General features: G+C 43.9%; 4 protein-coding genes across 8 annotated transcripts; 2 read left to right on the forward strand and 2 right to left on the reverse strand.

The window, feature by feature from the left end:
* Window positions 1–8,008: 8,008 nt before the first annotated feature.
* On the forward strand, window positions 8,009–26,682 carry PLLP (plasmolipin). Its single transcript, XM_059153370.1, has 4 exons — window positions 8,009–8,265; window positions 21,405–21,578; window positions 23,939–24,061; window positions 25,543–26,682. Exons 1-4 carry the CDS (start codon window positions 8,131–8,133, stop codon window positions 25,657–25,659), a joined length of 549 nt encoding a protein of 182 aa, XP_059009353.1. The 5' UTR covers window positions 8,009–8,130; the 3' UTR covers window positions 25,660–26,682.
* A 2,056-nt stretch (window positions 26,683–28,738) lies between these two features.
* Window positions 28,739–35,120, reverse strand: ARL2BP (ADP ribosylation factor like GTPase 2 binding protein). 2 transcript variants are annotated; one of them, XM_059153371.1, is made up of 6 exons: window positions 34,739–35,120; window positions 33,952–34,013; window positions 32,360–32,466; window positions 31,002–31,087; window positions 30,690–30,786; window positions 28,739–30,164 (listed from the first exon to the last, which is right to left on the reverse strand). In XM_059153371.1, the coding sequence occupies exons 1-6, from the start codon at window positions 34,774–34,776 to the stop codon at window positions 30,063–30,065; spliced, it is 492 nt and encodes a 163-aa protein (XP_059009354.1). In that variant the 5' UTR covers window positions 34,777–35,120; the 3' UTR covers window positions 28,739–30,062. The 2 variants fall into 2 exon arrangements, with proteins under 2 accessions (XP_059009354.1, XP_059009355.1); XM_059153372.1 differs by lacking the exon at window positions 34,739–35,120 and adding an exon at window positions 34,328–34,602.
* A 4,611-nt stretch (window positions 35,121–39,731) lies between these two features.
* Window positions 39,732–86,450, reverse strand: RSPRY1 (ring finger and SPRY domain containing 1). Of its 2 annotated transcripts, none has more exons than XM_059153364.1 (15): window positions 86,052–86,450; window positions 71,934–72,438; window positions 66,933–66,985; window positions 66,135–66,247; window positions 64,954–65,080; window positions 63,649–63,707; window positions 61,685–61,751; window positions 61,142–61,273; window positions 60,112–60,227; window positions 58,849–58,992; window positions 53,099–53,210; window positions 49,936–50,038; window positions 49,452–49,604; window positions 44,326–44,430; window positions 39,732–41,095 (listed from the first exon to the last, which is right to left on the reverse strand). In XM_059153364.1, exons 2-15 carry the CDS (start codon window positions 72,281–72,283, stop codon window positions 40,999–41,001), a joined length of 1,731 nt encoding a protein of 576 aa, XP_059009347.1. In that variant the 5' UTR covers window positions 72,284–72,438; window positions 86,052–86,450; the 3' UTR covers window positions 39,732–40,998. The 2 variants fall into 2 exon arrangements, with proteins under 2 accessions (XP_059009347.1, XP_059009346.1); XM_059153363.1 differs by having other exon boundaries at window positions 85,953–86,450.
* Window positions 86,451–86,586: 136 nt separating this feature from the next.
* Window positions 86,587–121,650, forward strand: PSME3IP1 (proteasome activator subunit 3 interacting protein 1). 3 transcript variants are annotated; one of them, XM_059153368.1, is made up of 8 exons: window positions 86,762–86,896; window positions 87,537–87,739; window positions 98,335–98,476; window positions 99,007–99,105; window positions 99,522–99,643; window positions 104,730–104,863; window positions 112,452–112,516; window positions 120,902–121,650. In XM_059153368.1, the coding sequence occupies exons 3-8, from the start codon at window positions 98,350–98,352 to the stop codon at window positions 121,117–121,119; spliced, it is 765 nt and encodes a 254-aa protein (XP_059009351.1). In that variant the 5' UTR covers window positions 86,762–86,896; window positions 87,537–87,739; window positions 98,335–98,349; the 3' UTR covers window positions 121,120–121,650. The 3 variants fall into 3 exon arrangements, with proteins under 3 accessions (XP_059009352.1, XP_059009350.1, XP_059009351.1); XM_059153369.1 differs by lacking the exons at window positions 86,762–86,896; window positions 87,537–87,739 and adding an exon at window positions 86,587–86,715; XM_059153367.1 differs by lacking the exon at window positions 87,537–87,739 and having other exon boundaries at window positions 86,735–86,896.
* Window positions 121,651–121,896: the final 246 nt, after the last annotated feature.

The raw sequence follows: 121,896 nt of genomic DNA on the forward strand, positions 1-121,896 counted from the left end.
AAAATATTTTTTAAAAAAATCTTGGGGCTCTCTCTGTTGGTTAAGCAACTGCCTCCAGCTCACGTCATGATCCTGAAGTCCCAGAATCAAGTCCCTCATCGGCCTCGGAGTCTGCTGCTTCCCCTGACCTCTCTCCTCTCATGCTCTCTTTCTCTCTTTCTCATCCTCTCTCTCTCCCTCTCTCAAATAAATAAATAAATAAAATCTTTTTTAAAAAAGTTTCCTACTATTAAAAAAAAAAAAAACTTAAAAAAAAAAATCAGTACCAAAGGAGGCTTTCTCATTGACATAATTAGATTGGAAGCAAAGTTAAAAACAAAGTGCTTGTAATGAAGCCCTGGAAGTACTTGATCGCTGCCCCTAGACCATCAAAAATTACCTCACATTCTGCACAAAGGTCACTGCTAGAGGGAGGTGTCCTCAGATTCTAAAGGGGGGGAGGGGTTCTTATTAGTGACGCCCATTCCCCAAGCCTCTCCCATCAGTAGTTCATACCTCCTGGGATGGGGACGGCAGTGAACTGAAAGATGCTCTGGTTTCCAGGTCCTGGGGCGCTGGATGAGGGGAGAAGAGGTAGGAAGGGGCAGAAGCAGCCAGCCAGCTAGAGATGGGGAGATGTGCCCGCAGGCCTGCCTCTCATTCAGGATCCCTGCTGGGGATGAGAAGCTGTAGACCTTGATTCTAGTTCTGCTGATGTCTCTAATTCAGTTGGTGACCGTGGGCAAGTTTCTGCCCTTTCTCCAGCTTGTTTGCTCATCTGTAAAACAAATGATGAGCAGCCACTTTGGAAAAATGGTGAGGTCACTTTGGAAAAGTTTTGCCATGTCTTATAAAGTTAATGATACACATAATCATACACTCCAACAATTGTACTCCTAGGTATTTAAGCAAGAGAGATGAAAACATGTTGACAAAAAAAACTTGCATGCAAATATTCATAGCAGGTTTTTTTAATTAAAAAGAACATTTTATTTATTCATTTACCAGAGAGAGAGAGCACAGACAGGGGGAGCACAGGCAGAGGGAGACGCAGGCTCCCCTGCTGATCAGGAAGCCTGAAGCAGGGCTCAATCCCAGGACCCTGGGATTTTCATAGCCACCCAAACTGGAAAGAACCCAAATGCCCATCAACCAGTGAATGGATAAAGATATTGTGCTCTATCAATACAATAGAATACATTCAGCATTAAAAAGAAACAATCAAACTATGCTCAATAGCACAGATGAATTTCAAGAGCTTTATGTTACATGAAGGAGCTTTTCACAAAGGCCTACTGTATCAGTTTCTTCTTGCTGCTGTAACGAATTATCAGGAACAGTGGCTTTAAAAAACACAAATTTATTCTCTGTTTTTATTCTTTTATTCTTTGTTTTTAAAAATTTATTCTAGAGGCACCTGGGTGGCTCAGTGGGTTAAAGCCTCTGCCTTGGGTTCAGGTCATGATCCCAGGGTCCTGGGATCAAGTCCCATATCGGACTCTCTGCTCAGCAGGGAGCCTGCTTCCCCCCCTCTCTGCCTGCCTCTCTGCCTACTTGTGATCTCTCTTTGTCAAATAAATAAATAAAATCTTAAAAAAAATTATTCTATTGTAATTCTGGAGTCCAAAATGAGTCATAAGTGTCTAAATCACAGTGTCAGTGGGGCTGGAAGCTTCTGGAGGCTGCAGGGAGAACCCACTCCTTGCCTCTTCCATTCTTAAAGTCTACAGGCTTTCCTTGCTTAGCTCCTGGGTGCTCCTAGATATTGATCTCTCTTTCCATATTCACATTGCCTTCTCGTCTATCCAAATCTCCCATCTCTCTCTGCCTCCTCCTTTTTTTTTTTTTTCCTAAAGTAATCTCTACACACAAGGTGGGGCTTGAACTCAGGACCTGGAGATCAAGAATCACATGCTCCACTGACTAAGCCAGCCATCGCCCTTACCTGCTTCTTATAAGGACACAGTGATTAGATTTACCATCCACCCAGATATTCTAGGATAATCTCATCTCAAGATCCTGAAAAACACCTGCAGAATCTCTTTTTGCTAGACATTCTAATGGAGGCAAAATAACAATGACAGAAAACAAATCAGTAGTTGTTTGGGGCCAAGGTGGAGGTCACAAAGGCACTCTTGGGGTGATCTTTAATTTTGGTGGTGTTCACATGCCTGTACAAATTTGTCAAAATGCTACAGAGAGGGAGAGACAAAGTAGGAGAAAACAAGGGCAACATATGAAGGCAACAGAGTATGCAAAATAGAAAACGAGCTTATACCATTTGAAAACCACAAACAGGGAGGGAGCCCAGTAAAGCACAAGACCACTGCCACTTCCAAGGATGGCAGAGTTCAGGGCGTCCCCCCGACTACCCTCAGGTGCAAACATCCATTAGTTAGAAGGACTCACCAAAAGCCTTGACGACTGTCACACTCACAGTGACAGTTGTTCACTACTAAAGGAGATAGATAAGAATCAGCCAATGGAAGGGCACAGGGGACTGATGGAAATGTTCCAGAATTAAATAGTGATGATGGTTCATTACAGTGAACATACTGAAACTGAGGACTTGTGGTGACTTTTAGATTCCAAATGGTTGTCCCCTCCCCGGGGAATCATGGATTCCATGCATTATTTCCTCAGCACTGATGTGTGACTGTGGAGCAAAACTGACCAGGTAAACTTGCCACTTTGGTGTCCACAATCTTTACAGGACCTTCCTCCTGTGGCCACAGGTGACCGACTGCCCACAGAGCTGATCTGTTTCCAACTTTTCCAGGTGGAGTGAAACGAGCTGGTATCAAGTTCCCCAAACCACACTGTTAGGTGTGACCAGACCCCGCGCTGAACGAAGACTTCTATGGGGCAGAACTTTCCAAAGCTTTAGAGATGACCTCCCAGAAGCTGAGGGCAAAGGCCAGACCTCTCTTTGGGCAAATATAAATTGCTTACTACACCAGGGCAAAGCGTTCAAACCTTAAATTTGAGGAAAAAGAAATACAAATGGCCAATAAGCTTAAGAAGAAACTCAGCCCCACTAGCTAATGCCAAAGGAAATGCCAATGTTACAATGAGACCTTTTTTTCAATGCTCATCACACATATCATAGGTGGGGCAAATAATTAAGCTTCCTCTTCCTCCCACTTCCAAAAGTGGGCATCTTTTGGAGTATCTATAAAAATTTGGCTGTATGTATAAAAAAAAAAACATGCAAATATTGTTCAGTCCAGTGGTTCTGCTTTGAACACTGGATCCACAGATAATCTCACACGTGAGCTACCATATGTAAATAAGAAGGCTTATATAATATTACTAGTAATGAGGAACTATTGGAACTCACCCGTCTACCAGCTGAGAGGAAGGGATAGAAGATTAGGTAGAAGCCACTCGATCAAGTACTACACAACATGGAAGAAGGATGAGGCCACCCTTCGTGTGAAATTGAAATTTCCAAGCTGTTAAGTACAAGTCAAGTTTCAGTATATATAGTATAATCTTATTTTTTGGTTAAAAAAAGTTTTTTTGGGGGGCGCCTGGGTGGCTCAGAGGGTTAAGCCTCTGCCTTCGGCTCAGGTCATGATCTCAGGGTCCTGGGATCGAGTCCCATATCGGGCTCTCTGCTCAGCGGGGAGCCTGCTTCCTCTTCTCTCTCTCTCTCTCTGCCTGCCTCTCTACCTGCTTGTGATCTCTCTCTGTCAAATAAATAAATAAAATCTTTAAAAAAAAAAAAAAAAGTTTTTTTTTTAAATACTTACAAAGCAAGTCTCTACATTTCTCCATGTCATGTGGTAGTGATGCAAGAAAAGAAAAGATACGCCAGGAGGGGTGCCTGGTTGGCTAGGTTGGAAGAGATACTCTTCTCAATCTCAAGCTTTTAAGTTTGAGCCCCACATTGGGTGTAAAGGTTACTTTAAAAAAAAAAAAAGGAAATAAAAGAAAGAAAGAAAAGCTAGGCTACTCAAATTCTTCTCAGTGATTAGCTGGAAGTAAAGGTGAGGAAAGAGCAGAAGGGAAGCTGAGAACAAAGCCCCCTCCCCCACCGATCCCCCCCTCCAGGGGTGGGGGGTATGTGTGACAGTCCCCCAGGAAACTTCCAACTCTCTTAATGTTAATGCTATGCTACAGTGAAAAACAACCTTAACTTGATAATAGCAAGGCCTCCAGTATCCTAAGGGTCTTCTTTAGCATATGAAAATCTATTTTTATTTTTTTATTTTTAAAGATTTTATTTATTTATTTGTCAGAGAGATCACAAGTAGGTGGGAAAGCAGGCTCCCCACGGAGCAGAGAGCCTGCATCCCAGGACCCTGAGATCATGACCGGAGCCAAAGGCAGAGGCTTAACCCACTGAGTCACCCAGGCACCCCGAAAGTCTTTTTTAAAAAAATATTTAACTTATTTGGCACAGATTGAGAGAGAGAGAGAGGAGGGCACAAGCAGGGGTAGTGGCAGGGAGAGGGAGAGGGAGAGGGTGAGGGTGAAGGCTTCCCCATGAAGAGGGAGCCTGATGTGGGGCTTAATCCCAGGATCCTAGGATCATGACCCAAGCTGAAGGTAGCTGGTCAACCAACTGAGCCACCCAGGTGCCCCTATGAAAGTCCTTTTGGACACCTCCCCTTTTCCTCACCTCCCCCAATTCTCAAGTAGATAATCAGTCACCCCTCACAACCCCAGGGGAGCAGCTCTTTCTGCCTTCAGGTCCTGTCCCTGTGGTTTCATAAAATCACCTTTTTGCACCAAAGACATTTCAAGAATTCTTTCTTGGCTGTTGCATCCTGACCTCATCAATATTCCAAAACTACATCAAAGGTGCAGTTTTGAAGATGTGTGTGTGTGATGTGCAATGAAATCCATTAATGAATTAATTATGCAATTAAAGAAATTGAACCAACCCCATTGCACTGAGCATAGGGCCAGTTGGAAAAGTGTTTAATCGATAGTTGCTGCTTATAATCAATATTGCCCAGAGCTGGCTTCTGGAAGCTGGTTATTGACTGAGCCCCAGGGAAACAAACCTTTATGAATTTTTAAAAATTGTAAATCAAAAGATAAAATTGCCCTTCAAGGGTCTTTTTTTTTTTTTTTTTAAAATAATCCACCCCATTACCAAGGGTTTTTTGTTTGTTTGTTTGTTTGTTTGTTTGTTTTTTACCAAGGGTTTAAGAACCAGGTGATCTGGGTCCTGGCTCCTACCTGAACCTCATCTCTCCCCAATCCTTCAGCTCATAACCTTCTGTCCTCCCTCAAAGACCCCAGTCTTTCCCACCTCAGGGCCTTTGCACATATGGTGGCTTTCTCTGCCTGATTCCTATTCATCCTTCAGGTCTCTGTTTAAATGTTTATACTTTCCCTGACAACCCCCAAACCTCAACTATTCTTTCCCATGGGGCCCTGTTCTTTTCCTGAAGTAATGTTATCACAATTGATAGTTATCAATTTATCTGCAGGCTCACAGCTCTATCCTCAGGGCCCAGAACACCCAAGGTACAGGTTAAACATCTGCTCAGTGCCTGAATCGCCACTGCCTCTCCAGCATGCTCCCACCCTACCCCAAGGGAGGGAGGTCCAGCGCACAGTAGGGCCTTGGCCAGACTAGGAAGTCTTTATAAAATGGAGGAGAACTGAGACAAAGCCATGTGTTCTGTGTGGAGATGGCTGGCTCAGACCCCAGAGAGGGGGTCAAGCCTGGGAAAGGACAGGCATTCCTGGCTTCATTCCCAGCTCTCTTTTTCCCCCACCCCATCCCAGAACTTCTAAGGCGCCAGTGGAGACTCTGGGTGGGTGGCAGGTTCCAGCCTGGGGACAGGTTCCTTCCCACTTTTTCTGACTTAGGGCGAGAGTGAAGCTGGTCTGGAAGAAAATGTCAAAGTAAAAAACAATGCAGTAATTGACTCTTGCTTGCTGCCATTTGAAAGGAATGAAAGTGGGATTAACCAAAAAAACAAAATCTAAACCAAAACCAAAACAAAAACACTCTACTGTTTTAGACTCTGCCTCGGAAACAATCATCTTACTGTTTTCTGTGTCATAATAAAATTAAAGGTTTACCCAAGAGCTTTGTTCTTCTGCACTTGGCCTTGTGCAGTGTACAGGGAGGCTGGTCTCTGGGTTTGCAGCTACCAAGAAGCACCGTTCATTTCAAGTGCCCACTGCCTGTGGGGTGGGGAGGAGGGTCTCAGGGGTCTTGTGGCGAAGGGGTAGGACATCCAGGGTAGGTGAAGGGCTCAGTCATCATCCACCAGTGACATTTTCATCAGATATTGGCCATCAGATCTTGTCACTCTTCTGTTAGAAACCCACCAGGCCTTAAAATAAAATGCTAACCTCTCTCCTCCATTACTGAATAGGCAGAAAAATAACTACCCAAATGTCTCAGACCCTATCTCTGGAATCTGTGCATTTTACTGTATAAAGAAAAAAGGGTCCTTGCAGATTAAATTAAGGTTCTTGAGGTGGGAGGTCATCCTAGATTACCTGGGTGGACCTTAACCCAATCACAGCTGTCTTTACAAGAGCGACCAAAAGAGATTTGATCCATACAGAAGAGAAGTTATCAATGTGATCCTTGAGGCAGAGATTCAGGAGATGAGGTCACAGGTCAAGGAGTGCCAGAAGCAACCACCAGGAACTGGAAAAGCAAGAAACAGATTCTCCTCTAGAGCCTTCAGAGGAAGAGCAGCCCTTGATTTTGACATCTTGATTTTGGCTAACTGAAACTGATTGCAGATTTCAGACCTCTAGAACTATATGGGAATACATTTCTGGGTTGGTTTTGTTGTTGTTGTTGTTGTTTGTTTTTGTTTTTGTTTAAAGATACCACAGTCAGGTGGCAGCCATAGGACACTAATAGGACCATCATCTAAATAGCCCTCTGGGAACTGGTCCCTGCCTTCCTGCTGAGCCTCCCCCCTTGCTCATGTTACCCCCACCCCACCAATGATCCTCAAACTGTCTGGCTTCCTCTAGCTCCAGGGCCTTTGCACTTACTAAGTTCTTTCCAAGGCCGGCCCTACTGATAATTCAGCTCTCTGCCTAAATGTCACCTCTCTGAGAGGTCTTCTCTGGCCAGTTTATCTAAAAATTGCCTCCTGGCCATCTCTGTCACATCTATTTTATGTCACTGACGTTTTTTCTTCCCAGTCTATCACTTGTCATACCCAGTAGAAAGTGGAATCGGAGAAGCCTTGCCTGGCTTGTACCTGCTGTATCCCCAGGGACTAGGATAGGGCCTGACATATAGTAGAGGTTCTGCAAACACTGGTTGATAAATTATGTGTGCAAGCCTTTATGGCTTGAAGGGGGTTTGTGTGTGCGTGTGTGTGTGTGCACGCGCGCACGCATTTCAGGGTGCAGGTGGAGTAATGAGACCATAACTCCAACATCATCTCCCACCTTGTGAATGCCCCTCACGCATGCCCTTGTCACGTTGTGTCAGGAGCTTCTGTGAAGTGAGGTCCTTTCATATCCCTATATTACAGACGAGGAAGCCGAGGCTCAATGATCTTCTAAGTTACTGCTTAGTATGTTCAGAAGTGGAAACCACGTAAATTGAGTCACGAGCAGTCTCAGTCAACTCAGACCCTCAACTCCTGGGTGCCAGGTCCCATCTCCCAGAACTCCTGCAGAGATGCGGATCACGCTGTAAGGAGAAACTTCAGAGAGGCCCCTAGAGGCATCCAGGAGAGGCCTGAGATTACTGCGCTTCCCCAGCCCCGCTTACCTCCGGCTTGGAAGTGACCGGCTGGCAGGGGCCGGAGCATCGGTGAAAGCCGCACCGACGCTGAGGGAGATTCCCAGGAGGTGGCTTTCCTTGGGAGAGAAAAGTGCGGCTCTCCAGGCTAGCTGTGGCGGATCCGTCTCACTGACCGCGGCCTCAGTTGCCCCATCTGGAAAGTGGACGCGGCCACGAGCGGCTCGAGGCGGAGCCGGCCGGCGGCAGGCGGAGGGTTAAAGGGGCGGGTCCCGCGGTGGGGGCGGGGCCGGAGCTCGGCCGCACCTGGCTGCTGGCCGCCTCCCGCCCCGACGCCGCGCCGGGAGCCGCTTCGGGAGCGGGAGCCCCCGGGGAGGAGCGGCTCGGCAGCCGGCACCCACCGCGTGGAGGGGCGGCGACGGCGGCGGCCGGAGAGACGTCGGGAAGCGAGCGGAACCGCCATGGCCGAGTTCCCGTCGAAAGTGAGCACGCGGACCAGCAGCCCCGCGCAGGGCGCCGGCGCCTCGGTCTCCGCGCTGCGCCCGGACCTGGGCTTCGTGCGCTCCAGCCTCGGTGCGCTCATGCTGCTGCAGCTGGTGAGCGCGCGCGGGGCCGCGGGGTCCAGCTGGGGGACGGCCGGGCCGGGAGGGCTCGGGGCTGCCTCCTTTGCTCCCAGTACTCCCTCACCTTAGGCTCCCACGCGCCGCGACGCCCCTGTCCCCCGGGCGCCTCCAGGACGCACGCCCCCGAGACCACGCTCAGCCCTCTCAACTCGACACATCCCCGTTGCCGTCGCCGCGAGCACCCGTGTTCAGAGTGCCCACTCGGCGCGCGCCCCATCGTCCTGCGAGGTGGTCACTGGAGGCCAGCCAAAGGAGCGCTCACAGACGCACAGTCACTGCGCCCAATTCGCTCTGTCTCCCAGCCTTTCTGTCCCCCAGCCTCTCTGTCTCTTGTCTCTCTGTCTCTCTCTGCCACGGCAGTGCTCCCAGCCCTCCAGGACACGCGGCCTGAGTGAAGCAAAGTCCACTCCGAAGGGCTCCGCGTGGCCGAGCCCCAGACGCTCCTTTTCCAAGCGAGAGTGCACCTCGGTTCCGGCGCGTACCTTTAGGCGCGGCCCCAGGCCTCTCGCGCGGGGACCGGGCTTTTCTGGCTTCCACTGGTTGCCCCACCGGGTTCCAGCCGGTTTGGCCGGCCCCATGGGGCCGAGATACCGCGCCCAGCGCCGGCGGGAGGGATTTGTGGGAAACCAGAGGCATTTGCAAGGTTCCGATGCCTCCCAGACCCTGTGCGGATCCCAGCAGAGTCGGACTGATGGGAACATCCCTCTCCCCACACACTGGTTTCAGGCCTGGCGGTTTTCTCTTTCTTACCACGGTACCCTCTGGTGGGTCAGGAAGCCGGGTGGCTGCCCCTGTGGGAGACTTCCCCAGCAACTGAGGGTCCAGAGGACTAAGGTGGAACTGGAGGTGGGCCAGGATCCATTTTCTTTTAGGGCATGTCGGTCGTCCCCATCCTGCCTGATCCTGGTTTGGTTGGAAGGCTGAGAGGCTCGGTAGTCTGACACATCGTGCCCCTTCCCCTCCCCAGCCCCTGTCTCCACCTAGGTCAGTGCTAGCTCTGTTTCAGAGTTTCACAGATCTGTCTCTGGCCCCTCAGCCCCCACACCAGCCTGAGACTTTCTTGGAAAGGTTTAAAATGTAGAGTCTTAACCCCACCCCCTTGGAAAAAATGTGGAATTGGAATTTCAGGAAGTGCAGCCCAGAAATCTACATTTGTAATCTTCTCCCAGAGTTGCTTTGGAGATTCCCAGGGTGGGTAAGACCTCCCATGGGGCCTGATTTAAATTTGCAGGTTTGCATGCTGCACTCCAGGACCATTGAGAAGGTGGCAGGGAGCAGGAAGGGAGCCTCAGGGCTGGACTGAAGGGGCAGAGGAGAGGCAGATGAATTTGGAGTCCTGGGAGGTTCCTGAAGGAGAGGGAACTTTTGATTTCACTGAACTCTGGCAGAGGAAGGGAGAGAGTGTTCAGAGCTTCCACCAGTCATGTGGGAGCCAGAATTTGGGGATTGGGTTGGTACAGCTAGAGTTGAAGCCCTTGTTTCTTTCTTTCTTTCTTTTTTTTTTTTAAAGATTTTATTTATTTATTTGACAGAGAGAAATCACAAGTAGATGGAGAGGCAGGCAGAGAGAGAGAGTGGGAAGCAGGCTCCCTGCTGAGCAGAGAGCCCCATGCGGGACTCTATCCCAGGACCCTGAGATCATGACCTGAGCCAAAGGCAGCGGCTTAACCCACTGAGCCACCCAGGCGCCCCTGAAGCCCTTGTTTCTGAGGTGGTCAGAAGCTGAGGGCCTTGAGTGCCATGGGGAGAGATAGGGAGAAAGCTCTGCTGGGGTCTGGGGGTGGGGGGCGGTTTCATGGAGCCCTAGGCTTAGCTCCTGCTTGATGGGACCTGAGCATGGGCTGCTTTCGCATTTGAACAGTGAGAACTGGAGTTGAGAGTAAGAGGGCCCTGCTGTGTCTGCTAGGACCTGGGTAGATCCCTTGGGAAGAGGCTGCTGTTTTGGATTTGTCAGTCCCTGTGGGCCCAGCAGCGCAGTCCTGAATATTCCTGTCCCATTGCACAGAAATCAACCCTGGGTCTACACAGGGTGTGCGACTTGCTGGGAGGCCTTGCTTAGGTGTCCAGACACTGAGGGACTGGGTGTGAGTGAGGTGGCCTTCCTTTGCTCCCTTCCCCTGCAGTGCTTTTGGAGCTGGGGTGGGGGGATGAGGGTCTCCTATTAGACTTCTGAAGACCTGCACCTTTTAGTGCCTTAACCAACCTACGTGTGGGAGAAGCTGCTTCCTGAGCTGTTTCTCTGGCCACAGACAATTCCAGTGGACAGCTTCCTGGTTTCCTAGGGGGCTTTACTCCAACAGGCACCACCATCTGCTGAGAAGCAAAAAGCTTCCACCAGTCAGGTGTGAACTAGGCTCTGGGTTCCCTGGCAAGGGCTTTATATATTCCGTTCTCCCCATTTTATAGGTGAGGAAACCGAGACTCAGAGGTCAGTTCTTTGCCCAAGGTCTAAGAGTGATAGAACTGGTATCTAAGCCCTGTGTGGGCTGACTTTTCTGGCCCATGCTCTTAATCACCACACTCAGCTGTGCTCCCACAGGGTACAGGGTGTGATGCTTTTGAGGGTATGATGGAGTGGTCATCCCTCCCAACCCCCAAAGGCCCACCACCTGCTTACTCTTGCTCTGAGGGAGGTGCCCAGAGGATGAGCTTTTCTCAAAGGGATCAGGCTGCATGGAGGAGGCAGTAAATGGGAAGATGAAAGCTAATTCTTCTTTGTTTCTCAAAGGATGTGGTGGGAAGAGGGAGGTGGGGTGGGCAGAGAGGAAATGTGCTCTTTGTCTGGTATTGAAGTGGGTCCTGAAGAACCAACTTCAGTGTTAACTGATTTATCACCCCCCACACACACACCATCTGCTTCCAGAAAGAACATTGGGCAGAATGTGATACTCAGCTTCTTACAATAGGCGTTAAAGTCATATATTTCTAAAAGTTCATGTTGTGTGTGTAGGGGGGGAAAGTATTGACTTGAGACCCAAAAGAGGTCATTGTACCAGGAATCTATGGCACGTTTGAGGCTGTTGATTCTTTGTCGAGTTTCCTAGCAGCCTAGGCAAAAAGGGAAACATGATGGATTTATGCAGATAAGCATCTAAAAAACAAGCAGGCAAGTTTGAGCTAGAGACAACTCATTTGGTCATAAAAATCTGGTGGTTTTGGGGTGCCTGGGTGGCTCAGTGGGTTAAAGCCTCTGTCTTAGGCTCAGGTCATGGTCCCAGCATCCTGGGAGCCCCAAGAGCCTGCTTCCCCTTCTCTCTCTGCCTGCCTCTCTGCCTACTTGTGATCTCTCTCTCTGTCAAATAAATAATAAAATCTTAAAAAAAAATAGGAAAAAAATTTGGAGGTTTTGATGTTGCAGGGGTGTGGCTAGGGGGTGGAAGGAATCTTGTGGAAGGTGTGGTTAACTGATCCTTACAGCTCCGGGGATAAGGATTATCTTAACCTGGGCTTACTGATGAGCAAAGAGTGAGGAACTTGAATATAAAGTCACACAGGGTAGAGTGGCAGTCAGAATTTGCACTCACATCCAAAGCGAGGCTCTAGCTATGTTCCTGTTTTGTTTTTATTTTTTTATTTTTTTGGTAGAGGTTACAGATTCCTGGGATGCTTTGGAGGGGAAGGCAGGGAGACGACCTTCAGGAAGGGAGATTTATCCAGGGCCAGGGCCACTAAGGAAGGCTTCCTGACAGAAGTGGGCTCTGAAGGGTTTAGTTATAAGGAAGGGAGTAGTAAGAAGGTGGTTCCAAACAGATGAACCTTAGAATAGCTTGCCCAAAAGCCTTGCAGTCAGAAGGCATCCCTGAGGCCTTGGGTATATAAAAGCCCATATAAATGGGCCAATCAGTGTTTGCACCTTTTGTCCTTTTTTGCTGGACCTCTTGAAATTGGAGGTGGCCACACCATTTTCGTTTTTGAACAAATTATCAGAAGCTTCACCCACCACTAGATCACAGTGACCCGTGGGTGATGGAGAGTATTGGTGGGAGCACTGGCCTGAAAGCAGAGACCCTTGGGTTCAGATCCTGGCTGCCCCTTCCTGGCTGTGTGATCTTGCACCTTCCCTAATACCCTAGAGCTTCTGTTTCCTTGTTGGTAAAATAGTGACTATGGAATAGTGAGGAATGTGGAATATGGTGCTGTACAGGGCTTAGTGCCATGTGTGTTGGAATGAAGGGCAGTTAGGATTCACAGAGCCGTAGAATCATAGGGTTCTTCATGCTTGCTCCCAGAGGTCCCGCGAGCTTACATGCTTCCAGCGACGGGGAGCTCAGTCACTCTCAAGGCTGCCAGCACCATCCTTGTGCATTTGGGAGTATTAGAAGGTTCTTCCTTGCTGTAATCCTGGCTCTGTCCCCAGTCCCGGCAGGTACTTCACCTTCCTCTCCCAGTGGGGGTCAGGGCAAGGCCTGCAGGTCCCTTCTGTCCTCCGACAAGAGGCTGCCCGGAGGAGATTGTGGGGGTTTCTGAGGTGTGAGCAGAGCTCGGTCTTGTTGGAAGTGCATTGCTGGAGCCTCCCAGGGTGTTCTTTCGCCCTGAGCTATGTGGATTCAGTCTCCTGGGTACATCATGCCAGGCCCTGCAAGCTTGCTGGTCCACCTCCTGTGCCCAGAGGAAACCAGTGCTTGGTCTTGTTATCTCCACCCATACACCCCACTGGTAGTGGCCTGGAGGGAGTTGAGTGTTTGGAATAAATATGTGAACACATTCTCCTTACAAAATGAAAACCTTTTACAGATAAGGCCAAAGTTATTCTTGGATTGCTTGCCCCTCTTCCCAAGGGGACCTCTGTAGGGAGTTGCCAGTTCTTTTTCCTGTGCATTGTGAAAAACGGGGATGGTTTTATGCCTTCTCCTTTGTTTGGTAAGTTGCATTTCTTACACCCAGACCACCTGAGATCTCTTCTGTTACTGTCCCTCCCTGTTAACCGATTCAGGGCATGTCCTGGTGTCAGTCAGTGTTCATGTAGCCCTTTCTCTACTGATGGGCGCATTTAAAAAAATTGTATTCCTTGAGAAAATCACACAGGCACACAGCAGAACAGTCCAACAATACAAAGAGTAATTAATTCGAATGTCATCTCTCTCCTCCTGGATCAGTCCTGGACCAGTCCCCCGAGGTAACCACCTGCAGGAAGGCAGCGTTGCACGCTGAGTCTATGCATTTTTCTGCACGTGCACGTGACCCCTGTCCTTACTTTAAAAACCACAGATGGGAACACTCTGTGCGTGTGCCCCGCGGTGCTTTTCCCCCTTGACAGCACATAGTGTGCTGGGTGTTTTCTTTCTCTAATCCTTCCTGTTCTGAATTTCTTTAATAGGTAATATATTTACTACGGTACAGAATAAAACGGGCTGGGAAAGAGCAGGCTGAAAAATCTTTGTCCTTTCCAGTTAGAGTCACCCCGCCCATGCCCGCCCTGGTTTCCCAAGTTCCATTTCAGACTCTTGAGAGAGGCCCAGGCTTGACGGGAGAGTCCCACCTCTCCTCACTTGACCCAAGGAGTACAGTCTTTCTATGCACATCCTTCTGTGCCTGCTCCTTTTTCATACAGAAATGTCTTGTGGTCTGCTCTCTGTGCATGGAGTACGATGGCTGGCTTAGGGCTTTGCAGCGGTCTATTACCTGCTGCCTTGGGACTCATGGGGCCCATTCCTTTGTGGACAGACACCTGGGGTTCCCACTCCTGCTGTTTTGTACCCTGTTGCAGTGAATGAGCACACACAAGCTACTGAGTGCATCTGTCCAGTACATTTCCAGAAGCGGGACTGCTGGCCATGGGTCTGAGTGTTCGTGATTTTGATGGAGCTTGCTAAACTCCCTCAGGAGGGGTCACCAGCCTGGTGAATCAGGACCCCCCCAACCCCCGCCATCACTCAGGGTAGTAGCGTTTTCTAGTTCTCTTATGAGTGAGGTTGGCCTTGGAAAAACATGTTGGTGAGCTGTTTGTATTTGTCGTCTGTTTGTCCTCTTTCTCCATCCTGTGGAGTCTTAAGTCTGTCTTACCAGTTATTAGGACCTCCAGATGATTTGCAAATGTTATTTTCCTAGTGTTGTTTTTGACTTTGCTCATGGTGTTTTTTTATGCTGCACGGACTTCTGTTTCTTTCTTTTATTAATTTTTATTTATTTTTTTAAAAAGATTTTATTTATTTATTTGTCAGAGAGAGTGAGCACAGGCAGACAGAGTGGCAGGCAGAGGCAGAGGGAGAAGCAGGCTCCCTGCTGAGCAAGGAACCCGATGCGGGACTCGATCCCAGGACGCTGGGATCATGACCTGAGACAAAGGCAGCCGCTTAACCAACTGAGCCATCCAGGTGTCCCTGTTTATTATTTTTTAAAAAAGATTTTATTCATTTATTTGACAGAGAGAGAGGTCACAAATAGGCAGAGAAGCAGGCAGAGAGGGGGAAGCAAGCTCCCCACTAAGCAGAGAGGTCGATGTGGGGCTCAATCCCAGGACCCTGGGATCATGACCCAAGCCGAAGACAGAGGCTTAACCCACTGAGCCACCCAGGTGCCACTGTTGTTGTTTTCTTTTTAGTTTCTCATCAGCATTTTATTTATTTATTTTTAAAGATTTTTTAAAATTTATTTTGTCAGAGAGAGAGAGCACAGAGGGAGAAGCCGGCTCCCTGCTGAGCAGAGAGGCCGATGCTGGACTTGATCCTAGGACCCTAGGGTCATGACCTGAGCCCAAGCAGATTCTTAACCGACTGAGCCACCCTGGTGCCCCTTATTTATTTTTTAATAGAAACATAGTTGATACATACTGTTATAGTAAATTATGACACACGTGTACAGTGGCATATCTTGCAGTTTGTGAAAAGATAACGTCTTAGCCCTCGGAGAAAATAGGAGGGCAGCTGTCTGTAATGACAGACATTCTCCAGGCTGTATAGCTAAGTGGAAAAGGCAAGGTGCAAAACTGTGTGTAGAATACTATTGTGTGTATGGGAGGAAGAGAGAATATATAGAGATGCACCTGTTTAAAGAGGGTGTGCGGGCGGCCGTGCGTGCATGCACAGTTCCTGGAGAGATACCTAAGAGGCCCCTTTTGTTTGCCCCTGGGGAAGAAACTGAGTATCAGGGTAGGAGGGAGACGTGCTAAAAATACCATTTTGTTACATGCAATGTCATACAGACTACGTATTTCAAAAATAAATGAAATACCTTTTTTTTTTTTTTAATTTTTTAAAAGATTTTATTTATTTATTTGACAGAGAGAGATCACAAGTAGGCAGAAAGGCAGGCAGAGAGAGAGAGAGAGAGGAGGAAGCAGGCTTCCTGCTGAGCAAAGAGCCCGATGTGGGACTCGATCCCAGGACCCTGAGATCATGACCTGAGCCAAAGGCAGCGGCTTAACCCACTGAGCCACCCAGGCGCCCCGATGAAATACCTTCTTTAAAAATCTTCCAAATACATGAAAATACAGTGTAAAAATATAGTACAGGTAGTTTGTGCTTGTGACAGAACTGTGAAGGCGGCCCTTGAGGGCCCCTCAGGCCCTGACTGGGGAAGACACTCTCCCATGAACACACAGCAGCAAGCATAGCCTTGAATTCAGTGTTACGGGCTGGGTGCCCTCGAATGGTTGTTTAACCAGGTGTACATGGAAAGAGGTGGGACTCTCCCGTCAAGCCTGTGCCTCTCTCATTTTATTTATTTATTTTATTTATTTAAAAATAAAAATTTTATTTAAAAATAAAATAAATAAATAAAATGATGAGAAACAACAACATGCGGAGTGCCTGGGTGGCTCAGTGGGTTAAAGCCTCAGGTCATGATCCCAGGGTCCTTGGATCAAGCCCCGTATCGGGCTCTCTCCTCAGCAGGGAGCCTGCTTCCTCCTCTCTCTCTCTCTGCCTGCTTGTGATCTCTGTCAAATAAGTAAATAAAATATTAAAAAAAAAAAAATGAGGCTGCCAAGCTATCCACAGATGGTGGATGGAGGCTATTTCGTACATGTGGCAGGGGTCAGGTGTTGGTCGCTCCTTGACAGCTGGTGATTGGTTGATGCTGGAACTCAGTGAGGACCAGGCCCCGATTTCCTGCTCATTAATGGTCTCAGGGAGCCGCAGGGGCGCTGCCCTGGTCCCCAGGGCCACTGGGAACCTGCTTAGTGGGCAGAGAGGGGTGAGCTGGTTTTCTTGGCAGCCCAGTGAGCCTGGCCCTGGATATTAACAGGCCCTTTGCTGTTGGTCTGGGTTGGCCTGTCCGCTTGCCCAGGTGGGAGAGGCCAAATGAGAGCTTTGGAGTGAAAGGAAGGCCGAGAAGAGTGAAATCTGTGACCCCCGGTGGTGGAGCTGGGAAGCGGCCCCCAGGACTCCCGAGTGCTGGGGTGTACAGTGCAGGGATTCCAGGGAGCTGTGTCCTTGCCCCCCCACCCCAGTCCGCCACCTCTGCACAGGGAGGGGCCAGTGTGTGGGTGTGTTGTGGCCAGTCCAGGCGCCCCGGAGCCTCTGTCCCCTGCGCCTTTGTCTCTCGTGACACAATGGGTGGCTTTTGTCCCCATAAAATCCCTTTCACTGTGGGAAGAAGGGTCAGGGCAGGGGTGGAGGCTGGGCCTGGCCAGGCCAAGTTCAGAGTGTCCTCAGCTGCCCAGATGTGTCCCTGTGAGGGGGAACCCCAGAAGGGCTCATGTTGCCCCCGGGTCCCAGTTTCCTGGAGAGTGTAGTGGAGAGAAGGGAGTTCTGGCAGCTTTTGGGTGGGGCCACATCCTCACATTATCTCCAAAACCTTTGGGTTCATTGCCAGCATTTAAAAAGCTGAAGATTTCACATAGGAATTCAGATTTCTAGTGTCTCTTGGAAAATTAGAAGTCTTGGCTGTCGCGCTGCATTCCTCTGACACCAGTAGGCTGCTCTCCGTTCCGCAGTTCCCGCCTAGACGGCCTTGGCCATTTCTGTGACCTGCCTGCCTTGGCTGAGTTTGAGTCCCCAGTGTCAGCATCTGGGCTCTGAGGTGCTGCCACTCTTTGAGGCACCCCACTCCGGGAGGTAAGCCCCTCTCCACTCCTTCCCGGAGATGCCAACGGCCCTCATACCACACCCGACCACTACAGCCGTTGACCTTTTCCTTCACAGCATTTTACCTGCAATGACACCCCTGTGAGGTGACCAGGATGGGTGTACCTGCCCAGTCCTCTCACATGTCAGATAAAGAAACATCAGAAAGTTTGGGTAACTTTCCCAAGGTTGTACAGCAAATCCACAAGGGTCTGACCCAGCCCAAGAAGTGGAGAGGGATTAGAAGAGTGACCGTCTTTGGGTGGGAAAAGACTTAGCTTAGTGCTGGCGATGGAGGGGTCCCTCCGCCACCAGGGGGAGAGGGCTTTGGGCCCCGCTGCGGGAGGTGTGTAGTTGGAGGAGTGTCAGGCCTAGGCTGAAGGGAGCCTTTGAGAGCACTAAGTGGAACCTGCTTGCTCCCATTGTCCTGAGGGGCATACTGAGGTCTGAGGATGAAGGATTCTCCCCAGAACCCCTCAGCCTGTGAGGAACAGAAGGAGTGTGCTTCCACAGGCATTCTAGGGCTGGGCAGGGCTCCCCTTCTGGGGCCTGCCCTTCAGATAAGCCGGCTGCCTTATCTGAAAGACGGGTGGGGCCCACACTGGCATGGGGCCCTGAGCTGCCAGGCACCATGCCTCGTGTTTAAGTTTAGATACGTCCTTTATCTCAGTGAGGCCTCACACCCCTGGGAACTACACACACAATTACTTCTACCTCAGGAATATGGGCAGAGAATGGATTGGAAAACCCACAGTCCAGCCTCTCAGGTTGATAATGACAGTGGAACGTGTTGATCTAAGTCCCTTACATGTATTACTTTCTTTAATCTCAGAACTACCCCCTGAGGTAGGTACGTTTGGAGGATGAGGACACTAAGGCACAGAGAGGTCCAGCAACTTGCCCTGGGTCCCATAGCTGGTAAGTTGGCAGGGCCAGAGCCTGAACCCAGGGAGTAGTAGGCCAGCCCTCCATCAGAACTGATGTCAGTATCACAGGTCAGATTGTGACATCCATCGGCTGTCCAAGAGTAGCTAAGAAAGATGTACTGGTTTCCTGGGGCTGCCATCACAAACATACCATAAACTGGGCGGCTTCAGACCATAGAAATCTGTTGTCTCACCGTCCTGGAGGCTAGAATTTCAAAATCGAGATATTGCATAGTTGGTTCCTTCTGGAGGCTCTGAAAGAGAATCTGGTCCGTGCCTCTCTCCTGGCCAATCCTTGCTGTTCCCGCTGCTCACAAGTCACCTTCCCAGTGAGATCTTTCTTGGCCTCTTATCTGAAATTGCAAATGACCGCACTGCCCGTTCCTTCTCAGCTGCAGTTTTTTCCGTAGCACTTACCCCTTGCCCTGTGGCCTGCTTTCCCACATTCATCGATGCACTGGGTTTTTATCTGGGTCCCCTCCATAGAGTGGGAGTTCTGGGAGAGCAGGTGTTTTGTCTGTTTGGCTCACACCGTAGTAGGTGTTGGATAGATACTTGTTGAATGAATGGTCCCAGAGAGGGGCACCCGAGCTGCAAGGCGACTATCCTGGACAGAGGGGCCTGGATCACATTCTGGAGACAGGTGGCCCTCCTTTGCTCTTTACCCTCGGCTACCTACTCCTGTCCCCTTTCCTCTGAAAAGTGGGGTTTACTCTTGTCCAGTAGACCACAGGACAGGTCCTCCGGCCCCTTCTTCCAGCTACAGGAGGGGTCTTTGGCCAGAGTGGGGATGAGGCCGTCAGGCTAGCAGAGGGGTTGGCAAATGTGGGGCCTCCCTGTCCTGAGTAGGGTTTCCCTGGGCCCTGGGTTGGAGTGCACCATTCAGATTCCTGGGGCCGGGGGAGAGTGGACAGGAAAAACCAGTCTCTCTGGTTCCAAGGGAAGAGTGGACCTTTCCTTGTTTGAGGGCAGAAACCGAGGCGGCTCCCAGGGCACAGGGCCAGGTTGGCAAAGCCAGGAGGAACCCCAGAAATTCCCGCTGCTTATCTGGTGGCTTTATCTCTCAGAGGCTGCGCTTGCTGATCTGGAAACCAGGGCTGGGCTGGAGGGCAGGGCAGAGCCAGGGGACAGCTCGGGTGTCCTCATCTTTCACGTGTTACTAAGTAACTCTCAGTAGCCTGGGTTCCAGAGGTCAGAGCTGGGTTCAAATCCTGCCCTACCCCCAACCCTGGGGGGAACCATGGGCAGCTGCAGATATTTCCCTCTGAGTTTCTGTTTGAAAAATGGGGGAAATACATAGTACACACCAATGAGGGGGTCATGGGGAAACCATGAACCAAACAGGTTACCTGAGGCCTGGCATGGATCCGGAGGGCGTTCAGTGGTCTCTGCAGCCAAATCAAGGAGTAATCGTACCAGTAAGTGGTAGGTACATGTTAGGGTGAAGCCAAATTGGTCTTCTCTTGATTTTCAGTTCAGTGCATTTTCTGACTTCCTTTTTTGGTGGTTGGAGCAGGCAGCACATTGGCCTGGGGGCCCATCAGGACCCCGCTTGAAGTGGAAGGATGATTGTACCTGATGAGTCTGGTTCTTACCTGGGAGGGTCCTGCAACAAGCTGTGTTGGGGGGGGGTGGTTCTCTTTCAGAGCAGTGGCCTCACCTAGCTCTGCGGGCTCTTGGCCGCCCTCATAATGTCCTTCTCAGGCAGGGTGCCGGAGGATGGGTGGTAAAAGCTGGCGGTGCTGTGCTGAGACACCCCAGCTTTGGGTCCTTGCTAGTAACAGCCCTGCCGCCTTCCTCACCCCTAAATTGGGCCACCCAGGCCGCTACCAGCCCATCTCTGGTGGGTGGAGGGGGGCAGGCCAGGAGTACATCACCGATTCACCTCTGCTTCCTGTGCTGGGCAGGTTTCTGACCCCCATTTCATGGATAAGGAAACCGAGGCTCGTTAGTTCTGCACACACATCTGCTGACCAGGTACCTCTGGGCCCTGGAGATACAGCAGTGACCAAACTTGGACTCCTCGGGGAGCTGCATTCTGGTGGGGAGACTGGAGTTGTCCCACAGGAGCTGCACAGAGAGGGAAAGGAGCTTGCCCAGGGTCCAACAGTGTGAGAAGGATTAAAGCTCAGCTGTTGGCTTTCAGGCTCCAGGGCTCCACCTCCCACTGGGAGGAAAAGTCAACCATAGCCCTCCCCGGCCTCTTGGGCAGGAGGGGCAGGATGAGGAGAAAGGAGCATTGTCCTACAGATTTCTGGACTCGGCTAAGGTCATTCCTGTCCTGACCCTTCACATGTAGGGGAATGGGTACGCAACATGCCTTCAGTCCTTGGCGGGGCGCTGGGGTGGGAGCATGCAGCAGGTTCCCAGTGCTGGCTGTGCTCGCTGGTGAGCACCAGCTCTCCGGGGGCTGGTATAGGAGCTTTTGGCCAAGAGGCCTTTTTGTTTCCAGAACCAGCAGCCAGAGATGGATTTGGCTCTTGAGCCATTTCTCTCTGATCCGTCTGATGGTTAGGTCATTCTCCAGCTGTGGCAGAGTCCCCGTGAGCCTTGCTGCCACAATGCCTGGATGCCATCCAAGAAAGAAGAGGGACAGTTGTCTTGGTGCTTCTTTGTCAGCAAGGGAGTCTTTCTCCAGAGCCTCCCATTAGACCCTCCCTGCCTCAGCGCTAGCGCTGAATCATGCCTAGCTCCAGAGATTGCAGAGCATGCCCTTGTGGAGAAGGGAGGGTGCCTCAGCCTCGGGGATCTCGGGCAGCAAGGAAGGGGGTGAAAGCCATGGAGGAGGCCAGGATGGCTCCCTGGGAGGTGTGCTGAGTGTCTGGATGCAGCTGTGAGACAGTCATTGTCCTGCCCTCAAGGAACTCAAAAGTCAGGGGAAGGAAACAGAATCTGGTCCTGGGTGGTGGGTGCCTGGGGGGCCAGGAGGGCACAAAAGAAGTGTTCTAGAAGCCAGACTGGAGGACCAGGGGGAAAGTGTGCCATGGTGTGCAACATTTCAACTGAGATCTGAAAGGAGGAGTTACCAGGCAAGGGTAACTCCCTTACGTGGTATGCAGTAGGAGCCAAATAAATGTTTCTTTGACTAAATGAGAAATGTGTCCTGCAGAGCGAGCCCCGTGGCCTCCGGCCAGAGTGTTGGGGGCTCTGGGGGACTCTTGGCCCTGTCTCGTCCCTCCAGGTGCTGGGGCTGCTGGTGTGGGCCCTGATTGCCGACACCCCATACCACCTGTACCCGGCCTACGGCTGGGTCATGTTCGTGGCTGTCTTCCTCTGGCTGGTGACAATCGTCTTCTTCATCCTCTACCTGTTTCAGCTGCACATGAAAATGTACATGGTGCCCTGGCCACTGGTGGTGAGTCTGGGTGGGAGCACGGCGTTGGGGGGGTGTGCCTCAAGGCTGACCCATCTGCCTCTGTGCGCAGCTGTGACAGAGGCACCTTCCCTGCCTGAGATGTGGCTGGTGGGAGTTGGCCCTCAGCCAGCTGTAGAGCTGAGTTGGGGAGGGAGGATCCATGGCCACAAATATAGGAGGACATAGACTTGGCTTTCTTCAGAGAAGGGAGAAGTGAGGCATGCTCTCTCTCTCTCTCTCTTTTTTTTTTTTTTTTAAAGATATTACTTATTTATTTGAGAGAGAGAGAGCACAAGCTGGAGGAGCAGCAGGCAGAGGGAGAGGGACAGGGTGAAGCAGACTCCCCACTGAGCAGGCAGCTGGACATGGGGCTTGATCATGATCGGAGCCAAAGGCAGACGCTTAACCACTGAGCCATCCAGGTGTCCCTGTGAGGGCTCTCGAATGGAGAGCCCCCTGCATTTGGAATCTTGAAAGTGTTTTTCTGTTTTGTGGGGGCAGTTGGGATTTGAACCTGTGTTTCAGGAGGTCTGTCAAGACTCTCCCAGCCCTCAGCCAGACTATCAGGAATTACCCAGAATAAGTCCCCGACAGCTTGGGAGAGGGTGGCCTCCCCGCTTTGTCCAGGTCAGTCTTCTCGGGACACAGAGGGGAGAGCGGCCATAGGAAGTTCCCCGGCCAGACACAGAAAGCTCGCGCTGGGCTTTTTTCTCTGACCTGGAAAACCCCTGCAGCTGGGGTCTGAGGCTTTCAGTGAGCAGCGAGGCAAGAGAGGCACATGATTGTAAGACAAGCAAGGCTGGGACTAGGCGGCATTGTGTGGAATTCAATGACTGTTTAAACTGAGGAAACGTGAGTCATCCTCAAGACAGAACGGGTTTGTTAGATCTTGACATCACTGGCAGGAGCCAGGCCGTGTTTGTGGTGGCCGCTGGGCTTGCAGGGAAGATCCTAGGCTGAGGAGGGGACGGCCGGACTTCCTGGCGAGGGTCCAGTCCCGGTCATGGCCATGTCCTAGGAGCCTTGAAGAAAGAAATCTCCCAAGATGGCGGGGACCTCAGTGTCTCTGAGCACAGACCTGGGGCTCCGGCCACAGCTCTTGTTGGAAAGAGGCTCCTTTCCTGGGCCAAGATAGCAGGGCAGTGTCTCTTTGGCTGCTGGGCCTATTGGCAGATAAGGCTTGGCTGCATCTGGAGACGACTGGATTGGGATTGTCAAATTGGCATTTTCTGGAATGGGGACTACAAGCTCCCTACCGGACCTGGGCAAGGTGAGTGAGTGATGTAGGTTGAGGGAGGGCTTCTGGAGCGCCTGTACCCATCCGTCTGTAGGGAGCCAGCTCCTGCTGTCAGTGGGCATGCAGGCCCCTTGGTACCAAATCTTGATATTTTAAGATTGAAAGTTTTATATGAGCTCTTTGGGTTTTCATATGAAATCTCATTTTTGGGGCACCTGGGTGGCTCAGTCGGCTAAGCATCTCCCTTCAGCTCAGGTCATGATCTTGGGGTTCTGGGATCGAGCCCCACGTCGGGCTCCCTGCTTCTCCCTCTCTTCCCTGCTCATGTGCTCTCTCACTATCTCTTTCTCTCTCTCTCTCAGATAAATGAAATCTTTAAAAAAAAAAAAAAAAAGCTTTAAAAAAAGTCTCATTTTAGAATATTGATAATTTTTTTTTTTTTTTAAATCTGTAGGTTGAACCAAATGTGCCTGAGGGCCACCAGTTTGCAATCTCTGCTAAGACTGTTTATGGGCTCCAGGGGCCAAGTGTTAGGGAAATGGGACTTGGGCCTGACTGTCATCCCTTCTGCCAGTCAGCCCCAGAATCCAGCTGGGTCCTCACCCTGGCATTTGACATGGTGGCCTTGAGTCTAGGATGTGGCCAAAAGGCAGGCAGAGATTCCCCCATGGTGGGGCAGAGAGAGATGGGAAGTCTTCCCAGGGCCAGCCTCAGGACCAAGGCCCACAGTGCCATGCGTGGGGGCCAGGCTTGCATGGAATAACGTGGCCCTGGAATTCTTCAGTTGGTGCTCTCAGAGATGGCCTTTGTTTGGTCTCCTGCCATTGGGAATGGAGTTTTGCCTTGTGGGGCTGTCACTGCCCCTCCCCTGATCAGATCACTTTAGGCCTTCGCATCATTTCCCCTTCCCTCTCAGCCTTATGTGTGTTTATGCTCCCCGCTTGGATGGCCTATGGGTTGACCCCATGTGGACTGCCACCCTGAGGAGTATAGTGGGAAAGACCCATGTATCCATCCCCATCCTTGAGTCCCAGCCTCTGTTCTAGATATTAAAGGGGTGTGCTGGGGGCAACTGAAAGAGTCTGCCATCTTTAGCCTGTTCTCCCCTCCCCCCACTCCCTAGTTAATGATATTCAACGTGGGTGCAACTGTTCTCTACATCACGGCCTTCATCACCTGCTCTGTCGCTGTGGAGCTGACGTCCCTGAAGGGCACCAGGCCGTATAACCAGCGTGCGGCCGCCTCTGTGAGTATGGGTCCCTGGGGGCGCCCTTGGCAGTGATGGGGGAGGGGTGGGTCAAACCAAGTCTGTGCCTCTGGGCTTCCACCACCCCCTGGTCTGAGGCCAGCATCTGCCATCACCAAGGGACCTCCTTCTCAGGAGGGGCTTAGGGACGTGCAGGTTTGTCTTCCACAGTTAGCAGTAAACCTCAAGGAACTGCAACACTTGAAAATACTCTCAATGGTAAATGGGAGTTTTGGGTTCACTGTTGAACTTTTCTGGCACACAGGTGCTTCGTACCGATTTATAGTCTGTGTGCCCCCTTGGAGAATCTGTTGAAAACTGCCCACCTGTCTTAAAAGGCGCACACAGTACCTTTTGGTTTAAACCATTTGGGGGGATTTACAGCTCTCTCAGGAAGCCCCGACTTGGGCTTCATATCAAGCAGCGAGTGGCATACCAGCGACCCTGTCCACACCTGTCACGCTTCAGTCCATGGGGCCCTGTGCAGACATTACCTCACAGGACCCCTTGAATTCCACACTGAGGGACTACCAGTTCCTCTGGACAGACAAAGAAACTGAGGCTCAGTGAGGTGAACATGCCAAGGTACAGTCCAAGGTTGGGCAGGAGCAAGACCAGGACATGGGTTTCCTCAGCTTCAGAATGCGGCTGCAGGGGCCAGTGTAGTCCACCTATAAACTAATTCCAGAGAATTCCTTGGATACCTTTTTATTTTTATTTTTATTTTTTAGATTTTACTTATTTATTTGACAGAGAAAGGCAGGGGGAGCAGCAGGCAGATGGAATGGGAGAAGCAGGCTCTCTGCTGAGCAGGGAGCCCGATGCAGGGCTCAATCCCAGGTCTCTGGGATTGTGACCCAAGCTGAAGACAGAGGCTTAACCCACTGAGCCACTTAGGTACCCCTCTTGGGTACTACTTGAACATTGTCTTTTTTTTTTTTTTTTAATATTTTATTTATTTAGTTGACTGAGATCACAAGTAGACAGACAGGCAGGCAGGGGAATGGGTGGGAAGCAGCAAGCCCCATATGGGGCTCTATCTAGGACCCTGGGATCATGACCTGAGCTGAAGACAGAGGTTTTAACCCACTGAGCCACCCAGGTGCCCTGAACATTGTCTTTTTAAAACTAAATTCCTGATGTGTGTCTGAAGGAGTTCCTACCCTTCGGTCACTCTCAGCACACTGTCCAGTTGCCCGTGTCACAGTCTGACCTACCTTGCTGCGTGGTTAGCCATGGTTTCCCCCACAAGAATGTAATGTTGGCATCCCTACAAACACTTGGGAAGTGAGTATGTGGCTAATTGGAGTTGGGGTGGCTGCCAGTGCAGCTTGTTCTAGTTAAGTGGGGAGCACTACTCCAGGTTTTACTGTATATGCCCTTCTGAGGCTGTCTGGTGGTCCTATCTGTCCCCCCTGACCCCCTCCCCCCATTGCCACAGTGCACACCAACTCAGCTTTGGTGTCTTCTTCCTCTTCCAGTTCTTTTCGTGTTTAGTGATGATTGCCTACGGAGTGAGCGCTTTCTTCAGCTTCCAGGCCTGGCGGGGAGTGGGCAGCAATGCAGCCACCAGTCAGATGGCTGGGGGCTACGCCTAGACCACGCGTGCCATGGCCCCCTTGGGGCCGTTGGCTGCAGCCAGGTCCCAGCGTGGGGCGGCCCGCAAGCCTGAGGCCTGAGCCCTCTGTGGAGTCGGCCTAGAAGGGACTACGCTTGCTCTGCTCTGCTCGTCAGACTCCTAAGGAATCAGGATCGTTCCTCTGGTTTGGCCCAAGTCAGCACACACAGGGGCTGGAAGGAGGCCAGTGGCTGGGACCGCCTGCCCATCCTCCGTATGTAGTGGAAGGCGACGGGGGATACGGGCCTCTCAGTGTCTCTGCTTTGTCTTTAGAAGACTTCAGTGTCCCAGGCTGGGGCCCAGGCTTCTCACCAACACTAAGTACACTAACAGGGACTCCAGACCTGCAGCCCCTGACCTTCTGTAGAATAAGCCTAACAAACCATGTGTATTTATCTTAGTCTTTGTTCTGGGACTACAGAGCAAGTTTTTGAAACTGGTCTGGGTCCTTAAAACACAGGGGGTTTTTTGTTGCTGTTTTTTGGGTTTTTTTGTAAGTAAGTCTTGAACTCACAACCCTGAGATTGAGACCTGAGCTAAGATCAAGAGATGGCCATTTAACTGAGTGAGCCACCCAAGTGCCCCCCCCCCCCCGCCCCGGCCCATAAAACACAATTCTGACCCTCCCCCAAATGAAAGGCTGCTTCGAAAACCTTGGCAGAAAGAGGGGTATGATTTCTGATGGCATGGTCTTCCTTTCCTGCATTTCAAACGTACGCGTGATTTCAAACAATCTGTTGGAAGCAACTTCTCAGTGATGAAATACCCAGCCAGCCTTCCCTCCCTCCCTCCCTTGTTTGTAACACTCCCTTGGGGAAAAGCTAACCATGCCGACTGCTTCCCTGACACTGTTGATGAGGCACGGGGGACATGAAGGAGGGAGGGAATCAAGACCTTGCCTGGTAAGTTGTCCTGTGCTTGGTGGTGACTTTGTTCTTTGGGTTTTTTGTTTGTTTTTTTTTTTTTTTTATAAAAATAAAGATGGAAGAATTTATTTGGAAAAGGTGTTGGGTAATCCTGGTTGTAGATGCTTATAAATTCTGGGAAGGTGCAGGGAAGGGTTGTAGTGAGAGGTTCCAAGTACCTGGAGTGGGTAAATCCAGTTCTGGAGTCACTCAGCAGCACTAGTGACGTCCTTTACCAGAGGCGGCCTGACCCACTTCCTACCTGCCTGGCCATGTGTCCCGACAGGTTGAACACACCTTTTACTCTCCCAAGGGTCTCAGTTGAACACTGAATCATGACTCTAGCTTTAGGCTTCTTAGGTCATCTTGCTGGACTGAACACTGCCCTCCTGTTAGCTCCCTTCCAGGCTTTATGCAGTTCAGGGAGCATGTCATCAAAGCCGATGACCACGCTTGATTTCAGGAGGCTGGCACAGACCACAGCGAGGGGCAGTCCTCCCAACTGAGCTCATGCTTTTGCTGCCAGAGTAACATGCTTTGAATGATCAGCTGAAGGCATTTCTGGGCACCCCTTGGTCCTTTTTGGACAACCCCGGGGACAATCAGAATGTAAATACAGTGGTCTCCCCTGATCCACATTCTCGCCTTCGGCGGTTTGACTAGTGGCCGACAGTCTGGAACCAGATGGTCCTCCTGCTGAGAAGGCTCCCAGCAAGGTCACACTGCACGCCAGCACGTGTGCCCTTCACCTCCCTTCACCTCTCCTGTATGTGCTGGGTCAGCTCCCATCATCAGAGGAATACAGGACAGTAAGAGATCTTGAGAGAGACCACACTCAAGTAACTTTCGTTAACAGTGTATGTTTAGAAAGGTTTTACTTTATTGTTGTTCATCTCTTACCATGTCTTTAGAAATTGAACTTTTATCACAGTGGGGGGAGGATGTAGAGGGAAAGACACTGTATAGAGTTTGGTGCTATCCATGATCTCAGGTATGGGGGGGCAGGGGTCTTGGGACAGAGCTCCTGCTGATGGCGGTGTGGGGGCCGCTGTAGAGGCACGCGGTTGTGGCAACGACTCTAGCTCTGGGGGTTGGGGATGTAGCCAGACACCCATGTCCCACTCACCCTGGGACATGCCCAGTTCGTGCCTGTTAACAAACACAAACAGCATCCCCTTTTACTCTTAAGTGCCTCAGAATTTGAGCAATTGCTAGTCATTCCAGGACTCAACCAGAGAAGAAAGTTCCGCGTTAAGGATCAACCCATTTTCTTTTGAGGCTAAAGAGGAAATAAAAATCCTAAGGAAGTCTTAAAGGTTTCTGACCCTGCTACAACAGCCTATTGCCTTGCAGATGTCAGTATGCTCAACTGGACTGCTTGCTTCTGGTTTAAGCCTGAGCCCCCCAACCCCACCCCTGATCCTTCGACCCTGCAGTTCAAGTGAATATTGCTTCTTACGGGTGAGGAGGCCACAGTAGTAAGTTGTATCGCTGTCTCTGAGGCTGGCCAGGATAAGCCCTGAGCCCCATCATAGGTGACACACGAGGATGGAAGTTCCTATGTGGACAAAGACAGGTTTCTAGTTGGTGGATTTTTCTTTTTTGTTTTCATTTTTTCAGATTTTATTCATTTCAAAGAGAGCCCATGTGCATAAGCATGAGCAGGGAGCAAGGGAGAAGCAGGCTCCCTGCTGAGCAGAGAGCTCAATCCCAGGACCCTGGGATTACGACCTGAGCCGAAGGCAGACACATAACCAACTGAGCCCCCCAAGTGCCCTGCTAGTTTGTTTTATAAGAAATCAGAAAGCCTACCTGCTCATACTTTGCTACAGCAGGCTTGCCTGCTTTTTTTACCTCTAAGCGGAAAAAAACTGTTTGCCTCTGTTCTCATTTTTCATAAGCGATTCTTTGGACCTGTCAACATCCATGGCTTTTTTCCCACCGGCAGACAGACCAACAGGTTTTCATCAAGTACTTTGACCAGGCCAGGCCTATAGTACGTAGTCCTCTCTGAAAAGGGCAAGAAGGGAAAGCAAGGCCAGGAGGCGGAGCATTTGAAAAAGTTGGCTCTGAGAGTGCCTTTGGCTTGAAAGATCACCATAGCAGTGACCCAACAACAGCGGCGACAGTAAGGAAGACCCTTAAGAATCACGGTTCTTGCAACATACCTCCAAGTTTACTCATGGTACAAAAGTATTTAATAAGCGTCACACATCAGTACAGAAAAACACATAGTCTATATAGCTCATACTTGAAAACCAGAATGGGTGACTGAGATCAGTATAGTCTTAATTTTACTTACAAAAAACACAGACGGTACACACTGGGAATTGAAATACTACGTACTTTCTCTCTAGAGATGTGACACCTGTGTTTCCTGGTCAGTACTTTCTATGAAACGTTGTGCTAAATCAAAGCATACATGTGACCAGTAAAGCTGTCTGCTCTCTCCTACTTGAGCTGAGCTCGCTCAGTGGAACACCATCTTGGTAGGGAGATTTTGACAGGAGGAAGGAACTAGAGACCCTACCCCAACAGAAAACCTAATAAACTTATTTATATAGAAAGGGTTTTAGCAAACCTGTACAAACACTTAACATGCTATAAGAAGGGGAGACCTTTGAGCCTACTTCCACAGCATTAAGCACATGCTCGTTGGTGCCCAGTAGATCAGGAAGGCCAACGCAGAAAGCATTTTTGCTTTCATAGCACTAACAGCTAAAAAGCACACAGCATATAATACTTTGATCTTTAAGTGGGTAATCTGGAAGCTCCAAGATTATATCCACTAGGTTAGCCTGAGTATTTTTCTATAAAAATATTTTTCTAAAAATGCTTAAGAGAATTCTAGAAACAGACCACATGAGGACCGCAGAAAACAGTGATGCAAGGACTGCCAAGTGTAAGACAAGGAAATGATTTCCACATGTAGCTTCAGGAAAGGGACACCTCTCAGTTGATTCCTACAGCCCAAACGAGCTGGAATGGGAAGAGGTGCAGAGAGCTCAGCTGGGCAGGCAGCTGGCTTGACTAAGAGCCTAGAGATACGTTCTCCCACAGGCAAAAAGCCCACTGAGGCTGCAGGTCTGAGAGTGATCAATACAGAGGGCTGTGGCAACACAAAAAACCTGGAGGACATGCAGAGCCTGTTGAGCCAAAGAGGCCTGGAGATGACCTACCAACACATATGCAGGGGAAGTGACCCCAGGGCAATGCCAAGCTCCAGAGCCGGAGCCTAATGCAGAGGCCTGAGAGGGGTCTGCTTGGGGAGGAGTGCTAGGATTACTGAACACGAGAAGGTGCTTCAGGGTCTCAGGAGGGTCAGACCATTGTCTTGACCCAGACCAATACTTAACATTAATAAGAAGTTGTAGAGCAGTTGGTCTTTCTAACATGTATTCTGTCACATTAGCCAGAGCCTCGTCCAGTCTACTGGGCTGGCAACATCCAGAAAGATCCCATTGCTTGGTGGTGGGACCTAGGGTCGCAGGTCATTCTGGGAAGCTGGCACAGAAGAGGATTTGCACAATGAAGTCACCACTAAACCACTGCTTAAGTCCAGTCCCCGGCCTTCTTTTTCCTGCGTGAGAAAACAATCTTAAGAAGCAAGGAATGGGGGTGGGAGAGTCCTTTCTAGCCCAGTACCCTGCCTCAGGCATAGGAAAGGAGGTACTCACGGGGAGGGTAGGCCCCAGGAGGGAGCAGACTAGAGAGGGAAGGAGGTTATTTGGCATTCTTGTTCGGCACTGGCCCCATCACTCTAAAAAGTGTTTCTCCCTTAGCTGAAATATTTTTTTCCTATTAAAAGCCTGCCTTATAAGAAAGGCAAGGCAATTAGACCTCTTTGATTTTGTTCTTTTAATTAGTGAGGGTCTATAAGAGGTACTGGGACCTGTTGCGACAACACATGAGCATGCAGTTCCTCAGTAAGGGTGTGGGATCCCTGTCGGGAGCACCGCAGCTCACGCTCCTAGTACCTTACTAGCTGCCAAACTGACACTGGCCAGTTGTGGGGAGAAACCTGGCAGTTGGTCTGTGCTTGACAGGCCTACTTGGAACTTTCTCTGGTTCGAAGTGGCTGACAAAGTGAGCAAGAGTGACTTACTGCTCTGTAGTCCAGAAACATTTCTTTAAAAGCCAGAAAATCTGTAAACGTGAGCAGCATGTCAAATATGTCACCAGCCACTTCATCTTTATGGTGCCTGCAAAAGAAAAGGATGGCCGTTTCATGAACGACAGAAACAGATTCTTTCTCTTCAAGATTCCACTAGACGGTTTTGAAGGCTTTCCATCCCAGAACCTGACCACCCAGAGCTCTCAGCCTTTAGGTTCACGCAATGAAGAAAAAAAAGGGTCTTTTTCAGAGTGGAGGAGGAGGAAGGGAAGAGATAAAAATGCAGAGTCTAGCTCAACTCACTGTAAAGTCGTGGTGAAAGCCGCCATGTTAAATCCAGGAATCCGCTCCAGCAGCTGTTCTTCAATATACTTTTCTACCAGAGAAATCTGTCACGGTGGAAAGGATCTTGGTTTTAGGAAAACAAGGCTGCTTTTCAGAAAGCCCGGCCTCTAGCCCTTTGCAAACATTTCGTAAGAGCCTATTCCATGCGCCAGGCTACATCCTCAGCGCGGAGGATACCAATAAAACGAACCACAGCGCCCGTCCTCACTGAGCATGCGCCCTGACCCACGCCGGAGAGCGCCTGCGCAGGGATTTACACTGACAGGAGGAACACGGAACGGAACACGCTGACGTAGGTGGAGGCAGGGGACGGCAGGGCTCGCAACAACCCGGGTGGCGGGAAGTGAAGAATGAAGTAAGTGGGACCTTTTTTTCTCGGGTAGATGGAATATGTGCAAAAAGAACGTAAAGAGAGGTATATTGTTGGAGGTAATCACAGGCTCCTTATAAGCCGAGGCTTGTGTGGAGAAAACCATCGAGTTCGCCATGTTTCCAAGGTTAAGAAAGTCTGGAGGATCAAACCTTTGCTCAGACAGATGAGATCATTCCAAGAGGTTATTTGAGGCCTCAACACAATGGAAAGACCCGAGGGCCTAGACTTGAGACTTCTGGGTTCTAGTCTTGGTCTTCACACCAACTAGTTAATGGTCTTGGTCTTGGTTTTCACTTCTGCCTAACAGTCAGGTAGTACCTGACTAGATGTTTAGTAGAAAAAAATACAGTTGCCCCTTGAACGATTAGGGTTTGAACTGTGTGACTGCACATATACGTGGACTTTTTTTTTTTAATAAATACAATATAGGACTTTAACTGCATTTTCTTTATGACTTTAATATTTTCTTTTCCCTAGCTTCCTTTATTATAAGAACACAGTATAGGATACCTATACAAAATATGTGTTTATCAATTATTTCTGTTATTGGTTAAGCTTCCAGTCAACAACAGGCTGTTAGTAGTTTTTGAGGGGTCAAAAGTTTTTTCCACTCTATAGGCGTCAGGACCCCTAGTTAAGGGTCAACTGTAGTGTGTGCAAGTCCAAAGGTCAAAGCATATAAAGGCAGAGTATGGCGAACCCATATATAATAACTGAAAACAGGATTATGATCAAGCCATTTTTTAAAAACAGAAGTTGGACAGCAATCATCAAACACTGCAGAGGAAAGCAATGGGAGGTGAGAACTAGACTGAATTCTAAACAATTCCTGGCAGGTATTGGTGGCAGCTTCTAAAAGTGCAGCGAATGTCATTATCTTTTGGTTCTAAATTCACATTTTAAAGAACTCCCAATCTCTGAGGAGAGAAACAAAACCACTTACGTATTCATTAAAAATAGGTGTGTAGGTGAGTTTATTCTCTTCTGTGTCTTCAAACTCCTGATAGTACTTGTCCATGAAATTTCTTTGTAATAACTGGAACTCATCATCTGAACCACAACAGGAAAATGTTAGGCTTTTTGGTGGAGACTAAAAACTTTTCTGACTCGTAAGCAAGCAGGAATTCTGTACCAGCACAACTGCTTTCTCAGTGGCCGGTCTCAAGGAGAGGGAAGGCTACAGATGTTCTAACCAAGTGTGCATTACGACACCAGTGTTCAAATAGCCTTATCCAGTCTTTATTATTAATTAGTAAAAAATACCAATATTTTAAAAAATTGTGATAACATATACCTCACATAAAATTCATGGTTTTAACTGTTTCTGAGTATGGTTTGGTGGCGTTAAGTACATCCCCATTGTTGTGCAACCATTACAACTGTCCTTTGGTCCATTTTAAACATACCCATATAGGATGGCTTGGGAACTTCTTCACATTCCTTTTCCACAAGGGAATGGAATGGTTCTCTTCTAATAGGATTTCATTAGCTACAGTAGAAACAGTGTAGTGATTAAGCATATGGGCTCTGATCCTAGCTCAGGCGCTTAAACTGTGTGACCTTGGGCACATTTTCTAGTATCTCTAAGCCCTACTTTTGTCAACTGGAAAATGAGGATGATCAGAGTACCTATCATAAAGAACTGCCAGGTGGCTTTTGGATGGATTCATTATTAGCTTATAGAAAACACCTAAATGTGAGAGAATAGGGAATTTTAACAAGAGAATATTACTCCTGAAAATAAAAGGAAATACCTGAACTTAAAGATGGTTCCTTTTTCCATGGCACACGGGGTGCCCAAAAGGACAGAAGAACTCGAAAGTATTCCTGAAGATTCCCCAGAAACCCTCAGATTCACACAGGACAAGAGCTTACTGGTGAAACCTCTGTATTTATGTGTTAAGGGTGTCAACATTTTTGCGACCTCTTCTGAAGATACAAAAGCTTGGGTCAGTAATTTTCAGACTAAACTAGAGACTATGAAATACCACTAAAATAATGGAGTCCTTTTTTGTCTAATTTTAAGAAAACTCAAAGTTTTCCACTCCCATGTATTTGTTTTAAACCTTGGGTGCCTGTTACTGCTTATTATATTTAGGTCTGTATGCACCAAAACGAATGCACAAAAAGGAACTCAGAACCTAGGAAAATACAGAACCAGCTCAAGTATGGCATTTTATTTTCTTCATGGAAACATGTGCTACGGCTATGGTATTATGCTGGTGGTTTATGTGACAAAAACATTAATGCTCAAAACTGAAAATGGGATTCCTCTTACTCTCTGAAATAATGTAGGTCAGTTTTGCCAAGTGCCTCCTAACTTCTAGGGCCCATTACCTGAATCCATGGTTATTAGTTGTTAAAACAAGGGGGGATGTTTGCCTCTATAATCACAATATGGCTTACTTAATACTACTCTTTGCTACATTTAAGATGTATATGCAGCTTGCTGTTTTCTCTCCAAATTAACTCTCCAAACCACAAGGGTCTAAGAACTGAAGAGCACAGGTTAGACGGAGGCTCGAGGCAGCTTACCCATGATAATGTCCTCTAAATATCCAACTACAGCATCAAATTCTGCATCAGAGGCGGAAGAGCTGAAAAATATACCTGGATTAGGTGGTTTCAAAGAATTCGCTTTAAAAAGTGCATGAGGGACATTTTCAAACGTGTCTAAAAACAGCAAAAGGAACTTCCCATCACCCAGCTTCAGCCATTAAGAATGATTATTGGCTAAAGCAGCAATTCCAAACAGGAAACATGTTTATGTTCGTGATATTGAAGTTGAATGGCTCCATTTTCAGAAAACCCATTAGGACACAAGGAACGACAAAAGGGACAAATAAAGGGGAGCAGCGGCTCTCAGGGCACATCTTAAGGCTCCTCATGTTTGTCCTTTGGGTTTACTCACCGCATCTTCGCTATCACCCCACACCTATCGTCTTGTAAGCGTAAACCTGGCACCAGCGAGATACTGGCCAGGGGGGGCAATCGGATCAGGAGTCCCCAGAAGTGATGATGGAGGAGGTGGTGGTGGTGGAGGGTCCTCTGACCTGTGGTCTGCCTCGGCAGCTCAAAGCTGCCAGGTTTTGCTGACGACTAGGGGTCGCAGGTGTAGGGATTGTGATGGAGGCGTTGCTCAAAGCATGATACTCGCCCGCACTCCCGGCTTGAATCCGGCGTCGCTGCGGCCGCGCCTCCGGCAGCAGGAACTTGGGCGGAGCCATGGCGGTCCCTCGCCCCCATCCCACCCCTCCAGGACACCCGCTTCTCAGGGCGGAGGCCCAGGCAGGCGCCGGCAGCGCCAGGCCGCATCACTCACAAGGACAGCGCGAAGCTCTCTTCCTCTAGGGCGTCCATCGCCGCCGCCGCCGCCGCATCCACCCGCAGGGCGAGCGGGCCCGCCGGCCTCCTATCCCGTCCGCGGCCCAGGCCCAGCCTCGGCTCGGCTCTGTAGAGCCGCAACCCGCATCTGGGAGGCCTAGCCCGCTCACGGCGCAGCCGGGGTAGGCCCTACGTGCGAGGCCCGGGCCTCAGGCTCCCCTGGAGCGGCCACGCGCCTGCGGGGCCCTCACAACCAACCAGGTCTCTCAGGGTGCGTCGCGGCCGCTGCGGGGTCCGGGCGTCAGTTACCACAGCCCCGCGCCGCGCCCCTCCTCCCGTCACCATGGCCACCAAAACCCCTTCCGCCGCCTCGCGCTTCCCGAGAGCCAATCCTCCGCGCGCGCTATTTGACGCCGTGGGCGGGGCAAAGATGGGGAAGGGAAGTGAGGGGTAGGGGTAGAGAGGCGTTAGGGTAACCCTATGGGACTCAATGGGACCTTTGGGGTTATTGGAGTGTTCTCTGGCGTTGTGGCGGTTAAATCTCACGTTGCCCCTATCTTACGGAAGAAGGAATAGAAGCGAAGAGCCTCAATTTCTTCACTTGCAATTCGGGAATAAATTATAGGATTTAAAATTAAATGGGGACCGCTTGGGTGGCTCAGCCCTTGAGGGTGGAACTCTTCCGCTCAGGACATGATCTCAGGATCCTGAAATCCAGCGCTGCGTGGGACTCCGCACTCACAGCGGAGTCAGCTTTGAGATTCTCTCCCATCTCCCTCTGCCCAAATCCCCGTTATCTCTCTCTAAAATAAATAAAATCTTTTTAATGAAAGATTGTCTTCATTTGACAGAGAGAGCACAAGCTGGGGGAGCAGCAGGCAGAGAGAGAAGCAGGCTCTCCACAGAGAGCGTGATGCGGGGTTCCAACCTATAACCTTGGGATCATGAGCAGAGCCAAAGGCAGCCGCTTAACGTCTAAGCCACCCAGGTGCCCCAGTGACTCTCTTTAGTGGAAGGAAAGCCACCACAAACAGTAGACGTAATTTACATCATAAAGATAATAGTCACACACATCATAAATATTATTTGGCATTTATTAGTTTCTTGGCTAATAAGGCGAGATAAAAGTTGACAATCATTGAACCAACTTAATCAGAAATTGAATAACTTCCAGGAAAACTCCTCTCCCAAACTGCCAAATTTTGCAAAAGGATTCCCTAGAGCTGATTTCTTTTGATTGGACTACTAGGCCTTATGTGTCTGGTTGCATTAGGTTTAGGTTTGATCTGAGGGTCAGATGGCCAGCCTGAATGGGTTGATATTCTGAATGTATATAAAATAGATAAAAGTGAGGGGTGCCTACGGGAGGCTCACTGGGTTGGTTGGGCGATCCTGTTTTCGACTCAGGTAGTGATCTCCTAGTCATGGTCCAGGGATGGAGCACCTCCCCTCACCCCTGCGTCCCCCCCCTTCAACCCGCCATAGGGCTCCTCCCTCAGCAGGGAATCTGCTTGTCCCTCTTCCTCCCCCCTGCCCCTCCCCTACTCACGCATCCGTAATGTCTCTCTCAAATAAATAAATAAATAAATAAATAATAACATTGGGATCTGGAACTAAACCTGGTTACCAAGACAGTTGCATCCAGGGTGAATGAGATCAATTCTCAGAGATACTCTACTTAGCTCCAGGTAGAGGACAGGTATCTATAAAGGTTTGCTGATTAACTAGACTGAGTTATATTTAAGTTAAGCGGTTTTGCAGCTCAGAGCAAACTCAGCATTTCCTCATGACCTGTTTTTCTCTATAAACCACTTATTTCTTCTGGACTAAATGAACTTGCCTACCCTTTTTCTAAATCATGTATGGGATCAAAGTGGAGTAGGAAACTTGATGATTTCATCTGTTCTGGTTTTCTGTTGCTGTTACAAGACACCCCAAAATTTAGTGTCTTAAAACAGCAATTAATGTGCTTACTAATCTGCAGTTTGGGCAGGACTTGGTAGTGACAGCTAGTCTCTGTTACACTTGGCATCAGTTGGGGCAGCTGGAATGGGGCTAGATGGAGGAGCTTCTTCCAACACGCTCACTCACATGACTGGCAAATTATTGTTGGCTCTTGGCTGGGAGCTCAGCTGTGAATGTTTATTAGAGGACTGGTGGCTGGTAGGAAGGGGGTTCCTTATTCTCTTTCCCTGTACGTCTTCCCAGGGATGCTTGCGTTTTCTCATACTATGGTGGCTGGGCCTAAGAGCAAATATTTCAAGAAGTTGCCATTTAGATATTGGAAACCGGCACAGTCTCACTTCCACTGAATTCTATTGGTCAAACAAACACAGAGCCTATCCAGGTTTTAGGGGAGGGGACATAAACGTCATTTATAGATGGGAGGGATGTCAAACAACTTGTGGCTATTTATAATCCACTTCACCATGTCTGGCCTTTTTTTTTTTTTTTTAAGACTTTTTTTTTGAGAGAGAGCACAAGTAGGGGGAGATGGATAGGGAAAAGGAAACTCCCCGCTGAGTGGAGAGCCCAGCATGGGGCTGGATCGCAGGACCCTAAGATCATGTTCTAAGCTGAAGTCAGACACTTAACCAACTAAGCCACTGGGGCTCCCCCACCATGTCCGCCTTTAAGAACAAATGGGCGTAAAGTTAATAATAGGACCCATTTACTCAGGCATATGCCAGTTACTGTGCTAAACACTTATAAATACATTGTCTTTTTTTGAAATACTTGAAACTCTACGAGAAAAAAAAGATTGAGAAACGCAGAAGTACTTACATATGGGAGGTAAGGTAAGTGGAATCATGGAGCTGGGACTGGGTCCAGGCTTACTCCCAAGGGCATGTTTAACCAGTCATGCTTATATATTGCTCCAATTCCTGAGTTTTCATACAATACTCCTAGAAATCAGAACATGATGTTTTTCTGCTAAAAATAGAATGGTGGCCTTTAAAGAAAATATTTAACACTTACTTGAATATATGTTTTTCATCAATAATCATTTAAAAATCCTTTGATTGTGGGTAAGCATTAAAAATTTTTTTTTAAGATTTGAAGGGGGGAGGGGCAGAGGAGGAGAATCCCTGCTGAGTGAGAGGCCAGGTTGTGGGCTTGATCCCACAACCAATGAGAGCATGACCTGAGCCAAAACCAAGAGGCAGACACTCAACCTACAAAGCCACCCAGGTGTTCCTATATTAAAAATTGTTTAATGGGGGCTCCTGGGTGGCACAGTTGGTCAGGCATCCACCTCTTGACTTTGGCTCAGGTTGCCATCTCAGAATTGTGAGATGGAGCCCCTTGTTGGGCTCCATACTCAGTGCTAAGTCTGCTTGTCCCTCTCTCTCTGTTCCTACCTCCCACCCAGCTCGTGCTCTGACTCAAAATCATAAAAACAATTGTTTTAAGTGAATAAAAATGGACAATCTTGGAAAGAGCTGAACTTCGTTGAACAGTTTGTTTCCTAGATACATACTCAGGATGTTGGAAATTCATGCAAGTCATTTCCTGCAGATGAAATTTTTCTTTGATTGAATCCTTGTTTCCTGGCATGCAAATGGCACCATAACTTTACCTTGCTTTACTAATATCATTCCAAAAAGATAGTAAGTCATTAAAAACTTTTTTTTTTTTTTTGGACTAGAACTCTGGGAGCATTTCCCCAATAAATCATTGGAGAAATGCCGTAACTTAATTTTTTTGTTTTTCTATGTGGTACAATGTATCATCAGTAAAAGCCTAGCTTTCAATTTTGCTTAACATGCAATGCAGAATATTGATCTGTTTATTCTCTTCCACATTGTTATTCCCTATTTTTTTCTCTTTTATGTGGTTTTTCCCTTTGAAGCAGTTCCAAGATTAAAACTTATGAACAAAATTCAAGGGTAGATTTCTAGAAAGCTAATAGGCTCCCGTATTCCTTTGATTTGTGACAGATTACCTATTAATTCTACTTTTCTCCACTGAACTTATAGACCACCTTCACTTCACTTCACTTCAAAGTCTCCCTGCTGGACTTCAAATTTCCATGTTTTGCTTGTCCTCTGTCCTGCATACCCCGCCGCAGCCTGCCCCCACGCCTTCTCCATTCTCCGTATAGATGCCAGAGTATCTTTTGAAGTTATTTATCAAAGCACTTCCATACTTAAACTCTGTTTTCTACTGCACTTAGGATAAAATACAAAATCTTTAGCATGGCTTCATGACTGGTCCCCTGACTTCTCCAACAGGGGAGCACACTGTTGTACCATCTCAGTTCCTACCTTACTAGCTATGGGGCCTCCCATCAGATCCCGAAGCTCACTGAGCTTTCCTTCTTGTTAGGCCTTCACCTAGAATGTTGTGTTCCCACAGCTATATAGTCCTTGAAGCTTGTCCTCAGTGTCTCTACCTGGCTATGTCCTACTTTTTCCTTGGAGTTTTTACTGATAGTTAACTTACTCAGTGAGGTTCCTTCTGCCTCTTTCCACCCATCTAGATGAAGTGCCCCCATTCTCTCTCATAGTACCCTAATCTTTTCTTTTAAGGCACTGTTAAACAAATACATTGTTTTCCCCCCACTATCAGACATAAGCTCCATGAACAGATCTGTTTTGTATACCACATAGGTCCAGTGCCCAGAAAATATTAGGTGCTCAGTAAAGATCTGCAGGATGAGTAAATGATTACCTTTGCTTCTTAATTCTTTTTACTTGACCCTCTCCTACCCTGGAAAGGAGCCCTTAAAACTCAGAGGATGAGGTCTTGAAACCTTAGCAGTAGGCATCAATGAAAGTTGTGAAATCTTAGTCAAAAAAGGCAACAAATGTTTTATTTCTTCAATGCAAATTACTGTATTCACCACAAGCTAAAGAAGGGAATATATATATATATATATATATATATATATATATATATATATTTATTTATTTATTTATTTGAATTTACGGAAGACTAAAGACATGGAAAAAAATCCAGCACCCCAACAAGTACGGCCAGGAAGGAAATCAGCTCTATAATAGGACAGTTTAATGAATTACAAACAAGAAAGGGTGGGAAAGGAAGAAAATAAAAATGTGCATTGAGTTTAAGACACTGTAAAACTCAGAAGACATATTTACTATTCAAGTATAAACTCAGTAAGGACTTGGCATAAATTGAAAGGCAGCTGCTGAGGTACACCATTATAAAATAAGTTCTATGAATTTACAATTCTACCTTCCAATTTTCTGGGAGAAAAAACCAAACTCTTGAAGGTCTTCACCAGAGACCCTGAGAGGGATTAACACTTTTGATGAAGACATAGTCAGCAATCCATGATTGAATTTACTATTCAAAAACATGTATTTATTTAAAACAATAGAAATACACGCTCTCAGACTGTCCTCTAAGAGTTTTTGAGACTGTTAGTTCAAGAGTTTCAAAGTATATTACTTCCAAAAACAATACTGATTAAAAAAAATTTTTAACAAAAAACAAAAAACCTGATTTGATGGTACCTTACAAATACCCTAAATACCAAATTTGCTCCAGTCTAACATTGCAATTAATTTAAGAATTCCTCCTGTATTGTTAAAACATTTTTTTCCTCAGAAAATGCGGGTACTGAAACTGGATAGAAACACCATGAATGTGAAAATACCACCAGTTTTCTGCAGTTAAAAAAAAAACTACAATGTTCTTTGGAATCACAGAAATATCAAAAATTGGGGTTTTTTTCCACAGTCTGTGCACCTTCTTTCAGGCCCTCCATGTTGCTTGTAGAATTGACCTGTGTGGTTCTAGTTTATAGATTCAAGTCTTGCAGTGCAATATCCACCATTAACATACCACTGTCTCTCTGACCAACCGGGAGTTATGCTTAACCCAGAAATGCTGTCATTTACTTCTCCATAATGACTTCTGCCCCAAATAAAAACTTTAGAATGAGACAAAACATTCTGTTAAACAATCAAATGCACCCAACATGGAGAATTCCAGTGTGGTTTCAGCACTTGGGAGGGCACGGTCTCCTATGGTTTTTGATGGAAGGACCACAGGCCTAGCTGTCAGCACTCAGCTTTCCTTGGCTTTAACAGGAATTTCTCAGGGTTGGCAAGTTGGGTTAGATTCTAAGAGAATTTTGTCTTTGACAAACTACCATTTTTAGCATAAAATCTGGCCATGGCTATAAGTTTCAATGTGCGCACAACTGATTAGAGTTTTTTTTTGTTTTTCTCTTCAACATTGGCTGGAATTGAGTAGAAATAAGTCCATGATGCCTCTTCACGTGTGTCATGAAATATGAGAAATCTGTCTGACTCTAGACACTATTTCCTTACGACACAACGGGCAGGTCTCCAGTTGCAAGGCACAATCCATACACAGGTCACTGAGGAGAAAGACACAAGTGCTGGTTAGGTTAGTGCTTCCAAAAGGCAAACCGACAATGTGCCTACTCAATCTGAAATATTAACAAGTTCGTTCAGTTAAAGGGTAATCATTACACATGGTTAAAAAAGGAACTAAATATATAAACCAACAATGAGTCTCCCTCCCATTTCTGAGTCCCCATCTTCCTCTTCTGAGGAATAAGTAAAAAATTCAAGTACATTCTTCCAGAAAGTTTGTACATACACAGCAAAAACTTACAGATGTGTATATATGGGTAGAGACACAACTTAGTTTCCCAGACAGCTAGCCATTTATCCCAATATTAAACAGTCCGTTTTGCACTGCAGAACTGACACAAGGCCTTTATATGTTAAATTTTCATTTGTATGTAGTTAGTTCCATTTCTGGGTTTCTATTCTGTTCCAATGTTCTGTCATTCTTTTCATATACTGAGAGTAAACTATAAGCCTTTATTTTAATATATCTTAAGATGTGGTAGGCAGGGTGCATTCCCTCCATAACTCTACTCTTTCAGAATTTTCTTGCCTTAAATCACATAAACTTTTATTATTTTTTAAGATTTTTATTTATTTATTTGATAGAGATTACAAGTAGGCAGAGAGGAGGAAGCAGGTTCCCTGCTGAGCAGAGAGTCCGATGTGGGGCTAGATCCCAGGACCCTGAGACCATGACCTGAGCTGAAGGCAGAGGCTTTAACCCACTGAGCCACCCAGGCGCCCCTATCACATAAACTTTTAAATTAGCATTTCTATTTCTAGGGGAAAAAAAGGTTGAGCCAAATTAAGTTGGTTTAGGGAAAATTATCACCTTTACAGCACTGAGAGGGTCTTCTAAGAACAGACCCATTTATTCAAGCCTCATATTGCATTCTTTAGTAGCTTACAAGTTTTCTTCTTGTAGGCACCACATATCTCTTGGTATGTATTCTTAGCCTTTTTTTCCCCCCTAAAGTTTTTATTTACTCACTTAAGTAATCTCTATACAACCCCAAGATCAAAAGTTACATGCTCCACCAACTGAGCCAGCCAGGCGGCCCTGGTCGGGAGAAGTTTATATAGAATCTATCTATTCCCAGAAAGTCTGAAAGAATTCATCTGAAACCATCTGGTCTTAGTGTTTTTGCTGGGGATGGTGGGGGGGCGCGGAGAGCAAACAGTGCAAGTGCAAATGTAGCTTTGATAATCATCTCAATTTTTTCTATGGCAACAGGAATACTTAGATTGTCCATCTCTTCTCAGGGTCAGCTTGAGTCATTCAATTTATCCAGATTTCCTTTTGCCTCCTCCCCCACTTTAATTAAAATTGTTGTTGCTAGGGGCGCCTGGGTGGCTCAGTGGGTTAAGCCGCTGCCTTTGGCTCAGGTCATGATCTCAGGGTCCTGGGATCGAGTCCCGCATCAGGCTCTCTGCTCAGTGGGGAGCCTGCTTCCCTCTCTCTCTCTCTCTGCCTGCCTCTCCGTCTACGTCTACTTGTGGTTTCTCTCTGTCAAATAAATAAAATCTTTAAAAAAAAAAAATTGTTGTTGCTGCTGAAAGTTGAGCTAAATTCTCTTACAACTCTTTAAGTTTCCTCTTCTATTTATCTGTTATGGAGACTGCTCATACTTAAAATACCTGGTTCTAATTTTTTAGATTTTGGCCCCCATTCCTGAGCATTTATTGTGTGCAAAACCACTGAGAAGGGCCAGAAAGCTCAAAGATGAGTAAGACCAGATACTGCTCTTTGGGACCTTAACAACCTCCCAGAAACAAAGATCAAAAAGGGTGCTGAGATACCATTCTTTAAACTTTGCATCTGCCTGTCGCTCTAATGACTGAAACCTTCAAAGGTGCTTAACTGAGAATTCTGGGCTATAGAGTTGCTGCCAAGGAACAGCCACAGCTGGAGTCACTGTGCCTTTCTTTCAGAAGCGAAACTGGTACAGCGAAGGGGGACATGAGATACACTGCCTGCACTTCCCTTAACAGCCAATTAGCTAACCGTGCATGGCAAAAATCAGCAGGGCAGAGTCAAAGGCCCAGGTTGAGCCACATCTTGAGGTGACAAACTGGGGTCCATCCCTGCAGGCTCTGGACCCCCAGGAGACCCAGTGGTTAAAGCTCTATCAAATGTAAAAGGTTGCGGGGGAGAGCAGGGTAGAATAAGGGATATGAGGAGTTATAGGGAGTTGGTCCAGAACATCAGCCTGAGTACGGCTCATCCAGTCAGCCCACATGGGCCAAGTCAGGGCCAGCACACTGCCGAGCTCCTCTTCCCATTTCCAGCTTCAGCCAGGAGGCCTTCTTGGGGGCCACTGTACTTGTTGCTCTTGCTGGTGTTTGGACACTCTTCTGTAGGATCCAGGTTGCCCTCTGGTTCCTCTCATATAGCTGAAACTTGGTTAGATGGGAGGGAGGCACTGCCTTCTTAATGGTTAGGAGGGTAAATTGTACATAAGGCGGCTATAAAAATAAAACTAAAAGGGATTTCCCAAGAGGCTCATAAATAGTATTAAAGCATTTACATTTTGTGAGGTGAAAACTGTATTAAAAAACAGTACTGAGTAAACAAAATAATAACAGAAGCCTTTCATCAAGCAGCTTCAGGTACTTTCTAGAAGACAGCCATTCACTACCTGGCAAACTAACTTCTGATTCAGCCCACTTTGTATATAATCAACTTTAATGAACAGCTAAGGAACTAGAAACACTGTGCAGGGTCCAAGGGCAGACAGCCCCAGGATGGGCCACAAAGACATGCGGATTACTTTGAGCTGAAAACAGTCAAGGTCCGAGAGACTCTGACCTCCCTGCAACTGCCTAAAAATAATTTAAACAGAGGACCTGTTACCAGTTATTAGCACACTAAGAAACTTACCTGCATAACTGGGCAACCTTTGTTTTCCAAACATCCCCTCTCACCTTCCTGCTAATGGCTTTCCTCCCCTTTTTACTCCCAAACCACTACCCTTCCCTTAGTTTATGAAGACATATATACCTCATTTTGCTTGTCTCTGAGGTTTGTGTCTGTGTGGATTCCCCATACATACAAAACTAAATTTTATTTTCTCCTGTTAATCTGTATCATATAAATTTAATTCTGACTCCAATTTGAGGAACCCTGGACAGCACCAAATTCCTTCTTCCCCAACAACTATAAAAGCATTTCTAGAATAAGATGAAATTTTGCCTAATGTAATACACAAAAGAAATGACCAAACCCTCTCACCTGTGTCCACATGGCTTCAGTTGTGTGTCTGCTACTTCATCACAACACAGAGAGCAGCAGTTTTCCCGGATACTGACTTGCTTCAACAAAGCAAGACGCCTGTGCCTGAGTAGAGAATATAGTTTGAAACTTATCTGGTCAACAAATACATGGACCTGTTAGCAGTGATGCATATTAAATGCTTTGAAAATACTCTGTTCATGTGAAGTATACTACGTATTCCTTAAGCTTTGTCCAGTAAGTTTCTCATACACGCATCTCATTTCAACCTTACAGTAATTTTCTACAGTACAGAACAACAGAGGCAGGGTCATTCCCATTTTACAGACAAAGGCATAGTTCATGGAAATGATTTGCATAAGGTCACACACATGGGAAAAAGATTCAGGACTCAAATTCAAATCTTTTGATTCTCAGGCTAGTACAGTTTTATTTTACCAGCAAATTTTCACTTTTAAGTCCTACAGCTCTAAGAGTTTGATGAAAAGCAGTGGAGACTTTTCCAAGAAAATACACATACACAAGTTCTTATACAATTTCAAGGTGTTGAGATGCCTGGGTGGCTCTGTTGGTTAAGCGGGTAAGCATCTGCCTTTGGCTCATGTAGTGATCTCAGGCTCCTGGGATCCCACATCAGCAGGGAATCTGCTTGTCCTTCTGCCTGCCATCCCCCTGCTTGTGCTCTCATGCTTTCTCTCTGACAAATAAATAAAATCTTTAAAAACAAAACAATTTCAAGGTGTTTATTGCTAGTCTAGCGCAGACTCTTCTGACTAGACGGTTAGAATCCTTGCATCACACTTTGACTCCATTTGATGTGGAAAAGCAGAACTGCTTTGCTGAAGGTACAACCCTGAGGCCTGGGTGAAAGAAACATGAAACATTCACTCTGTTCACCTTGGGACAAAGCCTGGAGATGCAGCAGTGAAGAGAGGACTAAGAACATATCCCTGCCTTCAGAGAGCTTACACTCCAGTGAAGGAAGACTAGAAAGAAACTAGGTGATGGGGCGCCTGGGTGGCTCAGTGGGTTAAGCCGCTGCCTTTGGCTCAGGTCATGATCTCAGGGTCCTGGGATCGAGTCCCGCATCGGGCTCTCTGCTCAGCAGAGAGCCTGCTTCCTCCTCTCTCTCTCTGCCTACTTGTAATCTCTCTCTGTCAAATAAATAAATAAATAAAATCTTAAAAAAAAAAAAAAAGAAAAGAAACTAGGTGAAAGAGTAAAACACAGAATTTTAAGTGCTGATGAGCAGTATGAACAAAAAGCAGGGAGAAGGATAAGGTAGTTTGTACAGGAGGAGCAGGGAGATACCATTTTAAATACGGCCACGTATTTAAAATGCCATGGAAGGTGACATTTAAGGCAGGAAGGGTGTGAGGGAATGAAACCTGTGGATATCTGGAGAGACACCATTTGTGATATTGTGACTTACAATAAATATATATTTGGCCTTCATCTGGGTTCCTGGCACAGAGGTCCTAAAACCCTGGAAATTTCCCCAGACAGGAGCAACACAGTTCTTTTGTTATGTTAATCAGCCACCTTTAAAAAGCCCCTAGTTAACCTAGGTTTTGGGCTGGTTGTCAAGGGAACCAGCCTTGTAATTAGTGGGTTGGTTCATTCCTAATTTCACTCCTCCCCCCACCTCCCAGGAGGGCAGAGGGGTTGGAGATTGAGTTCAATCACTAATAACCAATGTTCTCAACAATCTCATCTTCATAATGAAGCCACCATAAAAAACCAAAAGGGGAGGGTTTGAAAATCTTCAGGATTGGTGAACATGTGGAGCTTTCGGGAGAATGGTCCATTCAAAGAACATGGAAGCTCCTTGCCCCTTCCCACATGCCTTGCCTCTGCATGCTTCCATCTGTTCTTTATTATAGTCTTTTATTGTAAACTAGTAAGTAAACTGTTTTCCCAAGTTCTGTGAGCCACTCTAGCAAATTAATCAAACCTAATGAGGGAATCATGGGAACCTCCAATTTAGACATAGTCAGAAGCACTGTAAAATCTGAACTGTAAAATCTGTAAAATCTGCAGAGGGCAGCCTTGTAGGACTGAGCACTTAACCAGTGGGATGTGACACTATCTCCAGGTAGAGGGTGTCAGAATAGAGCTAATTGCTTGCTGGTGTTGGACAACAAACACTGGCCCATTCTAGAAGCAAGAAGAACAAGTGCCAAAGGCCCTGAGGCTATAATAGATCTGGTATGTTTCAGGAACAGCAAGGAGGCCTGGGTGGCTGAATAAGGAGCATGAACAAATGGGAGAGGGTAGGAGATAAAATCAGAGAAGTAATAAGGGAGAGGACAGGACAAATTGCATACAGCCTCCTAGATCACTGTAAGGATTTAAGCTTTCATCTTAAGTGAAATGAGAAGTCACTCGAGTCTTCTGAGCAGGGAAGAGCATGATCTGATCTAAGCTGTAACAAAATCCTTCTGGAGGCTGTGTTGAATAGATTGAAGGGGGCCCAGGCAGGAAAAGGAAACCAGCTAAAGGGCAGGGAAAAAATAATCCAGGTGGGAAAGGATGGCAGCTTGGACTATAGTGGCAGCAGTGAAGGTGATAAGCAGCAGTTGGATTTGTGATGTATTCTGAAGGCACAGCTCCCAGGACAGGACGTAGGAATAGCAGAAAGTAAGGTGTCAAAGACACTTTGGGATTCCGGCAGGGAACCTGGAATGGCAATGGAGTTAGTAACAGATGAAGGAAGCTTGCAGGTCTCCTACATCCTGGTGTGAGTGGATGACTATTGTTGCTGAAAAGTGGGGGTATGGTGCTTCACTGTGCTCTTCTTGTTTTCTTTTGTGGGTATTTGAAGTTTCATATAACAAAAAGGTTAAGAAGTGGGGAAAAAGAATAAATGAAGGAAAAGCATGAGAGAAAGAGAGTACATACAATATAGAACAATTTACAAGATTCCAGATAGTCACAGGGCCTTGATCTGCCAGGAAACCAGAAAGGAATATATTCCAATGAGTAAACGAATACAAGCTGAAGAGAAGCTTCTGGAGCATAGGCTGAAGATATTAATGGCACAGCAAATGGTCTCAGGCACATCCACATCTAATGTCACAACACGTAATGTGGGGCAACTGGAACGTTAAAAGGGTGTAAGGTAGCAGCAGGCGGCTCCTGCGGCCTGGAGGAGACCCCTCATTCAGTCTCCCCTGACTCCCATGTTGGTGTCACTGTCAGAGCAGGGCGAAGTAAGCTCGCCCTCAACTGCAGCTTGCCTCTCGCTCGGGGCAGGCTGCACCTGGGGCCAAGCTGACAGAGAACTACGATACTATGGAGAAACTGCCCATAAAATTAGGAGACTTTTTAATGGGTGACGCCTATTGCCATCTGATCTTTGCAAAGTTTAATTCTACAGGGGCGGTTCCCTAAATGCTGGAGCAGTGTGAACTGAGGCCAGCCTCCAGCGGAACTGCTGGGGCCTGCCCTCCCCTCTCAGGGTGTACGTCACAAGGCAGGCCAATTGCTGGGCTACATCCAAGCAGACAGGCTAAGCAAAAAAAAAAAAAAGAACAAGGTATGACAAACAAGTGAGGTATTTAGACCATCACCAAGAAGAGTTTAAAGTTCAGAATCTCTGTCAGGACCAACACAAGTTGAAGGGGAGTTCCAGGAATGACCCTCTGGTCCCTGAGCTGGTATGTAAGTGGCCCTTCTGTTCCTTCAATATTATAGAGGTTCCACTATCACAGGCAATGCTGCTGGGTCACCATGTGACATTTTCTGGTTCATCTGGAAACTGCTGACCTGCTTTTCAGCCTTGAGACACTGAGTCCAAGGTGAAGCACAGCCCAGAAGGGCTGTTTACAGACCTGCTTTTTCAGACAAAACAGGAGTGAGGATTATAACAGTATGTTAAAGATACCTTCAGGGGCATGGCGGCCCAACCCTGGCTACACCATGGCCTTTGTGATCTCTGTGAGTGCTGAAGCAATCTCTGTCAATGATATAACATGTGTGGCATTAGTAGCAGGAACTCTCTTCCTCACACAGGCCCAGAAAGCAGCTCTGTTAAAAAATGATAACCTTTGGCTCATATCGTGAAACAAGCTTCAAGTTGAGGTCACTGCCAGCAAGCTGCTGGAGTCTTTCCCAGCTTAAGGAAAAGATCATGTCATCTCCTAAGGGAGAAAAGCAGGTATTCATCCAAGGAGATAATTAATGCCAATCACAGTTTCTGGCAAAGAAGGGCTATGAAATTTTACCCATGACGGGTAAAATTCACTGTCCTAAGGACTATAAAACAGTGTCAGCATCTTTGCCATGTGGCTAAACCCAAAAAGAAATATGTTTCATTAAATCACAAAGTTAAAAGCACATTAAGGATGTACTTGATTTCCTGATATTTAGGATTTTTTACTGACATTCAGATAAAGTTAGTTGGAGAGGCTTTTTTGTGTATGTGCATGTGTTATATTGTCTGGTTTTTATACCGATGTTATTTAGCTCATAAAAATTATTTGGAAGTGCTCTTTCTTTCTGGGTTCTGTAACTTTTTTTCTTTTTTCTGGTGCAAAAAGGTGAATTTATTAAAGCAGGGGGGCAGGAGGAACTGCTCGCCTGAGATTGTGAGGAGCAACTGAATTGTGAGGAGCAACTGATTGTGCAACATTTTCTAAAAAATTCATTTACTAGAGAGAGACCTACCACAGAGGGAGAGTGAGAGAGGGAAGCATTATTCCCCACTGATCAGGGAGCCTGTTATGGGGCTCAATCCCAGGACCATGGGATCATGACTTGAGGCAAAGGTAGCCGCTTAATCAACTGGGCCATGCAGGTGCCCAGAGGGTTCTGTAACCTTTTAAATAGTAATTTATCTGTTACTTAAAAATTTGGTGAAAATCTCCTATGAAACCAGCCGGATCTGGTATTTTTGGGGACTTACCCCTTACTTTGTTTCAATTAATTTTATAATAATAACTGGTTTGTTTATAATTCTTCCAAGATTACTTTGAGTAACTTTTATTTCCTAGGAGGTCATCCACTTTACTCAAGTTTTCAAAATTATTTATAAAAAGCTGAAAAAAGTCTCTCAAGGAACTGCTGTTTCAGCTTCCCATGAGAGGCACGTGAAAGTCTGGAGACAGCCTAAGCAGATTCCTTACCTTGGCAAAATGATTTTCTCTTCAGCTGTGAGGAAGGCGTAGTCATTAAAAGTGCTAAATTTCATAGATGGTGGATATTTGAATGGTTTTGCTCCAAAATTGAACTCACATTGTTGATATGACATGAAACTAGCTGCAGCAAAAAATCCAGACCTACAAATAAAAACAAGGACAGAGGTCAAGAGAATTCATGAAAACAGAATAAAGTTCATACACAAAGTGGCTTTGAGATGTACCCTAGCAGAAAAGAAGGGTAACAGATTCTGTTTACTAACCTAGACAGCACTGTGACCCTGACAATATCCTGCCCTCATCTTCCTATATCAAACTTCAAGACAGATGCAGGTATGATCAAATGGGCCCTCAATGACTCGAAATAAAATGATTTCTCATCACAACTGACCACATAAATAGAAAAAGTCTTCTTCTGGAGAAAAGTGAATTCCATGAATCTACCAAATTTTGACTGAGGAAAGCTACTTACACAGTAGATGAAAAAACTTGCTTCTCAGGAGGCAGCTGGTTGCCATTTAAAAAGAAGATCATTTGCTTTTCATTCAAGTCTAACAGAAATCCCACTGTGTCTCCTAGTGGATAAAGTGGAACATTGTTAGGGTGAGGGTGTGCACCCCGGCCAGGGTTCTGCTTAGTGTCTCAGGGTTAATTATGTCACTGTATTAAATCTGCATCTGGGGGCGCCTGGGTGGCTCAGTGGGTTAAGCCGCTGCCTTCGGCTCAGGTCATGATCTCAGGGTCCTGGGATCGAGTCCCGCATCGGGCACTCTGCTCAGCAGGGGGCCTGCTTCCCTTCCTCTCTCCTACTGTGATCTCTCTCTGTAAAATAAATAAATAAAATCTTTAAAAAAAAAAAAAAATCTGCATCTGTAGCTATGTATTAACACATTCATCCTCCTTGCTTTTTCTGCAGCTGATCTAATATTTTAATGTACCATGAAGAAGAAAATGCTGCTAATTAATCAACTGTAAGCTGTATCCCAAATTTGAGGATGTTAAAATGTGGGAAAATGTGCATTTTGGGATCAGTGAAATATGGCAAGGTCAAAATATTGTGCTTCCTTGCCTCTCTAGTGAGTTTTAACTCCTAGAGGTAAAAACTGTCCAAAAGCAGGTCACATACATACATACATACATACAAACATACACACATACATACATATAAAAAACCATTCATCTTTACTCAAAGTTTTTTGCTTTTACTTTCTTTTTCTTTTTCTTTTTAAGAGGTTATTTAATTTTTTTTTTTAAGATTTTATTTATTTATTTGAAGAGAGAGACAGCGAGAGAGGGAACACAAGCTAGGGGAGTGGGAGAGTGAGAAGCATGCTCTCCAGCTAAGCAAGGAGCCCGATGTGGGGGCTTGATTCCAGGATCCTGGGATCATGACCTGGGCCAAAGACACTTAATGACTGAGCCACCCAGGTGCCCCAGTTTTTGCTTTTTCAACTGTCAAAGGTAAGCACATGAAATTATGATAAGGTATATGGATACTCAAAGCTGGTAGAGGAGAATTTGCCAATAGATGGCAAAAGCCATGAAGTCCTGTATCTCCTAGGCAGAAGAGTTTCCCTTTCAGGGGTTTATCCTGGGAAACCAGAATGGCTTATTATATTATTTCATCATAGTTTAAAAAAAATAAAAATAAAAAATATAACTCTCCAACCTCTCGGGGCACTGGCTGGTATAGTTCAATGATATAACGGGTTATTGAAAAAGCCATTAAAAATAATGTTATTTTGGGGTGCCTAGGTAGCTCAGTCAGTTAAGTATTTGCCTTCGGCTCTGGCCATGATCTCAGGGTCCTGGGATCGAGCCCTGCATCAGGCTCCCGGCTCAGCAGAGAGCCTGCTTCTCACTCTCCCTCTACTACTTCCCCTGCTTATGCTCTTTTCTCTCTCTCAAATAAATGAATAAAATCTTTTAAAAAAATGTTATTTAATGACCTGGAAAGCTGTTCAAGGCATATAACGACAGCAAAAAATACAGATGCCAAATTTTAAATGTTTAAAAAAGATTACAAGGGATTTTCATTTTGCTTTTCTCCCCCATTTTCCAAAGTTTTATGCTAAACATTATTTCAGTAATCCTTTTGAAAATTATTAAAAACACAAATGAGGCAATCTTTGCTGACAGTGCCTCTATCTTATGGTCTGCTAAAGGGAGAGGTTTTATGTTCCCTTAAGAACCTGCCAGCTGTTAAAAGGAGGGCTTATTTTGGCTTTTCCAGTTTTCTCTTTTCCCACACTGTCAACTGAGTTAATTAAATGGAGCCATCCCCTCACAGCAGTGACCAGATTCCTGTTCTTTTAGCATGTCTGAAAATTCAGTTGACATCTATAATGCTAATCAGGGCAGGAAACCAAGAGATGCTTGGAGAAGGAGCTCAGTTCTCTCCCCTGTATTGTTCAAAGCTGGGAGTAAAATCTTTCCAGGGGCTCCATCCCCTATTACATGGCTCTACATCCTCAAACAAAGTAGGGCCACTAGAAGGCCCCCCAAGAATACCATCCTTCGGGGCAATGGTGCCATAGCAGGGAGGTTTTCATTGTATTTAGTTGGGGGTAAAAAGACTCATTAATTTAAACCCTTTAACAAACTGCATGGCTCTAACTTTGCTGCTTGAATCTTTTCTTAATAAATGTTTTCATGGGGGCGCCTGAGTGGCTCAGTGGGTTAAAGCCTCTGCCTTCGGCTCGGGTCGTGATCCCAGGGTCCTGGGATCGAGCCCCGCATCGGGCTGTCCGCTCTGCGGAGAGCCTGCTTCCTCCTCTCTCTCTCTCTGCCTACTTCTGATCTCTGTCAAATAAATAAATAAAATCTTAAAAATAAATAAATAAATAAATAAATAAATAAATAAATGTTTTCATGGGTCTAAGGTCTTGGACGGAATGAACACTGACTGGGGCAAAAGAGATCACAAGGTAAATTGATAAGATATACTCCTGCCAAATCCTAGAGCCATGATGAGAGTCCTGACAGCACATGACCCCTTCAGCATTCCAAGCCTGATGTCTGGAGAATGGAAGCTGGGCAGGTATATTTGAGGCTGAAAGTGCTCAAGTGGTCCTTAAAAGCTGCTCTAGAGGGGACCAGAATGTGGCCACTAAAGAGTGCCTGCTCCTATCTTGCTCTGAAAACTCCTCATTTTACTGGCATTACAATGTCAGCATCTTCAGTACCTCCCTGGATGCTGATTCAAAGCATGTTCCCAAGGGGCACCTGGCTGGCTCAGTCCGTGGAATGTGCTACATATGATCCTGGCATTGTGAGTTTGAGGAAGCTAGAATTCATATTTATCTTTTTTTTTTTTTAAGATTTTATTTATTTGAGAGAGTGCATGAGAGAGCGAGAGCACACAAGCGGTGGCGGGGGGTGGCGGGCAGGGGAAGAGGGAGAAGCAGACTCCCTGTCTAGCAGGGAATGATTTTGTTAAAGGAAGGGCCCCAGCAGAAGTGAACTTATCAGGAAGAATAATGCTCACATCCACGACAGGGAATACAAAGGCTCATATCCCTTACACATCACATCTTTGTCCATTAAAATATTTTAAGGCCTAACATCACAGATGGCTCATCATAATCAGATGTCTTCACCTGGTTGATAAATTCATGACAGAGAGGAATGAATACCTTCTTTCCAGCATGGGTGTAGGTGAGGCTTACTTCTGGCATTATACCAAATCAGCTGCCGGCAGCCATCGTAAGCACAGGAGTATTCGTCGTCCCCAATGCCGTAGCCTTCCTGGAGGGAGACAAGGCCCAGAAGATTAGCAAGCTCTGCCTGCTGTTTTCTGGGAAAAGATGGTGTGTCTTTTGTAACCATCAACCTGGTGGCTGGAATCTGAAGCTTTCTGGATGAAGGGAGTCTATGGTTCTTCGAAGATACCAAAATTCTGACCTCAAGGCCTGGTTCTCTGTGACTAGATAATGACTTCACCAACAAATATCTCCCGGGTTTCACATGTGTTAGTTCACTGAATCCTCACTAACCACTTTGAGACTGGTGGCATGATACTACATTTTAAGAAAAAATAGAGGATTCAAAGGTCCGAGAGGTCAACCATGTTGCCCAGTGGCAAATCATTACTCAGAAAGTCAAGTCTGGATGCTGGAATCTTCTGATTCCAAGACTGGTGCTTTCCACTTCATTGCAGCTGGGCAAATGTCTTTCTTGCATGTAGCAGACTGAATAACAACGACATGCTCAGAAATTTCAACCCTGGAGACAAGAGAAAGGTTATAGTGGACGATCAACTAATAGCTGTTCTGAGGTGAGCTCAACTGGAGCATCATTTAGGTCCTTGGCAGCTCCTTTTATTACTTACTGCCTTTTAACTATTTCAGTTGTTTTACAGTTAAAACATGGATGGGATCTTAAGAAATTATTTTAAGTGTTTTTTTTTCCTTAAAGGAGAATGAGTGAGAGAGAGCACAAGCCAGGGGAGAGGCAGAGAGAGAGAGAAGCAGCCTCCCCACTGAGCAGGGAGCCTGACATGGGGCTTGATCTCAGGACCCTGGGATCATGACCTAAGTCAAAGGCATATGCTTAACTGACTAAGCCACCAGGGGCGCCTATTTTAAGTGCTTGTGAAAAAATAGAAGAACCATGTAGATCAGATAGCTGTTATCTTTAAAGGTCAATAGTGAAAGATTTTTAGTGGAAAAAAGGTTTGAAAATATGGGCTAAATCCAAGTAAGATCTCAGGTTTTGGTGATGGTCTGCTTGTTTTATGGGGATAAATAATGCAGTGGAGATTGAATCCACCTGTTTTTTTTTTTTTTTTTTTTTTTTTTAAAGTAGGGTCTGTGCCTAATGTGGGGCTTGAACTTATGACCCTGAGATTAAGAATCTCATGCTCTATCAACTGATCCAGCCAGGTGCCCCAGTGGGGAGATCAAATGGAGAAAAGACTCAAACGCATTCCTTGACTACTTAAGACTACAATATAATGAATTCTGTGAGTGTTCTCCAAAGTGAGGCTTCTGAACTAGCTGTTCTGAATGCACTACTCAGACTATTCAAGACTTAAATAAACTTGCATCTACTTGTCTTCAGGCAGAGAAGAAATTCATCAATCTACTAGAAACAACACCTTGCTATTGCCTCCTTTCAAAACCTATTGTAAAAAACTTGTTTTTTATTTTATGGGTGTTGGGCAAAGGCAAGCAATTCTTTTCTTTTTTTTTTTTTTTTTTTTTTTTTTTAAAGATTTTATTTATTTATTTGACAGAGAGAAATCACAAGTAGTCGGAGAGGCAGGCAGAGATAGAGAGAGAAGCAGGCTCCCTGCTGAGCAGAGAGCCCGATGCGGGACTCGATCCCAGGACCCTGAGATCATGACCTGAGCCGAAGGCAGAGGCTTAACCCTCTGAGCCACCCAGGCGCCCCAAGCAATTCTTTTCTACCTTCACTTTCTAATGTCCTGCAAAGTCCTCGATGGAACAATGGAAAGAAATTCCTAGAAGATTCCTAGCGACAAGAGTTGGTTAAGAGCAGACTTTACCACACAATGTCTTCCATCCCGGGATGAATTTCATGATACAGCAACATTGTGGGACAAACATGGAACTCTAATAATTTCAACCACAGATCAACTCTACAGACTAAGATGTAGGTCCTTCTGCCAAGCAGAGATGCACTTTAAAGATCCCTTTAAGATGACATCTCAGAGAGCAATCTAGATGTACCCTCTGTCAACCTGAAAACATTTCTAGCAGGATTAAGTATGGTTTTCATTGATTGAGACAGGTAAATGAGACAACAGGGTAGCTAGCTTAGCACTTGGAGTGATCATTTTGATCTACTTGTTTATGGTCATGTATATTTTAGTAATGAAAACATTACTAAAAACAAAGTTTTTAAAAAAATTTTTAAAGATTTTATTTATTTGAGAGAAAGAGAAAGAAAGAGAGCATGAGAGGCAAGAAGGTCAGAGGGAGAAGCAGACTCCCCGTAGAGCTGGGATCCCGATGCAGGCCTTGATCCCAGGACTTCGGGATCATGAGCTGAGCTGAAGGCAGTCGCCTAAACCAACTGAGCCACCCAGGTGCCCAAAACAAAGAAAGTTTTATCCATAACTTGTCACTTAGGAAATATTCTGAATCATTTCTCATGTGGTGAACACCATCCTTTTTTCTACTGTCCAGCATTCTAACCCCCTCTGGTTTTAGGGAGTGTAATGAAGATACAGTGTCCTGCTTCCTGCTCTAGAGGTGGAGGGGCAGGATGTAGGCTTGGCCAACTGGACCCTTCCAGCAGATACCCAGGGTGGTCTGAGTGACCCCATATGGAGTGATTTTGAGGGACTTGTGGGAGAGGTGTTGGCATCCTGGCCCCTAAAACACTGGCTATTGTATTTCTTGTCTCTTGACTCTTGGATGTTGCCTTGGTGCCCGTTTGCTTCCAAACCCCTCAAGACTCTGGGAGTTTTTAACAGGCTTTCAAGTTATTCCCCCTTTCTGTTTAAGATAGCAGAGTCATTTTCTCCAAGGCAAGGGGCTACAACAGGGGAAGGAGCATGGGTTATTTGGACCAGGGCTTGGATTCTTCTCCAGCACTTGGGGACTAGGTGACAATGGGCAAGTCTGTAAATTAATTTGTCAGAACCTTACTCTCCTCATCTTTAAATGGGAGAATAATACCTTCCCAAAGTCTTGAGAAGATTAGAGACAGTATGTGAAAGACCTGTCACATGGTAGATGCTTATGAAAAGGCAAAAGATATTTTAGATAACTCAAAATGTACCTTAAAGATTTGCTCCACCGAAACCTCCAGAAAATATACAGCCCAGTAAGACAAAATAGTCTTTAAGGTGACCTGAACAAAGGCTATCCTTAAGCTTCTTACTTTAAATTCTTTTTTTTTTCCTTAAGATTCTTAAAATTTATTCACTGGAGAGAGAGAGAGACAGGAGCACAAGCAGGGGTTGAGGGGAGAGAGATATAAAGGGAGCACAAGAAGGGGAGAGGCAGAGAAAGAAGCAGACTCCTTGCTGAGCAGGAGCCCGATGCAGGACTCCATCTCAGGACCCTGGGATCATGACCTGAGCCAAAGGCAAACACTTAACCATCTAAGCCACCCAGGCACCCCTAAGTTTCTCATTTTAATGCTTGATCTCTGAGCCCAACACTTTGATCATCCTTTCAAAACCAAATCCTAAGCAGTAAGAATTAAAACAAGAGGCAGTGTGGATGGACTTCAAGTCTTCAAGAAACTGGGTATATCTACGGATGACTTATTCCATAAAACCACACCCTGTCTGTACAAGCAAAAAGATTCAGAATTGCCAGAACAATGTCCATTTGAAGCAAAGTTTTAAGTTTGGCAACATGATTACAATCCTACATTTGGGAAAGGAGATCTCAGACTTCACTGATTTCTAACAGGGAATCAACCAGTACTTGGATCAGGGAAAAAAATGTTATTCGTTACTTAAAGAAAGAAATTAAAAGTCTACTAAACAATTCAGAGGACAGGAAAACAGATTTTAAGCCTCTTAATTTGAGGAGCTGAAGTTTTTGCAACTATTGGGAGAAGTTAGTTTAATCCACCAGAAAAAATGATCCAGCTTCACCAGTTATTAAAATAAAATGTTTTTGATATTCAGAATCAGATATACTACACCTAGATCTGTGGTGTGTTTGCTAGCAAATGAAGAGAAACAAATGCTGTATCAAAGCTTCCCCCCTAAAGGAATCCATCTTTCTTCTAGTTCTGGAGCAATTTTTTACATCCAAAGGAGGCGGCTCTCTAATTCTCTGAGATTTTTCCCATTTTCAAATGTGAACAAAACTACTGTAGAACAGAAAGGAGCCTGAATTCTAGTCTGAGATTCTTTAGGTCCCTCTTTTAGGCTCAGTTTTCTCATTTGGGAAATGGAAATTATGACCGTAAACACTGTGGTGGGAATCAGATGATTGGCTCTAAAATGACAATGTTCTGGAAATAAAGACTTTTTCCCCCCAAGTCCTAAAAAAACTGTCTTCAGGGCTGTCAGGGCAACTGATACCACCTGCTTTAAATCAGGGCCCAAGGTGAGAACTAAGAGACTAACTGGCATTGTTCTCCAGACCCATGTACTTCTGACTTCATGTTGCCACAATTGAGCCCTACACTTCCAGGTTTTACTGAAGGTCCAGTCAATGAGGAGGCCCTTCATCAGGGAAAGTTCCCAAAGAAAGCAATTGTAGATGGAGTCTAGTTTTCTGTCCTGGACAAGAATCTGACCTCTCTACTGGCCCTCTTCCTCCAATTGTCTCTCCAGCAAGGAGTTTAGCAAAACACCATGCACAATTCTAAGACATTATATAGCCTCACTGAAAGGGGCCCTTTCAAACTACACTTCTGGCAGGCAAGCTCAGTTTGGTTCACTTCTAAAACCCATCCATATGGGAGAGTGGTGTTTAGATGAACAAAATAATCCAAGGGGTTTTCCCAGTTCAAAGGGCAAAAATCCTATGTCCATAAAAGATTCCAGATCAAAACTGGATTAATTCCAAACAGCTTAAAATTGGAATAACTCAAGAAAGCTGTTCAGGCTGGGCATCTGAAGGGTATAAATTGGCAAGAAATCAACATCTGTAGGAAAGGGAGGAACCCCAGCCTCGGACACGCAAGTAGCGGGAGCCAAATCCTGCTTCCTCTAGCGGGTTTCATCTTCCCTCTTTACATGACAGCTTTCTACAACAGAAGATAAATGCTAAATAATGGAAACAAATGTGCCCACTAGTTACAAAGTAAAAATCAAGTAAAAGAAGTCAAGCCAACATTTAGTATTTTATGAAAGGAAGAGAATTCCTACAAAGTTCTTAGAGCTTACACGTGAGGCAAAAGGCTTCACGGGTTCCAATATAAAAACAGAGCCAGAGAAGGGCGCCTGGGTGGCTCAGTGGGTTAAAGCCTCTGCCTTCAGTTCAGGTCATGATCCCAGGGTTCTGGGATCGAGCCCCACATCGAGCAGGAAGGCTCTCTGCTCAGCGGGGAGCCTGCTTCCTCCTCTCTCTCTCTGCCTGCCTCTCCGCCTACTTGTGATTTCTGTCTGTCAAATAAATAAATAAAATCTTTAAAAAAAACAAAACACCAACTGAGCCAGAGATCTGGCTGGGCTGGAGGAGAGCCTACAAAGACAAAGGACACACCCAACACCCAACCTCTAGGTGCAAATTTAAAACTCAAGGTAGGGGAAAAAACCCAAGGGACAATTTCCCTTGTGTCTTCCTATTTCAGAACCAGGTTAGCAAACCCCTGTGAGGTGTCTGGCAGCATTTGGTTCAGCCTGAGAAATGATCATCGTGCAAACCTCTCCGGAAAATTTGTGTCCTCCACCCACTCTCCAAAAAGCTGCTGTTGCCCTGTTTACACTGTTCTCTAGGGTACTCACATGATTGAGAAATTTGCTGTCTCGTGTGGCCCAGCCGATCTGCATGACACCAGAAGTGATCACGGTGACTTCGTAGTACCATACCCCCGCATCCACGCAAAAGGTGCAACGCACGCTTTCAAAAGAGGAGGCATCGCAGCGAGCCTGGCAAAACCAAAGTGTGCGACAGCCCACCATCAGTGCCCGAGACTGTGGAAGTTAGGTGAACACCCAGAGGTGGAATGTCTTTTCCTTATTAAAGCTTCTGGTGGACACTCGTTTCTTTCTCCGTGCATCCTCAGTGACACAAAGTGCAAAACAGAATGAAGCACACCTATCTCTTTTGTAGCTTTACATCTAGGGAGTTCTAACAGGGCTGGAAGGCCTCAAAGATGGCTGTAGTAAGCATTAACGAGGGCTACTTTTTGAAGTACCCTTCCGATAGAATCTTTTATGAATGCATCAACATGGCCTAAGCCTGCACTTGTTAGGATGCAGAGAGGGGAAGACACTGAAGGGTATAAGATGGGGTACCTAAAAATAACTGAAAGCAGAAAACTACGGCAGGCATTTGGCAATAACGTAAGATCAAAGAGCTGTCTGCAGCCACTCTTCAAACGGCTCTTTAATCTTGACGCGTCTTGTGCCTGATGGTGCCACCTTCCTGTACATAAGCAGCTTTCATCAACCTGCACCACCAAAACGGCAGCATTTCCAACATACAGGAGGAAGGGAAGCGCTAGCCAGAATATAACTGGTAATGCAGGGATTCAAAAAGGAAGGGCCTCTTTTAGAAACACTGGTCTCTGCACCTTTAGCTGAATAAAGAGGCAGAGATTGAAAACAGACATACTTAAATCAAATTGTCTATAGGGAACACACTGAGGGTTGCCAGAGGGGAGGTGGGGGGTGGGGAGAGACTGTATTAAATGGGTTGTGATGAGCACCAGTGTTGTGTGTTAGTGATGAATCACTAAATTCTATACCTGAAATTAATATTGTACTGTATGTGGACTAGAATTTAAGTAAAAACTTGAAACTACAAAAAAAATTCAAATTGTCAAATATTAATAGTGCTTACTATGTGTATGGCACCAAGTGGGATATTAAGGAGTTAAATAACACCTCAGACACCCTCTCCCTGCCACTTCCACCTCTACCCACTCTTGGAATATGACATAAAACTTCCATCTATTCTGCAAGAAATGGCTCTTTGTTCAGAAGCAGGGTGTGAAAATGAGAACAAGCTCTTTCCCCTGCGTGTTCCATCCATGAAAGCTTTACCTCCAAGCCGTGAGGCGAGATCTTCAGGTACTCGCTGACATCGTTGCTGTTCAGCATGGCCCTAATGCTATTCAAGTCCACTTTCTCATAGGTCAGCTGCCTACTGTCTTTTAAAACTGCAAAAGAAAAAGTGGTCATGTTTCTAAGGCAGGCTCTTGTGGGAAAAACCTAGTGTCATCGTGGGCTGCCATTCCAGCTATGAAGTGGAGGTGCCCAGAAATGGCAGGACAGGTAGGGAGACTTCAAACCTTGCCTTTCTGCTGTACGACCGTATGAGGATCAATCAAGCAAAAGCTGGGACAAGCTACGACGGCACTGCCAGGTTTCTGCTTCTATTCCCTGTATTTGTTATTGTGCATGTAACAAAATGTACTTTCTACTTTTCTGGAATGATTCTGTCATGGGAACCATACAGGCTGAGCACAAAGCAATTCTCCACAACATTGTGGCAGGAGGAAGGGTACACACATCCGGCCATGCCTTAGCACATGTGCTAACTGCGCTGGGGGGGGGTGAGGATTTAGTAGCAGGATAGTTTTAGTTCTAGCAGCCCTTGAGGAGATAAAGAAAAGCCAGGAGCAGCCCTCTTGGTGTAGGAAAGATGTGTCTTGAGTTTTGAAGAGCCGTATCAGGACAGGGAGAAGAGTAAAGAGAGGGAACTCCAAGTGAGGGAAAGGCCTAGCGAGGTCAGGATGACTGGGGCCTACTTGCAAGAGAGTGAGGAGACAGTCTGTAAAGGGAAGAGCTGACTGGACACTGCCATCTGATTAACGGCCCGGATACACCAGGAAGTGCGGTACCAGTAAAAGTTTCTGAACAGGAGAGCGCTGAAATTAGAACTATGCCATATAATTTTCATCTGGAGGGTCCCTAGAATACTTTCCTGCTACAATATGGCCAATCGACAATATCAGCCTTTTCAAGGGAAGTGTCACACTCACTGTTACAAAATGAAGAACAGTGATCCTGTATAAAAGAATGGGTTTGGACATGGAAGCAGGAATTTTAACAAAGGACAATCTCTACTTACAGAGATTGTCTAAGCTCCACTGGGCACAGAAACCGACTTGACGCTTCAGATAATCAGGATCATCAGCCCAGGACTCCAAGGTGACGAGTCGGTCACTAATACTGGATTCAGAGATAGTCAATTTATTTTCACCTGTTGGGGAAGACAAGACAACTTAAATCAACCCTGAAAGAGTAGGAGGATTTGCGGGGCAGGTAAGGGGTAGGAAGGAGTGAGGAAAGGCCATCAGAAAACGTGGAAACTAGAATAATGACATAGTCCAAGAGCCTCAACTATTTTCTGGGAAGTAGCAATCTCATCACTAACTTTTTAGCTATAAAAAGTGAGTAACCATGGTCACAAGTGTTGATTCTTGGGTGAGAAGACTCTTGGCTTCTGTCCCTGTTCCATCTTACTGGCCGTGAGGCATCTATCCACATAAAAACAGAACAGGTGCATGTCTGATGAGGCTCAGAGCGTATATGCTCATCCAGTAAGTAAGAAAAATAAGATTTTTAACAACCGATACAGAAGATCATTAGTGCAATAAGTCACTATACCTACTTGTCTGTGCAAACTTTTCCAGTGCGATAAGTGCAAAAAGCATGACTGTGGGGTGGGACTGTAACTTCTGAAAGACAATAAAAGATAAAAAACAAAAAGCAAAAACATCATTCCCCTGCAGAGGTGGCAAGTTAGCAATTTCCTTTGTACGCAGTATGTGCTAGATTTGTTGGGAGCAGTCAGAAAACTTTTACTCTTCTATGTCTTCAGTTGTCTGTTTGCTAATACTGTTAGTAATGAGAAACCAAGATGGAGTCTCATAAAATCTCCTATTATTTTTTGGAAATCACTGGGTCCATTGATAGATATGCAGATTTCAAAAGTATTTTGTTAAAAGTACTATGTTATTCTACTTAGTAACACTTGTATTAGGGCTTTGCGAAATAAGACTATGCTCATTCTTACATTCATTTAAGCAAGCAAACAGAAACTGAGAATTGTAGCTAAGAATGACTTTTATTCAGAGCCCTTCAAGGGTTACCCCAAGCTCCAAAATGATAAATGAAAGGAACAACTAATGGCTTAGTTTTCAGTCTGTTCTCTGAAAGGAACTGCACAAATGCTGATGGTGGGTGGGAGAGCGCTCTTCCAGTTACAGTTAACTTCCCATCACAGGTGTTCCCCTTTAAAGAAAGGTCTTCCTGCTTAACATCACACCTTCTTGCAGCCATCCTTTCCCACAGCTCCGTTAGGAGCAAAGGAACTCAGAACATGCGATGATTCCTACTCACTTCCCTGGGGCTCAAAGGTTCTGCAAAGCTCATATAACCACCAGTCTGCCCCACAGTAAAGCCTGTTCAGCACTCTGCTTCTTGCCATACCCACTTTTCAATCCCTCTGTCTGGTTTTGCAGGCCCCAAGCCCTCCCCACGAAGCTGTCCAGGCCCATCCTCCTGTCTCTGAACACTGTCTCCTGATCAAACAATTCTATGTAATATGCCAGGAGCAGGGCCATTCCTATCTCTGGGCTTCTGCTGTTGATGCCTTTAGTCAAGAAACCCATTTTTCCCTCCGGGGTGCAGGGACTAATCCTGACCTATGATGTGATCCCGCTGACGGCCCAAGTTCATGAGGAAGCCTGTTTCTCACAGCTCTCTCAGCTCTCACCATCCCTATCTTCCGCCCCTCTCCGTCACCCTCTCAGAACTCTTATGGTACTTAGTCTGAAGGACACGATTTTGCCCTTAACCACATCCTGTCATAAAATGGAGGCTAAGTGGTTTGTCTGGGTAGGGCAGTTTTGTTCCCTCAGTCAATCAGGAAGATTCTTGAGAGCAGAGGACTGTTATACTAATTTTGTATCCCCACAGTGCTTGCTTAGCATAATGGTGTGTGTTTTAAGTACATATCATACAGGTACTGAGAAATAAGGTCTTTCAGATGTTGAAGAAGGCCAGTGCTCACTAGGCCTGCAAAAGTAATTTTTACAAATACAGACCAGTCAAGTCTGCAGTCGGCCTGTGTGAGCGATCCGACAGCACCACCTCAGCAAACCACGAGCTTCACAGACAATAGATCAAATACTCTATGGCAACAGTTAGAAGAGCGGTAGCCAGGGAGGGAGGGAAGGAGTAGAGATTTATAGACACTGGCAATCTGACCTGACAGTTTCCTGGCTGGGAATGCCATGTAATTTTGTTTCCACTGTGGAGGTCCCTACTACCATTTGGCAGACTCTAAGGACACACACAAAAGCCAGTCATAGTAGCTATCTTATGACTAAATTTAAAACCAGACCAGTTTGGCTGCTTTTGCTTGTAATGAATTCCTATCCCACCCTCATTTTTTCTTTTCTTTTTTCTTTTTTCCTTTTTAATAGGAGGGAATAGATAAACACTCAAGAAACACCTGCAAATAAAATTTATAACCAACTCCATTCTCTGTGCCAGTGGTTAAACTGCCAATTTTAGAAAAATGCACAGTTGTAGATGACTAAGAAAAACTGGCTTTGATACCTTACTTACCAGACACTGTAGCAAATATTCCAGTATTCCCGGGCTAAGTAAGCCTATACTTGCAGGACCTAGACAACACAACAAACATGAGATATAATGAAATGGGCCATATTCTTTTTTATCAGTAATTATAACAATAAAATTGATTTGTGAACTGTTTGACAGCTACTGTCATGCATATTGTCTTATTTAAGCCTCCTGCTCTGAGGCAGGGAATAGCAGTGTTCCCATTTCACAGCTAAGCAACTGAACCCACGGTGAAGTGACTCATTCCAGTGCACTTGGGGTACACGTGGAAGAACCAGAGCCAGCATCCAGATGTCCTGATTTTGAATTCGTTGTTTCTTTCTTTCCTTTTTTTTTTCTTTTAAAGATTTTACTTATTTATTTGACAGAGAGAGAGACAGTGAGAGAGGGGACACAAGGAGGGGGAGTGGGAGAGGGAGAAGCAGGTTTCCCATTGAGCAGGGAGCCCGATGTGGGGCTTGATCCCAGGACCCTGGGATCATGACCTGAATTGAACGCAGACACTTAACAACTGAGCCACCCAAACACCCTGAATCCGTTGTTTCTTTCACGATACGTGATGAACTAGCTGAGGTATTCACCTGTATTTGGATATTAACTTGCCTAAAGTGGGTCACGTCCATAAGCAAGTTAAGTATCTGCTTCTCTTCTCAGGAACTGCTCCAATTTAATGTTCTTATTCCTCTTCCCCAACTTAGTATGTCTCCACTATCTGGCTGAACTTTATAAAGTAAATACATGTATCTTATCTATTATATGCATAAATATATAACTACATAATCTTTATTTTACTGAATTTAGCCTTTTATTCCTAATTTTTTTTTTTAAAGATTTTATTTATTTATTTGACAGAGAGAGATTACAAGTAGGCAGAGAGAGAGAGAGGAGGAAGCAGGCTCCCTGCTGAGCAGAGAGCCTGATGCGGGACTCGATCCCAGGACCCTGAGATCATGACCTGAGCCGAAGGCAGCGGCCTAACCCACTGAGCCACCCAGGCGCCCTTATTCCTAATTTTAAAGCACATAAATAAAACTTGTTCTTTTAAGTGTCCCTCCGAAAATCCTCAAAGCTAAATTATATTGCACTCATCTCTTTGGCCTTTGAGTAATTTTTTCCCAGTAAGTTCTGTCCCTAAATTTTTATTTACTTATGTATTTTTTGGTGGTGGTGGTTGGGACAAAGACCTTCCTTTCTGGTACAACAGGTTTGCTTAAACACCTGCAGTGCAGTCTTCTCCTTTATGTCAAACAAGTGAAGATCTTTCCTGGTAGAGGTTCCCAGAGTTACCTGCTAGTTTCTCAGCCAAGCAGCCTAGGACTGCAGATGTGTTCCTGTGTTTGGCAGGATGACCCGAGTCCTGGCAAGCTACTTCTCCATTTAAATTGAGAATTTCAGTCAATTTCTGGAGTGCATCCTAAAAACAAAAATGTACAAGTGGATGTCATAAATAGATTACTTAGGCTTTTTTCCCCCAAGGGAATAATTTGAGATGAAAGCTACCTTGCCAGCTATTGAATTAACTCAGAAGGAACATAAAGAAATGATATAATCCACCCAATGATGTCATTATTGATGGGAAATGTTATTTGATCAACCTGGAAGTTTTCTTCCATGAATTGTTAAGATTTCCCTTCATTCAAAATGTACCAGTTGTATCAAAAATACATTATATACTCTTGAATCATTAAACAGACTAAATTCACCCAAATGCCAAAATGACTGATAACAATTGGGCCTTAGTAATGTTGAAGTAAAAAGTGACTTACAATTTTTTTTTTTTTTTTAAATCAAGCAAGAGCAAATCTCACCAGAGTTTTTGATGCAAATTATAAAAGAAACCCATTATAAGCTTAGGGACTAGGCCAAAGGCTTTTCTCTTCTGTCTGTAATGTTTTCCATGTTGTGCCTAAATGTCTGAGGCTTAAACAAATGAAAGATACCAGCATCCAAAATTTGAAAAAATGTAGTCCATAGAACATATGGACTAAGATAATGAAAGTTTGATACTTTTGTTCTATATAAGGGAAAATCAAGGTTATGCCAGTCTTTAATATGTTTAAGACTCACAAGTACTTTCAGTGTAACAGTTTTTTTTCTCTTAATAGGAAACATTAAAGAAAACCTTTTGTAATGAGAAAACTGTTTAGCAGGGGGTAAGAAAATAATCAGCTCAGCAACGTTCTCTTTTATGAACGTTCTCTTTTAATTTCAAATACAGATTGCCATTTCAGATATAAATGCTTTCATTTTTAACATTTTAAACTAAAGCTTTATAGTAAATTATTGACAGAAAGAGGATGTAGCACTTCATTAGTAATAAAAGGCAAGTTTACATAATAAAGTTGATACTGAATGAAATAGACCCCAAATGTATAAAGAGGAAACACATTATGTCAAAAGTCTTTGTGGATGTTCATCCTGTGTTTAAGCATAGGTGACAGTTTCATAAAAGCCAAGTATTGACTCACTTTAGTGGGCAATGGACATTCATCTAGTAACAATGTTATAACAGCTGGTCCCAGTGGATCTTCCAATGGAATAACTCTGATTAAAGACTGGACAACATCCAACCATCCTTCATCTAAGAGCAAATCAAGAAGATTCTATGAATGGAGCGACTATTTTAAAAACGTGAAAATACAGAACTTATAACACAAAGTGACTTCACAACAAAACAGAAACAATTCTGGCTTTTAAGCAGCTAACACTGGCATGGACATCGTCATTAATTGTAGTCATCATGGTAGAGTCATAGATTCTTAACTTATAGGAGCCTGGTGATTTGGAGGAATCTTCGTTTGGACAAAACTAAAGGTATGGTCCTGGGTTCTCAAATTATAACTAAAATAGTTTCAGCACCTTATTTATGACATAGGCATTTACTGAGGAGATTAAGTATCCGAAGCAGTTGGCTCTAATTTCAGATGACACTTAGGAAATTGAGGGACAAAAAATGTCCTCCCCATTCTGGAAGGGCTATGGTCAAAGATCTATCAGATCCCCCCAAATTTTTCTTTTAATAATTTTGGTGAAATAAAACCAATACTGAGAAGTATAGTTATATATTCAGGATGCAGTATACAGTGGCTATTAATTATTACCCCTGTACAGGAAAATTTCCATACACTAATGGCTTTTTTTCATGATCATGTGTGTTAAGTACTTTTGGAGTCTTATTTTAAAAAAAAAAAAAAAAAGTGGCCACATTTTTTCATAGTCATTAACTCATTAGAAAGTATTTTAAGAAAACTTTAAGAAAAGAATACCTGTTTCTGCCATTTCGTGCAATGTGATCATTGAATAGGGAGGTTCCTGATCACTGAAAAACAAATAGTCAAGATATCAAAAGTGAAGAACTGAGAAATAACAATTCCAAATAAAAATTCCAACTGAAAGTGTGGGAGTGGAGAGAGAAAGAAGAAATGCATATGGGGAGGGACAGAAGAGACTGCTTCAGCTCCACTCTTTATACAACACGCATAACATGAGCTCATTTCTAACCACCCTCTGTGATGGCCCACAATTCAAATGAGTGGGAGGGCTTAGGAAAGGACCACCACTGGCCTGAAGTAAAAGCACAGGACTAAAACTGGAGGCCAGATACTTGCTTTCAGCTTTCCTTTAGAGGCTCAGTGCCAATGAGGTCAACATCATCTCCCTCCAACTTACCTCAAAAAAACACCAGGAAGGGAGATTATAATCTCAGCAGAGGATTTATGGAAGCAAGGACCTACATAAACATCTTCATGTTTAAGTGTTCTTCTGGGAAATATCACTATTTGTTTGAACTTCATAAAATGGGTGTTAGAAGAAAAAGAAACCAAACTTAAGCAAGGAGCTATTTAATATTCTAGACACTGGAGGCACCTGGGTGGCTTAGTTGGTTAAGCATCTGCCTTCGGCTCAGTTCATGATCTCATGGTCCTGGGATCCAGCCCCACGCTGGGGCTCTTGGTTGAGCAGGGAGTCTGCTTCTCCCTCTCCTCTGTACCTTGCCCCGCTCAGGCTTGTCCCATGCTCTCTCTCTCAAGTAAAAAATTCCTTATTTTTTAAAAAAAAGATTTAAAAAAGAGATAGGGTGCATGTGCAAAGTGCACAAGCAGGGGGAAATGCATGCAGAGGAAGAAGCAGGCTCCTGGCTGAGCAAGGAGCCAGATGCAGGACTTGATCCCAGGACCCTGGGATCATGACCTGAGCTGAAGGCAGATGTGCTTAACTGACTGAGCCACCCAGGTTTCCCGTAATTAAGTCTTAAAAAAAAATTCTAGACATTGCTCTAAAATGGCATTATATACCTTAATTCAGTGGGGTTTCAATCTGTGATCCCAGGAATCTTAAGGAGGTGCATTAGGGGAGCTTCAATAATGAACAAAATACTTTCCATCAAATAATGGTAAATCTAATTACTCAGGGAATACATTCACATTTACTTACATACCGTGGCTCTCTGTTTTACTACGAAGAAAACTGCAAAAACTATTGTCTTCAATCATTTAATCCTCAGAAAAATCTTGTGATATGGGAATTATTAAGTTCATTTCAGGTATTCATTAGGTACTGCTTATTTGACATATCCTGTACCTTTCCATAACTAAGGGAAAATTCGCATTTAAAAGATTTGTCTTAAATGGTATAACTGACTGCTTACAAGTATTTCTGGAGAGCAATCTGGCAATAATGAAATTAAATGTACCCAACAATACTAGACAAACTCTTACACAGGTTATAGATGCATATGAGGTTATTTGCAGCAGTGCCACATTTGTAGGAACAAAAATTTGTAATTAGTCAAAGTGACCATCACCAGATTACAGGATAACAAAATAGTACTTTCAAGCATACAAAGGAATACTCTGCAGGAGTCAGAAGCAGCTGTAGCTTTACACACAGTAACACAGGTCTCAAACATAATGTTAAGAGAAGTTAAAAACAAGATTTATACAACTGTATCACTTATGGGTTTTTTTTTTTTGTTGTTCTTTAACATATTTATTTGACACAGAAAGAGAGAGAGAGAGAGCACAAGCAGGGGGAGTGGCAGAGGGAGAGGGAGAAGCAGGCTCTCCGCTGAGCAGGGATCGTGCGGGGCTCTATCCCAGGACCCTGGGATCATGACCTGAGCCAAAGGCAGACACTAAACCAACTGAGCCACTCAGGTACCTCACTTAGGTAAGTTTTTAAAATCACACACAAGACACTAATATAAACTTCCTGTACAGACATAAATATATGGCAGGCAAATTGGAAGAACATACCTTAAATTCACGAGAATGGTTTCCCACTGATATTTGGATAGTGGGGGGGCAAAGGAGACAATAGGGTTAGGGGAAAAGGAAAAAATAATAAAATTATGACAGAGTCAGTGACCAATAAAGACTATAAGGACCTCAATTCTACACAGATGCACTTAAAGGACACCCACAACCTTACATTAAAAAAAAAAAAAAAGATAAAGTTCTTCTTGGAACAGAACTGGAGCAGAAATTCCTGGTGGGAGGGCGGAGCTAAAGTCGTAGGACACTGTGGCTCACTGTCTTGAAACTAGACAGAGGTGACCAGGAGCCACAAGCCTGCATGGTAGGCAATGGGGACCAAAACCCCACCTGTGAAGCTTGGACAGGGTTCCCCACTTAGTGAACAAAGTTGCATAAGTTATGAATGATCATATGAGCTACAACTGATAACAAGCCCCGAGTCTCCAGTGACAGATAAGGCAAAGAAAGCCATGCAGCCCAAGGAAGGCGTGGGCTTCTCACAGTGACGTGGGAACTCGGAACCACCAATTTTAGGTTCAGTCATAGCCTGAAGGTGGATGGGGATGACAATGAAAGTGATGGGAAGAGAGATAGGCAGAAAGACAGTGTGACGGAGAGGGAGGCAGCACGCGCGCGTGCACACACATGTGCACACACACACACACACACACTGAGAAAAAAATTCCATCAGGACTCTGTATAGTTCCAAACCATATGACAATCTGAGGTCATATGACCTCAATATGAAGTCTCTACCAAAAAAGTGCAAATAATAGAACTTCAAAATGATTTTAAAATGAATGTATTTAAAGTGTGTTTCCTACAGCAACTGTCTCATTACAGCTTTAGAAACTGCTCTCCTCTCGGAGCAACGTCACCCCTTCCTAAGTAACAAGCAGAAAGAGGAGAATGATGAAGGCCCATCGCTCTCTAACTGCGACATCTACATACATCGTTTTATGTAAACTTGTACTAAGTCCATCTATCCTATCGTTCACGGTTAGCTTTAACAGCCTTATCAACTTTATAGGTTATGAAATTCGTCTCCTTCAGTAGCTTCTCAAAAGGAAGCTACGGTGACTAGGTTTGTAACTGTCTGAAGCCTGTTTTGCCATTAGAGTCTCTAACAGGTCCCGTCACACTTGCTGCTCATCTGCCCTATTTGTCCATTCTCAGAAGAGTCATAGTGATAATTCGGTACATGCAGGTTTAAGAGAAAAGTGACCCTATTCCTCAAATTATGTATACTGCTCACTTCATGTACTTCATCAACAAGTTCCACTTATAATCTATAATATTTCCTAAGATCTTGGAGACAGAGCTCCTACCTTGCTCCCACACACTCTTAATCACTCTTTTAAAAAATATGGCAAAGTATTCTGTACCTGTTTTTTTAATGAGCTTAAAGAACACTGCTCATGGTTTACTTCCTTATTCGGGAAGGGCAACTTCTCATTATAATTTTATGGTATGTTTTAAATGTCACCATGAAGAAACTTTAAATAACAGCTTCTAGCCCCTTGCCTGGGGTTGAGGGGTGAAAAATGGCATAGATTTATATTCAATAAATATTTTCTACAAAAATATGAACATTAAATTAGTTGGGATACCAGAAGTACTGCAAAGGCTGGTTTAATAAACTTAGGGAGGCCTTTCTGAACTGGTTATGGAGAATATTTGTAAGAGCCACCTTTCCCTAGCATGTTCTACAGCAGATAGAAAAATACGCAAAACAAATTTATTTCTATGAGGGAAAAAAAGCACCTCAGAAAAATATGCACAGGTATACCTTGCTTAATGCTCTAATTTTGAGGAATTAAAACTGGATTTTGATAAATGTGATGATCAAATAGTTAGATAGTTAAATTAAGAGAGGCTAAAGCAAAAAGAACCCACATCTAACTTAAAAGGAAAACCCACATTAGGGCGCCTGGGTGGCTCAGTGGGTTAAAGCCTCTGCCTTCGGCTCAGGTCATGATCCCAGGGTTCTGGGATCAAGCCCCGCATCGGGCTCTCTGCTCAGTGGGGAGCCTGCTTCCTCCTCTCTCTCTGCCTACTTGTGATTTCTGTCTGTCAAATAAATGAATAAAATCTTTAAAAAAGGAAAAAAATTTAAAAAAAAAGAAAAGAAAAGAAAACCCACAAATGATCATCTATTAAGCAACTAGAATGTACAAGGCACCACGCTAGATTCTTTATATATATTATCTCGTGATAATCTCTGTAAGAAAGATTTTCTTTTGTCTTATAGATGAGGAATCTGAGGCTTAGAGAAGTAACTCTCCCAGTGTCATGTAGCTAGTTCAAGAGCTCAGCCAAAACCTGAAACTTGGTCCATTGTGGTTCTAAAACTTTTGCTCCTAACTGAACTATGGTTAAGTCAAAATATTTTTTCAACTTGAACCATGTTCTCCCATTTCACTGTTATTCAATCTGGGATTTCACAAGTAGAGTTAGACAAAGCAGGGGAGAAATAAAAAAGGTACAGGTGCGCCCTGCAGTTTCAATTTACAAGCCTCCCAAATGGATCTAAGATGGCCAAATGAGGGATACAAAAAGGGAGGAGGATACTCTCCTTGACCCCGTCCTTACATTGCCAACAGAAAGTGCATGCAGCTATGCTCTTGGAAAAATAACTCATCTTGACTCTGTGGTCAGTGGTGTAGACAGGCAAGCAAGGTAAGAGTTGGTCTCCGTGAAACGAGTTCCTACTGCAGCTTGCAACACAAACTCACTCCGTGTTTACTACATGCCCTAATGAAGATCGTAGCTTTAATTAGTGTTCTCTGCTATTGAAATGTTTAGACATTTCCAGATAGTAGTAGATGTAGCAAGTAAAAACATCAAGCCTTATAATTTACTCTGCCACTGGAGGAGAAATAAAATATTCTCCCTTGCCTTGTAAGCTCATGGCTTGGTGAATATATTCTAATGAAAGGAAGAACCCCAAAGTTATGGTTCCTGTAGAACATTTTTCATTGCAGAGGGGTGACTAGGGAGTCAGATACTTACTTATCTACAAGAGTCCGTATGACTGCTAGTGTGTCCAGCACTAGCCCATCTACATTTTGTTTCTTTCTCCTTGGCTCATGGGGTCCTCGGCCCCTCCTTGGTGGCCGAACAGGATCCCGGGGTTGGCTCCTCGTGTCAGCAGTGGGTACTGCACTGTTCTCGGCCTGCTGCTGCTGGGTGTCTACACTGTCTTCTGCTCCGCTGTCATCTCGGCAGATACAGGAATTACCCATGGTAGCAGTGGCACCTCTAGTCCCCAGGAAGTGAGCTATGTGCTCCTCAAGAGTCAACAGCAGACCCTGGCCAAGGCTTCTGCTCACTAAGAACACGGCCCAACCAAAGACAATCATTTAGATAGTTTTCAGTTTTCCAAGTACTGTTTTCATAATCTGGAGTCGAGGAACTTGCATTCTATTTGTTTTTAACAACTCAATGTGGAAGAAAGTTGCAGAACTGATCTTCAGCATTATCAGTTACAGGGAATCTGGGTCATCCAGTGGCAGTTCTAAAAGAAAGGGAAGGAAAAATGAATCCAAGTTCATTTGATTACTCAAAACTTTCTTAGTTTGATTTTGTAGGCATTAGGATTACAATGACAAACCATCTTTGGTTATTATAGGTTTCCAACACAAAGAGGTACCTTTGCATAAGAAAATCAACAATTAAAAATTCCTTTTTATCATTATAAAGTTGATTGCTAAACCATTCCCATGTAAACAGGAGTTACCATTTTTTTTTAAAAACCCGTATGTGTGAGGAGCACCTAGGTGGCTCAGTGTGTTAAGCCTCTGTCTTCGGCTTAGATCATGATCATGATCTCGATCGAGCCCCGAAGAGGGCTCTCTGCTCAGCAGGGAGCCTGCTACTTCCCCTCTCTCTGCATGCCTACTTGTGATCTCAAACGAATAAATAAAATCTTAAAAACAAAACAAAACAAAAAAACCGTGTGTTTGGTTCTACCCATACAGAAATACATTAGAAGAATGAGTTTCAAGGGCTCCTTCTGTGGATTCTGAAAAATGAACTCCTTTTTAAATTTAAATGTAGGAGAAAAGTTAGATGTTTCAAACAGACTATCAAATTACAGATGTTTGTTGCTTACAAACTTATGATACAAATGATATAGCACCCTCTCAATATCCAGAAGAATAAAAGGCAGAGTGTTTCTCTTGAATGCAGTCACCAAACTGCACAGATTTCCCATTTGGAGGGACTCTCGAGAATTTACAGAATTTACACAAGCAGTTACAAAGTTTTTCTGTTATATTAGCAAGACTGGGGAGAGGTTACATTTTCACAATGATCAGTCTGTTGTAGGACATGTCTGATACAAAGTTACAAAGAAGGATGCACCAGTTCTCTTTGTTTAAAAATACTGACTAAGCACCTTGTGCCCCCACCATGGAGGCACTGGGAGAACAAAGGACAAGGCACAGCCCCTGTCTTCCAGGAATTAATGGATGGCCAGTCTCATCCCATACAGTATGTTCATCAACAGAAAACCTAATGATAGAAGCTGCTCTTCATTAAACTGAGAAAATCTGGTTAGGTTTAGAAAGGAGAATCTGGAAGAAGAAAGTGGACAGGGTGGGCTTGGTAACAGAAAGTAATCACACCAAGACCTGGAGACAGGGCCCATAAGGGCACAAATGGACACATGAGGAATAGAGACTAGATTATTGGAGACCAGACTCTCTACATTTGGTTATTTATAATTAAAAATGCATATATTGAGTACCCACTCAGGGGCAGATATAAGTAAAATGTGTAATTCAATGGAATTGGAGGCCAGAGAAGTTACTTCCATTATGGGGACAGATTTGTAGCAAATTCTTCTAAATATCTGTGCAGTTTAATTACTGCTCATGGAGGAAAACCGAAGCAAAGGAGACAGATGGTGATAGAACGTCTTTACACATACATATAATAATCTAATTTGTATAGAGAGGGGAGGGACAAGAAAAGGAAGGGCGCGAGGGAGATGGGAAGTGAGAAGAGAGGCAACAGACATTATCTCCCTCCAGATTACCAAGACAGCAACGGCCTAACCATATAATACCATTGGTGTTCTTTTCCCCCCAAACAGTCAGGCTGTCTTTAAAATTTGGAGATTATACTTAAGAGGATGTAACTGGAGTATGTTTACTGGAGTATGTGTCCACATTCTAAACCGGAAAGCAGTCCCATTACTGCAGGGACCATGGGAGACAATTCCCCCAGATGGCAGATAACCAAGAGATTTCAGTGCTTAAAGGACAGGGTCCCTGGTATAAATTTCAGTTGATCTTATACATTATGCTTCTTTCTGAAAAAGACCAAAACCTAACGTCCTTCTCACACAATTTTCAGAGGATACTGTTCAAACAATTCAGAGGACAGGGGGTAAAGAATCCAAGGTTTTCTCGCAGGTCTGCCCAGCTGATATGCCCCTAGTGCACTTCCTTGAAATGCCCAAGTATTTACTAAAACTTTATCTGTTAACTTTTTAAAACAAAAAATGGATGCACGCTTATTTTTAAGACCCAAATGCTGCATACAGTCTATAGAAAAGTGAAAGCTGCTGAGAAGAAAGGCTTTCTTCATAGGCCATTCTCTTTCCCAGAGGTAACCCCTGCTAAAAGCTTCATGTGTCTGTTTTCATACCTATTATTATATACTCACAAAACTTTTTTTAAAACTTAACTAGGACAATGCCATGACCATTGTTCTGTGGTTTGCTTTTTTCTCCTTACCAACACCTCTTTCTACACGAGAATTTTTAAAACTACTCCTCATTCCAATTAAGACTGTATCAAAATCCATGCTGGATTGTCATAGTTTCTTACTATGCCATAAAAATCTGTGTCTAAACCAACTAGTACTTTGGGTATGGTAGAAGGAGTGGTCCAGGATTCAATACAAAGGAACTCTGGGGATGCTTCGTCTCCTGGCCAAGTGCTTTCTAACCCTAAACTGCTCCATGGTGTCAAGGTTACTAGAGCAGAGGAAATTTCACTGGCTTCTCTAAAGCTTCTGAGCCTTTCCACATGCTCAGTATGGAAGCTGGGACAGGCATGACAAGCAAATAGCAGTGTCAGTCCAGCCAGACACATTAAATGGGGACACACTAAGGAAGGGAGACCAATCAGGTATTAGAAAAAATTGATAATGATTTGAGAATGTCAAGGTGAGATTAAGTCCCAGAAAACAAAGTGTTAGAGCAAAGAAAACAGAGGATCCTTACAGCTTAATACCAATGCTTGTGAAGCTATTTAGATTAACAAGAAATCTGGGGAATGCCTGTGAGAAAAGCAATGGGTTAAAAAGTTTGTTGAATCTCAGTCTTAAACATCATTTCATCCAAAATTGTTTTGCTAACTGGATAAAGAATAATCTATGCAGATTTCCTTTTAATACAGTTCCAAAGTACATGGAAAATATCAATACCTACAGCTATTTTTAAAAATCTGACTAAATTTGGAGGAAGATGACAAGAATTCAGGGTTTTTTTTTTTCTATTTTCATATTGAATTCAAGTGTAGTTCAGGTCAGTTTCTTCCAAGAGTCATTTTCCCTAAATGAACCAGAAGATGATGCCAATTACAAAATTTGCCATTAGAGGAAATGAAGTAAAAAAAAAAAAATTAAGTTTTCAAATATTTTAAAACCAAAGACTTTCTCTTTTAAGGACTAACTGTAAAGACCAGGTGTAAGGAAGAGGTTAATTAGGTGGGAGAAGCTGTGAGGCACTTCAAAGGAAAGTCTATGAAACATGCAAGAAAAAAATGAGAGCTGGCATCTTTAAAAAATCTCCTGAAATGAACATACAGAAAATATTAAAACACTTTTTTATTATTCTGATAATTTATATATAAATCAGGATTCTTTACCATTGAATTCTTAGTTTTTTTGTTTTTAGATTTTATTTATTTATTTATTTTTTAACAGAGAGAGAGAGAAATAGAGAGCACAAGCAGACAGAGAAGCAGGCAAGGCAGAGGGAGAAGCAGGCTCCCCATTTGAGCAGAGAGCCCCATGTGGGGCTCCATCCCAGTACCCTGGGATCATGACCTAAGCCAAAGGTAGACATTTAATTGACTGAGCCACCCAGGCACCCCACATACAGAGAATTTTAAGGATTACAGCTAAAGGCTAGGGACATTAGTGAACAAAGCATATGATCCTTTAGATTTATTCAGCGTTAAAGAATGTATAGCTTTTCATCTGGAAATCTTTGTCACTTGTGGTATTTTTCTCAGGGAACAAACTGTGAATACTTTAGGCAAAAGACTGGGTAATGAAACTAAACAATTATACTTCACACAGCTTTGTTTTATCTCATTCCAAAAAGCATTATGTGGTCCTCTTCCCAAGGGCCATTGTTTGAAGACAGTATGAGCCTACAGATCTTCTATAGGACGCCAGAGGCCAGCTCCAGCACAGGGCATGGTCTTTGCAGTCAGACAGACTGGGCTCAGGTCCCAGCCCTGTAATACAGCTATGTAGTCTAATTACCCTGGCTATTGACACACTTTAAAACACAGAGATAATAATAGTTCTTACATAGTACTATAGTGAGGATTAAATGTAATAGAGCATGTCATACATGTGGCACAGAGCCTAATGCACTGGATCCAAAAATGCAAGATGTCATTATAAAATGAGTAACTAAATAATCTGGGATGTAGGGACTCCAAAATAAGACCTGATTTAAGAACACTAAGATAATTAAAGAAATTATCTTTTATAGTTCTCATCTACTCTATACTAAAATAATTTTTACGTATCTATACTTGTAGACAAAGAAACTTGGGAGGCATTGTAGCTTAATCATCCCAAAGGCGGTGGGCATTAGAATTGCTAAGGTACTTCTTAAAATGCAAATTCCTGGGTCCACTCCAAATCACCAGAATCAAAATTTCTAGGATGTGGCCAAACGTGTTCTCTTAAAATTCTCCAATTGATTCTGACGGTGGCCAGGTCTGGAAATCATTGTGTTACAGTATCTAACACAGAACCTGTCACAACAGGCAGGACATACGGATGGAATGAAGGGACAAACTGAAACACTACAGAGTGATTCATCTGGGGTCAAAGAAGTTAATCTCCCTTTCCAGAAAAATGGACTAAGACTATCTTCGCACATAGCCTTTTGGAGAGGGCAGCCAAAGAAACCATCAGAATACAGTTACATCCATTAAAGATTATATACAGTATGTATCAACATGGTGAGTAAGACAGCTCCCTATGTTTCCCACCAGATCCACCCTATGAAGTATCATAACTTGCTTATGGGTATTCTGCTTATGGGTAATGTCATTCAACTGCTGACAGGCAGAATGGAAAATGAGTAAGAACAGAGCTTATGTAAAGGCAAAACATCTCAAATACCTGTATACTTCCCCATAACTTTTTTTTTTTTTTTTAAAGATTTTATTTATTTATTTGATAGAGATTACAAGTAGGCAGAGAGAGAGAGGAGGAAGCAGGCTCCCTGATGGGCAGAGAGCCCGATGCGGGACTCGATCCCAGGACCCTGAGATCATGACCTGAGCCGAAGGCAGCGGCTTAACCCACTGAGCCACCCAGGCGCCCACTTCCCCATAACTTTAAGACTACTTAGCATTAGACTGGTCGAGTCTCAATTTTGAGGGGGGGAAAAAAAGCTAGTCACATAATTTAAATAGACATGACAACTAGATCTGTGGCTGTAGCAATCATCAACTGATTATAATGATACTGCTGGAAGCCACAGCTTAGACACTTTTTCCCATCTAAATGATAATGCTTTGTAAATCATTATACTGTTCATAGCCATTTTGCTGCAAGAGCGTAATTATAATCAAGCATTTCCTTTTACAAAAGAAAGCGAAGGCTATTTTTTCCACTTCTATATCACTTATGATTTGTTCAGTTTTTACATTTTATCTACTTTAAAGCTGCTTTGAAAGGAAAAAAAATCAAAGTGAGCTGCTCAGTAAGTTTAGTGTTGAAGTGGTGAGGTCTGGTAGTCAACACATAGACCTCTACCATCGTAAACAGCTCACCACAGAGACATCTGGCCAACTGGTCTAACCCTGTCTCACAATGGTCCAGGAACCAGTGATTCACCTCTTCAAATATTTGCTTGCATTCAATCATAATACAGCTCAGTGGCATTAAGAAAACTTTCTTTTCTCTGAAAATAAGACTTCAGGATTATGCTGCCAAGAAAGGAGAAGCTGGTTAAATGAACGGCCATAAGAAGAAAAACCAAACTTTGGGCATGAAATTACTACTGCTGTCATCTTTGCCTCATCATTCCAAAACAGTGTTACAGGATGCCATAATTTTTTCCAGTCCACTCCCCAATTCCCAAAGACTAAATCCTTCAGGATGAACAGTAACAACATGTAATATACTGGAAATTTTAATGGTTTTCTTTCCTTAGAAAATGTTTTGGATTTTATCCTAAGGCAGTGAATGTATTACAAGTGATAGCTTCCAGTGTCATATTTAGTGCCCCCTCAACATTTTATTATGAACAATTTCCAATATAGAGAAAGCTGGATTTCACAGTGAACATCTATATACCCACCATCTACATTCTAACAATATTTTATTACAGTTGCTTTATTACATACCTACCCATCTCTATCTGTCATCAGTCCAGCTAATTGGTTTTGATGCATTTTGAAACAAATTATAGGCATCAGTATACTACCCCCTAAATCATTCAGCATGCATATCACCAACTGGACTTCAATATGTTTTTAGAAGTTAAAATGTACACATAATGAAATATACAAGTCTTAAGCATATATGTGCCAATTTTTTTTTAAAGATTTTATTTATTTATTTGACAGAGAGAGATCACAAGTAGGCAGAGAGGCAGGCAGAGAGAGAGGAGGAAGCAGGCTCCCTGCTGAGCAGAGAGCCCGATGCGGGACTCGATCCCAGGACCCTGAGACCATGACCTGAGCCGAAGGCAGAGGCTTTAACCCACTGAGCCACCCAGGCGCCCCATATGTGCCAAATTTTGTCCAAAGCATACACCTATGTAATTCAAACCCTATCAAGGTAAATATACCCATAAATATATTTGCTTTTAAAATATTCTATAGGACATCCTAAGTGACTGCCTTCAGTTCAGGTCATAATCCCAAGGTCCTGGGATTGAGTCCCACATCAGGCTCCTCCTGGTCTTCGGGGATCTTGCTTCTCCTGCTTGTGCACTCTCTGTCTGTCAAATAAATAAATAAAATCTTAAAAAAATAAAAACAGGGGCACTTGGGTGGCTCAGTGGGTTAAGCCTCTGCCTTTGACTCAGATCATGATCTCAGGGCCTGGGATCAAGCCCTGCATTGGGCTCTCTGCTCAGCAGGAGCCTGCTTCCCCCTCTCTCTTTGCCTGCCTCTCTGCCTACTTGTGATCGTTCTCTCTCTGTCAAATAAGTAAATAAAATATTTAAAAAATAAAAATAAAAATAAATGGGGAAAACCTAGGAGATCAAGATTATTTGGTGGTACAATAAGTGGATAAGAAAAGTGTCTTATATGTCAAGAGTATACTTGCAAGTTGAAACAGAAACCACCTGAAGACACTTTAACAAGGGTGTTTTTGTCTCTAGACTCTAAGGCATCTGATCTGCTCTGGCTGGGGGGGGGGGGGGTGGTGAGAGGGGAAGATTGTGAAATATTTGGTTGTAACTTCACTTTTCCTCCAAAAAGAAAAGCAATTCTGATAATAAGATATTTTTACATGTCACCTAGGTGTGCAAAAACTGTCTGCAGTGGCACTGCCACTTGAGGTTTAAGCCAGACAGGGTCCTGTTATCCCTGGGATTTTAACTAACTTTCACAAGGACTGGGTGATTCTGATCCTTCTGCTATACACAGAGGTTAGTTTAAGAAAGTATGTCTTGGGGCGCCTGGGTGGCTCAGTGGGTTAAAGCCTCTGCTTTCAGCTCAGGTCATGATCTCAGGGTCCTGGGATCGAGACCCGAATCAGGCTCCCTGCCCCCTCTCTCTCTGCCTGCCTCTCTGCCTACTTGTGATCTCTGTCAAATAAGTAAATAAAATCTTTAAAAAAAAAAAAAAAAGAAAAGAAAAAGTATGTCTTTGGGGGCACCTGGGTAGCTCGGTTGGTTGGTTACACATCTGCCTTCAGCTTAGGTCCTGATCCTAGGGTTCTGGGATCGGGCTCCCTGCCCAGCAGGAAGCCTGCTTCTCCCTCTGTCTACCTCCATAACTTGTGCTGCCTCTTGCTCTTTCTCTCAAATAAATAAATCTTAAAAGAAGAGAAAGTACATCTTTGAAGGGGGGAAGTAGTTAACTTTTATGGCTGATCTGGTACAGAAGGATTATCTTGAAAAAGCTTCTCCTAAAATGTTAAGAGCTTTTTAACTTGGTAGCACTAGTATCTGTGGTCAAGTGAGATTTTTTCGCAGAACAAATTATAGAATACAGCCCTGACCTGAAACAGCACAAAGGAGAAAAGACAAATCCTTTTAGCATTTGAAAAATGTAACAAGAAATAAAATTTAGGGCTGGGATAAAGTAAGGAATTCGCAGAAGCAAATAAAAGCAAAAAAGGAAAACTAAATGATACTTGCCTGATCTGAAAGACTGAAAAATTTGCCTTGAGGGGCACCTGGGTGGCTCAGTGGGTTAAGCCTCTGCCTTAGGCTCAGGTCATGATCCCAGGGTCCTGGGATTGAGCCCCACATCGGGCTCTCTGCTCATTGGGGAGCCTGCTTTTCCCCCTTTCTCTCTGCCTCCCTCTCTGTCTACTTGTGAGCTCTCTCTATCAAATAAATAAGTAAAAATCTTAAAAAAAAAGAAAAAAATTTGCCTTGAACCCAGAAAGGTAATATTATGGAACAAATGAGGTAAGTCCCAGTGATCAGTACAGAGGAGAAAAACAAATGCAGTACTCCATACTATTTGACATCCTCCTCCCCCCACAGGAGGCCAGATAACAGGAAATCATAAAGATCTGTTAATTCAAACACATTCATGATACGCAAATCAGAGGACTTTACTATTACAGAGAACTCTTTGCTGTTAAAACAAAATGTGATGACAGCATGGATAGCAACACTTTCCTTAAAGAGATCTATTTAAAACAGTATCTGAAGTCATTCAATCGCACACTCAACTGGATATTTAGTAGAAACTAACAGTAGTCAATAAGTATTTTAAGTGAATTTATTCTAAAATCTGTAAAAACCGAGGGTTTCCAAAGGAGTTATCACTTTGAAAAACTCAGACGTCATACAATAAATATAAATCCAATACTTATATGCAGGCACCACGCAAAGATGAAAGGAAGTCCCTCATGCTCTTGGCAAAAGAACGAAGGACAGCAACACAGCAACACTGAGCGCCTGATCCATACTACAGTACCTGCCATGGAAGCCTATGGATAAAGAGTCAGGTCCGTGAGGTGGAGACCTCTCCCTCCACCATTTTTTCCTGTGGAAAAGGAACTTAGTGACTTTCAAGTATCTCTCATAAGCAAGTTTTTAGGTGACTGTATATACCAGCATTAGCAAAAGGGGAATGGAAGATTTATACTTGTGTTGCTACACATTTAGGTATACATTAAATTACAAGGCAAAACATTGTTGGTGTGAATATTCTCAACCACACAGTAAAAGGTTAACCAAAAGCCCGTAAATTGATAAAAATGAAGCTCATAGTACTCTCAAGGGGGTGGGGGGGGGGGAGGAAGCACAGTGGAAAACCAAGATTCATTTGAGACAATACTGAGGATGATTCCCAAATAAGCACCCTTCCTGAATATGGCAGGAACCCCCATTCTGCACGGGACATGTAAGCAGCTCTGCTCTGATGTCAAGTTTCCCGGGATAGACTCTGGGAGACAACAGTAAGCTCTAATGTTCTACTAGTTTTAGTTTATGAATACCATGTTTTAGTAATTCTTTTTTTTTTTTTTAAAGATTTTATTTATTTATTTGACAGAGAGAGAGATCACAAATAGGCAGAGAGACAGACAGAGAGAGAGATGAGGAGAAGCAGGCTCCCTGCTGAGCAGAGAGCCCAATGCGGGACTCGATCCCAGGCCCCTGGGATCATGACCTGAGCCGAAGGCAGAGGCCCAACCCACTGAGCCACCCAGGCGCCCCTGTTTTAGTAATTCTTAATAATTCACTTGGTAGGTTATTAATAAGTAGCCCTTAGGCATACATAAGTATGAATAACTATGAAGCAAGAAGAACTGAAGAAAGGAGCGGTACTTCTCACAAAGAAGGGTGGAGTGGAAGCCATACTTGGAGAGTGACTGCATGAAGGAGCCCAGGAGAGGAAACTTAACTCTTCAGGAGGTGGAAGGGGTAAGAAAAAACTAACATTGAAACATTAAACTGAGGTAATACTAAACATGCCAAGTAAGGTGTTTCAAACCTTCTATTTGATGTAAGACACATGAAATTATGCCTGGAAACTATCATTTCAAGCAACAAGAAAGTTCCATGCAACGTTCATTCATTAACAAACTTAAGGAGTGCATCTGTTCTTTGCTTTTTCAAATGCATTCTCCATTTTCAAAAGCTCAGTAAGGGAGAAAGGAGAATATTCTCTAACAGCCAACCACCATTTATAAGATGATTGCTTCCTTTAGCCTTATATATATCACACAGTTATATACAGTTATCTACAGTTAAATATGCTTTTACATATTTAACCAGCAAAAAAAAAAAAATGGACAAAGAAAAATTTCACAATATGTAACCTTTTTCCTAATCTTATTTCAAAACTTTTTTTTTTTTTTTTTTTTTTTTAAGATTCTATCTATTTACTTGATAGAGAGTGAGTCACAAGGAGGCAGAGAGGCAGGTGGGGGGCTGGGGGGGGGGGGAGAAGGTTCCCTACTGAGCAGAGAGCCCAATGCAGGGCTTGATCCCAGGACCCTGAGATCACAACCTGAGCCGAAGGCAGAGGCTTAACCCACTGAGTCACCCAGGCGCCCTTCAAAAGCTTTTGAAAAGATGACTTATTGAATAGATAAACCAAAGGGAAAATATTCATTCTTTCCGCACTCCTAAAATTGTACAAGTCTTCTTCTAATAATTGGGGCCCAAGTTTTAGCACTACTTCCTGACTTCCTCTTGTTTTTCAGTTTTCTAAATTGTACACAAGGAAAAAGCTATCCAAACTCAATGGTAAATGCAAAAATGCCAAATATTTGAAGAGAAGCTCAACTGATAGTTTACTACCCTCAAGTAACTCTTTGAAATAGATTGCTGGTTCCATTGTGGTTCCCATCTGTGGTGCCTAATGATTTGCCATTTACATTTTCAGCCCTGTGACTCTCATATCTACTTTACAAGGCTCTGACCACAACAAAGCAGAAAACTTCCTATTTAAAGTAGCAATAGTCATTACCATCCATAAGAATTCCTAATAATTCCTCAAAGTATAGATAGAGTATCAAGGTGAGTTGTATTTTAAAGGATGCAAAGTGACTTCTCACTTAATTAAAAAAAATTACTTCCCATTATTTTTCTAATTCTTTTTTTAAAAAAGATTTTATTTATGCATTTGGCAGAGAGAGACACAGCGAGAGAGAGAGAGAGAGAGAGAGAGAGAGAGAAGAGAGAAAGAATGAATATAAGAAGGGGAGTGGGAGAGGGAGAAGCAGGCTTCCCGCTGAGCAGGGAACCCAATGTGGGTCTCCATCCCAGGACCCAGGGATCATGACCTGAGCTGAATGCAGATGCTTAACAACTGAGTCACCCAGGCGCCCCTATTTTTCTAATTCTTTTTTTTTTTTTTAAGATTTTATTTATTTATTTGACAGAGAGATCACAAGTAGGCAGAGAAACAGGCGGGGGGTGGGGGGGGCGGGGAGGGTGAGGGGGTGGGGAGCCCGATGTGGCTCCATCCGAGGACCCTGAGATCATGACCCAAGCTGAAGACAGAGGCTCTGACCCACTGAGCCACCCAGGCGCCTCTATTTTTCTAATTCTTGATAGGCTGACTTAGGCTCATGAGTAGAAACAGAGTATTGGAAATGCACTTCAGGAACACACAACAATTTGTTATTCTCTTGCCAAAACATACTTCAGAGCTGTTGTTTTTCCCAATTCACTACTGAATAACAAAGTTTTACACACAATGCTAAGCTCTTATTTCTCCTTGATTTTTGGCCAACTTACTAAGGGAAAAGTCATCTTGTTGACAAATCAGAAAAAAGTCCACAGAGAGTATGCTGGAACACTTCCTAATCAATAACTTAAAAATAATCATAGAGTACAGAAATAATGAAGGGTTCTAAAAAACAGTAAAAGCAGGACGCAGGTATTACGCATATATCCTGAGAAATCAGAAAGCTCATAAAATCACCAGAGTGCACTTTTTTTTTTTTAAAGACCCATGGAATATAAAATTAGAAAAACAGGACATGCAAGCCAGCTTTTTGTTAAAAAAAGAAAAGCAAAGAAACCAAACTTCAAAAATCACCAATTACCCAACATTTGGAAAACCAGCTCTAACAAATGCCACTAACCAAACATTAGGAAAATGTCATACTTGGCCACAATTATCTTATAACCTCAGAGGGGGAGCTACAAAGAAAGATGTCATTCCAGGAAATGCAAATTCTATATATGGTGAGAAATAGCGAACCGCCATGTAGGAGAGTTTTAAAAGCAATTATCTAACATGCTCATAACCCATATTTTGAAGCCAGCACAGAGCACAGAAAGGCATAATATTCAAAAAAGGTCTCATCTACAAAATCACAACTGAGAGAGGAAGCATGATATTCACTACATTTAACAGCCAAAGGTCATAATACTCACTACATGTAGACACCCAAAGGCTACACACACACACACACACACACATACACGGAAAAAGGGGAAGTAGTTTATAATATTGAGATCAAATTTCAGCCGTCAGAGAAAAACTTTCTGGAGGAAAAGATTATATTATAGTGCTACCTCTTGCCAGCACCATCGGAAGTTCAAAGTAAATTAAAACTCTGGAAGTAAAAACCGGAAATCCCTCCACTCCCATCTAAGCAGGGGCTGAAACCAGGGGTTTAGACCATAATATGACCTAGAAAGCCTGGAACCTTGAGGTTTTCAGTACAATATGGCTCCCAGCACCCTAGGTGATCAACAATTGTATTAATGCTAATCCCTTACATCTACATACTGCTTTACACTTTAGACAGTGCTTTCACTTTTATTCCTCAATCCTTCTGGTGGTAGAATCACAGTACTTTACTTTCGCACAGCTTGTAGTTTGGAAAGTATCTTCACACACTGCGCTATTATTTTACAAAAGAGACCCAAGAGATTAAGATACTCGTCTATGAACGTATACGTGGTAGGTGAGGGGCCTGGACAACTGCGGGACTCTATTCAGTCACAGACACTTCCAACCTTTTAAAGTTCAAAGTACAACACTCCAGAGGGAGCAGCTTCATTCAGACAGCTCTATAGGATAGAACTGGACAGTCTCAGTGTACCATCTCTGCCCCCCTCTCCCTCCCCAGAGACAGGGAAACCGAGGCACCAGGTAGAACAAAAGCCTCCTCTAGAGTCACGCAAGAACTGATGCTGGGATAGACTCCCCCACCCACCCACTCACCCACCTGCACTACACCCAGAAACAGCTTAATCCTGTGTTTGAGACACAGGTCGGTCTCCAGAGAGGAAAACCCTTGCCGTTACCGCTTCCCTCTCTACTCCCCACCCGGGCTTTCCTACAGATGGTGGTCTCTGCTTTCCAGAACCGCTCAGCAACCTCTCCCTAGGGCCCTTACCCATTTTTCACATCGGGCCTCCGGAGTAAAAGAATCCGCTAGCTCTGGCTCCCAACTCCTAGTCCTTTTCTCTAAGGGATCTCTCGACCCCAAGGCATTTCTGTCTCCCAGGGGAAGGTCCGACTCCAACCCGAGCCACCTAAACCTTAAACTCCACAAAAGAAAACCCTCCCAACGCCTCCTCCAGTTACCCCTTCCGTCCAGGACACTCCCGAGGAAAACCCCTAAATATCAGGAACCTCCCGAGAGCTACCTGCCTCTCACCTGGGCCCCTTTAGCCGCGGCCTCCTCGGAAGGGCGACCCCCAAAAACCTCCGCCGATCACGCACCCCCTAAAGGGAGGGAACACCCTCTTCCAGGTACCTCTTCAAGCGCCTTCAGCAACGGGCCTCAGCGGAGAACCTCCGGGCTGCTTCCTGGGCTCTGCCCAACGCCGCTCCCTCCCGGGCCCCTTCCTGGAGTCTCCTCCGGCACCAGTCGGGTCTCCCCGCCGCAGACCAGGGTGTCTGTTCCCCTCCCTCACGGACGTTCCCAGGTCTCCGACTCCCCCCGGTTCCGTGTCCTCAGTGGTTTCCCAAGAGCAGCGCGGCCGGGCTACGGCAATGACTTATCCAGCTCCAGGGCCCACCCGAGGGAGGGGGCGGCCGCGGCGCGCGACTCCTTTGTGACAGGTCCGAGAGAGCGGTAAAGATGGACGCGAGGCCACGGCGCTGCCATTACGCGCTGGGGCCCACCCCCGCTTCGCACCGCCCCTGCCCTCCCTCAGTCCCCTAGGAAACGCCCCTTCCTCGGTGGCAAGCCCTCTCGCTGACAGCCAGTCATCTTTCAGGGAGGATACCACGTGACCACACGGGGCGACCCGCCCCTCAAGCGTGAGCCGGCCAATCCCCTTGCTGAGGTGCGAATGGCCCAATCAAGTCTCTCGGGCTAGCTTTCGGGACACCGGATTTCCATCTGTCTCCCGGGGAGGAAGAGGGATGCGGATTGGGTTACGCCGCCGGAAGCGGGGCGGAATTTTGTTGTGGCGGTGAGGAAGAGGAAGCCCTGAAGGGTCAAAAGGAATACAAAAGCAAAGGCTATTTTCTTTCTTTTCTTTTCTTTCTCTCTCTCTCTCTCTTTTTTTTGTCCTAAAGAGCGAGCGGTCTTAGCAGTGGCTTAGGGGTGGGCGTCGCCGAGGTGAGGGGGTCTCGCCTCCCGCACGCTGGTAGGTGAGTGTGGCCTGGGCCCTACCTAGCTTGGCAGAGAGACCTGGGCTCCAGCTTCTTCGCTGAGGAGATGGGGGGCTACGTTTAATGTGAGGTTTAGGGTGAAGCCGGTTCTCAGTCTGCGCACTCGCCTAAGTGCTCTGAGTCACTGGGGCCAGGGTCTTGCTGGGGTCCGCCTAAGTGGAGCCGAGGGAGCGGGGCCAGGGGCTTGCTGGGGTCCGCCTAAGTGGAGCCGAGGGAGCCCGCGGGAGGGCGTCCCCAGTCGTGTGGGGAAGCATCCCGACCCTTTCTAGCGGTCTGGGGACTTCGGGCCTCTTGTCGGCTCTCCTCCACCGTTTCTGCTAGCTGGGAACACCCAGGCTCCAAGGGAGGAGCGGGCTCTCTCGCAGGGGTCTTGGGAGGGCTCCAGGCGACTCAGGCGATGTGGGAGTGACTGGAAATCTTTGAATCACAGAACTCAAGTGTAGGATGGGAAACACACTTACTATGTACGGTGTACCATTTGCTGTGCTCAGTGCATTTTCTTCTAATAGATAACAAGCCAGCATACTCGTTTTGCAAAAGAAAACTTAGGAAACTAAGACCGAGGGTTGAGGGATCTTGTTTGAGAGTTGTTTGCCCACGTGAATGTCTGTGCACACAGGTGTAAATGTGGAGACCGACTCGTTCAGAGCAGTGGTTCTTAATCTAGTAGAAAACAAGATTTTCAGCGGCCCGTTTAAATGCAGATTCTCCGACCCTGCCCCCAGACAGTCTGACTGAGTAGGTCTGGAGTTGGGCCGGGGGAAGCCAAGTGCGGGCCTGGTGGTCAGAATTCCCAATGACCTCTTGTGTACCAGCTGAGAGGTAAGGTTTGTTCATTCTTCAGCTCTTTGGCTTGTTGATGTGCTGACAGGAACCCCATAAAATGATTTGGAGGGCACTGCTTCTGAAATCCTCGAATCAGGGTTTATACTCCTTTTTGATACAAGGAATTGAACTGAAATAAAGACAGCTTTTACAGTCTTTTAAATAGAGCACAAGAGGAACTGTTGACAGTTTTTAGGGGTCTGCAAGCAAAGGCCGGCCAATTATTTTTCTCAGCTGAAGTGGTGTTGCCTTAATTCCTTACAACCAGGAGGGGCTGTGTCAAGACCATTCACCTGGCTAGCAGTCTTCCTTTCTCCTTCTAAGAATCTTGATGTTTGGTAGAGTTAAGCTGTTGCCTCAGATATTGAAAACCACATAGCTGTAGTGTGTGGTTCCGCCATAGGCTCCACCATATTGTAATTATGCCTCTGGGGCAGCGGAATTAAAAAACTTAGTCTGCTCACTATTGATCACTTTCTGAAAATGCTTTGTCTTCAGTTCTTAAATATGGTCAGTTTCACTCGTTATTTGTAGAATGTGTTTTTGGTTTTTGGTTTTCTGCATTTTCATGATGCAACTGTGGATGTGTTTTTGTTGGATTTGGTATTTATCAGACCTTGAGCGAATTAGTGTCTTTTCATTAGTCCTGTAAAATTCTTGGCGAGTTTATATTCATATATTGCTTATGCCTCATTTTATATCGCCTTTGCTGATTTAACACAGAGCCTTTCACTCTAATGTCTGTTTCTTTTTTTTTTTTTTTTTTTTAAGATTTTATTTATCTAAAAGAGATCACAAGTAGGCAGAGAGGCAGGCAGAGAGGGAGGGGGTGAAGCTGGCTCCCTGCTGAGCAGAGAGCCAGATGTGGGACTCCATCCTAGGACTCTGGGATCATGAGCCAAAGACAGAGGCTTTAACCCACTGAGCCACCGAGGCCCTCCTAATGTCTGTGTTTCTTACTCCCTTTTAATTTTTCCATACTTACATCCTGGATAACTTCTTCTTCATTAAATCTCAGTTTATTTCTAATCTGTTATTACACTGAAATCTTAAATTCAGTTAGTGCGTTTTTTGGTTTCTGAGGTTCTATTTGGTCCTTTTTCAAATGTGCCATGCCACTATTTTACAGTTTCTTATTTCACTGCTGTTAATTTTGAGGCCTGGTTTTTATTCTTTAAACACAGTAAGCGTTGTTTTATAATCTATGTGTGCCAGTTCCACTGTGTGAATTCCCTTTGGGTTTATTTCTTTTGCTCATTATTCCTGCTTTTTTTCTTCCCATTTCACCTTTACTTTTATGGTTTAGTTCTTTGGGGTATTGGGTAAGATGGAGAAGGGTGCAGACTCTGCACCTTTTGTGAACTCCTGGCTTTGACTTTTGTTTCTGTTGCTTCATAAGGGCCTCAAAACAGCAGTTTTCAAAGTCATTGTCAGAGAAATCCTTAGTATGAAAACCAGTTTGAATGAATATTGGGCTTAATTTCTGGTATCACCTTTTCTTGAGTTTTGGCCATATTTTTTTTTTTTTTTTTTAAGATTTATTTATTTGACAGACAGAGATCACAAGTAGGCAGAGAGGCAGGCAGAGAGAGAGAGGCAGAGAGAGAGAGGAGGAAGCAGGCTCCCTGCCGAGCAGAGAGCCCGATGTGGGGCTCGATCCCAAGACCCTGGGATCATGACCTGAGCCGAGCCGAAAGCAGAGGCCATAACCCACTGAGCCACTCAGGCGCCCGGCCATATTTTTTACTATCTGGTTAATCTCTGTGTTTAAGAATTATTTAAAAATTTCTTCCAGATTTTGCTTTTATCATAGAGGTAGAGGATTGGTCTCAACTACCTAGCCCGCTGTTTCTGGAAATGAAAGTCCCCCACCTTTTTAAGATTTTTTTGTTTATTTGACAGAAAGAGAGATCACAAGTAGGCAGAGTGGCAGGCAGAGAGAGAGGGGGAAGCAGGCTCCATGTTGAGCAAAGAGCCCAATGTGGGGCTCAGTCCCAGGACCCTGAGATCATGACCTGAGCCGAAGGCAGAGGCTTTAACCCACTGAGCCACCCAGGCACCCCAGAGAGAGAGAATCTTAAGTAGGCCCCAGGCCCAGTGCAGAGCCTGCAGGGCTAGATCCCAGAACCCTGAGATCACCACCTGAGTCTAAATCAGGAGTCCCACGCTTAACTGACTGAGCTGCCCACATGCCCCAGCCCCATTTCATTTAGATTTTTGGAATCTGAAATTTGTGATTTCAGGGAATCTTGAGTTAAAGATCATTTTTCTCTGTATACCTAAAATTTTTACCACTGTTCCCTATGCAGTGTCCGAGCCACTGTCAACGTTAAGCTTCCCTGGTTCTTTTTTTTAGTCTTCCTTCTGTGAACTCCTCAGTGCTTAGCTTCTGTCTATTCTCTTATAGCATTTAACCTCATTCTTTTCCCCAAATTGCTTACATGCCAACCTTATCTCTTTTTCTGAATGTAAGTTCCTCATTTGCTAAAAAGTAGAGTACCAGCTGAGTACCTCGCACTCTGTGCTTCTTGTATGTGATAGGTCACCTGTCAAGATTGACCTCAACAATACAATTGAATGAGTTAGTTGGCCTTGTATGGCTTTTGTAATGAAAAGCCTTTTTCCCCTTATATTTGGTCTTGGGAGTTAGACAAAAGCTAGTGGCAGTTGGAGGTGTGGGGGGAGTAATTTAGTGTGGTTTATGTTCCAAAGCCAGCCTAGCCAGTAAAATAGTGTATAATCAGAGCTACTTTCGAAAATTTTTTTGGGAGGCATCATATTGGATATAGGTATACCCGCACAGCAAAATTCCAGCATGGCCAGGTTTTTCCTCCAACTTTGAAACAGATGCTGTTTTTCTTTAAGTCTCAGATGAAGTAGCTGGTTTGCGTTTAGGAGTCATAGTGTGTAAACAAAACAAAACAAAACAAAACAAAAAACTAATAGAATTGTACATAATGAAGGAAGTGCTTATACACTAACTAAGAGGGTTACGTGGACTGGAGAACTGAGGATCAGCTAAGGGGATTGGTATTTTATGTTCTCTTTTTCTTCCAGTGCATATAGATAAATTCAGGGTAAGTGCACGTATGGTGAGACTGTTCTTGTGCTATGGAAAGCTCATTGTATATATAAATTTATTTAAAAAAATTTTTTTATTGTGTGTGTTTTTTTAGATGCCTGGACAACCAGAAGATTACTACAGATTACTCTTTATAATAAACATTTTTAAATATGACTGAAATCGCATATGCTCTACGCAGATGTTTAGATTCTTTTAGTTTCCTTTGCTGCTGGAGTATGTTAAATAAGCCTTAGTGTTAGACTGAGGATTCCTTTGTCAAGTAATAAATGCTAGTAGTGTTCCCTGTTAGTAGTTGTCACGCTCTGAAGTTTTAAAATGTATAGAGAAAGCCCTCTTGATCTGAATTACTTTGGCCTGGTAGAAGTGACTTCCAGCAGAAAGCTATCTATTTGGAATAGAGTTGAGTTTGCCAGATGGCAAATTCCTCTTGCTGTCCTGCATTTTGAAGTCCCATGTGACTTAAACATCATGGTAAAAATGTTGGAAGGGCAATACTTAAGTATATTTGCTGATAAAAGGAAAGTAGATTGGCCTATTGTTTTGCTACCCAGAGAGAAGCCTTACAACACCATAACACAGAAATCCGATCCCCTCTGGTGTATTTTTATACTACTGTCTGTCTAATGTTAGAATTTGGAGGGGGTAGTGGCCAGTGATGTAAACACTTAAGTAGTCTATCATCACAGAATTCAGTTCTGTAGGAAGCCAGATCTCATTAACTTGTATAATGGCACTAGGTAAAAGGAATAATTTTTCAAGTCAGCAATAACCGTTACTTTGGGGGTAGCAATGTAAGCTTTCTGTCTTGTATAGCATGCTGTGTAAGACACTGAGCCCGTTTGTCCCACCAATCTGGAAATTAAATACCACAGTCTCCAGTACAAACACAAGACTGCAGTGTTTAACAGTTACTTTGGCTTGAAATATAAGAACTTTGTTTTTGTTTTTTTTTTGGATGTCAAGCAAATTTGAAAACTATGTTCTTTATTTGTGTCGGTTTGAAACTTTTAAGTTTGGACAAAGTGATTTTGGTATGGTTTTGGTTTTCCATGAGTTCTCTATTTGGAGAAGTTAGATAATCCTTTTTAAAAATAATGTAATGTTTAGTCTGGTAATTAGACTTGAATTACCTTGGAAATAAAAAAGCTATATGAGTAGAGGAAGGTTGACAACATGTATTCTTTTTTTTTTTTTTTTTTTAAATACTTATTTGACAGCACAAGCAGGGGGAGCAGCAGAGGGAGAGGGAGAAACAGGCTTCCTCAGTGAGCAGGGAGCCCGATGTGGGACTCGATCCCAGGACCCTGAGATCATGACTTGAGCCAAATGCAGACACTTAACTGACTAAGCCACCCAGGCACATGTATTCTTTTTACAATTAAACACACTGAACAAAATGAATATTCCCAATGTAAGTCCTCTTTGTTCCTACATGAATCTTCATCCCAGACCTCTGGGCTTTGTGTTTTTAATTGTCCTAGCAAATGAAGGGGAAAAATAAGAGACTTGTGAAAATTTTAGCTAGGCACTTGGAATTAGAAATAAACAATTTCATTTCCAGTTTTTGCCTCCTTCCAGAATGAGGTAAATGAGCTACAGGTAGTTATCACCTCCCTCTTGCAGAATAAACAACCAATGAAAATTGAACTCAAAAATGCTTTGTGTGGGAGATATTTGTCAGTGTAACAGCATTTTTTAGTCAGTAGAAATTAAAGGAAAGTAGTGAGTTATTCTTGAAGAAGACATCAACTGTATAATACAGGAAAGCGATTTAATTTTTGGTCCTGTCTTTCCAGCTATAAAATTTTGTCATGTTTTAATAGAATTCCCTATGGGGCATAGAAGCTTGAGCAAATGCTTATGTAACGTCTACCATTTTCTATAACTTACATTGGACGATACCTCGGAATACTCACGTGAGATCATTCTTCCCTGCTTAAATTCTTCAGATTCCCTTTATGGTTGGTTTATTCAATAAGTATTTATTATCTGCCTAATATATGCCAGGCACTGTGCTAATAAGCACTGTGGATACAAAGGGCCACTGGAACAGTCACAAATGACAGAACATAATGGGTGGCAAGTTAACAGATTGCTTGAGTAGGGGCGAAAGGAGAAACAGGGAGGCTGATGGAAGGGTGTTGTAGTAGCCCTTGCTGGATGAGGCCCTGAAAAGAAGAGATTAGCAAGAATTCTTCTCTTAGAGGATGATTAAAAAGAGGTCATTATGAGGTGGAAACAGCAGAACTTGGTGACTGGGGAGATGTAGTGAATTGAAGGGAGGAGGAGTCTAGGTTCATGTCTGGGTTTTCAGCCTGGGAAACGGGATTAATCCATATTTATACCCTTCATCATTGCCCCATACCTGTACCATTCACTTTGGCAATTCATTATGTGTACTGTTATCTCGTGGTAACTAGTTCAAGAGTACTAACTCTTTTGAAGTTGATTTCCTCTCTGCACCACATAGGATCTGGCACAGTGCTGGACACAGAGTTCAGCATTCAGCACAATGTCCAGTTTATTTAAATTGAACTATTAATAAAACAGTAAAATAGAGAACCATGCTAAAGGGAAAATACAGAATTACCCAATTATATATACATGTAAATTTTTCCTAATTTCTCTGTTTGGTGTGATCCCTTTGCTTACGTATTATGTATCTAATCCCTGTGTTTATATCACTGATGCATTTGCTCTCCACTCCTTGGTATTTCTCTCACTCCATAACCAGTCCAGGGCTTAGCTTTAGTATTTCCTAGTAATGGCCAACCTTTCAAAACCTTTTGAAAGCATGTGTCAAACACTGTGCTAAGTGCTTTGTGTGAATTACCTTGTTTATCCTCCCCAAAGCTCTCTGTTGTGCCGGACTGTTTTAATCCCCACTGGGGAGTGCAACCTGTGGATGAGAGAACCAAGACTCCAAGGACCTAAGTGACTTGCCAGGGCATACAGGGTATACAGCTTGTAATTGGCAGGACCCAGGCCTCCGGATTTCAGAGTGTAGTATTTATCACTACCTGTGCTGCCTTGTGTAAGGAGACCATCCCAGAACGTACTCGTTACACACTGGGGACTGGATTAGGTCGTAGGGAAAGGTGTGTGGAGTGAAGTGTGCTTCTTGGCTGTGTGTATTTGACAGTGACCTTTTGACTTCTGAGAAAATCTGAATATTTCTGGAGAAGGAATATCCTGAACATTAGCGAGAATACTCAGGAGTGTGACCCCTTGTTCATGAACATTTCTGTCCCGGTCTCTGACCTCTCCTAACACAGAAAGATGATCAGATAGCCAGGAGTGCCACTGGTGACAGTGAAGGCAAGGAGGAATGATGGTTGAAGCACCAGGGAATGAGGACCTGTGGAAGACATGTAAATTCTAGAAAGAGAGGATTGACCAGTGTGAATTCTAACGTTGCCCCTTTTATTTTTAATCTATTTTTTTATTTAAAGATTTTATTTATTTATTTGACAGAGAGAGAGATCACAAATAGGCAGAGAGAGAATGGGAAGTGGGCTCCCTGCTGAGCCAAGAGCCCAGTGCAGGGCTCCATCCCAGGACCCTGAGATCATGACCTGAGTTGAAGGCAGAGGCTTAACCCACTGAGTCACCCAGATGCCCCTAGTCTTGCCCCTTTTAAACTCACAGAAATTCATTATAATTAGGTTGGCCTTCTAGCTTGTTTTATTTTGAGATCAAAGGAATATAAGGATTATAATACTAGCTGTAAAGAGCAGACTTTCCTAAGTGTTCATTATTTTGACTTTGTGTTTTCAGGAAGGCCTCCCTTTGAGAGCAGTAGTTTCTCTGTCAAATTCTAGAGCCCCTGTCTTTCAGTTTCCTCTTTTCAGTGTGCTTCTATGTTTACATTTTCAGTAACCATCTCTGATTCCTGGTTTTGTCCCTGTGGTGTGAAAGATGGTTAATAGTTAATAGCACAGACTCAATTCTTTGGGTAGAAGTTGAATTCTAACATGTAGGAGAAAAAGATTGCTGAGAAAGAGAATAATAATTTCTTGGAATCCTATATGTTTATCTTTTCCCAAAATTGATAAGTGTTGGGAAGATGGTTATTTCTCTAGAGTTTATATTTCAAATTCAAACCCTCTGCATGTGTATCTTGAAGGCTTTGTCCCTTGAGTTTCAGGGATCTTTGTTAAAGTTAAGTGGAGGTAGGTTCTTCATTTTCCAGAAAATTCAGCAGGCCGTAAAAATTAATGATTTTATTTTCTTAATTTTGAGTTATAAGAATAAATCAGTCTGCATTCTTATATAGATGGAAGCACATGAGATTCTAGGTTTTCTTCATTTTGGCCTGCTAAAACACTTTTTTCAGTATTAACATACATGTATTTTTTCATTTATTAAAATGTACAATGAAAATGAAGAGATGATTTAATAGGAATGCCAGGGCATTGTCATTTCCTAATATTTATTTCCCAGGTTTAAATCCTGTACACTCTGATAAGTTCACTGCTTTGAGACACTATTCTTTTTCTCTATTTCATAAGATTAAGAGAACTAGGGATGTTTGGCTTAGAAAAGTGGCAGATTAGGAGGAACGTGGGAGTTGTCTTCAAACAGTTAAAGCATTTTTGGGTTGAGGAAAGGATTTGGCTCCTTTTCTGTAGTCCCAGTGGATAGAACCTATGTGTGGAATTTATAGGGAGACACATTTCAATTTGATTTAAGGATGAAATGTTCTACTGGTCTGATCTACTTAGGGTGTCAGCTGGCTGGGAGCCAGTGCATTGGTCCCTGTTCCGAAGTTTTAGAATATGAGTTGGATGAAAATCTGGGGATGTGTGGTAGATTCATATGTTGGATGGAAAATCATATTAGGTGGAACATAAGGACCTGACCCTCTCTGAATTACTTACCAGGAAACAAGGGTGGGGGGAAGAAACAGATAGTCAATTTAGGGTGAGGGGGGAGAGCTATAGCCAACAAACAGACAATAAGAAAGGGGGACATCGAGAGTCCAGTGTGTCTCTCCCATTCATGAGAGTCCCAATTTAAGACACTTAAGAATGCATTGGCTCTTGTTTCATAAGAGGTTATTCTACAGAAATTGAGGGATTTTTTTGGCATGGTTAGCAGAGACAGAATAATTGTTTCTGTAACAGGCCTCTGGCTGGAGACATTGAATGAGGCTAAATCAGAGTATCCAGGTTGTGGACTTTAGGTGGAAACAATAGCTTCTGCCAATGAATTTGGTTTTGTTTGTAGTAAATTTCAAAATTCTCTCTCAGGGTTGTTACATTGAACTAAACTTTAGCTGCAGTGGGATTTAGGCTAAAACTGTTGTCTTGTTCAGAACGTTTGGGTTTGTTTTCTCAGCTTCCATTTTCACCTTTATTAAAATGTCTACATGAGGGGCACCTGGGTGGCTCAGTGGGTTAAGCCTCTGCCTTCGGCTCAGGTCATGATCTCAGGGTCCTGGGATCGAGCCCCACATTGGGCTCTCTGCTCGGCAAGGAGCCTGCTTCCTCCCCTCTCTGCCTACTTGTAATCTCTCTGTTAAAAAAATAAAATCTTAAAAAAAAAAAAAGTCTACATGAACATTTTCAGCCTGAAATTTGGTATATGAAGAAAGCTGAAATTGACATGTCCTTCTTTTCAGCCAGGTTCCCAGGTTTCTGGGGAGGGGACTAGTGAAGTGGATAAGAGTATGACTTTTTTATGTCATACCTGGATTTTGTTCTCAGCTCTACCATTTACCACCTTTTATTACCTTAGAAGAGTGACTTAACTTCTCTGGGCTCCCATTTCTTCACCTGTAAAGAGATAATATTTCTCACAGATCAGTGGGAGCATAATGAGATACTATGCATAAAAATGTGTTTAGTGTATGATAAGAGACTCAGTAAAATGGCAGCTACTTTATTTTTGTGCTGTCAGTAGACTTTTTTTTTTTTTTTTTTTTTGGTGAGGGGAAGGGGAGAGAGAGGAGGGGAGATAATCTTAAGCAGACTCTGTGCTAAGTGCAGAGCCCAGCTCAGAGCTTGATCTCACAACCCTGAGATCATGACCTGAGCCAAAATCAGAGTCAGAAGCTTAACCAACTGAGTCACCAAAGTGCCCCAGTGGGGACTTATTTTTGTTACTAGGGGTCATCTTGGAATGGACATTGAGCTGTGCAGAGTACTTGTTTCCTTGTTAGGGTGTAATGCTATGAATAATATGTCTGAGTAGAGAGTGAATTCCACATTTCTTCAAAAGGAAAGAAATTAGCAAAGAAAAGCAGAAAGGCTCAAAAGGAGTAATTCACACTCTATTACTATTTCCTTCTCCCTTCTTTCTGAAGAGAGGTTTAGGTGGAAGTATCTAGATTTGGGATTTGGGAATCTTGTGCATCAAGATATGCATAAAGTGGCTGAGGTCATGGTGGGAGTGAGAAAAGAGAAGGACTGGAGATAGACTGGATTTTTTTTTTTAAAGGTTTTTTTATTTATTTGACAGAGAGATCACAAGTAGATAGGCAGGCAGAGGGACGGGGTGGGGGGAGCAGGCTCCCCGCTGAGCATAGAGCCCAATGTGGGGCTCGATCCCAGGACCCTGAGACCATGACCCAAGCTGAAGGCAGAGGCTTAACCCACTGAGCCACCCAGGTGCCCTGAAGATAGACTATTTAATGGCATAGATTTGTAGCTCACAGAAAGGAAGGTCAGGAAAGAGATGGAGGACTCAGTGTAGGCTGGTGCAGAGGACACTGAATCTGAAGTTGGGAGGTCTGGGCTCTAGTTTCACTTTCTCCGATTGGGGTTTTGTGTGCCTTTAGGCATATCCCTTCCCTGCTATACAGACTAGACTTCATCTCCAGGGCTCCTTTTTCCATTCTGAATCCATTTGGAAACAATAACATGCAAATGGAGATAGTGGAATGTTCCTGAAACAGGAATTTCAAGAAGGAACAATGTCAGAAGTCACAGAAATAAAGGAAGTGAGATCTAAGAAAAAGATAGGATGCCTGGGAGGCCAATTTTTCTAGAGAGGGACCAAGAAGTATTTGCAGTGTTGGACTTACTATGGAACAGCACATGATAAGAATCATTCCAGGTCCTCTTGCTGACTTCATAAATAACATAAAGGTTAATAAAACTGCCTGATACATTAAGAAAAATGTAATCATGTGCTTCACCAATGATCTAGAAATTAAACGACTAGAAGATTTCTTCAAAGTTGAAGGGAATTTTGAGGTAGTCTGTTGCAAGGTGAGACAGAGTTAAAGCTCCTTGTTTCTCTTTAGAATTTTTTCTTTTTAAAGATCTTACTTATTTATTTGACAGAGAGAGTTCACAAGTAGACAGAGAGGCAGGCAAAGAGAAAGAGGGGGAAGCAGGCTCCCTGCTGAACAGAGAGCCTGATGTGGGGCTCGATCCCAGGATCCTGGGATCATGACCTGAGCCGAAGACAGAGGCTTTAACCCACTGAGCCACCCAGGCGCCCCTCTCTTTAGAATTTTAATTGCAGTTCTCACTTAAAGTGTTTCATTTGTTTTTTGTAGACCTATTGCTCCATTATGGATGGAGGGGATGATGGTAATCTTGTTATCAAAAAGAGGTTTGTGTCGGAAGCAGAACTAGATGAACGGCGGAAAAGGAGGCAAGAAGAATGGGAGAAAGTTCGAAAACCTGAAGATCCAGAAGGTATATGGGCTTATAGTCCAGCATTCAACATAAAGATCTCTAATCTTCCTAATAGCCCTGCAGAGTAGGTACTTATGTCCTAACTTTGGAGTAAGGGGGTCTGAGGCTCAGAGGCATGCAGGAACCTACATAAGGCCTCTGTGGCCACAAGCAGAACCAGGGTGCTCACTGTCCACTCCACTTGCTGCCTTCCAGAAGATTCTGCTAGTCCCTTCTGTCTATACAAGTGGATATAGGATCTGAGTGACTAAGAATGTGGCTAGTTTGTAGGGTGGGCCTGCCCCCCCCATCCAGTTAATGTGTCTCAGGCGGTGAGCCCTATTGACATTGGTAGTTGTCTTAGAACTGCTGGCCCCTCTCCGAGCTCCCAAGGGAAGCCATGGGCTTTGTACTATTTTTGTGTTATCCTTGCCCTCAGATCGTGCAGAGACTTGATCTTTAAAATCCTTTGTGATTCCAAAATAATGTGAAAAATTCTAAAGTATGTGCTTTTTCTTCCCCCTCCCTTCTCCCCCCTCCCTTCCTTTCAGAATGTCCAGAGGAGGTTTATGACCCTCGGTCTCTCTATGAAAGGCTGCAGGAACAGAAAGACAGGAAGCAGCAGGAGTATGAGGAGCAGTTCAAATTCAGTAAGCTTCTGAAAACAGTCCGACACTCTGCAGGGCCTCTTCGATGCCTTTTGCCTCATGTGACACTTTTTCCAACTAGCCATGGAACTGGCTTGATTGTCTAGTCTCTAGACGTTCATTTGGTGGAAAAGCGACAACCGTCTGCCTTCTAGACCACATTGAGCATTTTTGTTTAGAGCTCAAGATACCCATTTTAATTCTGTGCTAATGTCTAGTAATGGGAGAAATGCCTTGATTTTATGCCATGTTACCTCTCCAGAAGCCGAGGTGTTTACACATTCTTTCTTCTAATCCTCTAAAAGATCAGCTGTTTATTTAAAAAAAAAAAAAAGATTTTTCTTTCTCCTTTTTTTTTTTTTTATTTGACTGTTTTCCCCTTAGCTTGCTAAGTGTTCCTTATTTGGTTATTTCCTCAGAAAACATGGTAAGAGGCTTAGATGAAGATGAGACTAACTTCCTTGATGAGGTTTCCCGGCAGCAGGAGCTCCTGGAAAAGCAACGGAGAGAAGAAGAACTGAAAGAACTAAAGGAATACAGAATATCCTTTGTGCTTTGAGAAATCTGTACGGTGTCCCTTCTTCTCATCAACGTCTATGGATTTGAGTTTCTTCTTTTTTAAAATTTTTTAAATTATTTATTTATTTGACAGAGATCACAAGTAGGCAGAGAGGCAGGCAGAGAGAGAGAGGAGGAAGCAGGCTCCCCGCCGAGCAGAGAGCCTGATGCAGGGCTCTATCCCAGGACCCTGGGATCATGACCTGAGCTGAAGGCAGAGGCTTTAACCCACTGAGCCACTCAGGTGCCCCTGGATTTGAGTTTCTTCACAAATTGAGTGAAAATAAGGTTTTTCTGTCCAGTGACCCCTGCATTCCCTTTCAACACTGGTGTCCCTCTGATTGAATTACCGGAAGTGATTTATGGGGTTATGTTGCATGTGAGAGTCTGTTGTATTCAAAAGTCTAGATCCTTTAGGATTAACTAAAGGCCTAAATCCTAATAGTCAGTACCCGGGTATTTTTGCCTTGAGGGATTAGACTCTGAAACAGATGGGCAATGCAGAAAACTCATCCAGGGGAAAAATTGGCTTCTGAGTTTTAAAAGGAAATGTTTAGCAACTCTCCTGTGTCCATATTAGGACCTTCCCTAGAAGTGTAGCCTGGTCTGTCCCCACAGAAGGGTAGAGAAAACAACAAAGATGACTTCAGTTTGGCTCAGTATTGCCTTTTTCTCCTCCGCTTGCATTAAATAGGCATCCCATCTAGAACTTGGCCGAGTCTGAATTCTCAATTCTGTGTGCCACACCCCCTGACTCATCACACTGCCCTTGCCCCCGCATCTCTTCTTTTTCTGCTCTTTCCGATCTCAGTAACAGCACTCCTATGCCCCCACGTGCCTGGGCCAAAAACTACTTCCAAAATGTACTCCAGATCTGTGCAGTTCAGCTCCCTCCATGCTGCTTGGGACCACTGTGACCACCAGATTAGTCTCTGCTTCTGCTCTCGCCTGCAACAATCCATTCTGCAGACAGCAGTCAAAAGGAACATTTGAAAACATATGTGGAATTATGTCACTTTCCTGTTTGAGACACTAGTGGCTTCCTGTGATATTTAGACTTAAGTTAGACTTAACCAGGCCTTGCACAGTTTAGGCCAGACCTCCTTCCTGTTGTGTTTTGTACTCACTCTTTCATAGTCACTAGACTCTAGCCTTTTGGTCTTCTTTATGTCTCTGTCACACTGAGCTTTGTGATTTCATTTCAGGGCCTTTGTATTTGTTTTTTGGTCTGGAATGCTCTGCCTTCAGATTTTATAAGGCTGGCATTTTGTAGCACTTGAGTGTCAACTCACATCTCCTTCCTTCCAGATTTTATTTATTTATTTGACACAGAGAGAGAGAGATCACAAGTAGAGAGGCAGGTAGAGGGAGAGGGGGAAGCAGGCACCCTCCCCACTGAGCAGAGAGCCCGATGCGGGGCCCAATCCCCCGACCCTGAGATTATGACCTGAGCCGAAGGCAGAGGCTTAACCCATTGAGCCACCCAGGCACCCCTGATGTCACCTTTTAATAGTAATTTTCACTATCTGAAAATCTCAATTTGCTTACTGGTTTGTTTGCCTCTTTACCACTAAAATGTAAGATGCATAAAAATAGTGATCTGGTCATCACTGATTTCCTTAATGCCTGGCATGTAGGTTCTTATTGTATATGTGAACAAATTAATGAATGACTCTTAGGAGAGGTTAGTGAAGCCACCACAGCTTTTTTCCTATGAGAAGGATTATTTGACTATTTCAAGCTTGTATGTTGAATAACCTCACTAGTGTGATTGAATAGGCTTTACCTCTAAAATGAATGATACAGCTGCTTGTATGTGCTAGTTGGTTTTTTTTGTTTTTTTGTTTTTTTGTTTTTTTTTCAGGGAGCATGTAGTATGTCCCATTAAAGAGTTATGTAGGAGGGGCTCCTGGGTGGCTCAGTGGGTCAAGCCTCTGCATTCAGCTCAAGTTGTGATCCCAGGGTCTCTGCTTAGCAGGGAGCCTGCTTCCTCCTCTCTCTCTCTCTCTGCCTCTTTGCCTCCTTGTGATCTCGGTCTGTCAAATAAATAAATAAAATCTTAAAAAAAAAAAGAGCTATGTAGGAGAAGGTGTGGGCTGATTCTCAGGGATTTGGTTTAAATCAAGGTGACTGACAGTGGCTGAGATAAGGGGGCAGCATGGGTGCCCCAAAACCTGCTGTGAACTGGTAGCAAAAGACATGTCTTCCAGTCCCAGAGTTCCTAGTGGAATTCGGCATGGCACTGAAGATCGGGAAGTCACACCTCAATCCCAGCTGCTGGATTGAGGCTGACTCTTCTGGAGCTCCCCTCCCCTCCTATCCTCCCTGGTGACTCCAGAATAATAGTGTGCATCGATGTTTGTAGAGGGGGCAGAAAGATGGATTGAATTGTGTCAGGCACCAGACTTTTTCCTCCTCAGGAAATACGTTAATTATACCAATCACTAGAATAATGTCTTCTTTTATGTGCTTAATTCAGCAGCCTAGCAAATAAGCTGCATCTCCCAAAGCAGCGTTCTGGGGAGCAGTGTTGGTTTGGTGTGAAGGTGCAGGGCCCCTTAGTTTTCAGCTCAAAGGGAGGAGTAAGTAGGGCAACAGTAAGGTGGGAGAAGCTTTCCTGCCCTGCTGACATTACAGCACAACATTGGGGAGGCCCCAGAGGTGTTGGATTTTCTTGGAAACTTGGTAAGTTCTGACTGTCTAGAACTGAACAGCATTCTAACCCACTGATACATAAAGCAGGCCTCCTAGCTTGCAGGTAGCCAGAGACATGTCGAGTTGGAGGAGATGGAACTGAAGGGTTAGCCGTTTGTTTTTTGAAGCTCTAAATCAGGAGCTGGTTCGATTGTTATAATATGACACATTTTATGATGTGATACTTGTAAAGGCAGAGAAGCTGTGGTTTGTGCCGTAAAAACAACAGAACTCTTGTTTGCTTTAGGTTAAACCAGCATTTAGCAATTATTATATATGTTAAGAACTATGTAATTTTAAAAAGTGCCTCATCTAATGAATTCTTTGATATTTTTGAGGGGTGTTTGTGTTTTTAAAGCATTTTAGGGGGAGAAGAACTTTAAGCTTAAAAATGGCTTATGCTTTGGCTATGGACCAAAAGTAATAATTTTACCCCCCCATGTCCCCCAAAAAGAAAAGTTAGAGGCTTTTTTTTCCCCCACTTTAAAAGAATAAAAAGTGAAGTGCTGGTTTCTGCTTGTGTCCTACTATTATAAAAATGCATGTGTTTTGTTGTTATTTTTTTCCATTTTTGTTTTACTTTTCAATATTAAGAATTCTGTAAGAGTTTATCCCTTACCGATGGAGTTGCAGGTAAAAATCTGCATGCTGGTGTTTTTTGTCAATTGGTATTAGAAGGACGAAATGTGATTCTTTCATTTTTATTCTAGAAAACCAAACGTGTAATGCTAACATATTACCAGCTTTCATGTTGACTTTGAAACCTGGTTTCAAAAACACAGAATAGTACTGAGCATTTTGCATAATCCCCATGAATACTGCAAATATTTAAGGTAACTGGTGCTTGTAAGAGCAGAGTTAGTGCCTGAAGAGTGATCAGAATGAGAATTTCCTGATTTCTGGTACCTAGTTTTCTTAGTGTTCAAAGACCATATACCTCTCTGCCCACCTGCTCGGACTGATAATACCTCCTTCTTAGATTTCTTGGTCACTAGATGTCACTATTGTTCCAGTAAGGCACTGCTACCTCTTAAAGAATTGCACCACATCTAACACTTAAAATTCTTGCCTAATGGATTGTGAGAATATGAAATGGAAGGAGGGGAAGGGCTGGTGGAGAGAACAGAAGAAAGTGACAGACCTTGACACACAGAGATCGGTCGCATGCCTGTAAGCAGTGAAGTTACAAGTGAGCTGGTTATACTTTATTTTTTTTTAAAGATGTGTTCTTTATTTTAGAGAAGGAGAGAGAGTGCACATGTGACCGTATTCAGGAGGGGCAGAGGGAGAGGGAGAGAGACTCTCAAGGTGCAAGTGAACTCCAGAGAAAGCATGAACAGGGGGAGGGGAAGAGGGAGAAGCAGGCTCACGGAAGAGTAGTCAGAAGATGAGGCAACTTGATGTAGGGCTTGATCCCAGGACCCCAGGATCATGACCTGAGCCAAAGGCAGATCCTTAACCGACCAAGCCCCCCAGGTTCCCCTCGTTGAACTTATAAAAACTTTTTGGTTCATGTGTTGTATATGCACTGGGGTTTCTCATTAAGATCACCTTGAAGAGAGGGGTGCCTGGGTGGCTCAGCGGGTTAAGCCTTTGCTTTCAGCTCAGGTCATGATCTCGGGGTCCTGGGATCAAGCCCTGCATCGGGCTCTCCACTCAGTGGGGAGCCTGCTTCCGTCTCTCTCTCTCTCTCTGCCTGCCTCTCTGCCTACTTGTGATCTCTGTCTGTCAAATAAATAAATTAAATTTAAAAAAATAAAAAGATCACCTTGAAGAGAGGTTTAAAATCATTTCCTGGGCCTCTGGAGGTTCTCATTCAATAGATTTGGGACAGGGGAGGGACTCTTTTTTAATGAGCCTTAAGGTGCTTCTGATGTTATCTTGTACCATCAGAGCAATCTGTCTTTGTGGTATCCAAGATTGAGCGCCACTGATGGTCATAGGACATTCTGCAAGATTTTATTTTACCCTTGAGCAAAAAAAGCAAATACTTAAAAATTTTCAGGGAAGCCACATTTTTTTCTGTGGCTTTTGTATTTCTTAAGATCTTTGTTTACCCCAGCAAACTGTGGCCCTGTTTGGGGGGAGGTTTTCTGACTGTAATTCAGATTTTCACTGAGAATCAATGGGGAAAAGGTTGCTTTTCTGTAATAGATTTGGCTTGATTTGCCTTCTTTCTCCATGATTACCTTCATTTCTCTTCAAATCAGCTGGATATGATGGGCAGAATAAAGAGGAAAGAGTATTGTTTTGATACAAACAGAGTAAACATTACATGGCAGACAGGAAGAGCTAGTGGATTATGTGTCTCTCCTTGACTTACCATTGTCCTGCTATAGCTCTTTTTGTTTAGTTTGACCCTTAACCTCTAACACAGTAATCTCAACAAAGTTGGAATTTCTCCAGAAAACAAGAAGGAGGTGGAGAAGAAAGTGGCTGTGAAACCCATAGAAACCAAGAACAAGTTCTCCCAGGCCAAGCTGTTGGCAGGAGCTGTGAAACATAAGAGGTCAGCCAGCACTCACACCACTTCAGTCTCCCTCTGACTGTGTACTCTGAAATGCCACTTACAATGGTAGCCGGAACAAACGGTTACCTAAGCGGCAGTCTTGGTGACTTTTCTTTGGTAGCCCTACCGCTCTCTCCCCCACCAGATTTGGTGTGTTCTGTATTCTTGGAACCTTGTCTCTCTGATTGTTCATTCAGCAGGGCAATAGCTACTCTTCATTGGGCACCTGTCATGTGGCAGGCATTGTGTTAAGTGCTTTCCATTGTGTTAATGATCTTAACTCTTTCCACAAGTCTACATAGTATAGGTTTAACTGTTAAAAACCTTTGTCCAAGGTCACAAAGTAATAGGAGAGGTGGACTTCAATGTTTGAGCATCTGTTTCTAGGCAAATGAGATAGCGAGTTGTGTGAAGGGATTTGGGTAGGGTGTCATGGGAGCAGGGAGGAGGAAACCCACAGCTCCCTGGGGAGGGCCTGTGAGCTCAGGTTGGGGAGGGCGTTTGAGGGGGATGTTGACCAGGTAGATGACTAGGGCTTTGACAGGCAGACAAGGAGGAGAACATCCTGGGCAGTGGGAATAGCAGCTACAAAGGCACTGTGGCCTGTGAGACCATGGAAGCTGTGACTGTGGCACAGACCTGACTGGGCTCCTTGCTGATTGATGTGGGGTAGTGGCATGGCCTAAGAGGTTTTGTAAGTTCTGTTTTAGTTTTGCTCCTCCCTGCTAAATCTTGAAATGGCTCCAAAGTAATGAAATCTGGTTGTTTCAATTTGACCTACAATACCATGGATGAAATAATGTTACTTGTTAGTGCAGTCTATTAGGAAAATCAATATGGCAGCTAGCCACATGTTTTCAGGGAAGTGTGTTGATGCACTGTTGTGGTTTGGCGCCCCATCCGTCTGCTGCAGATGTTCCTAGGAACATTACTTCTGTATAAAAATGTTGTCATGGTTTAGCAGTGCAGGGGAGGAGTAGCAATAATCTGAAAAGGGCCAGTTACCTGAGCCATGATTTATTCCTTTCAAGTTTTTCATGGGAGGGGCAGGCAGAGGGAGAGGCAGGGAGGGAGAGAACGTTAAGCAGGCTCCACACCCTGCGGGGAGCCCAATGCAGGGCTCCATCTCTCAACCCTGAGACCATGACCCGAGCCGAAATCAAGGCAGATGCATAACTGACGGAGCCACCCAGGTGCCACTCTTCCTTTTAAGTTGACAGAAGCTTTCATGCCTGGTCCAGTGTATTTCGGCATTTGGTCCTGGGTCGTTTTACTGGACTTCTCCAAAGTGGGCACTTAGATACTTCTCAGCAGTGTCTTGCTGTTAGCAGACCTTGCTATTAGGACTGCCTCCCTTACTTAGTCCTTAGCTCACCTTTTATTAGATCATCATTTATTGTTGTTTTGTGTGGCAAGATGCTAAATGAGTCTCCTGGGGCAGCATTTCCTCATCTACCCAGGCTTGGGTTTATTAGAATCACCCAGGAGTTTGTTAATGTGAATTCTAGGCCTCTCACTAACTCTGGTTCATTAAGTTTGAAGTGAGCTCTTGGAGTCTAATCTTTCAAATCGCATGTATGATTCTGGTGCTTGTAAAAGAAAGTCTGATGGCGGTGTGTGCCTGGGACATGATCAGCTGATTGAGCCAACCTCTGTGCTCCCTTTTCCTATCCTGCCTTCCTCACCCCATGTTTCCAGATCTGCTTGGTCGTTCTGCATGTCTTTACTTTTAGTAGTTTTGGGGTGTGTGTGTGGGGGGGTGGTGTTTGGTTTGGTTTCAGCTACCTATATAGATATCCCTAAACAGTATAATGGCTTGCTTGGTTTTGAACTTTATAAAAATGATTTCATTCTGTATATGATCTATGAATTTGGTTTTCACTCCAGTTGTTTCTGTGATTGAAACAATTTTGTGTGTTTGTTCACATATATATAGCTGTAATTCATTCATTTTCCTTGTTGTATGATTGTGCTTTATATGAGATACCAAAATGTGTCTTTTCTCTTGTGGATGTATGTTTGAACCATGACAGATGGTGTTGAAAGGTCCAGGGCATGCTTTGTTATATATGTGGAAATGTTTCTCCAGAGCTCTGCTGTCCAGTATGATAGTCCTTGGCCACCTGTGGCTATCTAAATTCAAATTAATTAGAACTAATTTAATTAGTTCTAGTTTAAAATCAGGTCCTTTGCCACGCTAGTCACATTTCAGGTGTTAAATACCCATTGGAATTAGTATGTGGCTAATTGCTGCCCTACTGGATAGCACAGATACAGCAATATATAGTGATTTTGTAAAGTACTGTCTCCTTGTGGTCCTAATTTGCATTTCCTGGTAACAAATGTAGCTGACATATTTTGTATGTTGATTTACCATTCATATGTCCTATTATGTGGAAAGTCTGTTCATATATTTTGCCATTTTTCTACTGGATTATTTGTATTTTTCTCACCATTTATATCTTTTCTTTTTACTTTCATTAGTTAATTTTAAGGTTGTCAATATATTTGATTTTAAGGTGGTCAGTTTTTTGTTTTTGTTTTGTTTTTTAAGTAGGCTCCACTGCCAGCATGGAGCCCAACGTGGGTCTTAAACTCACGACCCTGAGATCAAGACCTGAGCTAAGATCAGGAGTCAGATGTTTAACCACCTGAGCCACCCAGGGCCCCAGAAGCTAATTCTCTAGCAACATTTACTAAATATTTCTACCTTTCCCCAGTGACCTTCAGTGTCACCTCTATCTTAAATCCTTGGGTTTGTATGGGTGTTCCTTGTTTTCTGTCCCTTGGGTCTGTTGGACCAGTACCACTCTGTAATTATTGTAGTTTTTATTACAAAAAAATCTTGGTATCTGGTAGGACAAGTCCTCTTACATTTTTCTTGGAGGTGTATTGTCTACTGTTGACCACTTTGTTCTTCCATATACATTTTAGATTTTGATATGTTAAAATTTTAGATTTAGATTAAATTTTAGATTAAGGTCTCTTATGTTTATTGGGATCTTACTAAATGGGTTGATGAATTTATGGAGAGAACAGATCTTTATGGATGTCTTTCTACACATGGCATATATCTACATTTATTTGTTTCTTTAATGTCACTTGATACAAGTCTTAACAGATTTTTTTCCAAAAGGTTGTATATATCTTTTGTTAGATTTATTCCTAGATGTTTTAGGTTTTATTTTTCTGCTGGTTTATAAAAGTGCAGTTGATTTTGGAATATTTACATCTAGCTACACAGCTCTTACTAACCTGAGCAGTAACACTCTAATAACTCTTACTAACTTTTATCAGTGGATTGCTTTGAAATTTCTATGTAGAGAGTCACTATCTGTGAATAATGACAGCTTTATTCTCTTATACCTTTTAACTTCCTTTTTTTCTTTTAAAGAATTTATTTATTTATTTATTTGATAGAGCACAGAGGAAGTAGGAGAGGGAGCAGCAGACTCCCCACTGAGCCGGGAACCTAATGTGGGCCCAGGACCCTGGATCATGACCTGAGCCAAAGGCAGATGCTTAACTGATTGAGCCACCCAGGAACCCCTGATTTCTTTTCTTTTCTTTTCTTTTTTTTTTCCGTATCTTAGTCCACCAAGCAATTATCGCCAGTAAAATGTTAGAAACAATTACTGTGCACATTCTTGTTTTAGACAGAACATTTATAACTTCTTACCATTAAGAATAGTTGTTATTGTTTTTGTTTTTTCAGATCTCTTTTATTTTTATTTATTTATTTATTTAGCTCATGAAGGCTTTATTACACATTGTCATATCATAGGTTGAAAAATGAACTTCAGATGCTGATCAGATATCTTTTAGTAGTTTAAGGAAATTATGTTCTTAGTTTGATAAGGTTTTTTGTAGCCACAAATTGTTACATTTTGTCAATTTTTTTCTGCTTTTGAATTTGTGGCTTTTTTTTTTTTTTTACTCTGTTATGGTGAAAAATTTAAGGATTTTTCTATCTTGTATTCCTGTGATAAAACTAGCTTGGCTGTGGTGCCTAGGTGGCTCAGTGTGTTAAGGCTCTGCCTTCGGCTCAGGTCATGATCTCAGGGTCCTGGGATTGAGGCCCACATTGGGAGCTCTGCTCAGCAGGGAGCCTGCTTCCCTTTTACTCTCTCTGGCCTGCCTCTCTGCCTACTTGTGATCTCTGTCAAATAAATAAATAAAATCTTAAAAAAACAACAAAAAAAACCAAAAAACTAGCTTGGCTGTGATGTGTTATTTTGAAATTTTTGGCAGGGGGCCGGGCGCCTCTGCTTTCGGCTCGGGTGGTGATCCCGGGGTCCTGGGATTGGGCCCTGCATTGGGCTCTCTTCTCGGTGGGGAGCCTGCTTCCTCCTCTCTCTCTCCCTGCCTGTCTCTCTGCCTACTTGTGATCTGTCAAATAAATACAATCTTTAAAAAAATAAAATAAAATAATTTTTTAAAATGAATTATGATTAACATACAGCATTATTAGTTTCAGATGTATAACGTAATGATTCAGCAATTCTGTGCATTACTCAGGGTTCTCTATAAGTGTAGTTACCAAACATTATTACAGTCTTATTAACTATAATCTATGTTGTGCTGTATTATAATTATTTTTAACTCCACTGGGTTTGGTTTGCTAATATTTTGTATAGGTTGTTTCGTCTGTGTTCATAAGTGATACTTGGTCTCTTCCCTCCCCCCTCTACTTTTTCTGATTTTCATATGAAGATTAAAAGTAGCTTCATAGAAGGATTTAGGGAGTGTTCTGTCTTTTTCTGTTCTCTGGAGGAGTTTGTGTAAAATGGTAATGTTCTGTTTTGTGAAAATTTGGTAGAACTCCTCTATATAATCAATTTGGTCCCTGCTTTTTAAGATTTGGGATTATAGGGCTATTTAGGTTTCTTCATGTTTGTTTTTTGTTTTGTTTTGTTTTTTAGAGATTATTTATTAATTTATTTGACAGACAGAGATCACAAGTAGGCAGAGAGGCAGGCAGAGAGAGAGGAGGAAGCAGGCTCCCTGCTGAGCAGAGAGCCCAATGCGGGGCTTGATCTCAGGACCCTGGGACCATCTTCATGGTTTTTTTGAGTCAGTTTTATTTAGTTATATTTTCTGGGAGTTTGTCCATTTTGTCTTGTTTTACATGCATTCGCTAAAGTTAGTATTTTTTTTCTGATTGCAGCTTTATCTATAATTGTTCCCTTTTTCATCCCAGATATTGATGGATTATTTTATTCATATTTTGGCTAGTTTCTTAATTTCTCCTAACTTCTTTGGGATATTCTTTACTTCCCTCAAGTTTATTCTCTTATAATTTCTGTTACAAATGAGTGTCAGGTACCTAGCTAATTAATTTTCAGCTTGTCTTTTCAATTATAAGCACCTAAAACTAATTATTCCTCAGCTTTTATTGTACACAATTTTGTATTTCCAGCTAAGTATTTTTAAATATCCATTATGGTTTCTTCTTTGACTCCTAAATTAGAAACAGTTTTTTAAAGTTTCCAAACATATTGGGGTAACCTAACTATATTTCATAGGTTCTAAGATGAACCTTCCCCCCACACACATTTTTTAAAATATTTATTTATTTGTTTATTTGACAGAGAGAGATCACAAGTAGGCAGAGAGGCAGGCAGAGAGAGAGGAGAAGTGGGCTCCCTGCTGAGCAGAGAGCCTGATGCTGTGTTTGATCCCAGGACCCTGAGATCATGAGCCAGAGAGAGGCTTAACCCACTGAGCCACCCAGGCACTCCTCCTCCCTACCCCCACATTTTAACACCTTATAGCAGTGGTGTTTTAGAGTCTGTGATACGTAATACTTGTCTTTTGTTGCTGATTTCTGCCTTACTTGCATTGTGATTTTTTTTTTTTTTAAAGATTTTATTTATCAGAGAGAGAAAGGGGAGAGAGCGAGCACAGGCAGACAGAATGGCAGGCAGAGGCAGAGGGAGAAGCAGGCTCCCCGCCGAGCAAGGAGCCTGATGTGGGACTCGATCCCAGGACACTGGGATCATGACCCGAGCCGAAGGCAGCTGCTTAACCAACTGAGCCACTCAGGCGTCCCTGCATTGTGATTTATATGTACTGATTTTTAAATTGCTTTAAACTCCCTTTGTGACCCATTCCTGAGGTTAATTTTTGTAAATGTTCTAAGTGAGCTTGAGAAGAATCTGTGTTTTGCAATTGTTCTAGTTTTCATGTAGGTAAAACCAAAGAAGCTTGTTAATTGTATTGTTTAAATCTTCTGTGTTTTTACATCTTTGTCTGCTTGCTTTCTCAGTACTTGAGTATTTTGAAATCTCTCATTATAGTGATGTTTTCTTGATTTTTCTTCAGAATTCTGTTGAATATATATTTTAAGCTCTTTAATTAGGAGCATACATGTTCAGAATTGTTATTTCTTCATAGTGAATTAAAATACGTTTGATTATAAACTGACCTACTTTATGTCTTATAATGTTTTTGCTCTTAAATTCTTTTTCCCTAAAATTATAATAGGTAGCTCAGCCTTCTTTGGGTTAGTATTTGCTTTGGTAACTCTGTTCCTCTTCTTTTGTTTTCAGTCTTTCTGGGTCTCAAGTTTTTGTTTTATTTTTGTTAAATTTTTTGGTGTGTCTTACAAATAGCTGTTGATCTTTTTTAACAGGTAGGCTTGGATTTTTTAGCATTTTCTTTTATAGTTTCTGCTATCTTAATGTTGTCATTTTACCTTAAAAATATTTTTTCCTCTTACTGTTTTTTATAAAAAATTACAAATTTTAAAACGTTTTGTTCGTTTTCTTTCAAGGTTTTGTGTTCTGTTTTTGGTGCCTAAACTTGCAGCTTACCAGGAATACTTCGCAAAACCTAAAGTTAAATAGCTATCTTACTTTCCTACAAAATTATACGTGGACCTTAGAACTTGGAGCTATAATCACGTCTTTCTCACATGCTACTACTGCTGCCCAGGACTTAATATGGTCATGTTTAACACACAAATTAGATTGTATTTGCCGGTTTCTTTGTTCACTAACCCTTCCTTCTGTGATTACAGCCTTCTTTCTGAGATCATTTCTTCCTAGTTGAAGTGCATTCTTTTTTTTCTTTTTTTGACTGCCCTCAATATTAGCCGTAATGGTGGAGCTGGAAGTATGATTATGCCTTTTCTATGCTACACAGCAGGAGAAGTACATTCTTTCAACATTCAGTGAAGATCTTTTGAGTGACTTTCAGATTCTCTAGCATGTCACTAAAGGAGAGATTTCCGTTAATCTTTAGGAACTTAACTAAATTTTTGTCTTTTGTGAGTGTGTCCACATACTCCCACAGTCCATCTGTGGTTCTAACCAAGATGAATGATAAGGACAACAAAGAATCTGAAGTTTAGGTGATGCTTGAAGATACAATGCTCCACTCCTTGAATTGGCCAGGGGTTTAAGTTGTTTTTATAACAATAATGTAACTGGAAGGAGATTAAGAACCTGAAATGAAGACTTTTCATTTCAGACCACCCCTTTGAGGCTACCTGAGACCCATATAAATGGTTATTGGAGCTCCTGATTCCTGAAGTTTTAATCCCCAAGATTGGACATAGCTCAAATTACCATATTTTTTGTTACAGCTCAGAGAGTGGCAACAGTGTGAAAAGACTGAAATCGGACCCTGACCCAGATGACAAGAGTCAAGGTAGGTGGCAGCTTCCATTTCACTATTTATTCATAATACACGTGAACCATAGTACAGGGCTGGGCTGCATTGTATCTGTGAAGGATCTAAGCAAGCTTTTTTCTACCAAGCAGGATTTACACCCACGGGTATGTTAGCTGTCTTGCTGATTAATATGTTAGAAACCAGTGGAATTGATAAATGACAATAGTGATCCCCCAGAAGTGCTTCCACAGACAAAGCCCTGGTCATATCATTCCTGCTTACAAAGGGTTTCTCTCAGTCTCCTCCAAATGTCAGGTTTCTTGATTTCACCTGGTTGGCTACCAATGAGAGGTAGAATGCCTGGCTTTTGCTCATCTTGGATTGGATTGAGGCTAATAGCCTAATACAGTCTCACAGAAGTACACTTTCATGGGTGGTTACTTGTATGCAATCAAATCTGGCACTGTATTAAGTGGCACAGAGTTGTAAGTGAAGGTGAGTGTTCCTGAAGGCTGGATCAGGGATGAGAAGTTCAGGAGTGTTTTTAGTTCTGTGACCCTCTGTGGGATTGAGATGGTATGCTAAATTCAGTGGGTCATCTCTAAAATGGGGCTTACATTTATTTCTCTCTGAAAAAATAATGGATATTTAAAAATAATGTATTGGCCAAGTAACTGCAATTTATTTATTTTTAAAGATTTTATTTATTTATTTATTTATTTGACAAAGATCACAAGTAGGTAGAGAGGCAGGCAGAGAGAGGAGGAGGCAGACTCTCTGCTCAGCAGAGAGTCTGATGTGGGGCTCGATCCCAGGCCCCTGGGATCCTGACCTGAGCTGAAGGCAGAGGCTTTAACCCACTGAGCCACCCAGGTGCCCTGTAACTGGAATTTAAGTAAAAACTTTTTAAAATGCAAAAAAAAAAAATCTTCTGACATCAGTAATGGTGAGCTGTTGCTGATAACTTTTTGCTCTTAGAATTTACTTTTTTTTTTTTTTTTTTTTTTTTTTTTTTAAAGAGTGAGAGAGAATAGGAGAGGCAGAGGGAGAGGGAGAGAGACAATCTTAAGCAGGGAGCAGAGAGACAGTCTGGGTGTGGTGCCCAGCTTGGGGCTTGATCTCAAACCCTGAGATCATTCCCTGAACTGAAATCAAGAGTCAGAGGCTTAACTGAGCCAGCCAGGCACCTCTAGAATTTGCTTTTAAAAAGGACATTGAGGGGCACCTGGGTGGCTTAGTCCCCCTTCAACATTCTGTATCCTTTTCCATGCAGTTCTTTCTGAGAGGGAAACAGTATTTCTTATGTATATATCCAGAGCTATTTTATGTATATACAAGCAATTATAAATATATTCTTTTAAAATTAAAAAATTTAAAATATTGAGGTACACCATAAAATTCATTCTTTTAAAGGATGCAGTGGTTTTTAGTATGTTCACAAGAATGTGTATTCATCATCACTATTTAATTCCAAAACATTTTCATCACCCCAAAAAGAAGCCCCATGCCTTTAACAGTTACTCCCCATTCTTCCCTCTCCCCAGCCACTGTCAGCCACTCTTCTACTTTTCTCTGGATTTGTCCTTTCTGGACATTTCATGTAAATGAAATGATGTAGTGTATGGTGTTTGGAATTTAGCTTCCTTTCACTGTACAAAGGTCATCCATGTTGTAACATGTATCCGTGCTTTTTACAGCTGAATAATCTTCCGTTGTATGGTATGCTGCATTTTGTTTGTCTAGTCATCAGTTCATGGGCATTTAGGTTGTTTACACTTTTTGGCTATTCTAAATGATGCTGCTATAACGTTTATGTACAAATTTTTGTGTGAGCAACTATTTTCAGTTCTCTTGGGCGTATACCAAGAAATGGCATTTCTAGGTCATATGGTAACTCCGTGTTTATATGGTTGACTTTTTGAGGAATTGCCAAACTGTTTTCTTAAGCAGCTGTACCATTTTTACATTCTATCAGCAATATATAAAGGTTCCAGTTTCTTTTTTTTTTTAAAGATTTTATTTATTTGTGTTTTCATTTTCTTGATTGAGTCCTTTGAAACATATAATTTTTAGATTTTGAGGACATATAAATTAGCTATTTTTCATTTAGTTTGCTTATGCTTTAGGTGTCCTGTCTAAGAAACTATTGCCTAATCCATGGTCTTGAAAAGTTACACCTGTGTTTTCTTATAAACTTACACCTGTGTTTTCTTATAAAAGTTTTACGGTTTTAGCTCTTACATTTTGGTCTTTGATTCATTTTGCATTATTTTTTTGTTTATGGTTTGAAGTAGGGATGCATTTTCATTCTGTATGTATATCCAGTTGGTCTGCACCATTTGTTGAAAAGGCTGGGTTTTTTTTTGTTGTTGTTGTTTTTTATTTGACAGAGAGACATCACAAGTAGGCAGAGAGACAGGCAGAGAGAGAGAGAGAGGAGGAAGCAGGCTCCCTGCTGAGCAGAGAGCCCGATGCTGGACTCGATCCCAGAACCCTGAGATCATGACCTGAGCCGAAGGCAGCGGCTTAACCCACTGAGCCACCCAGGCGCCCGAAAAGGCTGTTTTTACCAGACTGAATTGTCATGGCATTTTTGCTGAAAATCAGTTAACTAACATGTGTGGGTTTATTTCTGGACTCCTTTCTTCAATTGATCTATGTGTCCTTCTTTATGCCATTACCACACAGTCTTGATCACTATAGCCTCTAGGAAGTTCTGAAATTGGGAAGTGTGAGTCCTCCAACTTTGTTCTCTTTCAAGATCGTTTTTTGTTATTTGAGGTCTCTTGCATTTCCACATGAATTTGGGGATCAACTTGTCCATTTCAATAAAAAAGGCAGTTGGGATTTTGTTAGGGATTGCTTAAATCTATAAGTCTATAGGTCACTATTAGAATATTGCCATCATGTGGCATTTTACAATAGGCTATTACATCTTCTGAGTCTCATTTGACCTATAAGAAGTTGTTCCTTTTTTGTTTTTTTGTTTCCTTTGTTTTTGTGAAGAAACTGGGTCTTTGTCCTGTGCAGTTTCCCATACTCTAGATTTTGGTGATCGCATCTCCACAGTGTTCCTTTGTTCCTCTTTTTCCTGTAGAATGGTAACCAGATCTAGAGCTCAATTAATTCAAGTTGGTATTTTGGCCAGAATACTTCATATGTTGGTTAGTACTTCCTGTCATCATTGTTAGTATTTTAATTAACACACTCTTCTGTTCATTGCTTAATTCACTTGTACCTTGGGGATCATTACATATCTCTACACAAAGAGCTTCATTCTTTTTATAAGACTGTATAGTATTCCATTATATGACTGCACCGTAGTATATTTATACTTTTTATTTTTTTTTTAAAGATTTGTTTATTTTAGAGAGAGCGAGAGCTTGTGTACATAAGTTGGGAAAGGGACAGAGGGAGAGAGAGAATTCAAGCAGACTCCCCACTGAGCACAGAACCCAGTGCAGGGATCGATCTCACAACCCTGAGATCATGACCTGAGCCGAAATCAAGAATCAGACGCTTAACAGACTGAGCCCCCCAGGAGCCCCTATCCTGTTTTTTTTATGATGAACATTTAGATTGTTTCCATTTTTTCTCTGGTTTGAGGTTTCATTAAATAACTTTGTACATGCATCATTCATCACATTCATGATATATTAGCGTAAGTACTTAAAAGAATTATTGGGACGGAGAAGATATACATTTGTAATTCAGATAAATATTGCAACCCGCCCTGCAAAGAAGTTATGTCAGTTTACATTCTCATCAGCCATATGGGAGCTCCATTTCACTGGTATCTTTTCAATATATAGGAAACTTGCTAAATTGGCTGCTTAAATAGGATTACGTGTATATTGTGTCTGTATGCACATAGGTATATAAGACTTACAGAAATCTTGAACGTACTTCAACTGGTTAATTAGTAGCCCTGTATCTGGTGCTTATTCCCTTATAGGAACTATTCGCATCAGTCAGTAGAAAAGGAAAACTTGTGTGGCTTTTTTAAACTATCTTGGGTAGACACCATGTTTCAGAGCCACCTTTCTTAATCCCTTTGTCCTCCCCCACTCCATTCTCACAGCGGTATGCTTACAGCTGGGCATGAAATACCCTCTTCTGATAGACACCGAGGCCCCACAGGAAGAACATTCCCTGAAAGCTTGCTTGAGAGTCTTGTCCATGGCAGAAGGCTTTATTCCTTTGGTTCTCCCAGAAGATAGCTCTGTGACACTAATGGAGATTCAGGCTTCCCCACTGGAGGCTCTGGGCTTCAGCTCCAAACAGAGCCCGTGAATGAATGCACAATTGGCCCCATTGGCTGTCAAGTCACGCGTCTGTTTGAATCCCAAAAACATTCTCTGTTAGTAATTTTCGGTGTTAATTTGGTATGACAGCGTGGTCCTGCAAATGCAGAAGTTGGCAGGAAACTTCACCAAATGGGTGAGATCAGAGGGCACCATTTTGTTCTCTTTGGACAGTGTAACTATTTTTGGAATGAAATTTGTCAGAATTGCAGTCTTTTTTCTTTCTTGAAACCTAGATAATCGAGGGATTTGGTCTTTTTGCTGAAACTCTGCTGATGCCACCATGGTCCAGATCCCTTGGGTTTCGTTTCGTTTTTCCTTTTCTCTTCTCTCTTCTTTCTCTCTCTCTCTTTATTCATTTGGCGGGGTGGGGGCGGGGTGGAGAGGGAGAGAGAGACTCTCAGGCAGTCTTATGACAGGTCTCATGACCTGAGCTGAAACCAAGAGTCAGATGCTTAACTGACTGAGCTACCCAGGCACCCCTCCTTGGTTTCATTCCTGTGGCTGACTTTCATCCTTCCATTAGGCTACCTCTAGACTTGCACAGATACTCTGAACTTAATCTTCCTTTTGTATCTAAGCTAGAGACTAAAATTCAATTCACCCTTGAAATACTTAATAAAATGACATCTCAACAGCTTCGCATAAATTACTTTTCTGGGTAACTGATTCATACCTTATAAGATAGCAGCTTTTTTAAAAAAGATTTTTTCAAAATCTTAGAGAAGGAGAGCAGAGAGGGATAATGAGAGGGAAAAGCAGGCTCCCTGCTGAGCAGAGAGTCTGATCGGGGCTCGATCCCAAAACCCTGAGATCATGACCTGAGTCTAAGGCAGACGCTTAATGCTGAGCCAACCAGGTGACCCAGGTTGTGGATTCAGTTGGTTTTATTTTGACCAAATAGTTTTTTTTTTTGTTTTGTTTTGTTGTTTTTTGGGTTTTTTTTTAAGGTTTTATTTATTTGTTCATTTATTTATTTATTTGAGAGATAGTGACAGAGAGTGAGCACAAGTGGAGAGGAGAAGAAGAGGCAGGCAGGCTTTCCACTGTCCTGGGAGTCTGACTTGGGGCTTGATCCTAGGACCCTGGGGTCATCTGAGCTGACAGTGGACCCTAAACTGACTGAGCAACCCAGGTGCCCCTTAACCAAATATTTTTTTTTCTCTTCTTTTTTTAAAAAATTATTTTATTTATTTAAGATTGTATTTATTTATTTGACAGAGACACAGCGAGAGAGGGAACACAAGCAGGGATAGTGGGAGATGGAGAAGTAGGCTTCCCCTTGACACAGGCCTGGATCCCAGGCCCCTGGGATTATGACCTGAGCTGAAGGCAGAGACTTAAGGACTGAGCCACTCAGGTGCTCCTTAACCAAATATTTCTAAGAGAATGAAAGTGTCACTGAGTATATGAAAATAATATAATGGATGTTCAAGTAGTGAATGGTGTGCAATTTGATGTTGTGTCCCAAATTTTCACCACCACCCCCAAATTTAGCTATTTGCAGTGAACTTCTGTAAAATGTCTTCAATGCATTGTAAATGCTGACTTGCTCTGTGCCAGGCCCCATGCTGTGTGCCCAAGGGACAGAGTGGTAAAGAAAAAGCCCTTGCCTTCAGGCTTACAGATAGAGAATACAGACCAGCAGGCCTTCTTATCATTAGACTTTACCTTCTTCTACAGCCTGGCTGTAATACAGAGCTGCCCTTGGGCTTAGACAGATAATGTGGGACTCTTCCTCCCTAATTTAAGTAGATGATGATGTTCTTTGAACTTTTGCATTTGCTTTTCTAAAAAATTATCTATATAGGTAGTATACACACATAATAGAAAATTCAAAAGGGGCAAAAGTATGTGGAGTAAAAGTTAAGTCTCCCCTATTATCTAACCACTCAGCTGATCTCCCCGGGCAGTCACTGTTAGAGTCTTACATGTATTGTTTCTGATGTTAACATGCGTGTCTGTGGGCATTCCCTCTCCCCACAGACTGTAGCTTACACATAGCCTTACCTCTTTCATATAGCATGGTGTCTTGGAGACCATTCCATACCAGTACGCAGAGGCATTACTCTTCTTTATGGCTGAATCATAGTCCCTTACACTGGTCTTTTTTTTTAAGATTTTATTCATTTATTTGACAGAGAGATCACAAGTAGGCAGAGAGGCAGGCAGAGAGAGAGGGGGAAGCAGGCTCCTTGTTGAGCAGGGAGCCCAATGTGGGGCTCGATCCCGGGACCCTGAGATCATGACCTGAGCCAAAGGCAGAGGCTTAACCCACTGAGCCACCCAGGTGCCCCCTACCCCCGGTCATAATGAATCTTTTGGTTCCTGCTATTAACAGTGCTGGAGGGAATGGTTTTATATGAACATAGTTTAATTTCGAAGGACACTGCCCTGCATTTCTGAGCAACACACGAAGATGCCTGTTGCCCATAACTTCCCTCCTTATAGATTGTTTATTCTCCCAAGTTCATTTTATTTATTTTTTTTAATTTTTAAAGATTTTATTTATTTATCTTGAGAGAAAGCACAAGAGTGGGGAAGGTCCAGTGGAGAAACAGGCTCCCCGCTCAGCGGGGAGCCCGATGTGGGGCTTGATCCTGGAACTGTGGGATCATGACCTGAGCTGAAGGCAGATGCTTCACCCACTGAGCCACCCAGGTTCCCCCATTCTCCCAAGTTTAAATGCCATTTTTTCTTTTCCTGTGAACTGTTCATGAGTTCTCTCCACTTATTTTTAAAGATTTATGTTTGTTTTAGAGCACAAGTGAGCAAAGTGGGGAGGGCCCGAGGGAGAGGGAGAGGCCTCAAGCAGAGGACTGCTGAGTGTGGGGCCCAGCGCAGGGCTCAATCCCATGATCCCAAGATCATGACTTGAGCCAAAATCACGAATTAGACACTCAGTCCACCCAGGCACCCCTGTCCCCTTTTCTATTCAGCGGTTGATTGGTTGGTTGGTTGGTTGGTTGGTTTTGGAAGAATTCTTTGTATCCCAAAGAAATCTGCTTTCATGTATTTGTTGCCACTCTGCCTCTGCTTTCCTGTCATCTCGTTACCACCATCTCTACAAGCGGTGTCAGCTGTCATTTCACTTTTCTGTGTCTCCGTGTTTCGCTGCTGCTTTTCTTCAGCAGCATCTTTTCCCCTATTAGAACTTCCTGTAAGACAAGTGAATACAGTGAGCTCCTGAACTCCGTGTATTGGCCACGGAGTGGTATTTTTGCCTCTCAGTGGTATTTTTGTGACTTACTCCTGACTTCATGTACTTTGGAGCCACGTGTCCTTTTCACATTTACATGAAGTGTTCCTTAGGGGCTTGTTAAGGCAAAAGCCTAGAAAGGTATATGCTTGTCAGCCTGAGATAGTAAGGTTTGAACTCCAACCCTTACTCCATGGTGAGCTCTGGTATTGTTTTAGTACATTATTATTAATATTATTTTTAAGAGAAGGAGAGCACGCATGTGTGAGTTGGTGGGGGTTGGGTGTTGAGAGGCATAGGGAGAGAGAGGATCCTAAGCAGGCTCCATGCCCAGCTTGGAGCCTAATGTGGGGCTCCATCTCACGACCTGAGCCAAAACAAAGAATTGGATGCTGAACCGGCTGAGCCACCTAGGCATCCCAATTTTTTGAGTCAGGTTTGGTTTAACATTTTTTACTCTCAGTGGCCTTTAACCTTGGCCTAGTCCTTTGACCCCCCTCATCAGTAAAATGGGGGATCCCTATATATCAGGTTGTTGTAGAGACTCACTAAAGCTGCAAACATGTAGAGGCAATGACAGGGGTGGAGTAGAGTCCTTAAGTTTTCATCTCATCCTCAAGTGCCCATGTTTTCTAGATTGAGGTTTTCCATCTCTCAGGTACTGCCAAGGTTCTGGGTTTCCCGGGGCAAGAAGAACCCTAGCTATTTGGTCACATTCTGCACGGTCTTAAAACATTCTCTGAGCATGGTGTCAGTTTTGTCAATGGTGAAAAAGGAACAGCTGTCAGACGCGGGTGCCGGTGGTGCTGACTGCATAGGGTGGTTGGGGCTTCACGGTAAAGCCTGGGGCACAGTGGCAAGTTCTTGGTCAGCTCTGGGAAAGCAGGTGAAGTCACAGCCCTTCCTCCTGTCTTGCAGAAGCCCCGTCCTGCATGTCTCTTGGCAGCACGTCCCTGAGCGCCCCTTCCATCCACTGCCCCTCCGCTGCAGTCTGCATCGGCATCCTCCCGGGCTTGGGCGCCTACTCTGGGAGCAGCGACTCCGAATCCAGCTCAGACAGCGAAGGCACGATCAACGCCACCGGCAAGATTGTCTCCTCCATCTTCCGAACCAACACCTTCCTAGAGGCCCCGTAGCTCCTCTGTCCCTCCCAAAGCTCCTGCCCGAGTAGACCGGTCGGTTTGTTCCACCTCCGGGCATCCCTTCCCTCAGAACTCCTTTGCCCGCTTCCTGTGCACACCGTGACATTTTTAACCTCATCTAAAAATGTGCCAGAATCCACTGTGGCCCAACTTGTGTTTGGTTTCTCTTTCTACTCCAGTGCAGGTGCGCGGCCCTGTCTTGCTGCCTCTTCCCTTGCCGCGGTGGTGGGACGGGGGCCGCGGCTCTGCTGAGGTTCCCCCAGAAATGCCTGGGAAGACAGTCACCCGCTGGTGTGCAAAGTGTATGGATCCTGTTGCTTTCTTGTTTTCTTTGTTTCCCTTCCTGACGGCACAGAGAAGCAAGGGCAGTTATGGGACAGACATCATTTAACCCTTCTCTTCTAGCTGAGCACACCGTGTGGTTGTACTGCGCTGTGGAGCATTTTGGGGGGTGGAGGGAGGAAAGCCCCCTTGGAACTGACCGTTTCTTAATGTTGTGTGACTAAGTAAAGATTATAAACTACATCTGCCAGGGGTGTCACTCAGCGCTCAGCACTCATTGTGGAGTTTTTCCTTATTCCTTCTCCTCCTACTCCCTCCATCCAATGCCATTTAAGACCCTAAACCTTAGAGAAACAAACATGGGCCTTACCTTATTTCATCATGACCAGAAAGCAGGAGCCCGTGTAGGTATGTAGATGAGATGACTTATTTCTAGCAGCTTCTGGAATTCTGAGTGCCAGCCATTGGGACATATCTGCCTGTTCTGGC

This window comes from Mustela lutreola, chromosome 16, assembly GCF_030435805.1.
Source record: "Mustela lutreola isolate mMusLut2 chromosome 16, mMusLut2.pri, whole genome shotgun sequence".
In the NCBI taxonomy this organism is placed as follows: Eukaryota; Metazoa; Chordata; class Mammalia; order Carnivora; family Mustelidae; genus Mustela; species Mustela lutreola.

Excerpts from the sequence above, each read along its gene's own strand:
- PLLP (XM_059153370.1), top strand. The coding sequence starts at position 8,131 with ATGGCCGAGTTCCCGTCGAAAGTGAGCACGCGGACCAGCAGCCCCGCG. Across the intron at positions 8,266-21,404 it reads CGCTCATGCTGCTGCAGCTG|GTGCTGGGGCTGCTGGTGTG; the intron begins GTGAGCGCGCGC and ends TCGTCCCTCCAG. Across the intron at positions 24,062-25,542 it reads ACCAGCGTGCGGCCGCCTCT|TTCTTTTCGTGTTTAGTGAT; the intron begins GTGAGTATGGGT and ends TTCCTCTTCCAG.
- PSME3IP1 (XM_059153369.1), top strand. The coding sequence starts at position 98,350 with ATGGATGGAGGGGATGATGGTAATCTTGTTATCAAAAAGAGGTTTGTG. Across the intron at positions 99,644-104,729 it reads AAGAACTAAAGGAATACAGA|AGTAATCTCAACAAAGTTGG; the intron begins ATATCCTTTGTG and ends AACCTCTAACAC. Across the intron at positions 104,864-112,451 it reads GGAGCTGTGAAACATAAGAG|CTCAGAGAGTGGCAACAGTG; the intron begins GTCAGCCAGCAC and ends TTTTTGTTACAG.
- RSPRY1 (XM_059153364.1), bottom strand. The coding sequence starts at position 72,283 with ATGATTGTCTTTGGTTGGGCCGTGTTCTTAGTGAGCAGAAGCCTTGGC. Across the intron at positions 58,993-60,111 it reads TCTCGCCTCACGGCTTGGAG|GCTCGCTGCGATGCCTCCTC; the intron begins GTAAAGCTTTCA and ends TGGTTTTGCCAG. Across the intron at positions 49,605-49,935 it reads CAAGTTTTTTCATCTACTGT|GTCTGGATTTTTTGCTGCAG; the intron begins GTAAGTAGCTTT and ends TTTTATTTGTAG.
- ARL2BP (XM_059153371.1), bottom strand. The coding sequence starts at position 34,776 with ATGGACGCCCTAGAGGAAGAGAGCTTCGCGCTGTCCTT. Across the intron at positions 32,467-33,951 it reads TTTAGAGGACATTATCATGG|ATGATGAGTTCCAGTTATTA; the intron begins GTAAGCTGCCTC and ends GTTGTGGTTCAG. Across the intron at positions 30,787-31,001 it reads GCTTTCACCACGACTTTACA|GCACCATAAAGATGAAGTGG; the intron begins GTGAGTTGAGCT and ends TTTCTTTTGCAG.